The sequence below is a fragment of the Neodiprion pinetum genome, chromosome 3, assembly GCF_021155775.2.
Source record: "Neodiprion pinetum isolate iyNeoPine1 chromosome 3, iyNeoPine1.2, whole genome shotgun sequence".
NCBI classification, from domain to species: domain Eukaryota; kingdom Metazoa; phylum Arthropoda; class Insecta; order Hymenoptera; family Diprionidae; genus Neodiprion; species Neodiprion pinetum.
The window spans coordinates 43,653,634-43,788,082 of NC_060234.1; the positions used below are offsets into that span (position 1 = coordinate 43,653,634).

The 134,449-nt window shown below is 41.7% G+C and overlaps 3 protein-coding genes and 3 long non-coding RNA genes across 13 annotated transcripts; 3 read left to right on the forward strand and 3 right to left on the reverse strand.

Moving 5' to 3' along the window:
* Nucleotides 1–38,888: 38,888 nt before the first annotated feature.
* LOC124213854 (DDB1- and CUL4-associated factor 8) lies at nt 38,889–46,795 on the forward strand. 5 transcript variants are annotated; one of them, XM_046615550.2, is made up of 15 exons: nt 38,889–39,027; nt 39,667–39,885; nt 40,167–40,424; nt 40,518–40,778; nt 41,009–41,155; nt 41,278–41,501; nt 41,648–41,791; nt 41,875–42,107; nt 42,275–42,440; nt 42,545–42,713; nt 42,833–42,963; nt 43,267–43,386; nt 43,510–43,626; nt 43,922–44,078; nt 45,398–46,795. In XM_046615550.2, exons 2-14 carry the CDS (start codon nt 39,762–39,764, stop codon nt 44,063–44,065), a joined length of 2,238 nt encoding a protein of 745 aa, XP_046471506.1. In that variant the 5' UTR covers nt 38,889–39,027; nt 39,667–39,761; the 3' UTR covers nt 44,066–44,078; nt 45,398–46,795. The 5 variants fall into 5 exon arrangements, with proteins under 5 accessions (XP_046471506.1, XP_046471508.1, XP_046471505.1 ...); XM_046615552.1 differs by lacking the exon at nt 38,889–39,027 and adding an exon at nt 39,034–39,236 and having other exon boundaries at nt 45,375–46,795; XM_046615549.1 differs by lacking the exon at nt 38,889–39,027 and adding an exon at nt 39,034–39,236.
* On the reverse strand, nt 45,805–48,076 carry LOC124213855 (BOS complex subunit TMEM147). Its single transcript, XM_046615555.2, has 4 exons — nt 47,944–48,076; nt 47,585–47,723; nt 47,112–47,333; nt 45,805–46,931 (listed from the first exon to the last, which is right to left on the reverse strand). Exons 1-4 carry the CDS (start codon nt 48,018–48,020, stop codon nt 46,680–46,682), a joined length of 690 nt encoding a protein of 229 aa, XP_046471511.1. The 5' UTR covers nt 48,021–48,076; the 3' UTR covers nt 45,805–46,679.
* Nucleotides 48,077–48,319: 243 nt separating this feature from the next.
* On the forward strand, nt 48,320–102,228 carry LOC138190690 (uncharacterized). 4 transcript variants are annotated; one of them, XR_011176737.1, is made up of 5 exons: nt 48,320–48,637; nt 49,221–50,506; nt 51,101–51,164; nt 82,951–83,089; nt 101,540–102,228. It is a non-coding gene; the product is annotated as an uncharacterized lncRNA (long non-coding RNA). The 4 variants fall into 4 exon arrangements; XR_011176734.1 differs by having other exon boundaries at nt 48,320–50,506; XR_011176735.1 differs by lacking the exon at nt 51,101–51,164 and adding an exon at nt 78,888–79,047 and having other exon boundaries at nt 48,320–50,506.
* On the reverse strand, nt 70,328–73,505 carry LOC124213858 (uncharacterized). The gene is made up of 3 exons (XR_006882001.2): nt 73,274–73,505; nt 72,754–72,868; nt 70,328–71,918 (listed from the first exon to the last, which is right to left on the reverse strand). It is a non-coding gene; the product is annotated as an uncharacterized lncRNA (long non-coding RNA).
* Nucleotides 72,680–74,197, forward strand: LOC124213856 (mitochondrial pyruvate carrier 1-like). Its single transcript, XM_046615556.2, has 3 exons — nt 72,680–72,994; nt 73,307–73,407; nt 73,856–74,197. The coding sequence occupies exons 1-3, from the start codon at nt 72,933–72,935 to the stop codon at nt 74,074–74,076; spliced, it is 384 nt and encodes a 127-aa protein (XP_046471512.1). The 5' UTR covers nt 72,680–72,932; the 3' UTR covers nt 74,077–74,197.
* Nucleotides 102,229–112,555: 10,327 nt separating the features above from the next.
* On the reverse strand, nt 112,556–116,284 carry LOC124213857 (uncharacterized). The gene is made up of 2 exons (XR_006882000.1): nt 115,685–116,284; nt 112,556–115,317 (listed from the first exon to the last, which is right to left on the reverse strand). It is a non-coding gene; the product is annotated as an uncharacterized lncRNA (long non-coding RNA).
* Nucleotides 116,285–134,449: the final 18,165 nt, after the last annotated feature.

A 134,449-nucleotide genomic window follows, 5' to 3' on the forward strand; every position in this document is an offset into this window, starting at 1 on the left:
ACACGCAGCTACAGCCAGACTCACATCAGTAGTTTGGGTCACCAATTACCGATTAAGTATTGAAATACACCGGACAACGGGCATTCTGTCGCTCTAGTCGAACGAACCGAAGAGGGAGAAATTGTTGGATAAAAGATTTAATTTGGCTTACCTTTTTGAGAGTATTCTGGATGCGATGACTTGTAGATTGGTGAGAGGTTTTAGTGGAATAACTGACTTTAATATTTGGATATTTTGACTAACTTGGTTTATTTTATAAGTTTGATATTTAAAAGTCACAAACGCAGAGTTACACAGTGTAAGATCTTAGACTTAGTAAAAATGGAGTTGAAGCTCGCTGAACTTTTGGGCAGAGTAACGTTGTATGAAAGTTTTAATGCAAAAGGCTAAAGGATTTTACCGCGAGACTGTACCGGAACTAGATGACGAATCTGGAGGTAGAAACACAAGAGAGCGATCGAGTGATCGGTCGCCGTTTTTATAGGGGTCGATCGTTGCGCAGAACGATCCCCCTCTCTAGTTTTTTGGTCGCCTCTGCGCACCTCCCCTCTTTTCTAGGAATTCTAATTAGGGCACGACATCTTCGCCGCATGCACGCCTGTGATCTTATTTCTTTAGCTATTACTATATTGTAGGTTTTTACGTATGGTATATCGCTGCTTGGTGCGGTGGTGTAGGTGCGTGGACTTGGTTCCGTAGTTCTCCGAACTGCGTGAGCTTTTCGTTGTGTCGCCAGTCCCCCTTTGTGGCGCCAGCCCCCTTTGTGGCGCCAGCCCCCTTTCTGGCGCCCCTCAGCCACTTAACTACCTGTCTATCTCTTACTGTTTTTGCTATCTTGCTCGTTACAAAGCCCATATTTCATTTTGGTTACCTGTCGTTTGTTAGTTTTATAGTTATATCTATATAGAATTGTATATGTATTATAGTCGACTACTGTCGTTGTTAGTTTTATAGTTGTATCTATATAGAATTGCATATGTATTAAAGTCGACTACTGTCGTTGTTAGTTTTATAGTTGTATCTATATAGAATTGCATATGTATTAAAGTCGACTACTGTCGTTGTTAACCTGGAGTGCAATAGCAATTGTTTATGAACATAGTTTGTTATTTGTTTAACATTATTAGAATCACGCTGCTGCGAATATCTTTAGTTGTTTGTGTTATAACTATCTTAACAGATTTAGAATACTTAGTAATTTGATGATTCATAGCTTTAGAGCAGGTTTACATGTGTGCTTTTGTATATGATTCCCTTCTGTAGTTGTTAATTCTTATATTGATGTAAATCGGCTTGGAAGCTTCTAGAACGTTTTCGTTTCGTCGGTAAGTTTCCTAATGTATTCTCTAGGTAAGGCCCTGTATGGCTCCACATTGGAGATCTGCATTGCCTTCAAAACGTTGCGCGTGTTGCCTACAATACGGCGTTGCGGAAGAAGGTATAGTTCATGCTGGGTAATTAGCATTCACGGTTTGATGGTTTTGCAGCCTCTGGTTTTATGGGTTGCAGCAGTGCTATTTTACATTATATTGGTTATGCATTTATCTATGGTTTTACAGTCTTCTATACTCCAGGCTATATAGTAAAGCGCATGTTGCTTAAGTATAGCTCTCAGCTCCGAATGCACAAATGGCATTGCTGAGTGCTATATAATAATTGGGTATAATTGTGTTAGTTAATTATAGTGTTAATGTGATAGTGATATATAATAACGCATAATAGTATCATAGTTCTCTGTGGTACGAAGATCTCGTAACATGGTTTTTAAGCCTTGGCTAGTGAATTTCATAGTTATTTCCATCTAGGGATATTCCAAATAGTTAGACAGTTGTTTTAATTTCTTATGGTTACAAGATTCTCGTACTTCGAGTTTGGTTAGTTGATAAAAGTGTGACGTCGGAACGGTACCTAGTGGAAATCTCCAGATGTTAGACACCGGAAACATTCACACGCAGCTACAGCCAGACTCACATCAGTAGTTTGGGTCACCAATTACCGATTAAGTATTGAAATACACCGGACAACGGGCATTCTGTCGCTCTAGTCGAACGAACCGAAGAGGGAGAAATTGTTGGATAAAAGATTTAATTTGGCTTACCTTTTTGAGAGTATTCTGGATGCGATGACTTGTAGATTGGTGAGAGGTTTTAGTGGAATAACTGACTTTAATATTTGGATATTTTGACTAACTTGGTTTATTTTATAAGTTTGATATTTAAAAGTCACAAACGCAGAGTTACACAGTGTAAGATCTTAGACTTAGTAAAAATGGAGTTGAAGCTCGCTGAACTTTTGGGCAGAGTAACGTTGTATGAAAGTTTTAATGCAAAAGGCTAAAGGATTTTACCGCGAGACTGTACCGGAACTAGATGACGAATCTGGAGGTAGAAACACAAGAGAGCGATCGAGTGATCGGTCGCCGTTTTTATAGGGGTCGATCGTTGCGCAGAACGATCCCCCTCTCTAGTTTTTTGGTCGCCTTTGCGCACCTCCCCTCTTTTCTAGGAATTCTAATTAGGGCACGACATCTTCGCCGCATGCACGCCTGTGATCTTATTTCTTTAGCTATTACTATATTGTAGGTTTTTACGTATGGTATATCGCTGCTTGGTGCGGTGGTGTAGGTGCGTGGACTTGGTTCCGTAATTCTCCGAACTGCGTGAGCTTTTCGTTGTGTCGCCAGCCCCCTTTGTGGCGCCAGCCCCCTTTGTGGCGCCAGCCCCCTTTCTGGCGCCCCTCAGCCACTTAACTACCTGTCTATCTCTTACTGTTTTTGCTATCTTGCTCGTTACAAAGCCCATATTTCATTTTGGTTACCTGTCGTTTGTTAGTTTTATAGTTATATCTATATAGAATTGTATATGTATTATAGTCGACTACTGTCGTTGTTAGTTTTATAGTTGTATCTATATAGAATTGCATATGTATTAAAGTCGACTACTGTCGTTGTTAACCTGGAGTGCAATAGCAATTGTTTATGAACATAGTTTGTTATTTGTTTAACATTATTAGAATCACGCTGCTGCGAATATCTTTAGTTGTTTGTGTTATAACTATCTTAACAGATTTAGAATACTTAGTAATTTGATGATTCATAGCTTTAGAGCAGGTTTACATGTGTGCTTTTGTATATGATTCCCTTCTGTAGTTGTTAATTCTTATATTGATATAAATCGGCTTGGAAGCTTCTAGAACGTTTTCGTTTCGTCGGTAAGTTTCCTAATGTATTCTCTAGGTAAGGCCCTGTATGGCTCCACATTGGAGATCTGCATTGCCTTCAAAACGTTGCGCGTGTTGCCTACAATACGGCGTTGCGGAAGAAGGTATAGTTCATGCTGGGTAATTAGCATTCACGGTTTGATGGTTTTGCAGCCTCTGGTTTTATGGGTTGCAGCAGTGCTATCTTTACGTTATATTGGTTATGCATTTATCTATGGTTTCACAGTCTTCTATACTCCAGGCTATATAGTAAAGCGTATGTTGCTTATAGTATAGCTCTCAGCTCCGAATGCACAAATGGCATTGCTGAGTGCTATATAATAATTGGGTATAATTGTGTTAGTTAATTATAGTGTTAATGTGATAGTGATATATAATAACGCATAATAGTATCATAGTTCTCTGTGGTACGAAGATCTCGTAACATGGTTTTTAAGCCTTGGCTAGTGAATTTCATAGTTATTTCCATCTAGGGATATTCCAAATAGTTAGACAGTTGTTTTAATTTCTTATGGTTACAAGATTCTCGTACTTCGAGTTTGGTTAGTTGATAAAAGTAACATGCAGTAATAATAATCGATAAAACATACGGACGTTCCGGTCGGACGTTACACCTCCCCCCTTATGCAAGAATGGCGAGCCTCTGCTCGATCATTCTTCCTGACGGTCGTTGGGTGCTGTAGGTTTTTCAATCCATACGGTACTTTGGTTGTCCTTGGGGTCCATGGTCGATGTTGAGACGTTTTTTGCAATTGGTGATTGGGTTGCTGGCTTCATGTTTAAATTGGGGTATATGGGTATCGGCATTCCTTGGGGTGCTTTGTATTCTCCGTCCTCTTTTGTTGTTGGTTCAGTCTGGTTAATGTTTCTCGTGTTGTTTCCCATTGATTCGTAATATCGCCTGACCGTAGGTTTTGGCGCTGGTGCTTCTTGCTTGAAGGATCCGGGTATTGCGTATTCGTGTTTGATTGACATGTCCATGTGTATCTCGGGGATTCCGGAGCAGTGTTTTGGTTTTGGTTGTTCTTGGTTCCAGGATATGTCTAAAGGTTTTGGTTGTGGCGGCGGTTTATTTTGATTGTTAGATGGTCCTTTGGATTCCGTATCATCCTCTTGTTTTTGCCTGGCTAGATGTAAGAGTAGGTTAGTCAGGGAATTCCATATGGCTCCGAGCATGTGAAAGCTGCACCCGTAGGCCTTTCTTAGAGCATATCCGTGGATTATTGTGTCGAGGATGAATTTGGTTATTTGGATGGTTACCCAAATTCCGATTCCTCCTGCGGTGAGGGTGCCAAAGCTTACGAACCAACCCCACATCTTTGTCCATGTGTTCTTGGCTATTTTTTGCATTGCCTCTTCGGTTAGGAATTGCATGATAGATAATTGTTGATTTGCTATGGTTTGTCCTGACATTCCCCTTGCCATGTCGTTTAGTATTCCAGATCTCTCTGCTGGGAACATGATATGATCTCTCAGTCGTTCCAGATCTTCAGAGGAGTAGATTCCACTGGTTGCTAGGTTATTGGGGTTAATGTATTTCCATGTTGGTGTGGTTAAAGGTTCTATTGTGCCTGGTTTCACTGATTCGGTCAATTCTGGTAGTAGTTTATACCATTTCTTATCGAGATTGAACATTACTGGGATGAAAGGGTTACATTCTATCTGGACTCCGGTTTTTAACAACATGCGGCTCTCCGGTGATACAAACATGCTGGCGTTTCCTCTGAATACCGGTAATTCTTGGTAACAGTTCTTCGTCTTTCTAATTTTTACGTCAACTGGTATGCATTTGATTATGTGGATTACTTCTCCTGCTATTGTTGCCATGTAGCCTGGTCCTTTCATTAATTGGTGCGCGAAGTCGTCGGGCGTTACGGCTGCGGATGTCAATAAGTTCCGTAAAACTTGTTGTTCCAATTTGCATTTCTGCAAGAGTACGTCTCGGTATAATGCTGACATCTGCATTCTCATATGTCTTTCCACGTATACGAATTTTGAATTTACATAGGTAAAAATGTCCAAGTTGCTGGTTGCTATGGGTTTTTTGTGAGTGAACGCGTTTTTAGTTGGTTCTTCGATGATAAGTAGCTTCGGGTGTTCGGTCCGAATCAATTCGTATCCGCATACTTGTTGACGTCCCCTTTTCGAAAAGGCGAAGGTTATGTCTTGGGTGGTAACTGTATACACTTCGTCATAGGTTTCGTCGCTGTTTTTGATTTTTGTGGCTCTGCCGTCGTATAAGACGTCGTATCGGTCCAGTTGACAGGAATCCTTTGGCAAGGTTTCCCAGAACGTGTTTCCTCCTTCATTATCTACGCAATTACCGTTGCTGAATTCACACGTTGTTCCGGATCGAAATATGATTTTATTTGAATTTAGATTTATTTTTGCAGTATATTCGGCTAGACTGATCTTTACATATCCTTGGACTATTACGTCGCTCCATGTTCCGTATTCGTCGGAGTATTGTATGCTTTCGCAGCAACTCATCACTGCGATTTCCTTTATCATGAAGATATGATTTTCCCCGTGAAATCCTTGAAGGTCTATGATGTACTTCAATCACCATGGTTTCGCATCAGTTCGCACACAGGTTAAAGCGTCGTTCTCGTATGGCATCATTTCTTTTAAGGGACTTGTTCGATGTACTTTCTCGTCGTACATTGGCTGTCACTCCGCATAAGGGTTGGGTGTTTCTTTATTCCTATCTTATTGTTAGATGTATGATATATTTATATATATATATATATATATATCCGATGTACTTAACTAAAGGTATCTATGCGCGGCATGATTAGTTATGATAATGGAATTAGTTGATGTACCCGACAGTGGGTCTTGTTATGGTTTTAGTTTGTTAATTCATCGTCGCCTGTTGTTAGGAATTTCGATTGCCGAATCGTCGATCATAAAGTGTTGCTTGACCTTGTAATTTTGATCATAAAAACTATTAAAAATATATCGCCATCTACGTCTTTGATCATTACTATGCTATTCGGATAATTCCCGTAATCGAAAAGATTGACGGTGGTGTATATATCGCTAACGATGTGGTCGGTATATATGCTATAGTTATAGGTTCTTGGTGGCAGGTCATCGTTCCATAACAACTGGCGAGTTAGCTCTTTACCCAATTTGGCATGATTCTATTGCATATTACGGCAATAATATTACCAGCTCGCCTTATTTCTAAGGTTCGCATATCTGGCTGAAATCTATCGGCGAATATTATGACAAAATTTTCCTGGTTTGCCAAGAGCTTCATCTGCAAAATCGAAATGTTGATATAGTAGTTGAAATCATAGTGTTGATGAGGATTATTAATTGCGAGCGGTTGGTTTTTAACGGGATTTGTGTGGTTGGGTATGTCTTCTTGGAGTAGGGGAAGCGTGAGTTTTAAAATTTTTGGAGTTTATTCCTTAAGAAACTATTTGAGTTATAAGGCCTGGTACGGAAATTTCAAGCGTAACCTTCGGAAGCTTGAGGCGTTAAGTAGAAAGAGACAAATATATATGTATCTGTAAGATTGAACGTGCAAAAGAATGAGATGGGATATATTACAAAGCGTATCCTATACTCGGGGTCTCCTCTTTGTGCGGTGCTTCGTAGTCTCACTGCATAGTTCACTACCTCTGGGCTGAGAGTTGAATGTGTGCGTATGTTTGTACGTGTGTTGTGTGCCTGCGCATTACGAAGTTCTGCCGCAACTTGTGCGTTGCTGCTGAGTACAGGGTATGCATGCTTAGTGCATCCTAGACTATCTCCTGGTAGGCGAAATATATCTGCATTCGCTCGGATTAGGTTATAGACATTCTCTTTCTCCTCGGCATTTAAGTGTTCTAATCTCAATAAGGATTCCAAAGGCTCGACCCTGGCTTTGACTAGGTTGTGGGAATTTTGAACCATAAATAATCGTTTTATTTTCGGGATATTTATTTTATTAGATCGGTTTGTGTTTTGCGTAGAGATATTCCGTGGGATTGCGCATGTTATCTTCCTTTTATACTCGTCTTCGGCTGTTTTCGTATAGGATTTAAATTCGGATTCGCGTAGACTTCTTTATTTCTTGTCTTCTTTTATATTTATTTGTCTCTTGGTTTTTATTGCATCGATCTATTTCTTCTTTAAATACCGAGGTGTGTTCATTTATTACAGCCTTGTTTGCGTTGTCAGTAATATACGGTCCCATTAGTTTGATTTTATTTAATTCACTCGTTGTGGGTTTATTGGATTCACTCTGGTTTACTATAGAATTATCATTTCTTATGGATTCGTCGGAATATTTATTCTTATTTTTCTCGGACTCGTCGGAGTTACTTTTACACTTATTGTTCGTAGTTTTATTTTCGTCCTTCGCGGATTCATTGGATTCACTTGGTATTATCGCAGTTTCATTATTATTTTTCATGGATTTATCATTATCTTTCATAGACTCATTGGATTCACTTGGATTTATTGTATATTCATCATTAATTTTCATAGATTTATAGGAATATTTCGTGGATTCATTATCGTTTTTCGCAGATTCATTGGATTCATTTGGATTTATCGCATTTTCGTCATTATTTTTCATCGATTCATTGGAATATTTCGTAGATTCATTATCGTTTTTCACAGATTCATTGGATTCACCTTGGTTTATCGCAGATTCGTCATCATTTTTCATGGATTTATTGGAATATTTCGTAGATTCATCGGATTCATTGTCGTATTTCATGCATTCGTCGGGATATATTTGATATTTTGTGGGTATATTCTTATAATTAACGGTTTCTTTTGCATTCTCACTTTTGATTTTAAAGTTTTGGGTATCTGATTCTAAGGAGTTCTCTGTTTCACTTATTTCTTCCAGGATTTGCGGTGGAATCCTCAGTCTTACTTCCGAGTCTGACGTATTAATTGCATAAAGGTACGCTTTATCATCTCGGTTTGTCACTAACGCGTTCCCTATGTAGACGTTGTCACCTGCGTCTATCAGAGGTACGTACCCTTCGGTCAACTCAGTTTTTTCGAGATTGATACGGATGCCAAGCCGTGTCCTGGATGGAATTACGATAACATCTTCCGGATTTTCGACCTTTTCCTTTCCTTTAAGAGGTTCGGAAATTTCCGTCGTTAATTCGGATTTTGTATAACCGAGACACCCGTTAGATTCTACATCCAGGAGCGGTAAAACCTCGGTGCCTAGTTCGGTCTCCGCGAGTTTGTCGCAGTTGCCAGTCTGCGCTCTATACGGAGTCGTTTTTTCCTGCCGGTTTAGAAATGGGATTTGTACGTTACCGAATTCTAATGTGCCTTTATCAAAATTTATCTGAGCTCGATTTTCGTTGAAGAACTGGGATCCTATTATTCCGTCCTGTGGGACTGGTAAATTTTCCGGAACTATATGGAATTGAGCTTCGGTTCCTATTACGTTTATGGGAACTTCTCCCATAGTTTCTACGCACGCGGGGACTATTCCGCTAAGATTAAATTTCTTTTGTTCGTTTATTTCAATTTCTGACCTTACACAGTTATTTTTTATAATGTTCAAGTCGGAGCCTGTATCCAACATGAAAGTACTCGGATTTTGTAATTCGCTCGCTTCTAATTTGATCGTGGGGATTATACTCTCTGGATTTATGATCGTATTGATTGATTTGTCATCGGAATTTTGAGGCGGATCTATAATTATTTGTTCCATATCGCTTTTAGCCAACGTCACTAGTTTTCTATCGGTACGCCCTGTATAATAGATAAGGTGCGGTTGGGTATTTTGAGAGCCTCCGAGGTCGCACCGTCGTTCGGCAGGCTCTCCCCGTTTCCCGAAAATGAGACTCGATTTTCTCGCGGTATTTGATTTGATCTATCATTTCGCTGTTTAGTTGGGCATTCGCTGATTAAGTGACCGTAGTTTCTGCAATATCGACAGTGTTCGCGTGGTTGTTCTGTCTGGTATTCGTCAGGTCGGTTCGAATTGTAGGGCTGATAATTCGTTTGCGGAGTATAACGCGTTTGTCTAATTATTTGGTTATCGTCGTACTGATTTGGACGCTGGTTTCCCTGTCTGAAATTTGGTTGTGACCTCTGCGGGCTAGGGTCCCTTGAATAAGTTCTTTCACGGTACGAGTTATTGCTGGGATAAATGTTTCCGCGGTATTGATTGTTCCCTTGATAGCGATTTTCGCGATATTGATTATTTCTAGGATAACCTTGTTGATTAGGGGAATTCGACCTTCGATTACTGTAATTGTCCTGGTTACTAAAATTCGGAAGTCCCTGTTGCCGATTGGGACGATTTTCTCTTGGATCGTAACCGGGCTGCGGTTGGTAATTTATTTGATGCTTCGGAAATTGATTTCTCGAGTTAGTATTATTTTGAAGTTGGTAGGTGTTCGAGTTACGTCGGGGATCCGAATAAGTGTCTCTTGTGTTATAATTATTCCGATAGTCTGCTCGATTACCTTGGATAACATAAGTCTGATTCCGAGGTTTACGGTGGTCGTAATAGCTTTTATCTGAATTATATTGGCAATCGTATTTATCGTGGTCGTTTGCTCCACACACAACGCAATTATATGGTTGAAACATCGCGTAATTTATCGTAGCGTCCTGAATTGTGTTAGGTTGATCTCCTCGTCTGAGTTGGATTTTAATTTTCTCCTGTTTTTCTATTTTCATCGCCGCGTCGACCAGTTCTTTCAGAGTACCGGGTATTGTGGGGATTTTTCCGTCGATTTCAGGTCTTAATCCGCGCAGAAAAGCGGCTTTGCCGTCCGCTTCGGTATTTCGCGTAAAAATTTCGAAATCATCTTTACGTTGTTCTTGCAAGAATGCCTGTCTTATATTTTCCATCGCTTCGCGTACCCTTGAGGCGTACGTCACGACGTCTTCATTCTGTCTTTGGAAAATTTTCCCTAGTTCACCCTGACACAGATTAACGGATTTCGCTGGTCCATAAAGCTCATTTATTCGCGCGGTTAATTCGTCTACGGTATCGAACCGTTCGTTCTCGATCACACGTCGAGCTACTCCCTTGATTTTATTACGTATTATTCGCGCGAGGCTTAATTCGACTTGAGGCGGGACCATTTCGCGTGCATCCTTGCATCCCTGCACAAAACTTCTAACCTGGGACGGATTGCCGTCAAACACCGGGACTGCCTCTAAGGCATCCTTAATTGAGATATAATGATAAGTCGGTGCGGGTAAGGCGGTTGCGCCTGTACTTGCAACGGGTTCGCTCACCATTTTAAATTCCTGAGGAATCTTAATATGTGTTTGGGATTGGTTTTCCGAATCAGGCGTTTGAATAAGTATTTGAGTGGGTTTTTCTGTTTTTCTCGAGTTCTCCGGAGAATTTTTATTCGTTGAATTAGAGTTTTGGCTGGAGATTTGCGACTGTTCAGGATTTAGACCTGAGGTTCCCGACGCGTTCGTCTCCTCTAATTTTTCTAATTCTCCTTCGAATAATTGGGTGCCCTGCGTACTAACTTGTGATCTGAGTCGTCGGTCTGAAGGCGGACTATGTACTACGGCTGTGCGTTTTTTATCGGCAGGAGGGTCTTCCTTTCCCATTTAATGTTGGGATTGCACAATCTTTTGTTAATAAGGTTTATTTTGAATTTTAGATCCCGTGTCGGAGAAAAGGAGGTAGGAATCGTTGGAAGTTTGAACGGGAGGTATTTAGAAATAATTTTCGCCTTTTTCCTAATCCTTGCGTCTTCTTCGCTAATCGTTCTGGGTCGCGTTGGGGGCTCGAACAGCTTATTTCTTTCTTTTATTCGTTCTTCTGTATTTCCCTTGCAATAGCAAATATCTTCAGAAGTTCTGATGGTGTGGTTAGAATTCTGCGGTTTATTGAGATAAGGCTCCTTTACAGAGTCCGGGATTTCGTGCGGATCGCTTAATATAATCGGCTGAGTATATTGTTCCCAAAGCTTCGCTATGGTTCCGCGTTTTCCTCCGTTTATTTCGTTCGATTTTGGGAGCATTCGTTATGAGAACAAAGGGTATTTGTCAGAGGTTTCGATTAAAGGTTGAAATCCTGGTTCGACAGAGTATTTCGATGAAAACGAGGGATCTCGGCGATACAAGATCCCAGTAGTTGCGATATTGAAGAAATATTTGAATGGGAAATTTCCAGAGCGGATGGAAAAATTCTTGATTGACTCATTGATTTTTAGGATTTTGGCGAGTTAACGGGTATTAAAATTCGAGTTCGTTTAGTCATTTTATTAAATCGAGCGAGATTAGGGTGATTTTCAGTTCGTGTTGGTAGCGCGCAAAAACTCCGCCGTCCGTCGGTCGCTACTCGCGTCACAAAAAGTTTTTCGCGATTATAACGTTTGGTTTCCCGGCCGATGCACCAGAAAATTTTTTATATGTGACGTCGGAACGGTACCTAGTGGAAATCTCCAGATGTTAGACACCGGAAACATTCACACGCAGCTACAGCCAGACTCACATCAGTAGTTTGGGTCACCAATTACCGATTAAGTATTGAAATACACCGGACAACGGGCATTCTGTCGCTCTAGTCGAACGAACCGAAGAGGGAGAAATTGTTGGATAAAAGATTTAATTTGGCTTACCTTTTTGAGAGTATTCTGGATGCGATGACTTGTAGATTGGTGAGAGGTTTTAGTGGAATAACTGACTTTAATATTTGGATATTTTGACTAACTTGGTTTATTTTATAAGTTTGATATTTAAAAGTCACAAACGCAGAGTTACACAGTGTAAGATCTTAGACTTAGTAAAAATGGAGTTGAAGCTCGCTGAACTTTTGGGCAGAGTAACGTTGTATGAAAGTTTTAATGCAAAAGGCTAAAGGATTTTACCGCGAGACTGTACCGGAACTAGATGACGAATCTGGAGGTAGAAACACAAGAGAGCGATCGAGTGATCGGTCGCCGTTTTTATAGGGGTCGATCGTTGCGCAGAACGATCCCCCTCTCTAGTTTTTTGGTCGCCTCTGCGCACCTCCCCTCTTTTCTAGGAATTCTAATTAGGGCACGACATCTTCGCCGCATGCACGCCTGTGATCTTATTTCTTTAGCTATTACTATATTGTAGGTTTTTACGTATGGTATATCGCTGCTTGGTGCGGTGGTGTAGGTGCGTGGACTTGGTTCCGTAGTTCTCCGAACTGCGTGAGCTTTTCGTTGTGTCGCCAGTCCCCCTTTGTGGCGCCAGCCCCCTTTGTGGCGCCAGCCCCCTTTCTGGCGCCCCTCAGCCACTTAACTACCTGTCTATCTCTTACTGTTTTTGCTATCTTGCTCGTTACAAAGCCCATATTTCATTTTGGTTACCTGTCGTTTGTTAGTTTTATAGTTATATCTATATAGAATTGTATATGTATTATAGTCGACTACTGTCGTTGTTAGTTTTATAGTTGTATCTATATAGAATTGCATATGTATTAAAGTCGACTACTGTCGTTGTTAGTTTTATAGTTGTATCTATATAGAATTGCATATGTATTAAAGTCGACTACTGTCGTTGTTAACCTGGAGTGCAATAGCAATTGTTTATGAACATAGTTTGTTATTTGTTTAACATTATTAGAATCACGCTGCTGCGAATATCTTTAGTTGTTTGTGTTATAACTATCTTAACAGATTTAGAATACTTAGTAATTTGATGATTCATAGCTTTAGAGCAGGTTTACATGTGTGCTTTTGTATATGATTCCCTTCTGTAGTTGTTAATTCTTATATTGATATAAATCGGCTTGGAAGCTTCTAGAACGTTTTCGTTTCGTCGGTAAGTTTCCTAATGTATTCTCTAGGTAAGGCCCTGTATGGCTCCACATTGGAGATCTGCATTGCCTTCAAAACGTTGCGCGTGTTGCCTACAATACGGCGTTGCGGAAGAAGGTATAGTTCATGCTGGGTAATTAGCATTCACGGTTTGATGGTTTTGCAGCCTCTGGTTTTATGGGTTGCAGCAGTGCTATTTTACATTATATTGGTTATGCATTTATCTATGGTTTTACAGTCTTCTATACTCCAGGCTATATAGTAAAGCGCATGTTGCTTAAGTATAGCTCTCAGCTCCGAATGCACAAATGGCATTGCTGAGTGCTATATAATAATTGGGTATAATTGTGTTAGTTAATTATAGTGTTAATGTGATAGTGATATATAATAACGCATAATAGTATCATAGTTCTCTGTGGTACGAAGATCTCGTAACATGGTTTTTAAGCCTTGGCTAGTGAATTTCATAGTTATTTCCATCTAGGGATATTCCAAATAGTTAGACAGTTGTTTTAATTTCTTATGGTTACAAGATTCTCGTACTTCGAGTTTGGTTAGTTGATAAAAGTGTGACGTCGGAACGGTACCTAGTGGAAATCTCCAGATGTTAGACACCGGAAACATTCACACGCAGCTACAGCCAGACTCACATCAGTAGTTTGGGTCACCAATTACCGATTAAGTATTGAAATACACCGGACAACGGGCATTCTGTCGCTCTAGTCGAACGAACCGAAGAGGGAGAAATTGTTGGATAAAAGATTTAATTTGGCTTACCTTTTTGAGAGTATTCTGGATGCGATGACTTGTAGATTGGTGAGAGGTTTTAGTGGAATAACTGACTTTAATATTTGGATATTTTGACTAACTTGGTTTATTTTATAAGTTTGATATTTAAAAGTCACAAACGCAGAGTTACACAGTGTAAGATCTTAGACTTAGTAAAAATGGAGTTGAAGCTCGCTGAACTTTTGGGCAGAGTAACGTTGTATGAAAGTTTTAATGCAAAAGGCTAAAGGATTTTACCGCGAGACTGTACCGGAACTAGATGACGAATCTGGAGGTAGAAACACAAGAGAGCGATCGAGTGATCGGTCGCCGTTTTTATAGGGGTCGATCGTTGCGCAGAACGATCCCCCTCTCTAGTTTTTTGGTCGCCTCTGCGCACCTCCCCTCTTTTCTAGGAATTCTAATTAGGGCACGACATCTTCGCCGCATGCACGCCTGTGATCTTATTTCTTTAGCTATTACTATATTGTAGGTTTTTACGTATGGTATATCGCTGCTTGGTGCGGTGGTGTAGGTGCGTGGACTTGGTTCCGTAGTTCTCCGAACTGCGTGAGCTTTTCGTTGTGTCGCCAGTCCCCCTTTGTGGCGCCAGCCCCCTTTGTGGCGCCAGCCCCCTTTCTGGCGCCCCTCAGCCACTTAACTACCTGTCTATCTCTTACTGTTTTTGCTATCTTGCTCGTTACAAAGCCCATATTTCATTTTGGTTACCTGTCGTTTGTTAGTTTTATAGTTATATCTATATAGAATTGTATATGTATTATAGTCGACTACTGTCGTTGTTAGTTTTATAGTTGTATCTATATAGAATTGCATATGTATTAAAGTCGACTACTGTCGTTGTTAGTTTTATAGTTGTATCTATATAGAATTGCATATGTATTAAAGTCGACTACTGTCGTTGTTAACCTGGAGTGCAATAGCAATTGTTTATGAACATAGTTTGTTATTTGTTTAACATTATTAGAATCACGCTGCTGCGAATATCTTTAGTTGTTTGTGTTATAACTATCTTAACAGATTTAGAATACTTAGTAATTTGATGATTCATAGCTTTAGAGCAGGTTTACATGTGTGCTTTTGTATATGATTCCCTTCTGTAGTTGTTAATTCTTATATTGATATAAATCGGCTTGGAAGCTTCTAGAACGTTTTCGTTTCGTCGGTAAGTTTCCTAATGTATTCTCTAGGTAAGGCCCTGTATGGCTCCACATTGGAGATCTGCATTGCCTTCAAAACGTTGCGCGTGTTGCCTACAATACGGCGTTGCGGAAGAAGGTATAGTTCATGCTGGGTAATTAGCATTCACGGTTTGATGGTTTTGCAGCCTCTGGTTTTATGGGTTGCAGCAGTGCTATTTTACATTATATTGGTTATGCATTTATCTATGGTTTTACAGTCTTCTATACTCCAGGCTATATAGTAAAGCGCATGTTGCTTAAGTATAGCTCTCAGCTCCGAATGCACAAATGGCATTGCTGAGTGCTATATAATAATTGGGTATAATTGTGTTAGTTAATTATAGTGTTAATGTGATAGTGATATATAATAACGCATAATAGTATCATAGTTCTCTGTGGTACGAAGATCTCGTAACATGGTTTTTAAGCCTTGGCTAGTGAATTTCATAGTTATTTCCATCTAGGGATATTCCAAATAGTTAGACAGTTGTTTTAATTTCTTATGGTTACAAGATTCTCGTACTTCGAGTTTGGTTAGTTGATAAAAGTAACATGCAGTAATAATAATCGATAAAACATACGGACGTTCCGGTCGGACGTTACACCTCCCCCCTTATGCAAGAATGGCGAGCCTCTGCTCGATCATTCTTCCTGACGGTCGTTGGGTGCTGTAGGTTTTTCAATCCATACGGTACTTTGGTTGTCCTTGGGGTCCATGGTCGATGTTGAGACGTTTTTTGCAATTGGTGATTGGGTTGCTGGCTTCATGTTTAAATTGGGGTATATGGGTATCGGCATTCCTTGGGGTGCTTTGTATTCTCCGTCCTCTTTTGTTGTTGGTTCAGTCTGGTTAATGTTTCTCGTGTTGTTTCCCATTGATTCGTAATATCGCCTGACCGTAGGTTTTGGCGCTGGTGCTTCTTGCTTGAAGGATCCGGGTATTGCGTATTCGTGTTTGATTGACATGTCCATGTGTATCTCGGGGATTCCGGAGCAGTGGTTTGGTTTTGGTTGTTCTTGGTTCCAGGATATGTCTAAAGGTTTTGGTTGTGGCGGCGGTTTATTTTGATTGTTAGATGGTCCTTTGGATTCCGTATCATCCTCTTGTTTTTGCCTGGCTAGATGTAAGAGTAGGTTAGTCAGGGAATTCCATATGGCTCCGAGCATGTGAAAGCTGCACCCGTAGGCCTTTCTTAGAGCATATCCGTGGATTATTGTGTCGAGGATGAATTTGGTTATTTGGATGGTTACCCAAATTCCGATTCCTCCTGCGGTGAGGGTGCCAAAGCTTACGAACCAACCCCACATCTTTGTCCATGTGTTCTTGGCTATTTTTTGCATTGCCTCTTCGGTTAGGAATTGCATGATAGATAATTGTTGATTTGCTATGGTTTGTCCTGACATTCCCCTTGCCATGTCGTTTAGTATTCCAGATCTCTCTGCTGGGAACATGATATGATCTCTCAGTCGTTCCAGATCTTCAGAGGAGTAGATTCCACTGGTTGCTAGGTTATTGGGGTTAATGTATTTCCATGTTGGTGTGGTTAAAGGTTCTATTGTGCCTGGTTTCACTGATTCGGTCAATTCTGGTAGTAGTTTATACCATTTCTTATCGAGATTGAACATTACTGGGATGAAAGGGTTACATTCTATCTGGACTCCGGTTTTTAACAACATGCGGCTCTCCGGTGATACAAACATGCTGGCGTTTCCTCTGAATACCGGTAATTCTTGGTAACAGTTCTTCGTCTTTCTAATTTTTACGTCAACTGGTATGCATTTGATTATGTGGATTACTTCTCCTGCTATTGTTGCCATGTAGCCTGGTCCTTTCATTAATTGGTGCGCGAAGTCGTCGGGCGTTACGGCTGCGGATGTCAATAAGTTCCGTAAAACTTGTTGTTCCAATTTGCATTTCTGCAAGAGTACGTCTCGGTATAATGCTGACATCTGCATTCTCATATGTCTTTCCACGTATACGAATTTTGAATTTACATAGGTAAAAATGTCCAAGTTGCTGGTTGCTATGGGTTTTTTGTGAGTGAACGCGTTTTTAGTTGGTTCTTCGATGATAAGTAGCTTCGGGTGTTCGGTCCGAATCAATTCGTATCCGCATACTTGTTGACGTCCCCTTTTCGAAAAGGCGAAGGTTATGTCTTGGGTGGTAACTGTATACACTTCGTCATAGGTTTCGTCGCTGTTTTTGATTTTTGTGGCTCTGCCGTCGTATAAGACGTCGTATCGGTCCAGTTGACAGGAATCCTTTGGCAAGGTTTCCCAGAACGTGTTTCCTCCTTCATTATCTACGCAATTACCGTTGCTGAATTCACACGTTGTTCCGGATCGAAATATGATTTTATTTGAATTTAGATTTATTTTTGCAGTATATTCGGCTAGACTGATCTTTACATATCCTTGGACTATTACGTCGCTCCATGTTCCGTATTCGTCGGAGTATTGTATGCTTTCGCAGCAACTCATCACTGCGATTTCCTTTATCATGAAGATATGATTTTCCCCGTGAAATCCTTGAAGGTCTATGATGTACTTCAATCACCATGGTTTCGCATCAGTTCGCACACAGGTTAAAGCGTCGTTCTCGTATGGCATCATTTCTTTTAAGGGACTTGTTCGATGTACTTTCTCGTCGTACATTGGCTGTCACTCCGCATAAGGGTTGGGTGTTTCTTTATTCCTATCTTATTGTTAGATGTATGATATATTTATATATATATATATATATATATCCGATGTACTTAACTAAAGGTATCTATGCGCGGCATGATTAGTTATGATAATGGAATTAGTTGATGTACCCGACAGTGGGTCTTGTTATGGTTTTAGTTTGTTAATTCATCGTCGCCTGTTGTTAGGAATTTCGATTGCCGAATCGTCGATCATAAAGTGTTGCTTGACCTTGTAATTTTGATCATAAAAACTATTAAAAATATATCGCCATCTACGTCTTTGATCATTACTATGCTATTCGGATAATTCCCGTAATCGAAAAGATTGACGGTGGTGTATATATCGCTAACGATGTGGTCGGTATATATGCTATAGTTATAGGTTCTTGGTGGCAGGTCATCGTTCCATAACAACTGGCGAGTTAGCTCTTTACCCAATTTGGCATGATTCTATTGCATATTACGGCAATAATATTACCAGCTCGCCTTATTTCTAAGGTTCGCATATCTGGCTGAAATCTATCGGCGAATATTATGACAAAATTTTCCTGGTTTGCCAAGAGCTTCATCTGCAAAATCGAAATGTTGATATAGTAGTTGAAATCATAGTGTTGATGAGGATTATTAATTGCGAGCGGTTGGTTTTTAACGGGATTTGTGTGGTTGGGTATGTCTTCTTGGAGTAGGGGAAGCGTGAGTTTTAAAATTTTTGGAGTTTATTCCTTAAGAAACTATTTGAGTTATAAGGCCTGGTACGGAAATTTCAAGCGTAACCTTCGGAAGCTTGAGGCGTTAAGTAGAAAGAGACAAATATATATGTATCTGTAAGATTGAACGTGCAAAAGAATGAGATGGGATATATTACAAAGCGTATCCTATACTCGGGGTCTCCTCTTTGTGCGGTGCTTCGTAGTCTCACTGCATAGTTCACTACCTCTGGGCTGAGAGTTGAATGTGTGCGTATGTTTGTACGTGTGTTGTGTGCCTGCGCATTACGAAGTTCTGCCGCAACTTGTGCGTTGCTGCTGAGTACAGGGTATGCATGCTTAGTGCATCCTAGACTATCTCCTGGTAGGCGAAATATATCTGCATTCGCTCGGATTAGGTTATAGACATTCTCTTTCTCCTCGGCATTTAAGTGTTCTAATCTCAATAAGGATTCTAAAGGCTCGACCCTGGCTTTGACTAGGTTGTGGGAATTTTGAACCATAAATAATCGTTTTATTTTCGGGATATTTATTTTATTAGATCGGTTTGTGTTTTGCGTAGAGATATTCCGTGGGATTGCGCATGTTATCTTCCTTTTATACTCGTCTTCGGCTGTTTTCGTATAGGATTTAAATTCGGATTCGCGTAGACTTCTTTATTTCTTGTCTTCTTTTATATTTATTTGTCTCTTGGTTTTTATTGCATCGATCTATTTCTTCTTTAAATACCGAGGTGTGTTCATTTATTACAGCCTTGTTTGCGTTGTCAGTAATATACGGTCCCATTAGTTTGATTTTATTTAATTCACTCGTTGTGGGTTTATTGGATTCACTCTGGTTTACTATAGAATTATCATTTCTTATGGATTCGTCGGAATATTTATTCTTATTTTTCTCGGACTCGTCGGAGTTACTTTTACACTTATTGTTCGTAGTTTTATTTTCGTCCTTCGCGGATTCATTGGATTCACTTGGTATTATCGCAGTTTCATTATTATTTTTCATGGATTTATCATTATCTTTCATAGACTCATTGGATTCACTTGGATTTATTGTATATTCATCATTAATTTTCATAGATTTATAGGAATATTTCGTGGATTCATTATCGTTTTTCGCAGATTCATTGGATTCATTTGGATTTATCGCATTTTCGTCATTATTTTTCATCGATTCATTGGAATATTTCGTAGATTCATTATCGTTTTTCACAGATTCATTGGATTCACCTTGGTTTATCGCAGATTCGTCATCATTTTTCATGGATTTATTGGAATATTTCGTAGATTCATCGGATTCATTGTCGTATTTCATGCATTCGTCGGGATATATTTGATATTTTGTGGGTATATTCTTATAATTAACGGTTTCTTTTGCATTCTCACTTTTGATTTTAAAGTTTTGGGTATCTGATTCTAAGGAGTTCTCTGTTTCACTTATTTCTTCCAGGATTTGCGGTGGAATCCTCAGTCTTACTTCCGAGTCTGACGTATTAATTGCATAAAGGTACGCTTTATCATCTCGGTTTGTCACTAACGCGTTCCCTATGTAGACGTTGTCACCTGCGTCTATCAGAGGTACGTACCCTTCGGTCAACTCAGTTTTTTCGAGATTGATACGGATGCCAAGCCGTGTCCTGGATGGAATTACGATAACATCTTCCGGATTTTCGACCTTTTCCTTTCCTTTAAGAGGTTCGGAAATTTCCGTCGTTAATTCGGATTTTGTATAACCGAGACACCCGTTAGATTCTACATCCAGGAGCGGTAAAACCTCGGTGCCTAGTTCGGTCTCCGCGAGTTTGTCGCAGTTGCCAGTCTGCGCTCTATACGGAGTCGTTTTTTCCTGCCGGTTTAGAAATGGGATTTGTACGTTACCGAATTCTAATGTGCCTTTATCAAAATTTATCTGAGCTCGATTTTCGTTGAAGAACTGGGATCCTATTATTCCGTCCTGTGGGACTGGTAAATTTTCCGGAACTATATGGAATTGAGCTTCGGTTCCTATTACGTTTATGGGAACTTCTCCCATAGTTTCTACGCACGCGGGGACTATTCCGCTAAGATTAAATTTCTTTTGTTCGTTTATTTCAATTTCTGACCTTACACAGTTATTTTTTATAATGTTCAAGTCGGAGCCTGTATCCAACATGAAAGTACTCGGATTTTGTAATTCGCTCGCTTCTAATTTGATCGTGGGGATTATACTCTCTGGATTTATGATCGTATTGATTGATTTGTCATCGGAATTTTGAGGCGGATCTATAATTATTTGTTCCATATCGCTTTTAGCCAACGTCACTAGTTTTCTATCGGTACGCCCTGTATAATAGATAAGGTGCGGTTGGGTATTTTGAGAGCCTCCGAGGTCGCACCGTCGTTCGGCAGGCTCTCCCCGTTTCCCGAAAATGAGACTCGATTTTCTCGCGGTATTTGATTTGATCTATCATTTCGCTGTTTAGTTGGGCATTCGCTGATTAAGTGACCGTAGTTTCTGCAATATCGACAGTGTTCGCGTGGTTGTTCTGTCTGGTATTCGTCAGGTCGGTTCGAATTGTAGGGCTGATAATTCGTTTGCGGAGTATAACGCGTTTGTCTAATTATTTGGTTATCGTCGTACTGATTTGGACGCTGGTTTCCCTGTCTGAAATTTGGTTGTGACCTCTGCGGGCTAGGGTCCCTTGAATAAGTTCTTTCACGGTACGAGTTATTGCTGGGATAAATGTTTCCGCGGTATTGATTGTTCCCTTGATAGCGATTTTCGCGATATTGATTATTTCTAGGATAACCTTGTTGATTAGGGGAATTCGACCTTCGATTACTGTAATTGTCCTGGTTACTAAAATTCGGAAGTCCCTGTTGCCGATTGGGACGATTTTCTCTTGGATCGTAACCGGGCTGCGGTTGGTAATTTATTTGATGCTTCGGAAATTGATTTCTCGAGTTAGTATTATTTTGAAGTTGGTAGGTGTTCGAGTTACGTCGGGGATCCGAATAAGTGTCTCTTGTGTTATAATTATTCCGATAGTCTGCTCGATTACCTTGGATAACATAAGTCTGATTCCGAGGTTTACGGTGGTCGTAATAGCTTTTATCTGAATTATATTGGCAATCGTATTTATCGTGGTCGTTTGCTCCACACACAACGCAATTATATGGTTGAAACATCGCGTAATTTATCGTAGCGTCCTGAATTGTGTTAGGTTGATCTCCTCGTCTGAGTTGGATTTTAATTTTCTCCTGTTTTTCTATTTTCATCGCCGCGTCGACCAGTTCTTTCAGAGTACCGGGTATTGTGGGGATTTTTCCGTCGATTTCAGGTCTTAATCCGCGCAGAAAAGCGGCTTTGCCGTCCGCTTCGGTATTTCGCGTAAAAATTTCGAAATCATCTTTACGTTGTTCTTGCAAGAATGCCTGTCTTATATTTTCCATCGCTTCGCGTACCCTTGAGGCGTACGTCACGACGTCTTCATTCTGTCTTTGGAAAATTTTCCCTAGTTCACCCTGACACAGATTAACGGATTTCGCTGGTCCATAAAGCTCATTTATTCGCGCGGTTAATTCGTCTACGGTATCGAACCGTTCGTTCTCGATCACACGTCGAGCTACTCCCTTGATTTTATTACGTATTATTCGCGCGAGGCTTAATTCGACTTGAGGCGGGACCATTTCGCGTGCATCCTTGCATCCCTGCACAAAACTTCTAACCTGGGACGGATTGCCGTCAAACACCGGGACTGCCTCTAAGGCATCCTTAATTGAGATATAATGATAAGTCGGTGCGGGTAAGGCGGTTGCGCCTGTACTTGCAACGGGTTCGCTCACCATTTTAAATTCCTGAGGAATCTTAATATGTGTTTGGGATTGGTTTTCCGAATCAGGCGTTTGAATAAGTATTTGAGTGGGTTTTTCTGTTTTTCTCGAGTTCTCCGGAGAATTTTTATTCGTTGAATTAGAGTTTTGGCTGGAGATTTGCGACTGTTCAGGATTTAGACCTGAGGTTCCCGACGCGTTCGTCTCCTCTAATTTTTCTAATTCTCCTTCGAATAATTGGGTGCCCTGCGTACTAACTTGTGATCTGAGTCGTCGGTCTGAAGGCGGACTATGTACTACGGCTGTGCGTTTTTTATCGGCAGGAGGGTCTTCCTTTCCCATTTAATGTTGGGATTGCACAATCTTTTGTTAATAAGGTTTATTTTGAATTTTAGATCCCGTGTCGGAGAAAAGGAGGTAGGAATCGTTGGAAGTTTGAACGGGAGGTATTTAGAAATAATTTTCGCCTTTTTCCTAATCCTTGCGTCTTCTTCGCTAATCGTTCTGGGTCGCGTTGGGGGCTCGAACAGCTTATTTCTTTCTTTTATTCGTTCTTCTGTATTTCCCTTGCAATAGCAAATATCTTCAGAAGTTCTGATGGTGTGGTTAGAATTCTGCGGTTTATTGAGATAAGGCTCCTTTACAGAGTCCGGGATTTCGTGCGGATCGCTTAATATAATCGGCTGAGTATATTGTTCCCAAAGCTTCGCTATGGTTCCGCGTTTTCCTCCGTTTATTTCGTTCGATTTTGGGAGCATTCGTTATGAGAACAAAGGGTATTTGTCAGAGGTTTCGATTAAAGGTTGAAATCCTGGTTCGACAGAGTATTTCGATGAAAACGAGGGATCTCGGCGATACAAGATCCCAGTAGTTGCGATATTGAAGAAATATTTGAATGGGAAATTTCCAGAGCGGATGGAAAAATTCTTGATTGACTCATTGATTTTTAGGATTTTGGCGAGTTAACGGGTATTAAAATTCGAGTTCGTTTAGTCATTTTATTAAATCGAGCGAGATTAGGGTGATTTTCAGTTCGTGTTGGTAGCGCGCAAAAACTCCGCCGTCCGTCGGTCGCTACTCGCGTCACAAAAAGTTTTTCGCGATTATAACGTTTGGTTTCCCGGCCGATGCACCAGAAAATTTTTTATATGTGACGTCGGAACGGTACCTAGTGGAAATCTCCAGATGTTAGACACCGGAAACATTCACACGCAGCTACAGCCAGACTCACATCAGTAGTTTGGGTCACCAATTACCGATTAAGTATTGAAATACACCGGACAACGGGCATTCTGTCGCTCTAGTCGAACGAACCGAAGAGGGAGAAATTGTTGGATAAAAGATTTAATTTGGCTTACCTTTTTGAGAGTATTCTGGATGCGATGACTTGTAGATTGGTGAGAGGTTTTAGTGGAATAACTGACTTTAATATTTGGATATTTTGACTAACTTGGTTTATTTTATAAGTTTGATATTTAAAAGTCACAAACGCAGAGTTACACAGTGTAAGATCTTAGACTTAGTAAAAATGGAGTTGAAGCTCGCTGAACTTTTGGGCAGAGTAACGTTGTATGAAAGTTTTAATGCAAAAGGCTAAAGGATTTTACCGCGAGACTGTACCGGAACTAGATGACGAATCTGGAGGTAGAAACACAAGAGAGCGATCGAGTGATCGGTCGCCGTTTTTATAGGGGTCGATCGTTGCGCAGAACGATCCCCCTCTCTAGTTTTTTGGTCGCCTCTGCGCACCTCCCCTCTTTTCTAGGAATTCTAATTAGGGCACGACATCTTCGCCGCATGCACGCCTGTGATCTTATTTCTTTAGCTATTACTATATTGTAGGTTTTTACGTATGGTATATCGCTGCTTGGTGCGGTGGTGTAGGTGCGTGGACTTGGTTCCGTAGTTCTCCGAACTGCGTGAGCTTTTCGTTGTGTCGCCAGTCCCCCTTTGTGGCGCCAGCCCCCTTTGTGGCGCCAGCCCCCTTTCTGGCGCCCCTCAGCCACTTAACTACCTGTCTATCTCTTACTGTTTTTGCTATCTTGCTCGTTACAAAGCCCATATTTCATTTTGGTTACCTGTCGTTTGTTAGTTTTATAGTTATATCTATATAGAATTGTATATGTATTATAGTCGACTACTGTCGTTGTTAGTTTTATAGTTGTATCTATATAGAATTGCATATGTATTAAAGTCGACTACTGTCGTTGTTAGTTTTATAGTTGTATCTATATAGAATTGCATATGTATTAAAGTCGACTACTGTCGTTGTTAACCTGGAGTGCAATAGCAATTGTTTATGAACATAGTTTGTTATTTGTTTAACATTATTAGAATCACGCTGCTGCGAATATCTTTAGTTGCTTGTGTTATAACTATCTTAACAGATTTAGAATACTTAGTAATTTGATGATTCATAGCTTTAGAGCAGGTTTACATGTGTGCTTTTGTATATGATTCCCTTCTGTAGTTGTTAATTCTTATATTGATATAAATCGGCTTGGAAGCTTCTAGAACGTTTTCGTTTCGTCGGTAAGTTTCCTAATGTATTCTCTAGGTAAGGCCCTGTATGGCTCCACATTGGAGATCTGCATTGCCTTCAAAACGTTGCGCGTGTTGCCTACAATACGGCGTTGCGGAAGAAGGTATAGTTCATGCTGGGTAATTAGCATTCACGGTTTGATGGTTTTGCAGCCTCTGGTTTTATGGGTTGCAGCAGTGCTATTTTACATTATATTGGTTATGCATTTATCTATGGTTTTACAGTCTTCTATACTCCAGGCTATATAGTAAAGCGCATGTTGCTTAAGTATAGCTCTCAGCTCCGAATGCACAAATGGCATTGCTGAGTGCTATATAATAATTGGGTATAATTGTGTTAGTTAATTATAGTGTTAATGTGATAGTGATATATAATAACGCATAATAGTATCATAGTTCTCTGTGGTACGAAGATCTCGTAACATGGTTTTTAAGCCTTGGCTAGTGAATTTCATAGTTATTTCCATCTAGGGATATTCCAAATAGTTAGACAGTTGTTTTAATTTCTTATGGTTACAAGATTCTCGTACTTCGAGTTTGGTTAGTTGATAAAAGTGTGACGTCGGAACGGTACCTAGTGGAAATCTCCAGATGTTAGACACCGGAAACATTCACACGCAGCTACAGCCAGACTCACATCAGTAGTTTGGGTCACCAATTACCGATTAAGTATTGAAATACACCGGACAACGGGCATTCTGTCGCTCTAGTCGAACGAACCGAAGAGGGAGAAATTGTTGGATAAAAGATTTAATTTGGCTTACCTTTTTGAGAGTATTCTGGATGCGATGACTTGTAGATTGGTGAGAGGTTTTAGTGGAATAACTGACTTTAATATTTGGATATTTTGACTAACTTGGTTTATTTTATAAGTTTGATATTTAAAAGTCACAAACGCAGAGTTACACAGTGTAAGATCTTAGACTTAGTAAAAATGGAGTTGAAGCTCGCTGAACTTTTGGGCAGAGTAACGTTGTATGAAAGTTTTAATGCAAAAGGCTAAAGGATTTTACCACGAGACTGTACCGGAACTAGATGACGAATCTGGAGGTAGAAACACAAGAGAGCGATCGAGTGATCGGTCGCCGTTTTTATAGGGGTCGATCGTTGCGCAGAACGATCCCCCTCTCTAGTTTTTTGGTCGCCTTTGCGCACCTCCCCTCTTTTCTAGGAATTCTAATTAGGGCACGACATCTTCGCCGCATGCACGCCTGTGATCTTATTTCTTTAGCTATTACTATATTGTAGGTTTTTACGTATGGTATATCGCTGCTTGGTGCGGTGGTGTAGGTGCGTGGACTTGGTTCCGTAATTCTCCGAACTGCGTGAGCTTTTCGTTGTGTCGCCAGCCCCCTTTGTGGCGCCAGCCCCCTTTGTGGCGCCAGCCCCCTTTCTGGCGCCCCTCAGCCACTTAACTACCTGTCTATCTCTTACTGTTTTTGCTATCTTGCTCGTTACAAAGCCCATATTTCATTTTGGTTACCTGTCGTTTGTTAGTTTTATAGTTATATCTATATAGAATTGTATATGTATTATAGTCGACTACTGTCGTTGTTAGTTTTATAGTTGTATCTATATAGAATTGCATATGTATTAAAGTCGACTACTGTCGTTGTTAACCTGGAGTGCAATAGCAATTGTTTATGAACATAGTTTGTTATTTGTTTAACATTATTAGAATCACGCTGCTGCGAATATCTTTAGTTGTTTGTGTTATAACTATCTTAACAGATTTAGAATACTTAGTAATTTGATGATTCATAGCTTTAGAGCAGGTTTACATGTGTGCTTTTGTATATGATTCCCTTCTGTAGTTGTTAATTCTTATATTGATATAAATCGGCTTGGAAGCTTCTAGAACGTTTTCGTTTCGTCGGTAAGTTTCCTAATGTATTCTCTAGGTAAGGCCCTGTATGGCTCCACATTGGAGATCTGCATTGCCTTCAAAACGTTGCGCGTGTTGCCTACAATACGGCGTTGCGGAAGAAGGTATAGTTCATGCTGGGTAATTAGCATTCACGGTTTGATGGTTTTGCAGCCTCTGGTTTTATGGGTTGCAGCAGTGCTATCTTTACGTTATATTGGTTATGCATTTATCTATGGTTTCACAGTCTTCTATACTCCAGGCTATATAGTAAAGCGTATGTTGCTTATAGTATAGCTCTCAGCTCCGAATGCACAAATGGCATTGCTGAGTGCTATATAATAATTGGGTATAATTGTGTTAGTTAATTATAGTGTTAATGTGATAGTGATATATAATAACGCATAATAGTATCATAGTTCTCTGTGGTACGAAGATCTCGTAACATGGTTTTTAAGCCTTGGCTAGTGAATTTCATAGTTATTTCCATCTAGGGATATTCCAAATAGTTAGACAGTTGTTTTAATTTCTTATGGTTACAAGATTCTCGTACTTCGAGTTTGGTTAGTTGATAAAAGTAACATGCAGTAATAATAATCGATAAAACATACGGACGTTCCGGTCGGACGTTACACCTCCCCCCTTATGCAAGAATGGCGAGCCTCTGCTCGATCATTCTTCCTGACGGTCGTTGGGTGCTGTAGGTTTTTCAATCCATACGGTACTTTGGTTGTCCTTGGGGTCCATGGTCGATGTTGAGACGTTTTTTGCAATTGGTGATTGGGTTGCTGGCTTCATGTTTAAATTGGGGTATATGGGTATCGGCATTCCTTGGGGTGCTTTGTATTCTCCGTCCTCTTTTGTTGTTGGTTCAGTCTGGTTAATGTTTCTCGTGTTGTTTCCCATTGATTCGTAATATCGCCTGACCGTAGGTTTTGGCGCTGGTGCTTCTTGCTTGAAGGATCCGGGTATTGCGTATTCGTGTTTGATTGACATGTCCATGTGTATCTCGGGGATTCCGGAGCAGTGTTTTGGTTTTGGTTGTTCTTGGTTCCAGGATATGTCTAAAGGTTTTGGTTGTGGCGGCGGTTTATTTTGATTGTTAGATGGTCCTTTGGATTCCGTATCATCCTCTTGTTTTTGCCTGGCTAGATGTAAGAGTAGGTTAGTCAGGGAATTCCATATGGCTCCGAGCATGTGAAAGCTGCACCCGTAGGCCTTTCTTAGAGCATATCCGTGGATTATTGTGTCGAGGATGAATTTGGTTATTTGGATGGTTACCCAAATTCCGATTCCTCCTGCGGTGAGGGTGCCAAAGCTTACGAACCAACCCCACATCTTTGTCCATGTGTTCTTGGCTATTTTTTGCATTGCCTCTTCGGTTAGGAATTGCATGATAGATAATTGTTGATTTGCTATGGTTTGTCCTGACATTCCCCTTGCCATGTCGTTTAGTATTCCAGATCTCTCTGCTGGGAACATGATATGATCTCTCAGTCGTTCCAGATCTTCAGAGGAGTAGATTCCACTGGTTGCTAGGTTATTGGGGTTAATGTATTTCCATGTTGGTGTGGTTAAAGGTTCTATTGTGCCTGGTTTCACTGATTCGGTCAATTCTGGTAGTAGTTTATACCATTTCTTATCGAGATTGAACATTACTGGGATGAAAGGGTTACATTCTATCTGGACTCCGGTTTTTAACAACATGCGGCTCTCCGGTGATACAAACATGCTGGCGTTTCCTCTGAATACCGGTAATTCTTGGTAACAGTTCTTCGTCTTTCTAATTTTTACGTCAACTGGTATGCATTTGATTATGTGGATTACTTCTCCTGCTATTGTTGCCATGTAGCCTGGTCCTTTCATTAATTGGTGCGCGAAGTCGTCGGGCGTTACGGCTGCGGATGTCAATAAGTTCCGTAAAACTTGTTGTTCCAATTTGCATTTCTGCAAGAGTACGTCTCGGTATAATGCTGACATCTGCATTCTCATATGTCTTTCCACGTATACGAATTTTGAATTTACATAGGTAAAAATGTCCAAGTTGCTGGTTGCTATGGGTTTTTTGTGAGTGAACGCGTTTTTAGTTGGTTCTTCGATGATAAGTAGCTTCGGGTGTTCGGTCCGAATCAATTCGTATCCGCATACTTGTTGACGTCCCCTTTTCGAAAAGGCGAAGGTTATGTCTTGGGTGGTAACTGTATACACTTCGTCATAGGTTTCGTCGCTGTTTTTGATTTTTGTGGCTCTGCCGTCGTATAAGACGTCGTATCGGTCCAGTTGACAGGAATCCTTTGGCAAGGTTTCCCAGAACGTGTTTCCTCCTTCATTATCTACGCAATTACCGTTGCTGAATTCACACGTTGTTCCGGATCGAAATATGATTTTATTTGAATTTAGATTTATTTTTGCAGTATATTCGGCTAGACTGATCTTTACATATCCTTGGACTATTACGTCGCTCCATGTTCCGTATTCGTCGGAGTATTGTATGCTTTCGCAGCAACTCATCACTGCGATTTCCTTTATCATGAAGATATGATTTTCCCCGTGAAATCCTTGAAGGTCTATGATGTACTTCAATCACCATGGTTTCGCATCAGTTCGATTGTCGTTGTGGTAGTTCCCTTGCACACAGGTTAAAGCGTCGTTCTCGTATGGCATCATTTCTTTTAAGGGACTTGTTCGATGTACTTTCTCGTCGTACATTGGCTGTCACTCCGCATAAGGGTTGGGTGTTTCTTTATTCCTATCTTATTGTTAGATGTATGATATATTTATATATATATATATATATATATCCGATGTACTTAACTAAAGGTATCTATGCGCGGCATGATTAGTTATGATAATGGAATTAGTTGATGTACCCGACAGTGGGTCTTGTTATGGTTTTAGTTTGTTAATTCATCGTCGCCTGTTGTTAGGAATTTCGATTGCCGAATCGTCGATCATAAAGTGTTGCTTGACCTTGTAATTTTGATCATAAAAACTATTAAAAATATATCGCCATCTACGTCTTTGATCATTACTATGCTATTCGGATAATTCCCGTAATCGAAAAGATTGACGGTGGTGTATATATCGCTAACGATGTGGTCGGTATATATGCTATAGTTATAGGTTCTTGGTGGCAGGTCATCGTTCCATAACAACTGGCGAGTTAGCTCTTTACCCAATTTGGCATGATTCTATTGCATATTACGGCAATAATATTACCAGCTCGCCTTATTTCTAAGGTTCGCATATCTGGCTGAAATCTATCGGCGAATATTATGACAAAATTTTCCTGGTTTGCCAAGAGCTTCATCTGCAAAATCGAAATGTTGATATAGTAGTTGAAATCATAGTGTTGATGAGGATTATTAATTGCGAGCGGTTGGTTTTTAACGGGATTTGTGTGGTTGGGTATGTCTTCTTGGAGTAGGGGAAGCGTGAGTTTTAAAATTTTTGGAGTTTATTCCTTAAGAAACTATTTGAGTTATAAGGCCTGGTACGGAAATTTCAAGCGTAACCTTCGGAAGCTTGAGGCGTTAAGTAGAAAGAGACAAATATATATGTATCTGTAAGATTGAACGTGCAAAAGAATGAGATGGGATATATTACAAAGCGTATCCTATACTCGGGGTCTCCTCTTTGTGCGGTGCTTCGTAGTCTCACTGCATAGTTCACTACCTCTGGGCTGAGAGTTGAATGTGTGCGTATGTTTGTACGTGTGTTGTGTGCCTGCGCATTACGAAGTTCTGCCGCAACTTGTGCGTTGCTGCTGAGTACAGGGTATGCATGCTTAGTGCATCCTAGACTATCTCCTGGTAGGCGAAATATATCTGCATTCGCTCGGATTAGGTTATAGACATTCTCTTTCTCCTCGGCATTTAAGTGTTCTAATCTCAATAAGGATTCCAAAGGCTCGACCCTGGCTTTGACTAGGTTGTGGGAATTTTGAACCATAAATAATCGTTTTATTTTCGGGATATTTATTTTATTAGATCGGTTTGTGTTTTGCGTAGAGATATTCCGTGGGATTGCGCATGTTATCTTCCTTTTATACTCGTCTTCGGCTGTTTTCGTATAGGATTTAAATTCGGATTCGCGTAGACTTCTTTATTTCTTGTCTTCTTTTATATTTATTTGTCTCTTGGTTTTTATTGCATCGATCTATTTCTTCTTTAAATACCGAGGTGTGTTCATTTATTACAGCCTTGTTTGCGTTGTCAGTAATATACGGTCCCATTAGTTTGATTTTATTTAATTCACTCGTTGTGGGTTTATTGGATTCACTCTGGTTTACTATAGAATTATCATTTCTTATGGATTCGTCGGAATATTTATTCTTATTTTTCTCGGACTCGTCGGAGTTACTTTTACACTTATTGTTCGTAGTTTTATTTTCGTCCTTCGCGGATTCATTGGATTCACTTGGTATTATCGCAGTTTCATTATTATTTTTCATGGATTTATCATTATCTTTCATAGACTCATTGGATTCACTTGGATTTATTGTATATTCATCATTAATTTTCATAGATTTATAGGAATATTTCGTGGATTCATTATCGTTTTTCGCAGATTCATTGGATTCATTTGGATTTATCGCATTTTCGTCATTATTTTTCATCGATTCATTGGAATATTTCGTAGATTCATTATCGTTTTTCACAGATTCATTGGATTCACCTTGGTTTATCGCAGATTCGTCATCATTTTTCATGGATTTATTGGAATATTTCGTAGATTCATCGGATTCATTGTCGTATTTCATGCATTCGTCGGGATATATTTGATATTTTGTGGGTATATTCTTATAATTAACGGTTTCTTTTGCATTCTCACTTTTGATTTTAAAGTTTTGGGTATCTGATTCTAAGGAGTTCTCTGTTTCACTTATTTCTTCCAGGATTTGCGGTGGAATCCTCAGTCTTACTTCCGAGTCTGACGTATTAATTGCATAAAGGTACGCTTTATCATCTCGGTTTGTCACTAACGCGTTCCCTATGTAGACGTTGTCACCTGCGTCTATCAGAGGTACGTACCCTTCGGTCAACTCAGTTTTTTCGAGATTGATACGGATGCCAAGCCGTGTCCTGGATGGAATTACGATAACATCTTCCGGATTTTCGACCTTTTCCTTTCCTTTAAGAGGTTCGGAAATTTCCGTCGTTAATTCGGATTTTGTATAACCGAGACACCCGTTAGATTCTACATCCAGGAGCGGTAAAACCTCGGTGCCTAGTTCGGTCTCCGCGAGTTTGTCGCAGTTGCCAGTCTGCGCTCTATACGGAGTCGTTTTTTCCTGCCGGTTTAGAAATGGGATTTGTACGTTACCGAATTCTAATGTGCCTTTATCAAAATTTATCTGAGCTCGATTTTCGTTGAAGAACTGGGATCCTATTATTCCGTCCTGTGGGACTGGTAAATTTTCCGGAACTATATGGAATTGAGCTTCGGTTCCTATTACGTTTATGGGAACTTCTCCCATAGTTTCTACGCACGCGGGGACTATTCCGCTAAGATTAAATTTCTTTTGTTCGTTTATTTCAATTTCTGACCTTACACAGTTATTTTTTATAATGTTCAAGTCGGAGCCTGTATCCAACATGAAAGTACTCGGATTTTGTAATTCGCTCGCTTCTAATTTGATCGTGGGGATTATACTCTCTGGATTTATGATCGTATTGATTGATTTGTCATCGGAATTTTGAGGCGGATCTATAATTATTTGTTCCATATCGCTTTTAGCCAACGTCACTAGTTTTCTATCGGTACGCCCTGTATAATAGATAAGGTGCGGTTGGGTATTTTGAGAGCCTCCGAGGTCGCACCGTCGTTCGGCAGGCTCTCCCCGTTTCCCGAAAATGAGACTCGATTTTCTCGCGGTATTTGATTTGATCTATCATTTCGCTGTTTAGTTGGGCATTCGCTGATTAAGTGACCGTAGTTTCTGCAATATCGACAGTGTTCGCGTGGTTGTTCTGTCTGGTATTCGTCAGGTCGGTTCGAATTGTAGGGCTGATAATTCGTTTGCGGAGTATAACGCGTTTGTCTAATTATTTGGTTATCGTCGTACTGATTTGGACGCTGGTTTCCCTGTCTGAAATTTGGTTGTGACCTCTGCGGGCTAGGGTCCCTTGAATAAGTTCTTTCACGGTACGAGTTATTGCTGGGATAAATGTTTCCGCGGTATTGATTGTTCCCTTGATAGCGATTTTCGCGATATTGATTATTTCTAGGATAACCTTGTTGATTAGGGGAATTCGACCTTCGATTACTGTAATTGTCCTGGTTACTAAAATTCGGAAGTCCCTGTTGCCGATTGGGACGATTTTCTCTTGGATCGTAACCGGGCTGCGGTTGGTAATTTATTTGATGCTTCGGAAATTGATTTCTCGAGTTAGTATTATTTTGAAGTTGGTAGGTGTTCGAGTTACGTCGGGGATCCGAATAAGTGTCTCTTGTGTTATAATTATTCCGATAGTCTGCTCGATTACCTTGGATAACATAAGTCTGATTCCGAGGTTTACGGTGGTCGTAATAGCTTTTATCTGAATTATATTGGCAATCGTATTTATCGTGGTCGTTTGCTCCACACACAACGCAATTATATGGTTGAAACATCGCGTAATTTATCGTAGCGTCCTGAATTGTGTTAGGTTGATCTCCTCGTCTGAGTTGGATTTTAATTTTCTCCTGTTTTTCTATTTTCATCGCCGCGTCGACCAGTTCTTTCAGAGTACCGGGTATTGTGGGGATTTTTCCGTCGATTTCAGGTCTTAATCCGCGCAGAAAAGCGGCTTTGCCGTCCGCTTCGGTATTTCGCGTAAAAATTTCGAAATCATCTTTACGTTGTTCTTGCAAGAATGCCTGTCTTATATTTTCCATCGCTTCGCGTACCCTTGAGGCGTACGTCACGACGTCTTCATTCTGTCTTTGGAAAATTTTCCCTAGTTCACCCTGACACAGATTAACGGATTTCGCTGGTCCATAAAGCTCATTTATTCGCGCGGTTAATTCGTCTACGGTATCGAACCGTTCGTTCTCGATCACACGTCGAGCTACTCCCTTGATTTTATTACGTATTATTCGCGCGAGGCTTAATTCGACTTGAGGCGGGACCATTTCGCGTGCATCCTTGCATCCCTGCACAAAACTTCTAACCTGGGACGGATTGCCGTCAAACACCGGGACTGCCTCTAAGGCATCCTTAATTGAGATATAATGATAAGTCGGTGCGGGTAAGGCGGTTGCGCCTGTACTTGCAACGGGTTCGCTCACCATTTTAAATTCCTGAGGAATCTTAATATGTGTTTGGGATTGGTTTTCCGAATCAGGCGTTTGAATAAGTATTTGAGTGGGTTTTTCTGTTTTTCTCGAGTTCTCCGGAGAATTTTTATTCGTTGAATTAGAGTTTTGGCTGGAGATTTGCGACTGTTCAGGATTTAGACCTGAGGTTCCCGACGCGTTCGTCTCCTCTAATTTTTCTAATTCTCCTTCGAATAATTGGGTGCCCTGCGTACTAACTTGTGATCTGAGTCGTCGGTCTGAAGGCGGACTATGTACTACGGCTGTGCGTTTTTTATCGGCAGGAGGGTCTTCCTTTCCCATTTAATGTTGGGATTGCACAATCTTTTGTTAATAAGGTTTATTTTGAATTTTAGATCCCGTGTCGGAGAAAAGGAGGTAGGAATCGTTGGAAGTTTGAACGGGAGGTATTTAGAAATAATTTTCGCCTTTTTCCTAATCCTTGCGTCTTCTTCGCTAATCGTTCTGGGTCGCGTTGGGGGCTCGAACAGCTTATTTCTTTCTTTTATTCGTTCTTCTGTATTTCCCTTGCAATAGCAAATATCTTCAGAAGTTCTGATGGTGTGGTTAGAATTCTGCGGTTTATTGAGATAAGGCTCCTTTACAGAGTCCGGGATTTCGTGCGGATCGCTTAATATAATCGGCTGAGTATATTGTTCCCAAAGCTTCGCTATGGTTCCGCGTTTTCCTCCGTTTATTTCGTTCGATTTTGGGAGCATTCGTTATGAGAACAAAGGGTATTTGTCAGAGGTTTCGATTAAAGGTTGAAATCCTGGTTCGACAGAGTATTTCGATGAAAACGAGGGATCTCGGCGATACAAGATCCCAGTAGTTGCGATATTGAAGAAATATTTGAATGGGAAATTTCCAGAGCGGATGGAAAAATTCTTGATTGACTCATTGATTTTTAGGATTTTGGCGAGTTAACGGGTATTAAAATTCGAGTTCGTTTAGTCATTTTATTAAATCGAGCGAGATTAGGGTGATTTTCAGTTCGTGTTGGTAGCGCGCAAAAACTCCGCCGTCCGTCGGTCGCTACTCGCGTCACAAAAAGTTTTTCGCGATTATAACGTTTGGTTTCCCGGCCGATGCACCAGAAAATTTTTTATATGTGACGTCGGAACGGTACCTAGTGGAAATCTCCAGATGTTAGACACCGGAAACATTCACACGCAGCTACAGCCAGACTCACATCAGTAGTTTGGGTCACCAATTACCGATTAAGTATTGAAATACACCGGACAACGGGCATTCTGTCGCTCTAGTCGAACGAACCGAAGAGGGAGAAATTGTTGGATAAAATATTTAATTTGGCTTACCTTTTTGAGAGTATTCTGGATGCGATGACTTGTAGATTGGTGAGAGGTTTTAGTGGAATAACTGACTTTAATATTTGGATATTTTGACTAACTTGGTTTATTTTATAAGTTTGATATTTAAAAGTCACAAACGCAGAGTTACACAGTGTAAGATCTTAGACTTAGTAAAAATGGAGTTGAAGCTCGCTGAACTTTTGGGCAGAGTAACGTTGTATGAAAGTTTTAATGCAAAAGGCTAAAGGATTTTACCGCGAGACTGTACCGGAACTAGATGACGAATCTGGAGGTAGAAACACAAGAGAGCGATCGAGTGATCGGTCGCCGTTTTTATAGGGGTCGATCGTTGCGCAGAACGATCCCCCTCTCTAGTTTTTTGGTCGCCTCTGCGCACCTCCCCTCTTTTCTAGGAATTCTAATTAGGGCACGACATCTTCGCCGCATGCACGCCTGTGATCTTATTTCTTTAGCTATTACTATATTGTAGGTTTTTACGTATGGTATATCGCTGCTTGGTGCGGTGGTGTAGGTGCGTGGACTTGGTTCCGTAGTTCTCCGAACTGCGTGAGCTTATCGTTGTGTCGCCAGTCCCCCTTTGTGGCGCCAGCCCCCTTTGTGGCGCCAGCCCCCTTTCTGGCGCCCCTCAGCCACTTAACTACCTGTCTATCTCTTACTGTTTTTGCTATCTTGCTCGTTACAAAGCCCATATTTCATTTTGGTTACCTGTCGTTTGTTAGTTTTATAGTTATATCTATATAGAATTGTATATGTATTATAGTCGACTACTGTCGTTGTTAGTTTTATAGTTGTATCTATATAGAATTGCATATGTATTAAAGTCGACTACTGTCGTTGTTAGTTTTATAGTTGTATCTATATAGAATTGCATATGTATTAAAGTCGACTACTGTCGTTGTTAACCTGGAGTGCAATAGCAATTGTTTATGAACATAGTTTGTTATTTGTTTAACATTATTAGAATCACGCTGCTGCGAATATCTTTAGTTGTTTGTGTTATAACTATCTTAACAGATTTAGAATACTTAGTAATTTGATGATTCATAGCTTTAGAGCAGGTTTACATGTGTGCTTTTGTATATGATTCCCTTCTGTAGTTGTTAATTCTTATATTGATATAAATCGGCTTGGAAGCTTCTAGAACGTTTTCGTTTCGTCGGTAAGTTTCCTAATGTATTCTTTAGGTAAGGCCCTGTATGGCTCCACATTGGAGATCTGCATTGCCTTCAAAACGTTGCGCGTGTTGCCTACAATACGGCGTTGCGGAAGAAGGTATAGTTCATGCTGGGTAATTAGCATTCACGGTTTGATGGTTTTGCAGCCTCTGGTTTTATGGGTTGCAGCAGTGCTATCTTTACGTTATATTGGTTATGCATTTATCTATGGTTTCACAGTCTTCTATACTCCAGGCTATATAGTAAAGCGTATGTTGCTTATAGTATAGCTCTCAGCTCCGAATGCACAAATGGCATTGCTGAGTGCTATATAATAATTGGGTATAATTGTGTTAGTTAATTATAGTGTTAATGTGATAGTGATATATAATAACGCATAATAGTATCATAGTTCTCTGTGGTACGAAGATCTCGTAACATGGTTTTTAAGCCTTGGCTAGTGAATTTCATAGTTATTTCCATCTAGGGATATTCCAAATAGTTAGACAGTTGTTTTAATTTCTTATGGTTACAAGATTCTCGTACTTCGAGTTTGGTTAGTTGATAAAAGTGTGACGTCGGAACGGTACCTAGTGGAAATCTCCAGATGTTAGACACCGGAAACATTCACACGCAGCTACAGCCAGACTCACATCAGTAGTTTGGGTCACCAATTACCGATTAAGTATTGAAATACACCGGACAACGGGCATTCTGTCGCTCTAGTCGAACGAACCGAAGAGGGAGAAATTGTTGGATAAAAGATTTAATTTGGCTTACCTTTTTGAGAGTATTCTGGATGCGATGACTTGTAGATTGGTGAGAGGTTTTAGTGGAATAACTGACTTTAATATTTGGATATTTTGACTAACTTGGTTTATTTTATAAGTTTGATATTTAAAAGTCACAAACGCAGAGTTACACAGTGTAAGATCTTAGACTTAGTAAAAATGGAGTTGAAGCTCGCTGAACTTTTGGGCAGAGTAACGTTGTATGAAAGTTTTAATGCAAAAGGCTAAAGGATTTTACCGCGAGACTGTACCGGAACTAGATGACGAATCTGGAGGTAGAAACACAAGAGAGCGATCGAGTGATCGGTCGCCGTTTTTATAGGGGTCGATCGTTGCGCAGAACGATCCCCCTCTCTAGTTTTTTGGTCGCCTTTGCGCACCTCCCCTCTTTTCTAGGAATTCTAATTAGGGCACGACATCTTCGCCGCATGCACGCCTGTGATCTTATTTCTTTAGCTATTACTATATTGTAGGTTTTTACGTATGGTATATCGCTGCTTGGTGCGGTGGTGTAGGTGCGTGGACTTGGTTCCGTAATTCTCCGAACTGCGTGAGCTTTTCGTTGTGTCGCCAGCCCCCTTTGTGGCGCCAGCCCCCTTTGTGGCGCCAGCCCCCTTTCTGGCGCCCCTCAGCCACTTAACTACCTGTCTATCTCTTACTGTTTTTGCTATCTTGCTCGTTACAAAGCCCATATTTCATTTTGGTTACCTGTCGTTTGTTAGTTTTATAGTTATATCTATATAGAATTGTATATGTATTATAGTCGACTACTGTCGTTGTTAGTTTTATAGTTGTATCTATATAGAATTGCATATGTATTAAAGTCGACTACTGTCGTTGTTAACCTGGAGTGCAATAGCAATTGTTTATGAACATAGTTTGTTATTTGTTTAACATTATTAGAATCACGCTGCTGCGAATATCTTTAGTTGTTTGTGTTATAACTATCTTAACAGATTTAGAATACTTAGTAATTTGATGATTCATAGCTTTAGAGCAGGTTTACATGTGTGCTTTTGTATATGATTCCCTTCTGTAGTTGTTAATTCTTATATTGATATAAATCGGCTTGGAAGCTTCTAGAACGTTTTCGTTTCGTCGGTAAGTTTCCTAATGTATTCTCTAGGTAAGGCCCTGTATGGCTCCACATTGGAGATCTGCATTGCCTTCAAAACGTTGCGCGTGTTGCCTACAATACGGCGTTGCGGAAGAAGGTATAGTTCATGCTGGGTAATTAGCATTCACGGTTTGATGGTTTTGCAGCCTCTGGTTTTATGGGTTGCAGCAGTGCTATCTTTACGTTATATTGGTTATGCATTTATCTATGGTTTCACAGTCTTCTATACTCCAGGCTATATAGTAAAGCGTATGTTGCTTATAGTATAGCTCTCAGCTCCGAATGCACAAATGGCATTGCTGAGTGCTATATAATAATTGGGTATAATTGTGTTAGTTAATTATAGTGTTAATGTGATAGTGATATATAATAACGCATAATAGTATTATAGTTCTCTGTGGTACGAAGATCTCGTAACATGGTTTTTAAGCCTTGGCTAGTGAATTTCATAGTTATTTCCATCTAGGGATATTCCAAATAGTTAGACAGTTGTTTTAATTTCTTATGGTTACAAGATTCTCGTACTTCGAGTTTGGTTAGTTGATAAAAGTAACATGCAGTAATAATAATCGATAAAACATACGGACGTTCCGGTCGGACGTTACAAAAGTAACATGCAGTAATAATAGTCGATAAAACATACGGACGTTCCGGTCGGACGTTACAATTGTATTCGTGCATTCTTGTTTATCGCTGTTGCGATTGGTTAATTCTATCCGTAAATCTAGATTTAACCGTACGACAACGGTGCCATGCAGTGGCTCCGAATGTCTGAACGAATATTATTTATAGGTAAGCTGTTAGCGAAGACGTTTACGTAAATGAAAACCAAAACGATCTGTGTAAACGGTGTTTTATTTATGTGTATCTTCTATCTTGTATTCAATAATTCTGGCTAGCGGCAACTTGCGTGTGTGAATAGATAAATAAATAGACTTACACAGTAAGAAGATGCAATTCTTATACTTCGTGATTACGTTCTGAATTTTTCTTGTAACTAGGCAAGTATAATTCAATAGGTGGCTTACATCTTATTATCCTTTGTAAGAATTAGAACTGTCTTGAATGCAGCCTGCTATTTTGCGATCCATACGCAATTGTAAATGATGTATTTTTCGATTAAGATCAATCGTCCGTTATCACGTCAAACACCAAATTTTAGTGAAATATCCATATCACACCATAATACGGTAATATATCGTAGATATTGCTGCAAATCAATTATTGATATAATTATTGAAAGCGAAATTACGTTAGATGATGTGAGTTGTATGTGTAATGTACCGTGAAAGGTACTTCAGTGTGCCACTACAGGTTTTCCGCAGTTTATTATTTTTTGCAAACAAGACTGCAAGTCTCTTATGCCATATAGTGAACATTGTTCAAAATCATAACTAAAAAATATAAGAACAATTTGATGTGTCATTCTAGATTCAGTCAACATTATCCATATGTTGCTACTATTTCTGTGATCTAATATCCAAATCGAAGCCCCAAACTTATATTTTAAACAGCCAGTGGAAATAATGGAGTGTGAAGACGATGACGAACTTATGTGCGGAACAGGAAAATCAAAAAGTCATGAAACTGAGTTGAATGGAATCAATAAAGTGATAGCAGAGACTGTTGCCAATAAAAACGAAAATAACGGTAACATAACTTCATAGCACTCTCGACTATTTCTGAATTATAGATTTCAAAATGCTGGCTAAGGATAAAAATGTTTTGTCACAATAGTACGAAATACTTATAAGAATACTTATAAGAATGATTGTTGTTATAGATTTTATCATATGACATTAGTTTTGATCAATGAAACTAAAAACTCTTTTGGCCACTCATATTTAAAAATTAATCAGTTTTTAACAGAGTTAGATTCTGAATCTAATGATGAACAGAAACTAGTGAGCTAAACATTGATAATGTTACAGCAGCACAGGCAATATGTACTGAAAATAAGGACGACAGGGTTCACATTACAGAGAAGTCACATTATTCTCTGAAGACAGATGATAGTAAGGAGGGCGAAATGTGGCCGCAGCCTTCAGAAATGGTTACAAATGACAGTCAGCAACAGGTAGAACTATCTGAGGAGTCGAATTTGATGAAAAGTGGGCTGGATTCAAAGGATCAAGGAACAACAACTTCTATTGGCGAGTTTACTCAGTCAAAAAGAGGAATTTCAGAAGGTAAATATCGGCCTTGCGGTCTTCGATATACATTAAAAACTGATATGACGAAAATTGAATGGTTTGATTACAAAATGAATTCAATTGGTACAGGCCAAGAGGATGGTGATAGACTTTCAAATAATGAATCGAAGTACAGTTTGGATACAGACTCTAGTAAACGTCAAAAAACAGATGAAAATGTAAATGGGTCCCGAGAAGCTAATTCTAGGAATGAGGTTCCGACACAATTTCACAAGCTGAAGTCAAAAGTCAGGAAACGAAACTATCGTGTCAAACAGAATGTACAGGATGAGGCTCACGATAGTTCGGATGATTTACTCACTGGTGAATCAACTGGTGAAGAGACGGAAGGTGAGTCTCCCATAAAACCCGTTTTGAAGATTAAGTCACATTTAACGCAGCATGTGAAGATAAACTTGGTGCAAAAACCTCATTCAGCTATGGTCACATTACTAAGAAACATTGCACAATTTTGTAAGAATTGCATTTGTAGTTTTTTCTGACCTAATTGGTAATAGAAAATAATTCCTCGACCTTACAAAACAGCGCTGAAAATTTCTTGATTAACTTATTCTTTCTAGCCATTGATGGGGATGTTGCCCAAAGTGAATATGATCTACCGTCAACTGTGAATGAAGAGTCAAATTTGAGTTCACATCTGGATATTGCCGAAGACACCAATGATGAATCGGAAGAAAATAGTGAAGGGCAGGAGGATGACCATACCGGTTGGTGGTGCCAATACTAAAAAATAATAAGCTGGCATTGTTATTACCTTGATAATAATCATCAACTCTAAGGCTTTAAATTATGAAAAACAAACTTGCTGCAACCTATATCTTTTATGTAGGCGATGACAACTCCAATGAATGGACGTCAGCCAGTGAGTCGATGAGCTCTAATGAGCCAGTCCACCCAGTTCTGTCTAAAGAAAAACCAAAACCCCAGTGGTTTATTGTTCCCGAACTGATCAACCGGCAACTTGGTTGCAACAGACTGTTCCAGAGCAGATTGTATGGCTCGCTTCATACTGTAGAACGACTAGAACTTATGTATAAACTAAAGGAACACAAGGTTTGCTTTATTATGTTTACTGTTTCGTCTGCACGAATACTAAATTATCAGCAATAAGTTTTTTCTTATGTAGCTCGTAACCGCATAATTTTCTTTTTTAAACAAAAACTATGATCACAGTATAATTTTGAAATTATTCTCATCAGGGCTGTGTCAATACGTTAAGTTTTAACCAAAGAGGGAATTATTTGGCTAGTGGTTCTGACGATTTGATGGTAGTTATATGGGATTGGCCATTAGGAAAGAAACATGAATCGTTTAAAACTGGTCATACAAGTAATGTATTTCAGGTAATTATTGCCAATCTCTCATCTCAAATGTATTCCATTGAAATTTAACATGATTATAGTACAACATCATGTTACATCTGCAGGCATCGTGGTTGCCTTTGCCATCTGAACATTTGATGGTAACGTGTGCACGTGATGGACATGTCAGATTAACGGATCTCCATAAATCATCGGTAGACTATTCGCGGCGACTTGCAGCTCACCAAGGCCCAGCTACAAAACTCTCAATTCATCCCGAAATACCACACGTAATACTTTCTGTTGGTGAAGATGCCAAAGTATTCGCAATTGATATACGTCAGAACAAACCTACAACGTAAGTCCAGTGTACATTTCTTAATGACTATTGAAAATTAATTTGACATTCAAATGTATTGAACTAACGCAGAGTTCATTCTGTATCTTTGAGAAGAAATCTTAACAAAATTTATACACGAAAGCAACAGGAAAAGCAAAAAGGAATAGCAAATAATATCGTTCTAGACTCTTGACAGTGAAGGAAGGCCAATCGCAAGTCGCGTTATACAGCATCAATTCGAATCCATTCAATAGTAACGAATTTTGCCTAGGTGGACGAGATCAATATGTGCGTTTATATGATAAACGGAAAGTTTCTACACCCGTGTACAAGCTTTGCCCGAAACATTTGGTGTGTATTTTGGATGTATCATTTGTTCTGTACAAGATTCAACAAGCTAATAACCTGGTATTATTAATTAAATAAAATAATTATAAATAATCATGTTATTGCAGAAAAATAACAAAAGTCATGCCCATGTCACTTCAGTGAAATACAACTATAACGGATCAGAAATCGTAGCATCCTATAATGATGAAGATATATACTTGTTTGATACTCTTTTCCCATTTTCAATTGGAGATTTTGCTCACAGATATCAGGGCCATCGAAATAATGCAACGGGTAGGTATTGTAACTAAGAATATCTAGCTGAAGAAATGTTGCTTTTTTGTAACTCCTATTTCAGAACAACATGTTTCTTACAAGATGTCATATTTCTAAATGGCAATTATAATTTTCAGTAAAAGGAGTGAATTTCTTTGGGCCGAAAAGTGAATTTGTTATCTCAGGTTCTGACTGTGGTAACATTTTTATTTGGGAGAAGAATACTGAGGCAATTGTGCAGTGGATGACTGGAGATGAGAATGGCGTGGTATGTAGTATCTAATCTAACAACCGTTTCAGTATATGAAGATGTGTAAACAAGTAGTAGGAAATAATACGCCCAGTAGTTTCCATACTTTCCATAACTTTTCGGCATTCCGTATTAGGTATATATCTCTACTACTAAACTACAGTCGGGTAGTAATGAACTACACATGCGTAAAGTGATGTGTGTAATGAGAAGAAGGGTTACATAAAAAGTCAGAATGCAAGTTGTGGAAGTTCAACCGGACTTGGATTTTTATGAGTTTGATTTTCCTCCCAAACTTACCAAAACATGAATTCATTGCAGGTGAATCGGCTGGAACCACATCCGCACATTCCAATTCTAGCTACTAGTGGATTAGACTATGATGTTAAAGTGTGGGTCCCATCATGCGAGAAACCACCAGTTATGAAGGATTTGGAAACGGTGAAGTGTTGAATGATTTTACATAGAAACAAGCATTAGCTTTTGTATTACTTATTCTTGTATAACAAACTTTTTGTTGACATGTATTTATAATAAAAATGTATTTATAATAAAAATTTCCAGTGCATCAAGTATAACATGAGGAGCAGAGAGCGAGACATGTCCAGGGATCCAGATGCATTTGATGGACAGTTGCTCTGGTTTTTATGGAGACACGTTAGAGAAAGTGAAGAACCAAGAGTGAGTAGGAAGTTGTTTTGAATCTTGAACTGATTCGGAATCAACAATTATTTCTGCTCCTTGAAAATAAACTACCCGTAATGTGAGGAGTAGTGGAATACACTAAAATAATACGTCAATCATACATTACAACAGTATTGATTATTGAGGATATGACAGTGTGTCCGCGAAGTCTGAAAACCGGGGAAAACTGAAAAAATCAGGGACTTTTGTAATAGGAAAACAGTGGTAGCCTGTACCAGCAGTTTGGGCCCCGCAGAATTAAGTACGTATGACTTCTTTCTGTATTGAATAGGTCCGTGCTCGGGGGTCAGGTCGAGGGTCTGGTGATGCGCAAGACGGTGAAGATGCTGGTACATCCAGTGACAATACGTCAAGTCACAGTAACAGCGCATCAGAAGATGAGAGTGATGAGAGGCCGCAGTGTTCTCCGTCTTAAATTCAATGCCATGGTGAGTTTGTGCAGCATAATGTTATAACTGTAATACAATTTTCTGACGGAATAAGTACCTACGGTGTAGAAATGATTTAGTACAGTAGATGTGGATTCATTATTCCCAAACTCAGATACCCAGATATTCATAGGTATCTCCAGTATGCAAACCTCGCGTCCAAACGACTCGCAATTTTCTATATGCCAGTAATTTCGTTCACTGGAAAAAAGTGTAATTATGCCAGCATGAAGCTACCATCTTGAGATTTGCGACAAACGACTAAAATTCATTTCAAACGGTCACATTGTTAACTCGAATAATCTCGCCATTTAGCTGTAATTTTTGTAGCAATTAATTTTCGCTTACTACTGGGAGGGATTTACAGAAAATGCAATTTATTATAACTATATTTGTAGATAAATATTATAGTCAGGTATTTGAGATGAATTAGATTACGATGAGTTTATGAAAGGATTTTATAAATTTCCAACCTACATTTGAAAATATGACGCAAGCGAAACAACGCATTTCCTCCTTGAAACCGAAATTGACTCGAAGTACATCATGCGTACATTAAACATTGAATTTATTAGATGCTTGTTCGCGATTTTCACAACTATGTCAAGCTATTTAGAGGATGAAATGTAAGACTTACAGAGCATTTCCTTTCAACTGTTGTGTAGCTTAGCTCTTGAAGCAAGACTTGAATCTGATCGTAAGGTTCAACGTTCAAGGTGGGATCACTGGAAAACAGATACATAGGTCTTTTAGATTCTATGAATTCAAGTCTCCTACCGAGCCACAATTTAGTGAATTTTCAAACATTTGGGTTCGTACGTCAGGTAGTTTGGTGTATTGAAATCATCCGGGCAACAATAATGCAAGATGGACGAATAAAAAATATCAACATGGGTGCAAAGTGAAAGGAAAGATCAAAAATTTATTCCGTTAATACTACAATTATAATTATTTATAAATATTACCCCATCATTAATATAAAAAACATGCTAGCATATTATCATTGGAATATTATGGACATGCTGCGGCTCAAATCATTCAATGCACCATTCACTGCTAGCACGCTGTCTTGATTTAAAAATTCATCGTTTGATTGTTGGCATAATTTCCAGTTCTTCCTACAATCAATGGCTGTCATAGATTGATGGAAAACAAATATTCGAATGAAGACACTTACGACAATAAAATTTATGTAAATATTTTCAATTCATTAGCAGCTTTAACAAATGGTTATTTCTGTAATATGGTTATCTGGGTACTCTATTCTCCGAACGGACGAAATTTAATACTTTATAGTTTTCTTCAATCTTATATTCTAGCTGCATTGCGATGTGTATTTACATTGCATTGGTAAGAAATCATCAATGGATTTTATTTTTTGTGCATCCAAAGACTGAACCGTTGTTGTATACAATGGGTACCACCATGTGTAACAAATATGGACTGGATCACAGTTTACGGTTGGTTGGTATTTTAAGTTGTTCTTTATTCATAAGTGTATTCAAATAATAAGTTTAATAGAAAGTTAGTCTTACCATGAATCTATTTCTTCAACACTTACATAAATTCAGGCATTTGTTAACAATGATAAAAGTCAACAATTACTAAATATTTCTGTTCTTGCCAAAATTATTTGAAACAATCTGGAGTCGTATATAGGTACAATCACAATGCATTGAAAACTGTCGTGTATGAATTTAAGGAAAATACATTTTTCGAAAGCTGGTTTTTACTGTCATTTGTCAAGAGTTTTCATTTGAAAGTGCATGTTGTAGGAATGTACATAATGCGGTACGTAATGCAGTAGAGTAGATTTTGAGTACACACTAAACGCATATCTATGTAATAGTAGTTTTCAAATGTATATTTATTTGTTTCTCTACATTCGGAAAAGAACTTTGTGAGGGGGGGGGGGGTTAGTACATACTCTCATTGTTATATAAGGTTGATTTACCACTATATGTATTTTTTCTCCCTAAAAATTGTGATAAACATATGTTTTTAGGGTTTTGATATACAGAAAAGTTGAATAAAGGGTTGTTTTCAATAACCGAATACGTTGTAATTGTATTAGTAACCAAGTTTATACATTTGCGACTTTTTCTACCATCTTACGGGAGCGTACTTACCCATGAGCTAAAAAAAATTTAAGATGAATATGTATCTGAAACTTTCAACGAATTTAAGTCTCCCCATTCTTGACTTGGAAACTTTTATATGAAGACTAATTAAATCTCACTTTCCTCAGTCACAAACTTGGATCGCCAAGCCGAAAAAGGATGACATAATATAATAAATCGGTATACATTATTATTAATAGTGACACATGTATAATAAACAATATTCTACCATAAGTAACAAACTAGGACTTGTTAATATTATACTATGTATCAATGTACTAAATTTTTTTTTCATATAGTTGTTGTATTCAACTAGTGCGATTTTATATCAAAACATTGGAATCTGTAAGCTTACACAATAATGGTGCTTCAAATTTTAGTGTCACATTCTATCTGAGATTTTTTTGTGAACTCTTTCCACGTTGATCGTGTTTTTGCTCACACACCGGCTAGTCTTGTGTTGTACCCGTTCAACGAATTTTTAGAATATTCCAATTGATTGAGCAAGTCCTGCATACATGTGCAGAGTAGTCGCCCCCATGAACAAAGTTGTAACAGCTTTGATGAAAAGAGATGACCAGGGTCCAGCCAGCAGAAGTGAGCTCAAAAAATCTAATATTAGCGATCTATAAACTGTCAATAAAAGCATGCTCACTACGACTGGCACAAGACCTCGCCTCAAATCGTGCCGTGACCACAACCAGACTAAGGTTGCAGTTGTAATGTGTTGAACCTGTTGTAAAAAAATAAATGAGTATGAATAGATAACCGGAGTAGAAGGAATTCTTAAACACAGAAAAATCTCAAATACTCGCTACGGTGCGTTTAGGTTAAATATTCAATCGAGAGTAAATATCTTTAGACTTGGGTACTTGTCCTAAATACCGAATGCTTTCGGAAACAATATTATTACCAAGCTTATATTTGATTCGAGACTCTTCTGAATGTATTTCCAGTCAAACTCTGCTCCTCGAGCTCCAACCCATAGCAGTAAAAATCTAGTCAGCAATACCTCGGCACCGGCCCATCCTATACCAGCAGTTAAAACCTTAGCATGACCTTTGCCGGGTATTCCGTTAAGTACTAGGAGTATTCCGACTAGATCCGCCAGGTCTATTGTAGACTTCAAAAACTCCTGTGGAATATTGGAAATCGGATCGTACATTGCATAGCAGAAAGTCAAGTTCCAACTTGTGCAAACAAGTTTCAGAATTTCATTTTAATATGTTTGGTAATCGTGACTTGGAATTTTTCCTGAATTTCATTTGAATACCAACGTGGATAGTGATTGTAGGATATCATAGGCATGTGACTGAACTTTATAGAAATTTCTTTATGAATTTTGGGTGTCTTGGTTTTCCAATCTGGTAGTATTGCTATACCTACTCCGACAATGTCAAAACCTTCTTGCCCAACCGAATCTGCAGTGGGAAAGAATGTGGCTAGGGCTAACATTTTGACTAGCTGTGTGAAGATGTAAATGCCACCTGCTTGAATGCATTTCCAAAATGCTCCATATTCTGACCTGCAGGAAAATGACAAGTCTTGATACTAATCGGGATGAGTTTTTGATTATTACGTATCAAAGTTGCAAGTGAAATGATAGCTTAGCATATAGAATTGTTGCAATGTTAATTTTGGAGACCTGTTTTTACACACGTCCTAGTTTCAAGTCTGTAGAATTTTTCGTTGTTACTGCTATTCGTCTCAGGGTTGAAATTGAACAATATTCTGTGAATACTTACAGGCCGGAGTACTTGTAGGTCAGATAATATGGGACGTAAACTAGGGCCAAACAATTGCCAAAGTGATACAAGGTCATGTCGAGAGATATGGGGTTGCAGTGCGCAAATACAATTAAGAAAGTTTTCGGAATTTGTTATAAGTCAGAAGCTTATGATCAAGATACAGGTAGATCACGAAAGGTAGATTTAGGTTGAAGTTAGGTTAGGTTAGAATACGGAAGCACAACTTTTGCCCGCAAAATATGTGAGAGAGTAATAGAGATACTCTCTATAGTATGAATATAAGATCCTCTAGACTAACAGATGCTGTTTGCATACATATTCTAGATTATAAACTATTATGTACAGTGGCACGGGATTTGCCCCCCTATTCAACAAGATTACAGTGTTTCTAAACGGATTCGCCAATACACTGGCATGAAAATAGTGTATCTCACAGTCAAATAGCGCTGCTCATGTGGCGTTGCTGCTGCGCAGAAGTAGCGCGCAGAATCAGAGGTCCATGTTTCATTGCGCAAGTAACGCTGTTCGGCGGGAATGCTGCGGTACCAAAGATTCGTCGGAGAAAAAAAACATTCATTCGATTTAAAAGGCCAAAAAAGTAGGAATGAAGTTGCAATGTTATTTGCCTAAGAAATGCGGCTCGGAGAGGTTAGTGTACGGTGATTTTCATTCTCAATTGCGATGATGAATTGTAAGTATGGCCAACTATGGGCCAGCCACCCAGTAAACGAAAATTAATTTACTCTCGGTGAATCTGATTTCTTTGTTTATTTTAACGCAAAGTGAGAGAAACTCTTTTTTATGCTGCACGAACTCTGTTTGTTATCGTTATTTATCAAGAATCATTAACAAATTGATTAGAATTGAAATTTGTTTTCATCCACTGAGCATATAAAGGACCTGATTAGCCAATTTCTATGACCTTGTTCACTGCTGTCAAATCACTTGAGTCCAAATTTTCAGGGTACACTGATGTATGTTACATTTCGCCTTTACTTTGTCTGCTTTTTTATGCTTCTATAGGGTTAACCCTAGCCCTCAACCCTCTCTTTACCCTTTTGCCTTTTAAGCATGTACCCCTTATAAGGGGGAGCAGGCTGGGCACCCCTTTCCTATTGAAATGAATAGCTGTTAATAAAAAAGGGTTCTTCATGTCAGGATAAGTATTGTCCTGAAACATCTAAAAAATATGCTATACTTTATCTCAATATCCTATCTACATTTGCGTCACACGAGTGTGGTATAATTGATCATGAAAATCCTTGCCGTTGCAGGTGTAATGAGAAGAAACGTGAAAAAAAATCATTACCGATCCTTTACTCTCTGGTTATTTAACAATCGAAGTAGTTTCCTGAAGACTTAGCCCTCGTAGCCAATACTTTTTCCCTATGCTCCAGCCTAGCGATAAAAATCCACCCCTTTAGGTGTCGGATCTGATGTAAATTGTATGGGGAGACGCTGCTCTTCCAACCAACAGGGATGGAGTACGAGCCTGTCGTCTCTTTTTAGCACTCCGAACGGAGAACCTTGCTAGGGATTGGTCGGTGGGAGTACACGATTGGGTGAGACCGCCTGATCGGCTACGGGAGCCATTCTCCATTCGTAGACCCTTGCTGAAAGGGTGATTCAGTCACAACGGAGACTCCGCTCTGTCAGCTTCGGGCTATGTTATGACTAACTTTAATAGTATTTGTGCCAGTGAGTCCCAGTGAGTTGTACTTAGAGCAGATGGAATTCAGATTATATAGATAAAGTGAAATTTTTATACCATTGCTAAAAACTAATAGTGATTAAAAATCAAACTGTATTTTTATTTTTTACTGTACCTGTGAATCAATACCGCTTGCTAATGTTTAATGAGGATTCCTAAAACATCTTTAATTTATAAAATTCTACACTAATTTATTGTCTGTTTTGTTTGTTCATTATTTTTTCTTTAATTCTTTCTTCCAATTCCAAGGTCATTTTATGATTCGAAAAAGTAAATCGACACTTCTTAATTATCTTTGAATTAGATAAACAAGTAATTCGTCATTTTGTTATATTAGCTGTGCACAAAAACTATGGCAACATGGTGTGGGGCGTTAACTTTTATCATTTTGTAGGCTTAACAAAGAGAAAAAAATGTTGCAAATTTGTGTTGATTAAATAGTATATATCAAAAGGGGGGCATCCACAACCCTCTGAAAAAGAGTTAATGGTACAGAAAAGGTTCTGAAATTTGCAAAATTATTGCCATTTTGTTTGCGGTGAAGAAAATTTGTTATTAGTTTATTATTACTGTTATTTGTTACACATTCTTACACCAGTGTGATAATTCAAATGAAATTCTTTTGTAGTTGTGCTTTATAATAACTGTTTGACTCACGATCAGTATATCCAGTGATGCTTGCTGTTTCGAAGAAAAAACCAATTCAGTTACTCCGGTATAGATCCTATTTGAAGCTTGAGACAGTCAAGGATTTGTCGATGGGTGGAGCCTTCAGCCCCCTTCAACTTTGCATCTACTGATTCGAGGCGGAAGGGTATTCAGTTCCAGACTGGTAGCTGGCGATGTAAGGTGCGTCGAAGCAGTTACAAATTATTACTGGTAGTGTACTAGGTGAACAAGTTACCTTTATGGCGAACAAGTGACTTTTATTTATTCCCAGAGAAAAAATTAAGTATTCTACATATTTTTTATGCGTATGACTTACATTATTAACAATGTGTGGTTGAATACTAAGCTGTTTCGAATATCTGCAAAGCTAAAAGACATTTGTTTAGTCTTATATTTACATATAATATAAAGCGAAATCTTGTACTGTTTACAAAGTGGAAATACTTTCGTGGAAGTTTTTTCTGATGAAATAGGCATCGTTTTATCTATAAGTAATACAACCCATACTAACACTTTGTTTCTATTTTTCAAGTATTCTAGCACGAATGCTAAGGATTTATGTTTAATATTTAATTTTTTTCGTCATCTGTTTCGTATAATAACAATTGTAAACTTGATATGTCAGTAATACTTCAGTTTCAATATTTAACTATGAGAGTTATACGCTTTACAATACAATGAAAATCACATTAAAAAATTAAAAAATAAAAAAACGACATAAGTGGATTATTGTTTTCTTTATTTTTCGTTTAATCTAATCAAAAGACCTCAAAGACCTATAGTGTAAGAAGTGCGTGCCCTCGACCTGGAGTACCTTGTAATACAATCGTTAATCGAGGTGAGCTTCGACTTTCTAATTCTAATCGTGAGATTTTTTTACAATTCTTCATATTTCTAGGTCGACAGAATGAGCGTCGTATTATCGATGATCTTCCTGCTAAATGAAACTACTGCACTATAATATAGTGATCGAAATTTGTTTTTATAATCGTTGTTTAACATATTAAAATAGGGTGGCCTTTATCTGTGGGTCTGAAAAATTTTCATTGCGACTGCTCCTGACCTGTTACAAACATTAAAAAAAAAAAACATTGGGGACATGTGCCACGACGAGTGAATGCAAAAAAATTCAAGTGACAACGAACATTTGTTCGTCAAATTCGAATTGCTTATGTAAAAGTATCAACAAGTCAGTCCTTAAATTTTTTTTTTCTTACCACTCATAATCGGTTTTTCCTAAATTGCTAATACAATGCTGAAATGAAAATAATGTCTGGTTGTAAATAATTTATATTTTTCAATTAACACTTGGAATTTTGGAAAAAAATTAACTTCAAACAGAAATTCTTACATCCACCCGAAAATCAACATTGAGGGTAGTTTTTTTTTACCGAATGGGAAAATTGAAGCTCGTTGAAGCACGTGCTCCAGTTGATGTAACGGCTTGAAACTTTACAAAGATTTTTTTTATGACTTGGAACAGGACTTAAAACCCTACAACTTGACGGATTTCGATTCGCCTTCAAACCGTGGCTTTCATTGGTCTTACACGGACCTAAAGTCGAGTTGTCCTTTTCAATATATGTATATGATGAAGTTTTTCGCAGGCAAGTACTCGTGCAATATGTCAACCCGTCCACCCACATAGATGTGGTGTATACCTAGTGTTATGAATACAGTAAGGAATTTCCTTTTCTGAGCCCCAGGTTACAAGATTTGAAAATTCGAATGCTTTACAACCGTGTTACATCAAATCCGAATCTCTTATAACGTTGAGCTTATTTCGAATTCGACTTACAGAAAAGGTGTGCACTGAGTGCAGATTTCCCAGTTTTCAGGGAATGAAAAGACTATACAATTAACTAGGAAAATTCCCCTGATTGTCAGTGCACACTTTTTCTGTAAGTTGAATTTGCCATTAGTTTCTGGTTCCAGACTGGATGATTTTTGCACCACTATCTCCATCGAAAACTCCATGCTTCTGCCCACTGGTTCCAATCAACTATTTGTTGTGCACATTATATCTTATTTCTGAATAAACGTCATTGGACTTCCCGGCAGTAGGCATTAACGAAATCGTGAATAAATACTTGTCACTTACACATGTATCATGTGGTCAAAAGGTAGAAAACACCCGATATAGAATTATCGGTAGAAATACTTACAGCTGATACATTAAAAAGTATATTGTCAAAAGGAAATAATGCAATAACATTTTGAAAGCCTGCTGCATACGTTTGCGGAATTGCGTACTATTTATTTTTTTATATATCTTTATTTGATTCAAGGATGAACGAAAGTTGTATTGATAAAATATGAGATATACATCGTAGGATGAGAAATAATGTATAACGAGTATTCATGTTTTCTCATGCTGCTGTTACTCTTCAAGGGCGTTTTCAAGTATCGTTTGAATATTCTTAACTTAAGTAAATTCTTAACAACAGTGCACCTCAAGAATTTACAAGGAATTTTTGAGGAATTATAAGAGCCTTGGAGAATTAACGAGAAGTCTAAGATCGATCTTTCTAGAGAATCAATGGTTCGGATTTAAAAGGACCAGTTATCTGAGCATCGAATATTTCCGAAAACTAAGTACCGGGAAACATTCGCGGATTCGAGTGTCTCGTTTCATTTTCTGTTCCTGATCTTTGATCTCACATACGGTTAGAGTGCCTGCCTCTGATTCTAGTTCTAACTGCATGACTTTTCCGATAACGAATAACGGATACAGCACCACGTATTGGGTTTCTGCTGTATGTAGGGATGTTAGCATCGTATCGACAGAATACGTCAAGTAGCATCTGTGGGTACACCTAGAGGCTCACACCCTCCGTAGCTCCGTATCACCCGGAACACAGGGGTATCTTCGTTTTGCACATGGGAAAACCTGGACTCGTGTGTATAATGTACAGTAGGATGCCTGAATAAAAAATTTCTTTCTTTTTTCTCCATCGGCCACTTCACGAAACCATAGTTGATAATATCATATTGAACCTCCTGAAAGGAAAACGCTGTGTGATTTTTTGGCAGGTTGCGCGTAGTTATTTTGTATTCGCCGTTTGAATAACACGCCAGAAATCCAATTCTGACGGTCGGATAGAGACTATCATTTCAAGTAAAAAACTACGATTTACAGAATGTTGAATATTTCGAAGATCGTAGGACTTTGAATGTTCTACGACGCCTCAATATGAAGGAAACCGAATGAGTTAGTAGGACGCTTGCATGTAAAATGCCGTACATTGCAATGGAGAAATGATAAACCTGGTGGAAATAATTTCGACGTCTAGCTACGAATTTGATTATACGATTAAGTAGTCAAACTTGGACATTTGTTTAGGTTTGTCATAGAATTTTTCGTAAGTTATCATACTTTTACGTGAAACAGTACTTTTTCGTACATTGTCGTTATATTCGACATATAATTCTAGAATGGCCCGCATCTACACCAACGATGCTCTTGTGTCAAACTTTGAAACGGTTATAATTTGTCTTTGGTAATTTGGTCATAAGATTCACCTATTGACACAAGTTGAGGTTCAAAATGAACGACAGATTCTCTAAATCCGTTTACATCATACGCAACAGATGACAAGAACAGTCTTCGAATGTAGATTGCAGATTCAAATTCTGCTAGGTACTTGTTGTTTGCTGTAAGTTTTCCTTGTGAGAGAGATGCGACATCTAGCGGTGATTAAAAAATTCTTAGAGTTCATAAAAAGGTGCACTTTTCAACAGAATTCTAAGAATACTACGAGAAAAAAAATGTATATTGTCTGGGTCTGAAATTGTAACTAACTTTCGTAGAAAATTGTGAATTTTTGTAATTTTTTGTAGAAATGTAGTTTTTTTTTTTTTTTTTACGAAATCCCACGAGTTTCTGCGAAAAAAATCTATTTTGTTCGTATCGGAAATTGTCATTATTTTATAGAAAACTGTAGATCTTCATAATTTTTCGTAGAAATTTGCGTTTTTCTATGTAAAATACGACTTGTAAAATACGATTTTCGACGGTTTTCCATAATGTTCCAGGCTTTTGGACAATTACCTACGATTTTCAAATATTTCCTGCAGTTTTCAACGAACTGCAATTTTTTGTAGTTTGGCGTAGGAATTATTTTCACTAGGGAATCTCCATCCAAGCGTCAGAATTGAATTTCTTATACGTTAAGGGTTTGTAGTACTCCTATCCTTACCAACCGAGCAAACTCACCCTTTTTCTTCCTGTATTAAATAAAAAAGTTAATGGAAAGGTTTCAAATTTCGACGGTGCATCGTTCTGGCATAGCGGAATTCAGGAAATTGTTACTCATATCCCTAAAAGTGTTTAAAAAAATGTCATGATTTTTGACAAGTTGAAATTCCCACATTTTTCGAATTTCAGGGTCCAAAAAGTGCATAGTTGAGATACTTGGCGCAATTCTGGAAAGATTGAGAAATAGAATGAGTCATAGTGAGACTATTATCATGCAATATTAAGATGGCCAGACGAGAACTAGGAATTACAATAATTTCGTAAATGAAAGATGCTCTCACGATCAGCTGGGTGCATGCCTGAGCGTTCCTTGGTGGCGTAGTCTCCGCAACATGAAATGGCGCTTGCGGTCAGTGGAGCCTGAGCGTGGGCCTGAGAATGCTCTCTCAGGAGCGTAGTTATTTATTCGGCTCTACCACGGCTCAAAAATGCCCATAATTATGTTTCGTGATAATCGTAACGACACTGACCTTGAGCCGAATAAATAACTACGCTCCTGGACGAGCTGCCTGAGGCCGCACTACTGACTGTAAGCGCCACTTCGTACCGTAGTGACCACGCCAACCAAGCACGTTCGGCCGTGTACACTTAGCTGAACGCGAGAGCATCTTTTATCTACGAAATTAGTGTAATTTATAATTGTCGTCAAGCGACCTTGATATTGCATGAAAATAGTCTCACTATGACTCAAATTACTCCTTATTCTGTCCAGATTTGTGAAAAGAATCTCAATTATGCAATTTTTGTCTCCTGAAATTCGTGAAATGTAGGAATAGTAACGCGTGTCAAAAAACGACACATTCTTTTTAAAATGATTTTCGGGATATAAGTAACTTTCCTGAATGCCGCTACAAAAGAATGATGCGCTGTCGAAATTTGAGCTCTTTCCGTTCATTCGTTTATTTAATATAAGAAGGGTGGGTTTGCTCGATCGCGGTGAAGCTAGGAGTACTACATACCACTAATGAAATGGCGAATACAAATTAGTCTGAAACGAAATGTCGATGCCCAACCTCTAAAAATAGGCGTTTTCCTTTCAGGAGGTTCAATATTATGTGATTAAGTATGAGGGTTCATTAAGTGACCGCTCGAAAAAGAATCGAGTTTTTTTTTTACGTACCTTAACGTATAGCCACGATCACGGTATCTGTCGTCCCCAGGATAGGCAAACGAAGTTTCACATTCATTTTTATGTTGGCAGCAGCTTAGGCAATGTAGGGATCTATGGTAGGATCCGCTAATTCGAGTGCACGGTCGTATACACAGGTCCGGAAACTCACGTGGTGGGGGTAAGTCGCGCATTGAATCTCAAAAGTTTCAGAAATTGGCTGCCAAAATTAGAGCACTGCAATCTAGTAGTAGTCAAACGTAAGCAAACTATTCTAACCTCAGAGCACGCTCCAAGTAGCCCTAGCAAGTAGCGTCAGTGATTGGTTTGATCATTATAAATTATCGTCCTGCAAATCACAGCCGTCAAAGATGCCGTGTAGTTGCTCTGTGCCAAATTGTATACAAGATTGACTTGGCCCTGTTAATAAACTGTTACATAATTTCGTGTTTTTTTGTATACATGTACACTTGGGGTCAATGAATCTGAGACGGCTCATTTTTTACACTAGAAGGTTATGTTGGCAACACAGAGAAACTTACAGCGCCATAGTCGGTCGAGCGCGAAGCAAACTCAATCTCAATAAACATAACATAACCCATGACCGTCGAATCTAACATTAGAATACCGCGGGGATAATTACTTGTTGGATTGACACGTGTTTTAAGGTTAGATTCGACGGTCATGGGTTACGATACGTTTATTGCGATTGAGTTTGTTTCACGCTCGGCCGAGTATCGCCCTCTAGGTTTCTCTGTGTTACCAACATAAACTGTCTAGTGTAAAAAATTAGCCGTCTCAGATTCATTGTCCCCAAGTGTACATATGTCGACATTAATTCAGACGGCTAGTTTTTGGACCGAATCGATTAAGTTGGTAACACAGATTCATGGACTGCAAGTGTCACTGTCGGCCGGCCGCTACGGTCTGAATCTGCATTACCAACGTAATCGACTTTGCCGAAAAACTAGCCATCTCTGAATCATTGTTCGCATGCATAAGTTTCGGTTATGAAATTTAAACTAATTTCAGAGTTCGAATTTATCATAGCATTTACGAACGTCTTTGAAACCCAATCTTGATAATCTGTCGCCTGATGGCGATGAATACCGTGACCATAAATCGACGGTTTCTATAGAAACAGACGTATTTCGGTTGGACATCTAGAATGGACATATTTCGCCGAGAAATTTAGAGCGGACGTATTTCGTCGGACGGCCAGAACGGACAAGTGAGAACCTCCAAAACTTGACGACGATTGCTGAAAGATCGTAAGGAGAGCTATTAAGAAAATTAGTAGAACTTGCTACATTTTTTTCGAATTAGCGATTTTCTACCAGTTCCCTGGTGGAAATAATTTCAACACCTAACTACGCATTTGATTCAACGATTAAATAAAGAAATTCGGACACTTTTGTAGTTCTGGCATAGAATTTTTCATAGGTTATCGTACTTTTTCGTAGATTATCAATGTATCTCATAGATAATTGCAGAATGACTCGCATTTATGCGAACGATTTTCTTATATCAAAAATTGATATCGATATAATTTACTGTAGAATATTGAGAAATTCTTGGTTTAGAAAGATAACAATTGTTACTTTTATCATAGGACTACTTATCTATTGAGATAAGATGAGTTCCAAAATACGCAACAGATTTTCTAATTCCGTCTCGATCTTATTCAAGACGGGAAGGTGGACCCCAATTCTGCTAGGTACTTAACTTGTCTGCCATTGTTTTCCTGTTGAGAGAGATGCGATATCTAGTGACGTTACAAAAATTCGCGAAACTCATAAAAAATTGTACTTTTCAACAAAATCCTAACATTGCTATGAGAAGTAAATTGATGTTGCCTGGGTTCGAAATTGTTGTTATGTTTCACAGATGATTCAGAATTTTTATAATTTTTTCATAGAAACCAGCAGTTTTTTTTAGGAATTTCCACGAGTTCTATCTCTCTATTAAAAATCTATTTTGTCCGTGTTGGAAATTGTAATCATCTTTTATAGAAAATTGTAGATTTTTATAATTTTTCGTCGAAACTTGCAATTTTATATGCAAATCACTACGATTTTTGACGATTTTCCACAATGTTCCACGCTTTTGGACAATTTCTTACGATTTTCGAATATTTCCTATAATTTTCAACGAACTGTACTTTTTTGCAGCTTGGCTTAGAAATAATTGTCACCAGGGATGCCATGATTTTCTCTCAAGCTATTAGGTGCGAGATAACCTTTCAAACAGCTGATTGTAGAAGTTTTGGTTTCAATCAGGTGCTTTCACGGAACGTACGTTCCGTTGTCTGCACGTAGGCGCTGTCTCTATGGCCCAAGAAATTGGTAGTGATTAGGCGTTCAAAAAAACCAATAGTCGGGATGTTAGCGATCACGTGCTTTCGAAAAGTATAATTTTGTTCATGAAATTGGCGATTGCTGCTCAATGAGCGCTTTCACTACGCACAAAAATTGCCTCTACACTGCAAGTTTGATAACAGGATACATGCATACGAAGTAATGCGCATATTACAAGTAGTAACCAACTTTTGTATCGAGTCTGAAATAGATTGAATTATAAGATGCGTGAAAAATATGCCAAAATTCCTATGGTTGTACGATGTGAAGTTAGAATCACTAATCACAGCGACTTCGGAGCTGGCGGTTTCCCGGATCGTTTGATTTTTCACAAACATCGGACGAAGCAATCGATTTGCTTACAGTTTCTTTAAAATAAATAAACGCTCGGAAATTCGTGGACAACAATCAGAACATTGTTAGATCAACACCTGAAAAAAATACAACGAAATTTTCCCGTTTTTCGTTCGTACATTTTCGAACCGCTAATCGCAACGTGTCGAGACTATGTGTAACCGTTTTCTCTGGCAAAAGAGCTCTAGCATGAACCAAAATTTCGCAGAAAAGATCCAAAAAGTTTGTTGGTTCTTAAGTTGGCTTTTCTTATTGTTTGCGATTTTAGGGGCCGAAATTTTTTCGTCGCATGATTGATTTGTAGGTCCTTTTTCCACTAATTGGACCTTCCAGAACGCGGAAAAGACAGTTAGAACTTTGTAGGATCACCAGCTGTAAGTTTTGAAGCGCACATCGCAGTAACTTGGGGCTGCATACAATTGCTTTGTATCTCAAAGTTACGTTGATATATAGAGCTTGAGAATGAATTTATTTTAGCGATTTTCAAAATCGCTGGATGTTTGGCCGAAAAAATCCTAACTGTTCGCAAATCTTGGAGTCTGAAATCTATTCGTCTCACAATCAGTTCTTAAATAGTTAGACCCTCGGAAATGCGAAAGACATCTAGAAAATCGTAAGATGTTCATTTAAGAATTTTAAACAAAATTGTTTCACCTTCTGGTCGTATCTTACGATTTGCTGTTGACAACGCCTTGAGCTCTACTATGCGCGATCATTTGCCTTCGGAAAATTACGTCGTCATAGCCTCAGCATAAATTAATTTTCGCGTTTTCGAAAACCATTCTAATTACTGTAAAAAATTAAAATATTTTTCATCCTTCCCGAGCTACGAAAATACTGTCTACTTAGTGTTATTACTATGTTCATATATAGGCCAAGTAAAATATATATATAAACTTGGACGTCCCATAAAAGGTGTTGATGAGGTCATCGCGTTACTTTGTTGGTGGAAACATCAACCCCTTCGACTCTCTTCTTTTACATCCGTTTTTCTTCGTGTAAATTTCGCTAACTTCAGTACACCTTTGCACACGGTAGTCGTTACATCTGCTGCGAGGCGATTAGAAGAACATCGTGACGGGGATCATTTATACTTTTTTTTTACCACAATCCGGTAGAAAGTGCAATACCGACGCGCGTGCAGGACGAAAAGTTAGTGTCGACAGTTAACATTGGATCAACTTGATATTCTCAAACTCCAAGCTCACCATCCAAATAGTAGACGTAAGATTTCCTACTTGCATTGAATGTGAATTTCAAATGCATATCTGTCAAATATTTAAGACTTATTTGGCATAAAAATGCCGTATATCGAGAGGCTCTATGAAAATCAGCATTTCTTATTGGTGAATGAGTGTTTAATTTCTTATTATCTCCTGTTAAACATACGTAAATGTAAATAGTGCTATACATAGCACTACAGTTAGATGTGTATACATAGATTTGTTCACTGATGTATTATTGATCTGCAATTCTCTCTCCCCACTGCACCCTTATTCAGTGTTCGTAGGCGGCGTCGCAGTGTCCTATGTACGATTCCCATGTCCGGTGATAATTTTTAACAGTATTTATATCAAGGCTAGTTGTGACTGATTCTGACCATCCTAATTTGTAGAGTTTCTTGTTCCACAGACCGTCATAATCCTTGAGCTTAAGAATCCATGCTTGCACGGATCAGAAAGAAAAGGGGGAAAAATTATGGTATTGTAACACTTTTGGGTGTTACGGAAGTTAAATATGGGCTTGTTGAGTAATAAAGAAGTGACCAAGACTGGAAGATATTAACTTAACGTGCCATTTATAGAACATGATCTGTACATTAACTCTCATTGCGAATGTGAGCAGTAGGTATCTTGATTTTATCGTCGAAAAAAAAATATCGGGCTATTGTCTAACCACGGGCGAAGCATCTTTCATCGCTTTTCGAGAGCGTTTTTTTTAATTCGATACTTGCAATTGAAGGAGCCCGGCCGTAGCGGACAGTATTCGACGAAGAAGTTAAGGGTGAATGCGGTGCAGCGATGGGTCTCCCTGGGGATATTTGGCCGATCGAAGCAATCACCCTCTTTCAAATATTTAACCGCACAATATCCAATTTTATCTTGTATCTTTTACCTCTGCCACTTTCGGGGATTGTACATGATGTATCTATCTTTATTTTGGTACCAATGTAATTTTTCGTTCGCTTTTGTTTTGTATTCCTCAGCACGCATGGTTCTGGGTATATTGTTGGTATATGTGCGTTGTACATGGTACTGATTATTTACAATGAAATCCAAGTTTTAAATGAGAAAAAAAAAATAAAATTTTATTGAAAATTTAAGCAGGACTTTATAAGAAACATAGTACCAGGGCTGACAGAAAATTGGGTTGCCTTATGGCTTATATTATTTATTTGCTAGATTTCTTCTACTTTTGTCGTATTGTTAGATCACGATATTGAAAGAAGATTTGACTGTATTGAGACTCAGGTTCACTCTTCATCCGTATCAAAAAACACCATGTGAACAGAGCGCAGAGAGTACTGTGCAATGTATAAGACCCTTATGTTAAATTGACTTTCGAAAATTCTTGGTTATCAAAGAACAAAAAATTTTTTTACAATACGAAATTAAATAATTTTCTGGTATACAAATAATATAAAATACTCTTGTCCCGGCATAATTTGTAAATCTTGTTTGGCCCAATAAACCAAATAGCTTTCTTCTCGTAATAGTGAAAAACTCCCGTTAGGTGGAGTTATAGAGATGCATACAACGCTAGTTACTAAATGTTAACAATGAGAAAGAAAAACTGTTTCCGCGTACCTGAGTATTTTTTTTTCATACCGTCACCGTTGTTTCCTCGGACACTTCCACGAGCACAGAGTGAAATTCTGCAGCAAAGGGATCTGGGGCGGTGGGAAGTGGAAGGAAGCGGGAATGGGTACGAGAATGGGAATGGAACTCGGTATTTTAAAATCAGCGAGCGTAGAACTCCGCTCGAAGTCGAGGATAGAGGGTTGGGGGGTCGGACGGTGGCAGCCAAGGATCCACTCGGTCCAGCTCCCCGGGTGGGCTGCTCTTACTCTTCGGAATATCGGTCGAATGTGTTTTTTCCGCGCCCTCAAACACGTCACATGAATAAAAAATATCCTTCAAAGTTGCCAGTCCCAGCGTCTGCCTCCCCGTCTCCAACCCTCACTTTAATCCTCCCCTCGTTCTTCGCCTGCCTCGTACTTCCTTCTCGTTATACGTCCTCACGAATAAGTTACACAAAGTAAAAAGCGAAACTGCCCAAAATGTCTAGATCTGCCAAATGCATGTTCTACATATTGCCGTGTCAGTGAATTTCCCTCCGGGTTTCAGGCCGTACGCAAGATGAGGGTAGTATAGGTGAGTAACCATTACCGCAATTCTTTCTGAAAAGCGGGAAAATAAATTCCATTGAGATAATCAACGCACGGTGGAGTATTCATGTGGATCATGTGATTGTAGAAGCTATCACAATACGCATACATATAAAGATATTGGAAAACATCGAGGTCGATCGTAAACGCATCTAACTCCCTGTACAGAGATGCGGGGCCTTTTCATCCTTTCTCTCTTTATAGCTCGCCTGCTCTCCTCTCCGGTTGATTGTGCCCGCCCTTACCGAAGATTTTCGCGCAGGGTTGATTTGAGTTGGGCATCAGGCGTTTAGCTCATGAAAAGCGGAAGCTGGCGATAGCGATACCAGCTACAGCCGCCACGTCGCTGATTTCGGGGTGTTTGACGTCACCCACCCCTCGTGGTATCAGGTGAAGTTTGACCGCTCGGGTGCTCCGAGCTGCTCGTCAATTTGCTCCTGACAGCACCGGATAAAGAGAGGGTGCTAAATGGAAGTTCTAAATGGATAAGAGTTAACAGCCTCGCGCTACTGCCTGGCAAAGAATTAGGTGTCTGATGTATGATATGAGTCGGGGACGGGGGTGGCTGTGCTGCCTTCAGAGTGTTGTTTGCTAGAGAGAAACCCTTCCCCTATCCTAAGGCTTCGTAGCTTCACTAACTCTGCGCCCCTAGCTATCGTAGCTACTCTGCGTCACTCATGTAGGTATGAAATTTATTCGCATGCGATTGCGTAACTATGTACGTCGTTACTATAAGCACACCGGGTGACATTGTAGATCGGTGAAAATAAGCACGGACACTCGGTTCCACTTATTTTCTGTCATAACGATTGCAACAATTGTAATGTAACATTACCAATGTAGCTTATAAATAAACTGGTAACAGTATATCGTGTTCATCTCGTCTACTAAACTAGTGTCTACACTCGTGAAACGACATTTGTATATACATCTACTCTAGATCTGTTCTTCGGTTACAACTCTCAGATTTTTATTGAATTCTATCGACTTACTGACTGAGTGTTACAGAATACAGGAAATTTTTTAATAAAGTACATAATTGTCGTGCACGGTGCTGGCGCTGAAACAATCATCGATAAGATATTCTATTTCGAGTTGGATACGGTAATAATCACAGTAGCCTATGACGTCAGTCGTTCCGACTTGTGGATTTGTGCAGGTAGGTACACTGATCGAGAAGAGTATTGGGTCAAGATTGCATATAGAGAGAATAAGCTGGCTACTCTCCATGTCGTTGCGCATTCTGATACCCAGAGGTGGTTCGGTATTCCTCACCCCTATACTTTCGTATACACATGCTCGCAGCACATGCACATTGGGAAATGACGTAGGGTCACACTTGCGCACGGGAAGCAGAGCAGGCGTCGGAAGGGCGGTCGGACGGACGTGTATACCAGTGACTGAGAGGATGCTTTATGACCCGTAACGTCGCAACCCGCGCCTCCGCCCTGACCACCTCTATAAACTGGATCCAATATATTAGGGTTAGCTTCAGCTCGGAAGTAACGGCCATTTTGAACGCGATTCGAGAACTCCAACTAGGAAAAGGATGAGTATGTATTTATATCATACATGCAGGGAAAGAATATACGAAGAGATGAGAGAAATTCGTCGAGAAAAATAGTGCAAGCATTAGGCGAGTTGAACGAGAAATTCTGAAACTAGGATGTGGATGAAATAAGAATATTTAAAAGTACCGTACTTTACGTTGAGGCTATAGCATCCGATGCCGAAACCAAGTTAGGGTGTGGTTGCACTTCTCGCCGACAAATGTCTAATCAGAGAAACCGCCCGAAAGTGAAGGGTTTCCCTGGTCCAGTGTCGCTGGCCCTGCATCATCGTGCCGCGCCAAACTTCCATCAATCACCCGCAGTGACAATTGTAGCATACCGATATCTCCGACAACCTCTTGTGGGACCTCACTGCATATCTCTCGCGAGGCTCTACACTCAACATTTCAGAAATTGCTTCTAGTAGCTCCATCTTTAATCATTTGGAACTGATTTCTGCGAAATACTTGATGAAATACGCCGACAATATAGTGACAGAATAACCGGCATCAGCGCAACTGGACTTGTTCGATGTTTTTTAGAATTTGTTCTTCATCTCTGGTACAGATAGTGGAACGAAGACTTGAGTTTTTCAAGGTGAGCTAAGGATACGTAGGTATATAACCCATGGACGTCAGTACGTCGGTCGTTTTATCTCCATTTCTCCTTCCAGCAAGACAACGGGGATCATTAGAACGAGCGAGTTTAATAATTTCCAAGACCTCGCCAACAAGGTTCGTTGGTTCACTCTGGATGCTGTATACGTTCGCCAGCTCACTCCTGTCAGCGTCTGGCCGAGTTTTCCGCAATCATCTTTCCTCGTTCTTCTTTGTATCTTTCTTACTGACTTCTATTTTGTGCTACCTCGTCCAATTTAATCGGCGAACGATTGCTAGTTTGCTGTTCAATTCCGCGTTACGAATGCTTTTCGCCTATCCATATAAGGTATCGCCAATAATGCGCATGCATCATAATGTACACGAATTATAAGTATACTCATATGCGTTAGTTAGGGGAAAACTGATGTATTGTGCGCGTAGCTACATTCCTACACTTACCATGAAAAACGATGGGAAGCGACTGTTTCTCTCGCTCTGGTTCCGTATCCCTCGTCGAGGATTACGGAACCGTCATCCTGTCACGAGGAATGTCACATCCAAAAATCCTCTATCCGTAAGGGTGCAACCCTGGCCTCTTTCAGGGCTGATCTCAGAACATGGATAGTCTAGATTTTCTAGCATGCTCCATGTGCACCTATCGGTTAAGCTCGATAATTCGATATGATTCGCACGAGGAACAGTTCATTTCAAGATAAAGAAGTTACTCGTCAGACTATTACCCGCGTCTTCCAAAGCTCTATTATCGAGTTCCGCTTATCGGTCGGCAAATATCGAGTATCACCGAATTTTGGGAATGAGAAAAACTGAAGCTGGTAAAAAATTTAGCTGTTCGTCCCTTCCAGCAGAGAGACGGGGGTAGGATAACGGCACTCACCGTGAAAAAGCTCGACATTAAAAAATCATAAGGGAGATAACTGTCGCGTCATTCCTGCACCCTACCGACTTTTTTATTCGCTTAAGGTTTGCACGTGGTGCCACAGCGGGAGGTTTCGGATCTATTGGTCTGATCAACAGGCCGATGTATTCTTCTGCGGTGGTGGAGGGCTGTCATACTATCCTATAGCCATCCCCTGCTACAGACACGATTTATACTCATTCTCGTCGTCTCACCTATTGACGAAAAAATACTGATTTGCTCATTTTCGACGAAGTCATTTTTTGATATTTCACAGTCAACGAACTCTGTCAACGTGATCTGTAAACAAAACTTTGATAAGAAACTATGCAGAGGCACATATATGGCATTCCGGACTGAAGGCTAGAAATGATTCACGTTAGAGTTACATGTACGCGTGATGTGAGGATTGGCGACTGTACTGCCGGTACGTTTGGTAGCGGAGTTAGACTTTCCATTGGAACGATAAATGGCACCGAGAAATTCCCTTGGGAGGCTGCGAGCGTTTCTAAAGTAGTAGGAATCATCTTTTTTTCCGAATAATCAAAATGTATGTGCGCCTGGGGTGACGAAGCCAGTGGGGCCAGCGCTCCCCTCCAATCTGCCTTCGGTTTCTCATATTTTCTTTTACCCTTACGACGTAGGTATACATCTGTGCGAGATTTGTTTACACAAAAAGTGAAAACCGGAACAAATCGTTGAACTGAAACAACATTTACTCAATTTTGTAAGCACTGCGCCTCTTGTCAGCTCTTTACTATAAGAAATTTGATCCAACCTAGTTACAGGTACCATTTTGAGGACCTATATAAGAGCAAGTACTTGGCGCTATATGTTTCAAATGTTTTTGCTTACCGTCACATATCATTTCACTACGAATGGGAATTGAAGAATGGGAATTTCCATTTTTCAATTGCTACGCCACAGTCTATTTTGGCTTTCCTTTTGAAAATCATATTGATGCTCGCAGATTGAACATAACTTGTAATACCGGGGTGTAATTTCGTTTAAAATATCTCGTGAAGTTTATCAAGCAAGTTCATTGGGCGGGTTTGAAATGGGTGCGTTTCAGAAGGGTGACACCCTTCGCTGACCTTTGCGAACCTTCTTGGGGTATGTGTGCAGTGGGTCCTTCTCCGCTCCCCTAAAAAATGGACTACGCAAGTTTAAATTACGTCCAGGACTCGTGATGCCCGTGTAAAGTGCTCGTGTGAATTCTACCCTAGGCCCGAATAGCGATGAATGTAATGCATACGATACAAAACTAGCACCAGTCTCTCTTGAGTGAACCGATACACCCACGGCCTCAAGTGTTGCAAAAATCCGTAGCAAATCCCGCTACGAATCGATATTCGTTCACGCGAATTGAAGGGTGTGAAAACCTGGAATTTTCACGCCACTACGCCATCATCTAGCTTAAAAATATATCATCCTTTAGTCGTGAACAAACTGTAGATAGTGTTAGATTTTTTGTAAATTTAGGAAGTACCGGAATTCAGTAACATATTATTCATAAATTAGATTAAATTCACTTTTCCATACATAAATATATGTATACATACATAATGAATGGTGTGTTTTGCGACTGATGTGATTCGGAAAGTGCGCCACAAACGCGCATATACATATATAACCTGCAGTAGCGAACATACACAAGAAAGTTGGGAGCTCAGTCGTAGACCGATATATGAGCGTCATAGGTTCGTGTTCGTTCAATTTGGAATTCAAACGCATCGATCCATCTTAGCACCCCAGAATTCAATCACTGCCATTTGTTTGGGAAATCAGTCCCACAGGAGTAGTATCCCGGACAAGCTGCAGTGCCGGTAAACACTCATATTATGCATGAGTTCTTTGTGTTTGCCCGGCTTCGTGCTGCAGCTTAATGCAATTTTTGCAACATGCGACGAGATTAAAAGGAAGGAGAATATCGATTATACTAAATGTAGCGATAAATTTCTTGTAAGTGAATATTTGGTCGCTTGTAATTTGAATCCCTTATTGAAGTGAGGTGTACCTACATGGTCAGACCTTGAGTCAGAAGCCAGACTCGGGTTACTATTCATCTCGCGCGTTATCGTGCTTTTCGACTCTAAATGCAATTGCAATTAGTTTGAGAAGATTTTCCTTCATGCTGCGATAGTTGACGTCGTGCCTATTATTGAATAGTCAAAGAAGAAAAGAATAAAAATAAAGAAAAGAAGGCGGTGACACATTTTTAGCGACGATGTATACTACATGTACTGCACGCGCGCGTTGACACGCTGACACGTTATAAAAATACGAGGATAGTCGAGACTCGGATATAGTGAGTATCAGGGGGGTAGAGCGACCGTAATCCCCCATACAATAATATTTCTCTTTTCCGTTTTGTACTTTGTGAGTCAATTTGAAACATGAATCGTATAATAATTCGGTAAACCCGAGGAAAATACGACACAGACGTCGCGCATTCGGAAAAGCGCGTTAACGGCCTCCTTCCCTCTTTTCTACCATCAAGGTCTCACACCGTTAGACGTTACATATTCGCGTATATCGTTCTGCATAATGATTACAGCTAAAGAACCTGAGAAAATCATAATCAGCGTTATCCTGACGTTAAATTCAGTGCGAAAGCATTCGTAATTTGGCTTATTTTCACATAGTAAATACATTCCATAAATAATAAAAATTTAAAAGCTGACCATTATACTCACGTATTGGATATCCTTTTTTCATTTCATAATACAGCGCGAGCTTATACAACGGGTGGTTAAATTTATTCATGCGGGTAAGTCCACCCTGAGCCTAAATCTCGCGTAGCAGAGCCATGGCGGAGCTCCCTGGTTGAGAACGGAGACAGAACTCGTTGCAATTCCGATGAGTCCCGCCTGATCCGTGCTTCATACATATTGTGATTGCCATTACTTTCCGGTGAGAGCTCTGTACCTGTATATTCGTGCACATCGTAGCTATGCTTCGTGGACTTACACACGCGATATTTATATTTAGTCGGTACTTGGGTACACACCTACATACATATGCACGGGTATATGTACGTCGGAGTCCATATTATATTTTACTTACACGAACGAATACGCGATGCGATGGAGAATAGATGAATTACCGTTCAAACAGTTAACTTTTCGATTTCGGTCGGTCATACTTGATGGAAATATATTTTTTTATTGAAGTAAAGATCGGATACGCGACTGACGAACAAAATGTATGTGGAATATTCCTTTGATTACGGTAATAATATTTTCCCTGACTTTCGAGCAATACCGTAAAACCCAACTCGGAATTTTCAGCTTCTGCTTCAATCGTGTGACGAACTGTCCCGTGATCGGTACGGCGGGGGGTTTATCCGGATAATATTAATTATGCACATACCATGTGCGGATCTGGTCCCGACGCGGCTGCCGTAGGGCGTTTGTCACGGGGCGCCTTGGAGTGCCGCAAGCGTGTCCGATACATGCTAAGTAGAATATAAGAATGAATCGCTTTATCGAGTGGAATAATGTCAGAGTGGAGCCTGGCTCGCTTTATTCCTTCCGTCCTATTAGATTTTCAGACGATCCTGGTCCGACTCCCACTCCCTGAAACTGCAGCTGCTCATTGTACATTTGGATATTTGTCTGTGCGCATGTAATTTTGCGAATTGCTTTGATGTTGTGATGCAAAGCTCCGAGAAAGCGACGTTATCCGGGTAAGGATTTTCGCGGAGTGAAATTCTGCAGCTCGTATACAGGCCGAGGGGCGAGAATCCATGGATGTATCCGTCTCGACTGTATCTCATCCACCCCCGGTCCGCATGCCACAACCGAGAGCAACCCCTTGTCCCGACGCTTCTTTATGCCTGGGTCCGGGAGAGTAGCACTCTCAAAGTGTTATTTTATTTCATATATTTTGAAAGGGCGAGCGGAAAGTGCTCGGAAATTGAGTGTGCCTCCAGAATGGCGGCGTCGGGACCTACGTACGTTGCTGGTTCTTCGAGAGAAGAAGAATGACCCGGAAGCTGGCTGCAGGCCGACGAAAACGGTGGGAAGAGTAAAGGGGGTGAAACAGCAGGGGATAAAATTACCCTCTCTTTCCACCGCTGCTTGAAAGAAATTTGAGAGAGAAACAGAGAGTTCAAGATCTAACGCTCGATCGCCTCTGTAAATCCACCTTTTTTCCTAATTCCCTCCACACGACGCACCCACGTCCTCTCCACCAACGTGCGTCGTTCTATGTATGCCGATACGAATTCCACCGTTCGCGGCCGACGAATGCGGGGGACCAGTGAGAGGAGAAAAGAAAACAGATCGAGGAGCTCCGAGGAGGCTTGGTAGGTATAAAGAGAAGCTGCGCTACAGCGACAGATCCTTCTTGGCGGCAGGCATCAAGGGGGTCCGTCTTGTCTCTCGTCCCAGCAGCGAACAATTACTCGAGCGTGAGTGCATAAATAAGGCCCCCCTTTCCCCTCCTGCCCCGGAGAAACTGGATTTGCATTTGCGTGAGGTCAAGGAACGCGTGGGGCCTCTCAGGCGTGGTGGAGGTGGTGGAGGTGAGGGAGGGGCATAAGGGGGGAGCTGGTGAGGAGAATAGCGGCGTCATCAACGCGTCTGAACGAAGCGAAGCATCCGCCGATGGTTCTACATGTATCTGCGTGCAGGGTAGAGGTACGTCTTTGATGTTGCAGAAGGAACTGAACGACTGATGGAGTGGAAGCCGGGAAGACGAGAAGTCGGATCGAGCTCGATGCAGGGGAGTCTTCTTTCGTCGAGCCGAACCCCAAAGAACCAAGCTGATCTGAATGCAACGCGCGTATTTCACTCCCCTCAGCCGAAGAGCGACCCGTCAATAAGGCAGCAACGCAACAAGCCCCGAAATAAAAAGTCACGCGTTTGCAAAAACTCGATTCGCTTGAGGGACCAGCGGGGACCCGGGTCCACCCGCCCTATAACCACCCGACGATATACGTGCCTTTGAGAACAAGATGAATGAAATTGTAAACCCGGGACCTTGCGACCTTTCTTTTTTCTGCTTCTATTCCCTTCTCTTCTTCTTTATCACTAACATTTTTTTCCTTTTCTGTTTCATTTTTATCCTCGTGTTGGTTTTCACCATCATCCTTACCCTCGTCCTCGTCCTCACCCTCATCCTCATCCTCACCGTCACCTTCATCGTTACCGTCATTTTTATCATCATCTTCATCTTCCTCTTCTTCTTCTTCTTTTAGATTTGGCCCCTTAAGTTACAGCCATCTTCTTGCATGGTGGTCACTATTAAAAGTGGAAAAAATTTTCTGACGTTTCTCTGACTATTCGAGCGTGAACTGTTAGTGCCAATTCGATCATCTAATAAATGAAGCTGCGAATCGAAGGGTATTCGAAAACGTGTTGACTATTCATTCAATGGTCACTGGATCAAACATGCGACGAAAAAATTAGACATAGAGGTTTGCTTCTTCATGGGTAAAGCTTTAATCTCTCTCGGTCTCCCCCGCCAAAAAATTCCATGACTAATTAAAAGATGATTTTTCCAAGTCCTTACAGTCCGTCTCTAAATTCCCGGTTTTTCATAACCAGTGGTAACCGTATCTTAAACATATATGGCTTACAAGTGACTATATACATTGAAAACCCTCAAAGACATTTCCCAGTAATTTTTATTGCCGTATTTAAGTAAACACGTGTAAATTGCTTTTGCAATTACCCGCTCTTACACCGGGATGATTCCTTGAGGGTTAACGATGGGAATGATGGCTCGCTGGCAGATAGGCAACTTAACTTACACATAACATGCAGTAAGTACGCCAGATATAATTTCAGTTGCCGACCCGCCGGGAGAGCGTCGTTCATATCGTTAACCTTTAAGGAATCCTCCCAGTATAAAAAAAGATGGCAGAAAAAATTGTCGTGTTCCTGCACGCAGGTGGAAAGAACAGAGTCGCAAAGGACCGTGGTCGGCGAGAGTGAAATGCTCGACGCCAAGTCCCTGGCGACGAGAGTCGAAATAGAAAACAGTGGCAATACCCTTGAGTGGTCCGTCGGGGGTGCGAAGGGTATTTGGTTTCTGAAGGGGACAACGCCTCGCTCTAGTCGCGAATGCATATTCAGGGGCCGGTCGGCCATCCACCCAACCAATGGTACCGTTCCTTTTTCTCCTGCCGCTGCCACCGCTGCTGCATCTTTGCCAGGAGCGTAGGAGGTAAAGATTGCCGAACGATGTTTGCAATCATCTTTACTTTCACCAATTATATTAATTTTCACACTCGTTGTGCTTGACTTCTCCATTATCAATCTTACTCATTGCAGGACTTTTGGCATATTTGTTCATGACGTTTTTACTTTCGCGCATTACAACTGTGTTTGTTAATTAACGCGTCATGTAAACGATATGTATCACGATTATTTCAATCGCTCGTCGGTAACAAATATACCATCGCCGTGCAGACGATTTTGAAATGGAACAACGATCATATCTTCGTCCATCTCGAATTACCGAAATGTTCACCAAATAAACACGGGCGGAGTGTGAAATGTGACTTTCTCATGCTGAGGTACCTTAAATCAGTATAGGTGAGAATAATATGCGTCTTTGCTGACTTTTGCACGAAGTATGTCATAGTTCTCAAAGAGTCGACGGAAGAGTCGCTGCTCGTAGAGTTCCAGGACAAAGTTGAGACTGGTGATTATCGGATCACCGACCGTGTTGGCTGTCTCAATTTTGAAGTGAGCGCAGGCAGATCAGAGAAATAGTGTTCTGTGTTTCCTCGAGTCCATTGGCACGGCCCTGAATTCTGAGCGGGGTCCACGACAGTGGAAGGGCTCGCTGGATCAATAACAGAGAGCAGCTTTCGCGCATGCACCCCCAGGCACCCGCAGGCATCCTCGAAGCCCCGTGTTCGTCTTGCTACCCTCACCACCTCCCCCGCTGCTCTCCTTTCCATCTCCTTGGGACGCCTCGTACCCCCATGCAACATTCATGACGCCATCAATATTACACGCGCGAAATAATAACCCATGCATTTATTACGTACGGGGACAGTCGTCAGAAGAGGAAAAATAAGGAGAAGATCGCCGCTTCCCAGACAATCTATAATAAGGGAAAGTTATCCTTTAAATTTGATTCATTTTTACTGTTATATGTTCTACGGACAATAATTGATTCACAATGACCATGAATATTGTTTTACTAGGAACGAAACGTATCCTTGGTGATCCTTTTCGGACTATAATTTATTGCAAATCGCGATGACTATTCTAGTCGCCTCCTCTGAAAAGTTATTCATTCTGGCATTCGTTAAAAAACTTTGTTAATTGTTAACGTAAATAGTTTCGAATACCATTGAAATAATATAAAAATTCCGGTATATGGAGTTTCTATTCTGAGTTTATAGTCTTGTCTGGATTTTGCTTTATCTTAGACTTACTAATCATTGAGATCAGATGGCATAAAAAAAAAAAACTGCATTAGTTTTTGATTGCCTCATAGATTTTAATAACTACGGAAACTATTTTCTTGAAACAAAGATTGATTTTTAGGATTGAAAAATTAGTTTGTGATGCCACGACGATGCCGAGGATAGACGCGGTAGTTTACTGCCGTCTGTTGCAATACGGTTTACAGCTTGTGATAGCATCGACTGATACCGAGTGAGTGAAGAACACCGAAACGGTTTACTGGTTTGCCATAACAAACTCCTAGTTGGCAATGACCTCTTCGCGATACGAGCTGACCGACACAATCTCGCGATTATCTCGTAGCGCGTTAAATCCACTAGTCTATATTATCGCGAATGTATCTAAACAGCTGATAATGTGAAATACACATTGCGCAGTATTGCAATACACAGTTGAAATTCGCCAATAAACGACTCGGGCAAGGCTTAAGGCAATTGCAGAAAGATACCTACACTTGAATTACTCACCGTAGTGAATAAGTATAGCGACAGTATGGTTGATTTACTGTCAGTGTTGATGTCACATCACGAGATATAACTGCTCTTGGTTCACGATTCTGTTATTGACGCACGAATGACGGAGCTGTGAATAGAATCAAAGATATAAAAATAAAATTTTAGGTCGATAGTAGGTTACTTCTGCCACCATGTCAAGATACCGTATCAAGCTTCCAATTTTCAACGAGGAATGGCGCAATTATTTTCTCAGGTTCGTAGTCCTAATTCTATAATCACGATCAATGCTTTTGAGAACTGTTCTTACGAGACCTTTACTTTAGTTATTTCACACCGTTTCCGATAGTTGCAAATAACTGTCAAATAATAACGGAACAATGACAAGTGATGGATTTGTGTAACGTCATCCGTTGAACGTTTCTGATTCATATCAACCTGATTACGACATTTGTAACTTAAATTTCAATTATTTAAATAGGAACGTCAAGTCTTATTGGTTATATAGGGAAATCGGTGATCGATGAAATATTACCAATGGGATTGAATTCACTCGTTTACGTTGCAGCACACACTTCTTGGCTCCAGCGTTAAATTGGGCCATACCGATTTCTTCAATTCTTGACATGACAAAGGATCCAAAATACATTAGCGGTAACATGACAGTAGGTAAGTAACGGTTCTGAATGCAACTGGTTTTCACATAATTTCCATCACACTTATACCGTCGTTGCTCATTGAATGATAGAATGAATACACTTCTCATTGCCTGAATAGTGAATACACTTACCATTTGACTGCGATGTGCGGGATGACATACGTTATTCCGTTGCTTATCATCAGCTCTGGTTATCACTAATGTCAAGTTAATTAGAATTGATGCTGTAACTAACCTCGATCAAATGGTTCGCAAGCTTCGTTTCTTGTCCTCTTGGCTCTTACTGCGTATCAGAACACTATCGTCGCTAGTTATTAGATAACGTTGACTGCACTTACTACTACTTATAGGTGAACCAATTTACGTTCAAAATCCCCCCGAATGTCACAGTACTTAAATCTGAAATTTCCTGTTTGTGTATTCGAATTTTGTCGATAATTTCTAAACTAACAATTTCAGCATTGAGTTTCTATTCGTTGATGTCGATGAGGTTTGCACTGAGAGTGAATCCGCGTAACATGTTGTTGTTCGCCTGTCACATTGTAAATATGAACGCTCAGCTGGTGCAGGGCTTTCGGTACCTGCGGTATCACAATAAACTCAGCTTTCTTCCGGGCCCAGTGATTGACCAGAATATCCAATCCAACAGCGAGGACAACGCCAACTGTCAAAGAAAGTAAAGGGAGTGTAGAAGAGAAGAAAGAAAGAATGAAATAATAGTGAAATTCGAAAGTTCAGGGTGTATTCAACATTTACTTTGTACAAATTATGTCCTGATATAAATTATTATTATAATTGTTATACTTTGTAATGTACACGTAATTAATTCATAGCACACATTTACTAAATTACCTACGAAAGGAATATCAGTCATTGGGCATATCTTGCAATATATAATATCCATAATCCATGTCTACGACAGAAACTTATTATTTTTCGGTACCTGATCGCGGTTACCATTTAACACTACTGTTGGCGACGAATGGCTGTAAATAATACTCCAGGTGTAAAAAAAGCAAAGCTTTAGCTTTTCCTCCACTTGAGGTATAAGTAGTGAAGTACGGCCGGTTCTAGATACAGATTCCAGTACCTACATTTTACCGACATTTTGAACCGCTTCACAGCTCGGATAAAAATCCTTTTTTCTTGGTTGGGGGTTATCCCTACTCTGGTTAACCATCCCACCCCGGAAAAAAGATGCTGCGGGTTTTTTTCGATGAACAAGAAATTTAACTGGAGTGAGGATAACCCCCAACCGTAAAAAAAGGATTTGTGTCTGAGATGTGAAGCGGTCAAAAATGTTAGTAAAATATCGATATCGGGTTCTGCGTCCAGAACCAGTCTTACTTTTCTATTGATATAATCTAATATTATACCGATAAAAATGTATGCTCAAAAAATTTATTCCACTTCCGAGTTTTGCTCATAAAGTATCGAAAGAAACTAAATGTTATTTTGTTTTTTTTTTTTTAATTTATCCTAGACCATTTCAAGTCTTACAAGCTGCATTTATAGTAGTGAGACATTTTTCAAAGCAGACATGAGATACCGTTTAACTAGCCGAACGTTGCCTAGTAATACACCTATAGGTATAACGACTGTCAGGAATCGAGGAAATTGCAGTGGGAATGACGTCACGCATGACGGTCACCTCGATCAGATGCAAGTATGCTAGAGCGAAAAAAAGTCGATTTACGAGAAATGGCAGGAGTAGAAAAGGAAAAAAAAAAGTAACGAAAAAAACGGGGCAAAAACGCTAATACGGTCATATATATTTATTCTCGGAGAGAGGCTGGTGAAGTTTTCGTTATACACCCCTACGCATACTTGCGCTTACCGCGTATACGTGTATGATAAAGGCAGGCACGCAATTTATATATATGCGGCGGCCGGGCAATGATGGCTGCGACACCAGAGTGGCTTAGCATTTGTTATATAGCCAGAGTCCCCATAAAATGTGACCCCAAACGGACTAGCATCGGGGAAAAATAAGTTATTACTTCGTTCATATATTCACGTAGTCGAGGATCGGGGGTGGCGAATAATTTAGCTATCGGCGCTGGCATAGCAGCCTCGAACTCCCACCCCCACCCCCGTCTCTAGTTACGACGTACGTAGAGGGTGATTCAGGTAGAGCCGATCTAATTCTAATGGAAGTTCCTGTGACTCAAATTTCTTCGAAGAAACTTCCAAGGGCTGACTAGAGGTAATTCGAGACGTGGAATCTTAGAGACGAATGTAAAAGGTCGCTTCAGGTGTGTGAATCGTCAAACGATCCCAACAGATTACACAAGTTTAATATTCTTATTGTTCTGCATTCCTTAAAAAGAAAACTGAATTTCCCGACTATAAAACTGGTCATGAAAAACGATCGTGTAGCTGGTTTCGAAAAAAGACGTAATCAATCAGAGAGTTACGTTGTCTGTCAGCTTTCTAATTTCACCGCCATTATCTTGGGAGATATTAATCAAAACAATCCGTTTACAAGGGGCTTCGACAAGTTGGCTGTAAATGCAGGCTGGACAGCCGTTACCGGTAGTGTCGATCGTCGATTTATATTACAGCAACAAGATCCGCGCGTTTCAAGATCGGCTCTCCAATTCCTAGATGTCGGCAACTGATCAGGCATTCCGGGGATGCGGGGATGGAGGATAGAGGATCGCTGGGGCAGGCGAGGGATGACGAGGGGGAGACGGAGGACGAGCTAGCGCCCGTCTTTGAGCCGAAGTAGGTATAAGGCGCTATCTCCGTAGCGCAGGCTCCCCGCGAACCCTCGCGTGGGTCCCGAGGAGGAGCTCGGTACGGCGGAGGCAACCGCACGCTTCGCAGATCACAGGGAATACATGCGAGATCAGTCGCTGCTCCGGCTGATCGGCTTCCCGAAACAAACGAATCGCCCCGTTCCGTAGAACCAATAAAAATACCCGGCATTCCCCAGGGCGAACGGGCGCTCCCTCGGTCTGCGTCTCCGTCTCCGTCTTCCTGTCCGCCTGCAGCTCCGATCCCCGCTGACGTATCCGCCGCGTCTTCGTCCTCGTCCACCGCTTGCCCATCAAAGACTAACTAAATATTTGCCGAGGTCTTCGCCAAGACTTCCACCCTCCTCATACCACTGCACCGATCCTTATATCCCTTCGCTCTTCTCATCGGCCCGCGAAGAGATTTGGATTCCAGCCAACCGGACTAGGACCACCCGGAAGTTTAAACTCTACTCACCCCGACTCCAATCTTCGGTCCTTAGAATTTCTGAGATATCACCCTGGGTTGATAAGGGGACCTCGCGCTATACCCGCTAAGGTTGATTGGCGAATGGACGGTGGTGGCAGCATCGCCAATTTGGCTTATTTCATTTACGACCATTGGCGTGTTATTGGGACAACCGCAACGCAAAGAGTCTCTTAGCTAGGTTTGACCCTTCAAGGGATGTCACAGCTTGGAAAAAAGTCTCTTCTTTCCGTTTGGCTGCCAGTATTTTTGGAGATGCATTCTTACCTCGATAGATTCCAGGAGATCCTCTCGTCGCGTCGCAGGGATTCTGCATTAGCATGACTTCTATATGCAAAGTGTTATGTCACCCCATCGCCCCTCACCCAGGCGAACCTTTCTATTTCCTTTGTCCTTGGCCGAATAACGTTTTTTTGTACATCATATGTTGCTCCTCTGCTTCTTCTTGTGTCTCGTTCTTTTCTTTTTTTTTTCATCATCCCACGGCGGACAAACGACATTCTTATTCCACGCATTCTCGGTATTCTCGTGGGCGAGTGTTCTCCCATCGGTCCGTCCATCCCACCCGCTCGCCTGTCCATTCGCCCGTCCGTGCAACTTGGCGAAGGTCCGGCTCGGCCCTCCATCCCTTTAATTAACAAGGAATCAATCAACGGTAAGAAGAAGCTGAAGAATCACAAAGAAAATGGCAAAGTCCGCCGTGATTCGCAACAAGTTTCGAACGAGAAGGGATGACGATCCTCTGCTTCACCGCTTCTGTACGTCTGCCTTGTAATTCAATTTGTGTGTCTTCGATTTCACCAATTTCTGCATATCGTACGTTTCACCCATTTAAAATCAGTGTAAAGTGAGAAGCCTTGGGATGACTGACAATCCGACATAGTTTACAAATCTCGTAGAGATTTATCCGCGCCGGGACTTTTGGTCAACATTCAAATTTTACCATCGGATAAAAGATATGGATTTGCGAAGCCGGTAGTGACGGCAGATTCGCCAATTTCTTTACTTGCCTGTACGGATGCCTACGCAGAGAAATAAAAATACGACAGATTTTTAACCACTTCGTTGCTGCGAAGAAGCGGGTGCTAATTTTTTGCATACAAATAAATGCCTGCATAGGACGCAAGGTACGTGAGCATACGCGAAGCGAGTACAATAAGGTGGTAGAAGCGTCGAGGCACGTCGGCATATCTTCGCGTAAGCGGCGTATCTGCGGCGGCGAATACTTCAGTGATTTGATCACGTCAAGAAGACGCGTTTCGTTTCGATCGGAGGAGCCAGCCAGCGCGCTGATAAATAAATCAATTAAAATTTAAATTCTCTCCAAGAGTTAAATCGCTAATTGCACTCGGACAAATACGTGGTCAGATTTGCAATGCAATCGCAGTCCTACGGTTCTATTGGCGTTCGCTCCAAAGAACCGCGAGAGTTCCATGGAGGGGGGGGGGGGGGGGGGGGGGGGCAGAAGGAAGCCCGCGGACGAACACCGATAACGCGAGTCGAATATTAATTAATCCCTTCATGCGCGGTGGTCACTGCCGCGTACAGCCAATAATTATTCTCCTTGTATTCTTCATTTCCTACTCTACACTCGGATACAATAAGCATGCGGTAATCTTGACACAGCATTTTAATCAATGAAGCGATATTTAGACAGGTCCGCATGGGAGGTCTCTTTCGAAAACCGTCATCCGAAGATCATTTTTCGGACGGGTCTGTAATGGCAATACACGTGTCTGGGAATAACATCCGCGAACGTTGAATCAAGTCGTTTCTGCCTGTTACGAATCAATTTCGCTTCTGACAATGAGTTGGAATTAGATTTCGTACAAGTATAAACTGACAAGTAACGCGGCATAGCAGCCGCCGGCGTCCGGGATTGTGGGAGGCCTCGAAACTGTTATTCATCTGCCCGGTCGACAAACCGCAGTGACGAGGAAGGAGGTAATTAAAACTAACAACGATCGCAATCACCTCGACCTTACCTTGAGCACTTTATTCGTTGGACATCACTCACAAGGAATTAATTATTCATCTTTTCACCGGACTATTAGTCCATTAAAAATCATTATCAAGCATGTGTGACGTTGAACACATACCGCTCCGTTTTAGCCAGGGTCAAACCCCCGACTCCATTTCCTATTCCGGTTCTACTTTTTTTAATTCTATTCAGACGCCATCTGAAGAGATGCTATCACATTTATTTCGACCCGTTCACCTGTGACCAGAATGTAATTTTAATCGAATATCTTTACATTGATTGCAGAACGGAATTGGACACATGAGTGTATAATATATTCGAGATTTTGGGCCATTTAAAAGCAAGCATCTACGAATACGACGATCGCCAGTCTCACGTGGAAATTCTGCAGCTTGAAAAAAAAAAAAAAAAAAAAAAACAAACGAAGAGAAATCTAATTTCGCAGGTTAGTTCCGGGCACATATGTATTGATCTTGATCTGCAATTGTAAACCGGGTTCTACAACCTACCGTTTATAATTCTCGTAACAACGTTACGCATAACATGTAGTGTATGGGCATACCAACCGTTGCTTATCTTTCTATTTTGGGAGTGATTGAATCATCTTCCCCTGAAATATGTATCCGAAGAGGCGGGCCGGTCCTGTGGATTTGTCCTGTACCCGATTCCGGGGTTAACTGATTTTCCCTTTACGCAGTTTATCCGTAACAACATTTTCAACCGCTTTTAGATAATCCCAGTTTCTGAGCCAGCCAGCCGGGGCTTTTGCTTTTAAAAGAGTCCTCCCCTCATTCCATTCAATCTTCAATTCCTTACAATTCACCCGACTACCACCCTGCCCCCGCGTCCTTCCGTCCGTCCGTCCGTTCGGCATCGACTTCCACCTATACGTATACGTGTTTTGCACACAGAGTCGAATAGAAACGTAATTTCTGTCGTTTTTCGTCCTTTCCGCTTTCCACCGGCACGTTCAGCTTCAGATTCATTCCCCTTCCTCGCAGGCACCGTTCTATGGCAGGCTTGAGGAAAAGCTAATTGTGGATCACGGAATTACTTCAAAAGATTTCATTTTTGTCTAATTACAGTTTGTCTGTTCGACTCAGGTGTCCCGTGTCACCATGGTTTTAATGTTTCTCAAGTAAATATCTTCAGAGTAAACAAACGAGACACATCTGGTTGAAATTCGGGTGAATCATTCGTGTCGAAATTAGCATCAACTTCCAATGATTGGCAATACCGCGATGTCTTGGATTACCGAGATACCGAATGAGCTTTCGTTTGAAATTGTAGAAGCTCGGTTAAACGTGCCGCCAACAGATGAGCACCTCGCGATCGAAATATCGCATCGCTGATTCGCCTAGCAACCTAGTTTTAAATTCAGAACGAGGAACAACCGCGGGTCCGGGCGTTGCAGGATTCGCAGATGACCGCGTCTTGTGAAAAGTGTGCCGGCGTCTTGCGCATGGTCAACTCGTCCGAGTATAAATACGTAGGTTGGTATATGGAGGAACGTGCGCGATCCGGCTAAATTACGGGTCTCCGATAATGAGGCTAGGGCGATGGGGAGAGATCAGCCACCCAACGCTCGGCTAATCACGGAAGCTCGTTAGCCAATTGAATGCGCCCACAACGAGGGATCTGAACCTTCCGTCTGACCAACGGCTAAGGGCCACCGTATCGGTGTCTGGTTAGCCGGCCACCATGCATGCATCCACGACGACCGGCACGCAAAAATTAAGACAATGGGTCGTTTGATTGTAAAAGGAAGAACCGAGATTCGCTCAAGCGGCAACAGCCGTTCGAGTCTCCAATCTTTACTCTCTTGCAACAATCGTCGCGTCAGAGCATAACAACTGCAGTTTCGGACCTTCCGTTCGTTTTAGGATTAGCGCAGCTACAGCTATAATCAAGGGAGCGATTATAGCGGCAGCACTTTGATGGCAATTTGTGGAAGTTCGACAAGTTAACATTTGCTTGTTGCTTACTTTTCAAAGATCAGTTGTACCCCGATTAAGGTCCTACCCCCCGAGAATATCGATGTGTCTCGCTGTCGATTAAATCAATCCATCCATCCATTTCAATCCAAGCCAGTCGACTCAGGCACTGGCCATTACGAAAATGTATATTTCGCATTGATTTTTATATTGATGTAGTTTATTTACCACTGAAAATTGGAAAATCGTTATTTGTCTAGAAATGAGGAACGTGGAAGAGCGTAAGAAATTTCTATAAATAATTCAACTTCTATGACATTATGAATTGAAATTCCCGTGCGCCTACTATGGGTAATTTTTCGTTGTGTAATACAACGGTTTGCATATACGCATACGGTTATACTTATTTTCGTGCATAGTTTGCTATTTCTTAACTATTGTATAAGACGATTCTCGTTGTTAGTTACCCGAGCGAGTGGTGTGGAGTGGAAAACTGAAAACCATCGCGTTTGTTCCTTATCGCCTACTTTACCCGCTTCTATTCTAGACGCCCGTGACGCGGAATGCGTGTAAACCCTACAGAAATACGGAAACAGTGTTACGCGCTGAAGGTTTTATAGTACAAGTATAATATCGTAGACTAGACGACAGCCAGAACCTCGCGATAGTACGGCAAATTCGGAAAACCGATATGCGGCGAACGGCGGGACGAGGGGGAAGAAGGGGACGCGTGATATCGCGCAAGCAGAGCAACGGTTAGGCTTAAGGTATAACGTGTATAAGGAAAGGTATACGACGCTAGCCTTTCGCGTTATCTCCGACGTCTCAACGTAATTTCCAATTTCCTTTAATATCGTATCTGTTCGAATTGGCATTACGATGTCAATATCAAGTTTAGCCGAGGAATCGAGCAGCTCGACGTCTTGTGGGTGAAAGCGGTGAGGGAAAGAGAAGGAAGGACCAGCCCTGGCGGGCACTGATAACGCGTGGCCGCCGACGTTGTTACGTCTCGACGGGTCACCACCCCCCTCGCCCGCCTGAGGGGGTGGAGACAGAGAAGGATGCATGCGGCCAAGGGCGTAGTAGAGTTCCAGAATAGAGGAAAAAAGCGAGAAGGCTACAGCGAGCACTCGCGAGGGTTGCGTTGTACCTATAGCGAGCCGAGCCACGGGGGTGGGGGACAGTTTAATTAAAAGAAACCTCGTTTACGGTAGTGGCAACGGGTGGGGGATGGGCCGCTTTTATGACAGAGCCCGCACACACGGCCCGTTCCTTTCCTTGCCCACCCGCCCCTCGTCCTCCATCCACACACTGCGCGAAATAGAGAGGTACGTACATCTGTGTTCGCGAGATAGGCCTAAAAGCTTGGCATTATTAAACAGCTTTGGACAGCCAGACGACCCGATCCACCGCGTGCCCTCCGCATTTCGGCTCATCCAAATTATGAATCACCACCGGACAAACGCGAACCAACTATTGTACGAAGATTCCACACACCCTCGGCTCTCGTGTCGCTGCTGGGCTGAGGGCTTGAAACGTGAGATACCAAGACGAGATTAATTGACGCCCCTTATTCCTGGCTCTGCACCTCCCCTCGACCTCCTCCCGTCATTCACGCTGAAACTTTAAGCGTTGGAACATTATCCGGGGGTCGTGCGGAAGGTAATTGTTTAAAGAGATTATATTATATATAAAACGTGGAATAATTTGTTCATAGAGGTGAGGGTGAGGTTATAAAAATATACTTCTTGAATGTTACTCGGCTAGGTATACTGATGAAATACTAATCGCAAAATAAAATCTGAAAATATTCAAGGTGAATCTGATTTTCGATCAGACATTACGTTTCACTTTTCTTTTTTTTTTTCGGCCACAGAAAGTTTGCTCGAATACTTTTTTCCATCCTCCGTATAATTAAGGGTACCAGCTGTGCTTGACCGTATATGTTACAGTGGTTGCCGAGCACGGTGTAAGAATCACCCATAATTAATGTATTATTGCTGCTCGCGCGCAAGACCCGCAACCCTGCGTGCGCGGGAAACTACATAGAAAAGCTCTGTAAACTGTAAACTACGTAGAAAAGCCAGTAAACCTGACTGGGCTCCGAAAAGTAAATTCCGGGGAAATAGTTTCTCTCAATCATTTCCAGATCATAAAATTTGGCAAAAAGCAGAATAAAGAAAGAAAAAAGAACAACCATTCGGGAAAAATATGTATAATGTATAAGTATAACATGTAGTAAAATAGAATTAGCGAGATACCATCTCGTATCTCCTTGGTAATTGCTGGATAGTTTTACATCCCTGAGACGATATAAGAAGCGATTCAAAAGCGTGCAAGAGATATATACGAAAAGATTGGAAAAGTTTTCCTGAAACTGTCGTCAATATATGATTTTTCTATTGTTTGCGCAGGCGGCCGGCCCCCTAGCTGCTCCACGGATGATGGGCTCCTATTATGGATTCCGAAGAAACACGCAAACAACGCGCAGCTGGGGATATTTATTCCCAGTCTCATTCCCCCTTCTGCACTTTTACCCTACGCCCTGAAATGGTGAGCAAAATTCTCGAAGGCTCGGTCTCTCGATCCCTGATATTTTGTACGCATTGTATTTTCAAATGGAAATATATAAAATCAAGTGGCCCTGTGATTGTAAAATCGAATTGATTGGAAAAATTGTATTTAAACTTTCAAAGCGTTTTTCTTACTATTATTTGCGAAAAATTTGTAAGCTGCATGATAGCAATAACATACGAACTTTTTGATGTGTTTCTAAATAAGAAAGCACCCTTGCTAACAATGTGTCGAGGACATAGTTATCATTGGTTTCGGGAAAAATTCTCTCTTGCGATGTGTTATGTTTAGATTTCTGGAAATTGAGTCTCCCGATTACAAAACTTGAACACCTTTTGAAGAGACTGGTACATGGTTAGAACATATTGTCACAGCATAGTATAATGTGACGATACAAATGAATGAGTATTTCAGCGAATTATTGAATTACTGTGCTTGAATCGTGATGTAAATTGAAGTACAGACGGTTGCATTGTCGGCCTGTTGGTTTTCGCAGTGGTGAAATTTGATCGATGCAAAGTCCAGAAGAGGGAAGACATTAGCGGAAAGGGAAAGTGGTGGTGCGATGTTCTAACTTATACAGCGGGACGAACAGAATAGCTGGGGGTGCCGGGGTGCGGAGGGGTATTCGTCCGAAAATAGCAAAGCTGGTCATTCGGTTGATGCAAACGATAGAGATAAATGTTGGCCCACGCAAAAGCGAACGCTGCCGGTCGAGACATTTGCGGACCGAGGGGCCCCCGTGTCGCGTAGAAAGGAGAGGATGAGAGGACCAAGGAAATGGGGAAAGAGTGAGAGAGAGAGAGAGAGAGAGAGAGAGAACGAAAAGGGAAAGCCCAGACTCGGGGCGAGGTCGAGTGCGGGGGTCAATCTATAATAAAGCCTGCGCGCTATCTTTGCGAAGCGAGAACCAGGGCGCCGTAAAAAAAGAGGGCGCTGCTTAAGAACGGATTACAGGGGTGAAATAGCAGGACTGATGGTCCATCCCGATTGTTCCCTCGCCCTGGCTCTGGCCCTGGTCGCCCAGTAGCCAAGGCTTCGCGAGAGGATTCTGGTGCCCTTCAGCCATCAGCTCCCAGGACACAAATCTGCTGCCACTTATTCAAATTTTGCCCCTACATGCAAATTTCACCTGTCTTTATCTCGCCTATATGTACATCCTCTTGACTTGAAGACCGAAGACACCTCCTTGGTACCCTGGTTTCTCCGACTTTCATATTAATTCAAGTCATTTTATCTTATTCACTTGTCATTGATCTGTACTACCCTTCTCAATTGCTGGAACTGCCTGATCATATCCGCTTCAATTTAATTATTTCTCTCTTTACTCTCGGTATTCTGCACAGCAAAGTGTGTTTGTTCAATTCGACCGACTTTATCGTACCATGGGACTCGGGTTAAGAGTAAGCTACTTTGTATTTACCTATAATTTGTTGCATTCCATGTAGGCAACTATCGTATTATATATTTTATCTGTTACCCGTGTCATTTTCTTTCATTTCTCCAGCACTCGCTCTCAGGGCTACACACCAGTCCTTTAATACATAACTATACACAGGTACTTATGTATATCTTTCATCCGGGCTGACCTTAATCATGATTTTATGCCTGAGGATTCGACATGTTTGAAGTCGTCGTTGGCGGTCGACACTTTTGCTGTTCACTTCTAAATCACTCGTTTACTTGTGATCAATACTGTATGACTGTGTTTCGGCAAAGATCAGTGCTGTAGAGTGTCCAATTTTGTCAGGGACTCGATACCATCACCAGATGTAGGAAACGACGAAGTCGACAGGTAGTGACAGGTACTGGCAGATAGCGAAGTTCAGCCACCTTCGACGGGGGAGCTTATTCCGCATGGTCTCGCAACGATTTGAATTCAGGCCGAATAAATTCCATCGGTTAAACCACTCATCATTTTTACAGCAATAAGCGGGACGACCCCGTCCAAAGGGCATTGTGCTAACTGACGTTAAAGGTTTCAATTCAATATGGGGCCCCAAATAGGTACAGAACTGTCAAGTGTTTTATACTTGCGATTATTAATGATCCCAGAGTGGCCCGTTAAAATTGGTTTACTCTGTACGCTACAGGATTTAACCTATAGTATCAAACACATGATAGAATGGATTCCTTGCAGCTGAAAGTTGATTTTTCGTCTGAAATAATTTGCCATTAAAAACTAAACAGCGTAAACGGTTAAAAGATAATTGAAGAATGTAGAGGGGTTCAAATAATCTGCTAAGCTTATTCAGTGCTGCAGTCCAATTCTCTCTATTCATAGTAAATCGTCAAATGAACATAAGAAGTTCTTAAACACAGAGTGTTCTGTGCAAGATTTGTAATGAGAAAAAAAAAGAAACAATACAGAAACCGAAAAAGAAAATTGTAAGTGACCGGAAACGAGGACGCCGTGCTAACAATGCGTGGTAGGCGGAAGTGGTTGGGTGAGAAGGGGCAGCGGGATCTCCTGAAGGGGAAGTAGGCATTCGGAGACCGAGGTTGGGGCAGCTCTCGGCAATCAATGCCGTTGAATTAACGCCTCGCTGCCCGTTTGCGGGAAAAGCAAGATTACAAGAAAGAAAAGAACAGACGCCGGCCTGGGCAACGCACAGCCTGTGGGGAAGCTGGACCAACCGGTGACTCACTCTTGTGCCTACATACTGCGCGTTTCCCTTCATGCACCATGTTCGGCATCAACTTGAGATACACATTTTAAGCTACTTATGCAAAACTCACGACTGGCACTACGGTAATTTAGATTCATCAAAAGTGGCTTGGTCTTGCTTTTGCAGTATCAATATTTTCCAGATATTTGAGATATCAAGAAACGAGAAGTGTGTCGCTTGGCGTTTTTCTATCCCGTGTGACGGATCAGTTTTTCTCCATTTCATTACGATAATGGCACGCAACTCTGCGCTTATGCGATACGAACTTTACAAACAAGATTCATTTCTACGGGATTTTCTTTTTGTCGGCACATTTTTTGCAAACAATGTGATTATTGACGTCTGACAATGAATTATTGAAGCATTTCTGGATCAACCAAAAGACCAAAACCCTTCGTCTTTGGCGCGTGACTTTTTTTTCAACGACAATAATCATGCCCTTGAGTCGAGACATTGTACTTTATTCGTCCATTTTTGCTGTTTTTATGTCAACCATGCTTCTCCTCTTATTGAGACAAAATTTTTATTTTCCTTCTCACTTGTAAAAATAGTCCAAACTTGCGAAGGTTACGTAAATGAATGCAGATTTCTCTAGTACATCGTACGATTGCGTAGCTATACTATCTCATTCATCGGGTAAAATGTGGGTACGCGCACGTTATATTCTTTGATGTATTGACTGATATGTCTCCTCGGTTCTCGACACAGGACGAGCATGTATTTTGTGAAAATGGAGGAGGGGCCGGTTCCATTACAGGAATCGTAAGGTTTTGAAGGTGTGTAAAAAGTTTGGAGGGGTTGAAACTGGACAGACAAAGGTTGCGATTGCGCGAGCGCTTGCGCGGGGTGTATGCAAAGCGTGCGGGGAGCCAGAATGTGAAGCCCTTGGCCAATCGGGGCCCTTTAAACTCGATTCACGACCCTCCTCCAAGGCCACCCCTTCCTGGGATTCCTCGTCGAGACCCTCGTCGAAATTGTATAGGGTCTAGCCGACGAGAAGTTAAAAAATGAAGTATTGCCTCCGCCAATCCGCCTCCTCCGGTACCTCGAGGGCGTGAGGCGATCGGCTCGACTTGGTTGACTGAGAGAGAAAGATAGGGTGGGTTGGGGGTGGCCGAGGCGGGGGAGTCCGCGACGGAGGGGGAGCGGAGGGATGGCTCGAGGAGGGAGAAGCGAATATTTCACCCCAACCTCTGGCTCAACTTCTCCCCGAGCTTTGCGCCCTGCGCCGCACGTCCTGCGTCCTGCACCCTTGCACCCTTCTTGCAGGCATTGGCGTTAATTCCACGAACCGCTGATTGCCGCGGTCTTATACACAGTTACCATAGCTACCGACGAATTAGAGGGGAGAGGCCTTGCAGACGGGGCTTCCGTCCCGCGCAACCCCAATAAGAGAAACCTTGGTGCGCTCGGGACTCTTGGATTTTGTCTATAACTCGTAGTTAGTTACAATTGACACGTGGCATTGGAACTAATTATGTAAGGTCTGTGGGAGGGTCGGTAAAAGTTATGGACGACGCTGTTAACAATTATCATTTATTCACCATGAAATTAAATCCAGGTGACCGCGTGAGAATTTTACACTTGAACGTTCCCAACAGCAACGATTACGATCAATTTTTTTTTAAGTTATACGTTGGTAATTTTAATTATTAATAATTTTCTATTTCATCGAATGAGGTTTCAATTTGCTAAAGTTTGACAAATACGATGAATTTGACCAAAAATCAGTGAGATTATAAGAAAATGTATGAATATTTAAAGACGAAACGCATGTCTGAGCAATAAGGAGAAATTTTTGTTCATTGGCAGGGGGTATGTTCTCTCAAAAAGAATTGTGGCAATTGAGATTTTGCCTATCGCATAGAGATGCTCGAGATATCTGCACGATTTTTTTGTACAAGTCTATCCGTAATTTTTCTTATACATATTGGAGTTATTTTGAACGAATGTTTACTTTGTATGAACTAAACCATATAGTCTATCGATACCCATACATGCCGGTACCAAAAAATTATAAACTTATGTTTTGTCGAAGAGTTCGCCGTTTCTTAATTATTTATATTTGTAATCGGAGATATTTGGAGGGCAAGCAGAAGGTTTTGGCGGCAAGCTGACCACCTAACTAAGGTTCGCGTGTGGAGCCTGAGCCTCGGCGGGGGAGGGGGTGTCTGTGTGTGAGACTCGCATCAATTCCAAGAGACGCCGGGGGTGCTGGTGGTAACTGGGAGATTGCGTGAGTTCGTCAGCCCTTACGGCTTCGCGAGGGGTCGAACGAGAGAAATTATACAAACGTGGGCATGCATAAGTTTGCGGATACGTTATTTACCGCCTCTGTCCACGTACACCAGCTTACGTTTCTATGTACCACGCGTATGTATACGCCTATAAGCGCACACGCATATGTTGAGGGTGGACAGCCAGCTTCCCAGCAGGGGTGAGGGATCTAGCGCTCACTAGGAAAATCGACAGTACTACATTTTCACGTAAACTTCACTCGCAATGCTACGATCGAAGCCGTGGCTATGCTTGCGTCGGTCAGGAACGTAGGACTATTGATCAGCAGCTCTAAAAAAGGTTCACAACAATATACTGATTTCAAAAACTTTCCAATATCTCGAATCAAAATTCACTGATCAATTTGCGCGTCATGTCGACTAGTGCGAGTACTGATTAACATTAAACAATAGAGTAAATTATGGAAATAAGAATAAAAACATGATATCTCTCAAATTGAATGACGTACGTCGCGAGCTGTTTTAAAGTTCTTCGAAATCGACATATTCCTAAATTCAACCGAAAAGTACGGCAAAGAGCTTACTCATTGCCAATTGCAATCTCGATTTGCATTTCAGTGTGAGTTGATATCAATTTTAAATTTACTGTCGAACGAAATGCGATAGCTGGCTCGGCAAAACTAAAATTTACTCCATTCATCTCCGGTGAGGTACCAGTGATATTCTCTCGTGATAAGTGATAGTTTTTAAAGTGAATAGCCTTCATTTTCATTCTCTATTTCTATTTACTGTTATCATGAAAATGCGTAGATGTAAGAATGATATGTGAAGATGTAGATAATTCGGAAGCGTAACTAGAGAATGCGTTAATTTCATTCTCTATTGTGGCTTATGAATATTGTTTTCCTATAAACTTATAAATTGATAGCGTAATTAAAAGAAACCAATTAGTTCAGCCGGTGCAGTAAATATAAAGGACCGGTACCATCTGTAATTACCCTGGTTTATTAACCAGTATGCATGATTATTATCCCTCGCACATGGAACGGTTTACGTGAAATTTCACCTCAGCCGTAACGAATGTCCCCGGTAAGCATGCTACTTTATTTCTGCAAAGATTTCGATCAAACGAATCTCAATATCCCGTTGGAGAAGTAGTATGTTCTACCTATAATACAGATCGTCGTTGCGATTATCATCGACGAATACATCTGCCAAGTATTTAACATAATACATGTGTCTGGGGTAAATTCCAAATCCGAGGGAACTGGCGTGTGAAATCAGAGCAGGTCACTTTTTTCCTGCAAGTACCTAGTCATCGTACGCACGTGCAGTGCGGACGAACGTCACTTCGCTACGTGGCAGCTACGATTTTCGTATACGCGGAAGTATTGAGAAGTCGTTAACAGGACACGTGACAAGGAATCGGGACTTATGATTTGTAGCTCGTTTATATGCGTAATACTAAAATTTGGCATGAGCGCGTAATCAGCCAATCTACCGTTGTTTTTTCATCTGCCGATCCGTTGTCTCTTATGTTTTTTCTTTGATCCGCATGAGTACTTGCAACGCGCATTTTGATGCACACAGGAGATGCTGTTATACGGAACAAATAAGGTCACGTATTATAGTTATACGGTGTACGATGCGGTATATCGAATACTTTTGCAGCAGCCATCGAGGCAAGCAGATGGCAGAATAGTTCATGATTAGAGCTACACGGTCATCCTTTCTGGGTTCGTCGTCGCCCCTTTCTCCTTATTTCTTCTTGTTTATTTCTCCGTTTCTCTACATTGTTTCATGCGGACTTTTCGGCTGCGGTCTTCCGCATCGCAAGCTCGGCTCTCTCACCCTGGACAAGTCAGTTCCGAAAGTAGTAATTTCATGTCAGTTTCTCAAACTTTTGTTACACTTGTTACACCTGCGCCTACTTCGCTGGGCCAACAGTTTTCGAAAAACCGCTGCCCACATTCGTCTGTCGATATCCGCACACATACCGTGACTTTGATATAAAGCAATGGGTATAGGTATAGGTGGTAAGAACTGCAGGGAAGAACGGAAGAAGAAAAAGGAAGAGAAGTAAGTAAGAGAAAAGAAAAAGAAACTTGCCGCAGCAGGAAAGAAGACAGAGAAAGAGAAAAGAGGAACTTTGTGGGGCGATTCGTCGCGACGGTATATGAGAATGAAAAAGTAACGAAAGCGTGGGAGGTTCAGGAGCTGGGATGACGAGAGGAGGGTGAAGAGGAGAGAAAGAAAGGTTGAGAAACGCAGCAGGGGGAACGTTTTTAGCACGCGTAGTAGGTGACGCGCCCCCCCGCCCCCATGGACGGTGGCTGTCTGGATGCCGCGGCATCGATCCGATACATCACAGAGGCATTTACATCTTCCCCTACCCGCGGCCCTTCTACGCCCCCAGGGTGCTTATGCTGCCACTTTTCCTAGGCGCGCTGGCGCAGGCGCCCCTTCGAACCTGCGCCCCTGCGCCCCCGACACCCCGTCGCGCTTCGCGCTCTACAGGGACTTGACCCCCCCCCCCCTCCGCCATCCCACCCCCGGTCTACCATCCACCCCATCACCCTGACGACCCCGCGACCCCGGCCCCGCCGCCCCGCAGCCAGCGAAACGGCCATTGTCTAAGCGTCAAATCTCGCCCCCGATATCAAAACCTACCCGAGGTATAAGATAGCCGCGGAGCGAACGGATCATTCTTTTCAGATAAGGAGGATTCGCTCGCGATCATCTCAATTCCCGTTCTCTTTATATCAGGTGAAGATCGATATGTCTGCGTCAATCCTATCAACACCTGCAGCACCGTCTTTCTTTTTTTGTATTTCGCGAGAGAATCTGCCTCGTACAGCTCCGTATTCAGATAATTCTTGTAACAGTAGTGAGATCGCTTAGGATCGCAGTTTATGGGTACGAAATGTAATGTTCGGAAATTACGAGACTGTATTCTGTTCAATGACGCTATCGCGACTACGTTCGATTCCTCTATCCATAATTCCGAGGCTCTGCCTCCACCTGAATATCTGCTCTTTTAACGCAGTTCTTGGATTAAACCACTTGACTGACATTGAGCCTCTGCTTACAGACTCGTTCTAGCTGGTCGACCATAGTCTTCGAAGTAAGGTGACTTTGACCGACGAAACGAGTCGCAGGTGTGGCATAAAATTTTACATTACTATTATTTATAGAGCCTCTAGCTGAGAATAATAAAAACACAATCAGAGCAGAGGGTTACGGTAGGCAAGGGAAAAAGGACAGGGTTCATTGATCTGTGGCGATTCGCGCCTCGGAAATCAACGTAGTGAGATTGCAGTGAATCAGATATTTCCTTTTTCTCAGCGTAGGTCCCCTGCACGATAGTAATCGACGGGTGTCGGCGAAATATAATGAATCCAAGAGGGCGAGGGAGGGGGATGAGTTTCTCCGCGGGGTTAGATAAAGGAAGGCTTTCCAGGATGACGGGTTAACCAAGCGACTCGCAGCCGAGTTCTTTGTCTCCTGGTTCCGGGGATCGTGGCCCGGGTGAGCGAGGGTGACGACGAAGACGAGGACGAGGCGGAGGCGGAGGCGGAGGCGGATTCGAGAGATAAAGGCTAATTCCGAGTCACGCTGCTCCGTGGAAGCGGGAAGAAAGAGGAATAAGGTCTCCCTCGCGGAATGTAGGATCGTCTCCCTCGATCGGCTCTACCTACTTTGATGTTCCTAATTTGATTGAAGAAAGGAAGGGCGGGCTACGCGACTCTCGGCCGACTCGCGACTTCGCCTCCTCCGTGTCTCCTCCGTCCCATAGATACGTATTTGACTAGGTGTGCGTGTGTATCCACGGACGAAGAATCAACGTATTGCCTCAACGCATCGGTTTTGGCAAAGATCAGCTATCCGACTTCTCTCTATTTTGCCGTTATTTTCACCATTGGTTAGAAATAGCGCCGTCAACAAGTAGTAACGACAAAAAATACCGTATCGACTCACGAAGCTCACAGCTTTCATCTCAACATCATTATTGCTCGACTGCAGTTGCATTTGTAGCTAACTCACGGTACTTAACTCAAACATTTGGATCTATGTACTCATTTCGCCGACGCAGGTTCGAACAATATCTTGTTCTTCATTTCACAGGTCAATTCATCTCGAGACACCCTTTTACAATTTTTCAGGGATATTAACCTATGTTTATTCGCATGAGGTCATTGACACATTTTGACACGGTAGATGCAAAAAGACATATATTATATGTCGGTGAAAATCACCTTTGAACTTGAAACAATATTTCGTGTACAAATACGAATAGGACAGCAAATTTTAAAAATTTCCCCCAATCTCTAGTAAGCTCAACGCACTAATGTTATCAATATTGGTATCCTTGGAAATGACGAGTACCTAATTTTTTAATCTTTGTACGATCCGAATCCGTCCATCTGGCAGTTCGCCACGATGTTCGCGGCAAGTGTATTTTTTCACCGGCGTTAGTCTTGTTTCACTCGGTCTAATAATTAGTCAAATTTTTTTTTCTTCGCATCCTTCTTTGCACATTCTACGCGCGTTGCCGATCCGAGGAACATTTACGAGGCGATTAGATGTCGCGGCGGGGTGGCTGCCGGGTGAAAATCCATCCTCCTTAGTCCTTCGACCCTAGATGCTCCGTCGTCGAGGGTGGTGTAAGGTATGTAACTGTGTATAGCGGGACAAGAATAGCGTATGATTGAGTGACCGCCGCCAGGGATTTTCCGGCGCGCTGTGTATAACTGTATAAGGAAGAGGAGGCTGTGGCTCCTCTCTCGCCTCTCCTCGCCTCACCCCCGAGGGCTCTTCTTCGTCCCCTCACATCCTCGCCACCCTGTCGCGGACTCTTGTAAACGGCTATACGAGGTCCCGGGACAATTGCGTGGCTGCAGGGCGAAACGAAACGCTGTCAAACGTCGCCCCTGGCCGAAGGCTTTTCCCCCGCGTTGCGTTCTTCAAAGTCGTCGAGTCTTGCGCCCGAATCAAGTTCGCATACACTCTGGTAAATGGCGGCAGGTTCGGTCTCCCGATATGCGGGGGCGTGCGCCCACCCCTGAGATGCGATTTTGATCCACGATTTAACCCCCAAGCCAAACCGACCCCCGTTCTGGAAATCGAATTCTCGAGCCTGCCACGTTTTGACAACTTCCTTACGCCCCTGCGGTTGTCCCTCTGTCTCTCTCCGTGTATCGCCTACGCTGTACCTACATGATACATCGAAATGTCTCCCTTGTGCAGTGGCGACTTCGTGCCCTGCAGGACGACTTGGGGAAATCGATTATAAATAAACGTTGCAGAAATGTATTACAAAAACGGTGGTTACATCATTACTGCCTTTGGTACTATTACTTTGGCCTCGTGTAATTTATGCCATAGCCACCGTTCCGTTCTGCACTACAGGCTAGGCCTTTCACCTACCTTAACTTACTCTGCGTTTTCTCGTTTTGATCCTGTTCGGTCGTTCTCTAATCTCTCTCCTGTCTTACTTTCAGCACCTTTTTCTTTGTCTTTGTTCTCTCCTTTTGTTTTTTCTTTTCTCTGTTAGTTAGTCTATAAGTAGCCTTAAGTGTACTCTGTAACTCTCTTGTATTTGTCCACCATTGTCATGGAGATAATAAATTACTATTCTATTCTATTCTATTTGCCGGTCCGACCCTTCACAAATACCGATGATTATAGATCTGCACGAGACGATTTGCATTAAAAAAATTCCAAAGTACGCCTACCTATAATTCCAGGTGGTTATCGATCTGCAAAAGAGTCTTTCGGTGGTGGCACAGGTGCAGCGTAAGGGCTCGACACGTAGAGGGTGCCGAAGACACAGCTATACGTTATACGGCGTCGTCGCCCCGTTTCGCCTTCACGCATCGCGATATTAAGAAATAGGTCGGTCTCGTTTTAGCGTTCGCAGATATAGAGCCACGGCCGGGGAGACTATTCGTCTGCGACAGGAAGAAGGTGCTGTCTATGCACGGCACGCCGGACCAACTCCTATAAATAATATCTTCCCATGGGATGAGCGGAACTCTTGCGGGATACCACGCTTCGCGGTTGAGATATTTATTTCCAAAGCGTGATTCTATGCGCTGCCCTGTACATGTATTTTGTGCGTGGGCGTGTTTCTGTGATATGACGTACGGACGAATGTGTGTGACGTGCGTATTTATAACTAACGCTCGTCGGGGAGGAAATTATTTTTCAAACCATCATTCAGCATCAAGAACAATCAAAAGGAGCTAGATTTTCTACGAATGCGGCATAAGTTGCTGGTCGTGAGTGTAACATCTTAATTGAAGCTGAATGGCGAATGGTGTTGTCCTTACGCTGTATCAAATTCAATTTTGTAAAACTTTGTGATCGGTATGCAGGTAAAAGTATAGTTTTCACTAGTCCGTCCAGGGTGGGTAACGGGTATGGAGTTAAATCTAAACGGGAATAGAAACTAAGCCTTAGCGACATTATGCAGGGGATTCGGAAAAGCCAAGAAAAACCAGCTTGGGGTCAAAACTTGGAAGGGTCAATATTTCGAATGGCCGATTCATCGAAATTTCAAACATGCGAAAACAAAATAACGTAAGATGAATTGTTCGAAATCTTTATTTGCGAAAGTGTCATCGGTTGGAATGACTACTAATTAGTTAGGCTTTCGCTGATCAAGATTCCGAACGATTTATCTTTCGTTATTTTATTTTCACGTGTTTGAAATTTCGATATATCGGCCATTCGAAACATGGACCCTTTCAAGTTTTGGCCCCCACCTAAACAACCGAATGCCAATTAGCCGTAATTAACTCGCCCTGCACCGCGCTGATAAGGATGACGAAGACCTTGGATGCGAAGAGCATACCCTGCCCGCAACTTCCTGCCTGACCGAAGGCAGCTCGTGTCCACGGCGTGACCGCCCTCCTGGTCGCAGGCTGGCGTGACTCCACGATTCCACGAACTTACTCCCGGTTCGGTTCCTCGATAAAAAATCACAGTCAATTAACGATCACTGTCAAATGGAACTTTGAATGGATTCAAATGTATTTTAATTTCGTGTAACTTTCGGGCTGTGATGTCGAGACCAGGCCACGTCGCCCTGCGTGGTCAAAACACTTTCTCACGCCCAAGGACCGCGTCGAATTCATTCAAGTGGGAAATTAGCCCAGATAGAAATAGCCAGCCCTCGATTAATTAACGCTAGTTGGTTGCCGCGCCCGGTCTGAAAATCTTCTGATAATGTCCAACTCTTTGGCCCTCCGCTTCTCTCGCTTCGTTCCGGTATCTCCGATACGAGGAAAAGGCCGCGAGGGGACTCGCCGATTTCCTGTTCAGAAGATGTCGAGTCTTTCGTCAAGAAGGTTGGACGGCTATCTCAACGGAGGAATCTACGATCCCGACTTCATTGTGCGCAGGATTGAAAATGCTCTACATCGAAAAATGACACTTAGAAAAAAACTAGGTGACATGCATCGACGCGTAGTCTGTGATTCCTCGGACAATCTTTTGGGTAACGACAGCTCAATGGAAATATCCGGGGCTTTAGGAAGTTACGTGGGTCTTGAACTTTCAAAAAATCCATTTATTCTATAATTTATTCTAAAATATAATAAAAGAATTATTTTAATCAAACTTAAAGTCCTTATATGAGAGAACAATATTCGTACTGTATTTCGTAAAATTTTTATTCAAAAATGTTGAAAATACAGTCGTTCCGAACTGGTTTTCGGAGACACAGTATTTTCACGGTGGACACGATAATTCTTGCGCGCTTCATCCGAAATCAAAAAACCAAATATTTTCTATTGGTAGGCGAGTATAGCTAGCGAATAAACGAGGGCTTTTTCAAAAAAATTAAAATTTGAATTCTTGGCACAGCTTTTTGTAAAAAACTACAAGCTTCGGTGCACTTTACACCATGATGTATTGTCTTGTAAAATAAGTTGTAATCAAAGACAAGAAAATCCTTCGTTCATCCACTAGCTATACTCACTAATTAACAGAAAATATTTGATTTTTTTCACTTCAGATGAAGCTAGCAGGACTTATCGTGTACACTGCAGAAATACTGAGTCTCCGAAAACGAGTTCGGAACGACTTGATTTTCAACATTTTTGGATAAAAATTTTATGAAATATAGCTTAAATATTGTCCTCTAATATAACTCGTAAGTTTGATTAAAATAATTCTTTTATTACATTAGAAAAAAAAAAAAAAAAAAATAGAAAAAATGGATTCTTTGAAAGTTCAAGACCCACGTAACCCTTTAATGGAAAAATGAATTTCAAAGTTCTTCATCATTTTTCAGTGTCATGCAATTCTTGACCGGCTCGTTAAGTGTTGCGAAAAACGGTTTAGAATGTCTTACATGAAAGAAGTAAATGCAGAGGATAAACGATCGTGCGACGGGCGAAGCGAGGTCAGACTCTCCGTGAGTTCGCTTTAGATTCCCCATCGCGACTTTTCGGGGATATCCCTAACCACGAGAATTGGCGAGGGTTGGGATTTCGGCTGGGAAGAGCAAACTTAGAGAAGACTTTCTTCATATTCATCGGGGGGTTATAGTCCGACGCAACCTAACAAATTCCCACCCTCGCCCTTTCCTCGGTTCACTGAGCATTTAAATCTCCGAATTCGGATTCGGTTTCCGTCGTCAGTATGACCCTCGTGGACCCCGCACCGCGACTACCATCCGGGGAGCCATTCTCCCACGCACAATTTACAATTTCACATTTCCACCACCGCAACCCTCCCTTCGTGTCCTTTCAGCTTCCTACCTCTCAGTCAATTTTACGTTCTGGTCGAGTTTGCAGGACTTATTTTTCTTCCCTTCGTGCTTTTTGAGCTTTGTATTCTGGCTTCGTATTACCTTCAGAGCACGTTTCTTTGTTTTTTCTATGAGCATTTTTCTAACTCATTAACTTTCGCCCATAAATTTACAATGTGAACCCTTTTTACTAACTACTCATTCACTAGTGACAGGGATTACAAGTCTGTGATTTATTCAATGTAACCATAACGATCCACAAAAATGTCATCTATAGTCGACCGAAATTCTTATTATCAAATGTAACGAGGCTTGTTTTATAAAATGCAAGTTGCGAGGAGTTACCAGATAACTTACTGATTAACCGTCTGGATTTAATCTCGAAATGGCTGTGTGCGAGTAACAATTTTCAAGGTCACGATGAATTGCGTGATTTCTTAAACTGCTTCTCCCAGACTTTGCTCGATTATTTTTCAAATCTCTTGTATATTTTAAGACTCGCTCGACGGGCTTTACTCAGTATCTCACAAGATTTCCAAATAGACATAAAGAAGCTGAATCGAGTTGGATATCAAGTCCCGGAGAGAGGAATTCCCGGGTACCAAGAATTGTCGAGAAAATAACAAGAACGACGCGGGGGGATGCCCTGTGCTTGTATTGTTGGACTCGCGGTAGAAAAAAGTAGGAAAATATGATGAAAAAGTGATGGGAGGTGTGAACAGGGAGGAGTATCAGGTATACCTACCTACCGAGTTGTAGAGTGCACGTATTCGGTGGTGGTGTACGCGTCTAGGTAAGCAATCATTTGGGATTAGCGTCGGCAGTGGGTCGTGGGTAAAAACATGGTTGAAAAGGTTCCCCGTCCTCGTCCTCTTCCCTCTTCTCTCTTCTTCTCGTCGCGAGGGCGTGATTAATTCTTTGGATGCGCCGTGACAGGAGAACGAAAGAACTACGTTCTTAGGTGTGTTACGCGCGCGTTAAAGTTTCGGATACGGAACCGAGGATCTCCGTCATGGATCGGGGTGGTCCAACCTGGATCGCGACCTCCGCGATTCTCCTCGGGAGTTCCCCAACGGGAGAATCAGTCAAACCAAGTGGCAAATGTACTACAAATTCTTGAAGCAGACTCAACAGCCGAATGCTCTTGAAACGGCGCTCAGCTGGCGTATGCATTATGGAATATAATTTTTGCATACGTCACAATGTTTCGTATATCGAGAAGTCGATCCTCGAATAAGGACAGTTTCTATCAATTTGACAGTCGATGTTTATCCCAAATCATGTGAAATACTCGGAACGATACAACAGGAATTAATTGTGAACTTCCACAGAATGAAACAATGGCAACAGATTTGTTATCCATTCAAATTTTGCAGCTTCGTTTTGCCAGTAAAATAAAATAAAATATTATTGAGCACTGCGATAAGAGTTATTGTACCGGCGTGGTGCCGCTGAGAGTGCAGAACTCTCACGATAAAAATTTAATATTCTAGAAAATAATAACTTCCAAAGGATCAAGACAACGAATCGCTCGAGGTTTTATACGGTACTTAATTGGATATATCTATACTTTGTCATATTGCATCAAGTATAAAATTTTGCACGTAATAAGTATTGCGCCTGAGCTGGAACCATGTTTTTTGTAAATTACGAATGACATAATCATATATGACAGGTAGGTTCTCTATGTGATACACCGATACTCCTTGCTGACTGGTTACACTTTATTTCATTCATGCTAATTTTTACAACACTTTGGTTCAACGCACCATATTGAAATTTTAAAAACGTTCACAAAATACGTCTACTTCACGAGAACAAAGAAAATGCTTGGCAATTTTTAAATCATTCAATCATATTTTCGGGTTTCATCATTCAACACTAGATGCGAGAGTGTCGAATGAATACAGTTTCCAAGCGTACACTCGGACAAATTTAGTCGACCTAATGATGAAATACGAGTGAAAACTCACTGATTCGTCAGCGTATATGCATTAGTTTTTTCCAGCGGTATGCTTATAACTAGGAATCAGTGAATTTTCATTGATTCAGATGTAGAGAGCATCACTCGCAATTATTCACAATTCCAGTGCAAGTAATGGCTGTGAGGACTCTGATGAATGCCGTTTTATTGACATCACGGCAATTATTTCAAGTATGGAGGTTCTCTCGAAAATCGTCGAACCTCTCCAAATTTTAATTATGAGTACCTTTTCGGAAGAATGATACAAGCAGGTGAAAAGATTGAGGGACTGAAAGAATTGATTACTTACCGTGGTCGTTGTCACCGTAGCACTACTGCTTTGAGACGGATCTTTCCGCTCGTTATTGTCGACGTTAATGGACCCGGTTAAAATTGCTCCACGAGGATGACGAGGCAGACACGAGCCCGGACACCGGTCAGCCAGGCGAGACGGCGAGAGCCGCGCGCATGTTAATCGACTCGATATGCTTCCCATTCAGCCCCGACATCTGTAGCCGAGAACGTTTTGTCATCAACGTAATTTTTCGATTGTTGGACTTCCAGACGAATCTTTTTCTATTTCCTATGCACTATGACCATGCTCAGATAGGTAGGTCTATGCTTTGTTTACCTCGGTTCCACGGAATCAGAAACTAATTTGGCAGTATTCACTTTGCTTTTGAGGGGAGTATGGAGTTTCTTGTCATGATACGACGGATCGACTGCAGATTTAGCAATGATGTCGCTCGAGCTGGGTCGCTACTAATTTCCAAACGCTTTGGAATTGGCGAAATGCAAGGATTCTCAGTCCCATAACGATTTTTGAAATAAATTTATAATCTTTATGGAAAATTGGTATTATCGTAATAGTATAATATTGATTACCACGGAGTTGAAGAATCGTATACCTCAATTGATATGGAAAGGAATGCTGTCATTGATTTTTACATCTAATCGTCCGAAGGAATACGATTGAACATTTGATGTTCGACTATATACACCACACACCTGCACTGGATACGCGGAATGTTGATTGATCGAATCTAAAGAGTGCCGTGACGTCATTTAGTATTCGGATGCTCCTCTGGAGATTGGAAGATATATACGCAGTGGAAAAGTAGAGTGAATTCTCTTACCTAGTCACGATTCCAATTCGATTTAGAATAACCGATGTACCGATAAAGACAATTGACGTGCAATAATTAATCAGCGTCCTCTTGAGCGTCGAGTCAATTTGCAATGGTCCGAGGCTTGCGCCTGCCACGGTTCTCCTGCGGATTCGCATCGGATCACGTCGACGAATTGCGTGAGATCACTATCGGCCCTCAGATCTGTCTGCCTTGTGATGTACACACGCGTCCCCTACAGACGGACCACCGCGAGATTGCCTCAACCACGTTCGTTCTTTATACTCGATGCCTCATACCTGGTAGGTACAAGGTGGACGGTCTAAGTTTCGTTTGGGCTACCAACGGTCTCGATAGTCTCAAGTTCGTTAAGCTGCCGATCTCCTACCAATCTTAACCTACGTTGCAGCGTAGTTAGTCTAAACGAATAAACAAGTTATATTTAACCCCATAGAAACTGGTAATTTGTGTGTACCTCGTTCATTTTCACATTAATTCTCAGTAAGAATAGGAAAAGTTAACATTCATATGGTGAATAATAGGGTGATTCCGGTTGAGATGGCCTGCGGTATAGTTTCTTACGTACTTTGCTTTATTGGACTATGTTGCGGGCCATCTCTTATCTTTTACCCATCTAATCTGGAATAACCCTATTGAAAAAATAGTAGCTTTTCCTATTCTCCCCACAAAATGTCGTCAAAATGTACGAGGTGTCCAGAGATTACCAGTCAGTATGGGAATTATTGTTACGAAAAATTTCTCCGCGTATCCTTTACATGTATTCTATTCCCGGTTCTTCAGCGTCCAAGTTTTTTTTTTTTTACCTTGCTGTGTCTTCCAATAAGTTGACGATACGTCAAACCTTGAGGGCCACGGAGCTGAGGAGGTGGATTTGAGCGAGGAACCGCGACGAGGGAGGCGGTGAACCGGTAAAGAGATACCGCGGCGAATTCTCGGTATTTCAATACGTCCGATTCCCACAACGAGACGCGTCTCGCCCGTGCCTCGTGTTCCACCACGCGCCGTGGTTTCCCGGGTATTGAATGGACCGCTGGATGAGACATCGGTATTCTCAGAACTGAACTCGCCTTTCGACGAAGTTTCTTCGAACGTTCCGTAGACCCGGCAATTCCTTAACTCATCGTCGCGTCGCCACGGTATTCTCGCCGTCAGTTAAATTCAACGTTGCACAGATGTTTCCAGTTTACAATGTTCTGGGCATTTTCCTGTATCGTTTTGGAAAAGGGAACATTCGGTTTTCAATCCAGTTTGAGAAAATTGCAGGAACAGGTGCGAGAGGTCAAGGAAATCCAACCCACACGATGACAGCCTTATCAAATTACCACAATTATTTAACCACATGATTAGAATTATTTCATAAACAGATTAATCGCACTACTTCGAAGAGGTTGGTACTACGACGAATGACCTCATAGCAAGTTTTAGACACGTACAGTACAAAAAAAGAGAAATAAAAGTGTGTTGAAAATATGTGTAATTTCTGACGATGTTTTGCAACAAGTTCAGGCAACAGAGATTACCACTGTTGATTTAGAAAAGCTTATGCTCGTGATTTGAAAATTTATTCAGGAAAAATTTTGTTCTATCAGTCACTTGTACTCTTAGGTGAATTCTTTGCGACACGCGGTTGACAATTCGCGATTTTTGATTGCAGACGAAGAAGGAGAAGTTGGCTGTTGCAACGAGGACGAGGGATCATCGGATCACCGTCAACCGGCGTTACCGAGAGCCAAATGACGCGCCTTGAGAAGAAACGTGGGCCCGACACCAGCGGGAGGGACACAGTGACGAAGCCCGAAACTCGTCCGGAGACGTCTCCTCTACAGCAGAGTGTGTCGAATCCATTGTCAGTTGTGATTAAAATAGTTTAGAATCTAATTTTTGGTGAACAAGCGACTGGCCAGGGTCACTTCGGGTCTTTCGTCACATCGTTATTATTGTTATGATTATTTTTATTATTCTCATTACTGGCTAGGTACTGCCATCATTCAGACTTAAAATTTTTTATCAACTCAAGTACTACGACGCATGAAATTATCCCGTAAACCTAACTTCACGCATTTTTCACCTTATACATACACATAGTCGCCTTCCGCTCAATTCAATGGCTCAAAATTAAATTTTCCACTCGAATTAGACCTTTCGGCTCCTCTATTCCGACGTCACGTTGCTGCACGTACCACCCGTTACTGCGACAAATACTATTTAGGGTTCACTGGCCCTTTCGCGTCTTTTCATGGCCAAGGGAAGGGCTCTCCGAAGTTGCCATAGGCGCAAACTTGGGTAATTTGTACATACTTCACGTCACGCGTATTCATGCTGAAATTTTTGTGCATCACAAAATAAAGATAAACACTTTTTCTCCCTTTTCCAAACCCGACAGTCATCTAAAGTAGTGACTTTAGCCTTACGAAGGAGCCACGGGTGATTCGGATCACAGAGGTAAGTCAACCTGAATCCGTTACTATAAGAAATGAATTTTGTAAGCAAAGTCTTTGATGCTCGAAGAAAATAATTCGGTGCGTTGAAAAATACTTCGTGGTAGAAGTTAGGACTGATTGCATTCGGGAGGGAGCTAGTAGATTTTTTTCTTAATAGTTTCGAATTTATTGCCTCATTTTTAGAGCAGGCTGCGAGAAAGCAGTCTATCAAACGCTTGTTGTTACCTCGCGTGATCATAGAGTTCTTGAACACAAGTTACAGGTCGAAGTGGAACCTAGGGGTTCGCCTGCTAAGGTAAGAGTACGACTTGATGGGGAGAAACGAGCGTGCGTGTAGCACAGCGAGGAATTTGCATGTCCGGCGAAGCCTTGCGTTGTCTGCTTCCGGACAAGAGGCGTGAAGATAAGTTAATTAGCACATTTTTCTTAGCTCGTAAAGTAATTGGGACGTGGAAGAGATTGAATATCCAGTTATAATATCAAGAAATACGCTTAGCTGGGCTCCGCTCCATTATATTAGCAATGCAGATGATCGTCATTGGTATATTTCAATTCTCCTACAGGTATTCAGTTTTTAATTAAACCTACGAGATTCGCAAGCAATTAAATATACGAAAGATATACACCGTATTTATTACCACGTGTAAAGCACTACGAGTCCGCGTTCCAGTCTCGGCACCTATTCGATTACTTGTGGATATTCTTTGCGTAAGGATTTAATTCTCGACGGATCTTCATCTGTCTTCACCCTAACTACAACACATTTTTCATCGCTGCCATAAAAATTAATGAAAAAATGTAAGTAAGATTCTTCTCCTCAGACATAGGCCATGTTTTACTTTAGCAGATCATTAGAATTTACTATCGGTAAGTAGAGATTTTCGCTGCCTAGAGCAGCTTATAGTGGCAGCGTAAGGACAGAGGTGCACCCTTCCTGGGAATTGTGAAAGGCGGAGGTCGAGTTTCACGTAAGAACACAAGGCAGTACGCCGGGTAAACAGCATTACATTAGGAGCGCTGCTTGCCAAACACCTCGCGTCCTACCCTGTCGCGGGACGATGACGCGGCGTTGACTTCCGGCTGCCTCGTCATCCGCTCGCTCATGTGCGCAAGGTTCGGGGCTCTCCTACTGAGAAATATTACTTTGAAAATCAGACAAGTCTTGTCGGTATATTTCACGGCACTTTAGACAAGACACAAACATTCATTCTCATGCTTTGAATACATGTGTAGTAGTAAATCCGCAAGATTCATATTTCTATCCCTCTCGTCCCCTGAGCCCTGTGTTCGTGAGTCAATCAAACTACATCTCGCTTGATTGGTACAAAACTTTGTTTTTCAATCTAGTATATACATGGGTCATTATCTAATTTTTTTACATAAGCTTCGCAATGCCCGATTGCATACGTAAACTATATTCGTTCAAACTCAATTCACCTTATTTTTAGATTTACCTTCAGATCTATCGACGACCGACGTCGGGATGATTTCTGTATAATACTAAAACCAAAGGATGAAAATAATTTTAACGATAATCAAGTATTTTCCACGGTAATGTAGCTGTGCAAGTCCGGTACGCCTTTCTCAAATATTAAACCATCGCCACACATGGTACACAGAAGGTGAGCGGGGAGGCAGAGGGAGACGACACTGATGCGATAATCTAGCTGTACCCACGAACGTCAGGCGCGGTGTTGGGTCAAGTATCGTTTCTTGATGTCAATAAATATTTGACTGTCTGGAAAGCGGGCGGATGGTACCCTATAATTACGAGAGAACACATGGCCACTGGCCACGAAGGGCCACGCGTCTGGCGTCAGAATACCTTGCGTTGAATGTTTGTTGACACGGCAAACTGCCATTGCGAGAACCTCAAACGGTGAATTATTAACACCTCATCCTAAGTACCCACCTACCTTCCCGAGTTCTCGCATCACGTTTGTATTATAGTTATACTTTCGATTTTATGCAATATGGACACTCCGGGGCTTCTCCCTCCTTTTCGCAACACGTACAAACTCACGGTTCACTCCGCAGTGGCACGATGCGTGTATAGTCCGACAAATCATTTTGTACATAATTGTAATGATGATCCAGCAGTCGAGTGCACGAGATATTAGGCTACGACTACTTTGTTCCGGTTTATCACAGGCTAATTACTACGTTTGACAGAGCTATCGAGTAATTGTTCTACATACTCGTAATATAGCTATGATAATGTCATCGGGAGGTTTTTCTGCAGCTGGTTGAACAAGTTCATGTTCATTGAACTGATACCTGACGGATAGTTGGGTCGTCGCGCAAGATGACGGTCACCAATTGTCGACGTCGAATCACTCGGAATTCACCTTAACGACCACATGCAGCGCAGAACGTATCGGGGGTCCGCCACCGCGCTCTTGCTCAGGCCATCGGCTACCCTGAAGTTCCGCAGGGGTTTCAAGCGACGGATTTCCGGTTTAACGCTTCAGATCTCGCTCGCAATCAAAAGACGCTCAGACTTTTTTCGAGTAGCCTCGCGCTGCCCTGTTTTTGTTCCCCGTAAGTTTCTCATGGTTCTCGCGGTTCTCGCGCCACGGATTGGTCACGGACACGCCCGAGCTTGGACCTCTCCCACTTTCTACATTCATGCCGCAAGGCACGTGACATCGTAAACGCTGTGAGTTACAGGTGTTTGTTCATCCGTACGGTGACAGACCATTGCCATTGCCATTCCCATTCGCATTGCTATTGCTTTTGCTACGATACCGTCTCTGCTGACCGATCGACCATCATCGGCTTTGCCGTACCGCAATCGCAGTTGCGATTGCCTTGTGACGTGTACTTTTTACCATCCAACGTGACGAGCGAGTATCCGTCGGATCGTCCTACGCCATCTCCATGTTCAATTGTTCATGGATATTAGAATGTGAAGTTGTATATAATATAAGGCCTCCGGTTTTCGAGGACACGCTGACTCAAACGAACTTATAAGTGTCCGTGATTGTAGATTGCTCGAGATTCGTAGAGTTAAGTTACTTCAGTCCTAATGGGTTAAAATATTATGCATCGTACTCCTACCCCAAGACCGGATTTGGTTATAAAGATAATCATCCAGTATCAAATGTAGCACAACTTACTGCGATGGCAAGAACATTGTTAATCCTAGAAACAGACTGGAGCATTTTCATCCGTGTTTCATCTCTAATTGTAAGTTTCGACGCGGAACGAACATGTCACACTGAAATCGTCTTCTCGTTTATTTTCGGTGGTAACTCGATGACAAAACTAAAGTCTTAAATCCAAACAAAACAAAGAGTACATGTGTAATCCAATACAAGGCGAGGAAAATGGATGTACAGTTTACATCATCTGTCGGGTCTATTCTTGTGAGCAACTAAATGTTAATTTTAGCGTACTGTCTACTAATTGTGAGTTACAACCGCGGGAGACATTCATAAGGGGCGGGGTTCAAGTCCGGAATTTGAAAAATTCCGAAAGCGTCTAATTCCAAATTATTTGGTGGCGAAACTTGAAGTAAAGAAATCAAACTTTAACGAAACAACGAAGTTTAGAATGGTCGGAAACCCGGTGGCTCAAGGTTTCGAAATGCAAGATTTCGCAAATTCAAGTTACGATAGAGCAAAGTTACAAAAAATAAAGTTTTGGTGGGATAAAATTCCGAAAATTAAAATATACTCATACAGCGTGGTTTACTCAAAGAGTGGGTGTAAAAAATCAGAAGAAGCAAAAATCAGAACGACCAGGATTTCGAACATAAAAATATCGTAAATCCAAAACAAAGAAAGTTCGAGGGGAAGAAGTTTCATCAAGCCAGAATTTTACAGAACGCAAAATCTTCGATCGTTCGGAATTTCCATTTTGCAGATTTTTAAATTTTCTCGTTATCGCACTCGAAACTTTGACTCATCGAAGTTACGCTGTTTCGGAATTTTGCACTTTCGGCACTTTGAGTGACGGGTTTCGAACCATTCGAAACTTTGGCGTTTCGTAAAAGTTTGATATCCTTACTTTAAGTTTCGCCACCAGAAAATGCGGAATTTGGCGCTTGCGGAACTTTTCAAATTCAAAATTTCAACCCCGCCCGCTTTATAAGTTAAACAGTCGCGGGAAACTCTCTGTCCCATTTTCACGATCATACAGGTACGTGATGCGGATTCTTCCTCGATCGTATCCTACGCTTATCGTCATGCTCTCCTCGTTCTTATTCTTCTCCACCTTCTCCTTTCGTTTACAACATTATCGTGCGAAGCAACTCGGCATTATGGAGAACGGAAGCTGTTCCCAGTCGGACTGGAGAAGGCTACGGGGCAGCAAGCCGAGCTCGGTAGTGTAGCAAGGAGCAGCAGTCGCCGCGGGGGTCCGGTTCGCACCTCGTCTCCTTCCGCCCTTCCGCCCTTCCGCCGAGCGGCGGCGCTTCGTGGTCTGCCCCTCGGTCAGGAGCATCGCTTAAGAATCAGTCACGGCTCGCGAGCACTCGACTGCACCTGTTTCCAATTACCTTCTCAGCTACCCTGAACAACATGTAAATCTCCGGCCTCCGGCTACGGTATACACACGCCTGCGTCTTGGTCCAGCTCTGACGCATCATGAGCGATGACTCTATTGCGTTTTAAGATTTCACCATTCGACTCGGACCCAGAAATCGGTAATCACGTCATCCCAGCGCTTTGTTTACGCGCCGCCTCCTGTCTTCGGCACCTATATACGACTATGAATTCTCTCCTAATCGACTTCCCCCGCCTATTCCTCGTAATCGTCATCCTTATTCGAATTCCTATGATGATGCCGAAATGAGAGAGGCGGTCCAATTAGTCACCGTCACTCAAAAATTGGCGCTATATTACCTTTGGGAGAATAAAACTTTCACTCCCGTTACTCGTAACCTTTCCTACAATTGGTATAATATTGAACGAAAGTAATGCTTCCTGAACACTTGAAAATGATCGTTTACAATCTTTTCAGGATGCATGTGACAATTTGGAGTATTGAAATTCCTGATTTTCATTTCCTTATTTCGATACACTCCTACTCTTGATACATCTACGTCACACTTTTGTCGAATGAAGTGTGATCGGGACGAAGGGACTTTAAGGAAAATCCCTGAAATTTATCAACCGATGTTTTCTGTACCGTACCTACTCAATTAGGTAGAATTTAAATTTACACGCGGAGAATAATAACCTCGAAGTACTTCGGGGTTATCGGTAGAAGGGAAATATCGAGCAACTGCTCCAAGAGAAAAAAATTGCCCCACTAAAACAATCGAAATGCGATCGTTTGCGAGTTAACCGAGGGGGCGAGTAGCCCCAGTTGCTCTAGCGTCTTCGTTAGTTCGCCGAACCGTGATTCAGATAAACTCTCTCGACTCATTCCAGTCTCCGAGATCCTCTAGGGACCCGACGTCTTCGCAGCCTTCGTCAACTTTTCCTCACCCCGGTCTATCGTCAACTCTTATACGTGCGTATCTGCGCCTCAAATGATGGAGCCCTGAAATGACATCCCCGTAATAATATTACTTCCGTTTCATTTACAAAACTTGACATGGTGAATATCACTTGCGAACGATTTGTAGGTATGGGGGCATCCCAATAATTACTTGAGTTCAAAGTGTGGGGGAGGGATCCGGCAAAATCTTACCAAATATTATTCAATGAGAGCGGGCAATGAAAATCTTGCATCGATTTTTTAATTCGGATAATATACATTATTAACAAATAAAATTTTGTATTATAAAAATTTGTATTATAAAATTAATCCCCGGCGTTGACTGTAATGATATGTAATTATTTCCAAATTATAGGGTGAATATAACGTGAGGGGTGGGGGGGTCCGATTGAAAAAAAAAAAAAAACACCTCACGTAATTAATGGATGCCCCCTAGGGATCTACGTGTAGACTGAAACAGGGTGAAAACGATTCCTTGTGTGAGTATGAAATTGCACTTAGGCTGTACCCGAGTCCAGTTTATCAGTCTATTCAATTGTTGTCAGATAACAACAACAACAACAACAACAACAACAACAACAACAACAACAACAACAACAACAACAACAACAACAGCAACAATAATAATAAAATCCGTCACCGTGAGTCGATGGCGTAACGTTTATTCACGGACCCCAGCTCCATACCAAAACGTGGAGTCTCCGTATTCCCTTCGAGCATTTTCTTCGAGGTTCGAGTACGGGGGGTAGGTTTTCGCGTAGCTTCGGCCTCGCACCCTCTCGGCAGGGCGGCTCGCTGTCCCGTGAGGTTCACGTGTTCTCCGGCGAGCGTGGGGCATATATCACGCAGTTATTGCGGATGGTACGAAACCAGTCATAATTCTCCAAGAGTTGTTTTGTTTCTGGCGAGCGGCTGCCGCCGAGGCCGAGGATGGGGCCGTCCGAAGAGCGGAAAGAGACGAAGCTTCTTCGGCCTGGTTGCGCGACGGTCAAGCGCAACGGAGGAAGAAGGGGCGCCGACTGCAGAGAGGATGTTTGGCGGCGGAAACAGCGGGATGATAGCGCATTTAACTCACCCCCGCCACGCTCACCTCCATCTTTGTCTTCTTCACCTCCGCTCGTCTCACCCTCGGGGAACGTCTAGCTCTGATCCCGAGAGCGAGCTTCACCCGCGACTCCACCTCCCACGCACCGCCACCCTGTCCAAAGTTACAGATGGGATTGTCGGGGAGCACTTAGTCTTCGCTTACAAAATGACGCCGGTGTTCCATCCGTCGCAGGACTCCGATATCCTGACGACAGGGAGCGACCTACGCTTACACGCATGCAGAAGCAGGTGTACGTGTGTGTAAGATTAGAGAGTGAACTTTGTTGACACATTTCAAATGCTGCAGGTAAATCTGGTGCAAGCCAAGGTGTTGAAAAATTAGAGGGTTTTTGTGAAGAGCTCTTGTCTTGGATATAGAGAAAACTCTCAATCTGTGAACATGCGCTGGGTTATAGATCCCACCGTGCATAGGAGATTGAAAAATTAGATACAACGTTGAGAATACTGTACCTGCTTTCTTACTCCACATGTTTTATCTATTATATTTTCGCCGAATTTTCTCTGTATACCATCAAGGGTACGCAATTTTGTGAAATCGCTTCCTGCGAGATTATGATGGGCTGGCTAGTCAGGTCTCCATACTGCATTTTAACGACGTACGGTACCCTCGATGGTTAACAAAGATTAAATTACGCCTGCTGTGCAGCCGCGGTACGCGCAAGGCTTCGTCATTACCAATTCGACTTCATCAGCAGTACAAATTGTAGATAAATTTTATTTATGTAAACTGTGTAGAAATTATGATGAACGCAGCGAACACAACCGTGGTGGATTGTATGCGTTTGCGTACGCGCGCATGTGTCTATGGCAAAATACTTGAAACTTCCCGTTTTTAGAACGGACGAATGACCACCCACCGAGTATGACCCTCCATATGCATGGCGCCAGTAAGTCTGTATGAGCATGACGGAGCTTTTATACATGGGATTCGAACCGAGATTATATCTTTGCGCACGCACCTAGTTTGCACCGCGAACAGCGCCATAAATAGCATCGAATCGACACCGTGAAATGTGTTCAAGAAATAATTAATGTGCAACCGCGTGTTCGCTCATTTGTACTCATATTTACGTACAAGCGTGATTATTGTATACACCTGAATATGACTCTTGCAGTAATCAGTATCGTCTTTTGATACCCTAATTGTATTTACAACTTCAAAAACGGGCTTCAAGTGTCTTGATTAGTATTACATATACCTCTTCACTGATACATGTTTAAAGAAAATGATAGACTCAAAGAACACAACAGGAACAAAGTATACTGATACGCCTGGCTAAATTTGTATTTATAGCAGGCACTAAGGTTAGCTCACACTTTGCATTTTAGAAAATTATACAAAAGTCTAAAATCGATTGAAAACTGCAGACATGTGTTCAAAATAACAAAGCGTCGAAATTTGAAGACCATGCAGCTGTGAAGTACACAAACACGGGGTGTAGCTGTACCCGTAGCTTGCAACTGTACTATGAAGAACAGTTTCTCACAATCAGATGCGAAACGAAAGATACATCTGAATGACGAATTTTCAAAGAGGATGACACAGTCAGTCTTTATCAGTCGAGAAAAATGTCACTTATTCTGACTCTTGTCAAACCCTATGCATCTGCAATTATGCATGTAGTAATGTAATTACTGGAAAATATTTCTTGATACTATTGTTGCGTAAAACAGAACTTTGTTCAGATAATTGTATTCGGTATTGCGCGTAGAATTTCGCTGGCTGCGATATTTTCACATCAGTGATGCGTAGGCTTTGATAATAGTGAAAATAAGTGTCATGTAACGTAAGTCGCATCGGTAAAGATTTACTACAGCGTTCTCTTAACGTAGAAACTTGTCATGAAGCGTACCTTTCGATCGCAGGTTATGAAAAGCGAAACCCCACTAAATGAACAAATTTATCCTCTACTTTTTATATTTATAGGTAATAGAAATTGATGTACCCGTGAAAGATTTTTACTTAGTATACGTAGAACAAGGCCGGCACTCACGCGCCATACCGCCTCCTTACTGATAAGCGTTTCTTGAACTGGTTATCAAGGATTTAGCAACACGGTGATCGGTTGAGCGACGGATATCTATCGTGCTTTGTCCGTGTTCCTCTTTTTCGTCCTCAGCTCCTCCACTTCGCTCCACTCCAATCCTCTCCGACCACGACCACGACCACCTCCTCCACTCCCCCCCCCTCTGGATCAACATCTTTTCCTTCTCCTGCTGCTCCTCGCCCCCTCCCTCCATCTCTTCCATCAGCTTCTCCTCTGGATCGTCCTTCCAGAACCGGCAACCGAGCAAGCAGTTTTCTTGGACGGCACTCGAGGACGCTTTTTTGCCGTTTGGTAACCAGGTTCGTTGATATGCGGGAAGCGTACCTTGCTCGCACGGGATCTCGTAATCATAAGTAACTACGCGAGTAAGTACTAAGCGTATATATATATATATATACATGATCGTAACAAAGTATTGAGCAAGGGATTTTCCTATTGGCTACGGCAAATATGTATGTATATACCCACCGCGCGATTTACCATCGTTAAAAACTGGTTATTATACCTCACATTAGGTATAACAATGCGACGAAGACCGCGGCAAGCGTCTGGGGCTGAATTGAAAGAAAAAAATGCAGATCATTCAATAAATACAATTTCAAAAATTCAATCATACCTATATGACAGCACAAGTTTTCATTCTCGATGGAATGCATGACCATGCCAGGAATTATTCTTCTTATCAAAACTCTTCAACACTGCCGCAGGCGTCTGTGAAGCCGCTCGCGATACTTCAGGTTCGTGAACAGTGAAATCAAAATAATTGGGCAATGTAAAAACTTGCAGCACACGAGAATGATGCAGATATAACGCACGCGTGATTATACCTTCACAAGTATTTAGATATGATCGTAAGGTGTCCGCTTATCGATTCGAGTAATATCAGAATCGGTAAATAAGTACCGAATTAGATATGCACTTCGTCTAGATTACGGGGAAAAACTGCGATAACGAACTTGATAATCATCCGACTTTTCAAAGGCGTGAACCGAGAGTCTGGTTGGATCGTTTCATTTGCCGCATTCGTTACTCTTCTATTATTCTCTGTAAGTCATAAGTATTATAAACAATTTATATCGAAGGTGAGTAATGCAGCGCGACAAATCACACCGAAAAGTTGATTTGGCAATAGATTTGTCAAGCCACTCAGTGATACGCAAAATTGAAATTCTGTGGCATACCAAGTGATTGGTCCGCGTCTTCCTGCTGCTGTGAAATTTCGTATCTAGATACGGTTCGTGTTAAAATCTCTAGCTCCCAGGAGTCGTAATCGTCGAATCGGGTCGAGCTATGAACAATGATTTCAATGCGGTGGGCGAAAGTTGGAAATGCTCGAGGTTGTTCGTATAAACAACAGATTTACCGACAAGAGTTCATCGCCTGGCTCGTTCATCAACGCTCGTTTGCATCGCATTGCTCAATTATCAAACGAGTTATCTCTTATTCGCATTCTCCGCTCATATTTCTTTTCTATCATAATAATTTCTCTACCGCTTTCATTATTATTATATAGCATGTGAGTAGGTTTTAAGTATATGTCTAGCTATCCGCGAGCAGGTGGGCTACTCAGATAAGATCACGTTGTGATAATTCTTCCGCCTTTCGTTAATATGTAACGACGAAACCTGGCTTGGGGTAATTATTTATTTTCGTAATTACACGAATACATCGTTACTCACCCAGTATGCGTAACTTGGCGTTTACAGGCATCCGAATACGCACGTAATTGTGAAGGAATCAATCCTAGGTTTTTGACAAACTTGATACGTACAATGTTAAAAATATACTTTTGTTCTGTACCGATTTATAGCTAACTAACTGCATTTCTACTCAATTCTTTCAATTTTTAATATTTAAACGTTTCATACAATGGATAACGGAGGTATAAGTAAACAGATCTTGGAAAGATAATTAAAGTCTCGGTTGGTTTAACATTATCATCGCTTTAATCGCATCTGCAGCTCTTTGCATAGGTAATTATAACTGCTCTGAATAATCACACGGATGTTTTATATACCGCGAACTTGGAATGCCTTACCAATTAACTAAACGGCAACGAACCGACGATCTTGAGAGTCATGCGCGATCGCGATATGGAGTATTAATGCGATGCGCCTGATTCTCTGGCTTTTAATTATACTGACCTATACAGGTGCACTAAACTTCTGGTCATGGTCTTTTCACCTACCCAGGACAACCATTTTACTCGGGGCTTCGGCTCCATTTTTCCCGTAGGCATAACACTTGGCGCAAAGCCTCTTTATCTTCTTGCCCTCACTTACGTTTTACCCCTGTTGATGCTGACAGACACGGAATTGTCTCTATCCTCCTGTAACGGGTGGCGTGGAACTTTCGTCAGTTTTCTGCTTGGAAGATGGATGGGTGAATATAGAAGATAAAGAAGAAAACGAAGATATAGAAGGAAAGGCGAAGAGGGGTGCTCACATTACAGACACGGTACCTCGGATATATATTTGAAATACCTCGGCGTGATGCATGATTTCACAGAAATGTGCTGCGGGAGGCTGGTCATAACGCTGGGTAACAACAACGCCATGCTGGTTTACCTGGAGTACGTACGTTGGTCGTACCTCGTGTGGGAAACCTGGGTAATCTACCAACCCGATGCATTATGTATTTATGGCTGAGCTTAGTTGGGAATTACTCTCTTGGCGTAATGATTTCTAGCGAATAGTACCTCGGGAATGTTACACATGTACCTACGTCTGATTTATTATTAATGGCAGCCATTTTCTTCAACATTATGTCTCTTTACACTTTCTGCGCAAATACGATGGTTCATCTTTCTGTCTCGAAGGAACTTCTTGAGGCAATGGCTACCCTTAGCCATTCAAAATTTTACCAGAAAAAAACGAATAGAAAGTTGCAGCCTAATTCCTTACTCAGCAATTTCATTCAAGGAGAATAATGCTAGTTCACTTCGGAAGGTCCTAATTATTCTTTATATAAGTTACCGCGTTGGCTTTCTAAATCATAGTTTAGCGAGTTGGGCACCAGCATCGTGATTACACCCACAGGCCATATCACACGCGCGTTATACGTTATACTATTAAAATGCATACGATTATATTTCGAATTCATGTATACGATCTAATATACTATACGTGATACAGATACCAGAATGGTTTCTGACTTCGAGCTGATGTTTTCTACCGATGGCACAACTTTGACACATGGACAAATTACACACAGAGTCGGTCATTCATTTGAAACCGTTATTCATCCAAGATTCATGGAGGATTGTTGAGAGTGTTGTAAGATGAGTGCCTCGAAGACTATTGTCTACTCAACGTAAGAATATGCCTTGATAGCATGATGTGGCTTCAAAACGCAAAGTGCGCAAACCCCGAAGCGCGGGTTTTTTCTCCACCATGGTTCCGTTTCTCCTTTTAGGATCTCTCGAGGATCCCTTCCCTTTCCTCTCACCCTTGTCCCCGGTAGACGGCGATGCTGGGTAATAAGCAGTTCGTTCCTTGCGGAACAATTCGATTAATTCAAGAGAGGTCCGTTCGGAGACTGATGGAACCGCAACTTCGAGGCCGGCTGCTCGGCGTTGCCGAGCATTACCGGCGCGTATAGGTAATGACAGTGTTTGGTCCCATTGCCCGAACGTGACTTCGATACGGTGATCATGCCTCGACGACGGGCTAGGTTGGTATAAGGCACCCGCCACGAAACGAATATATTTACCTGCGGATCCTCGTTTCACAGCTACGCTCTCTCTATCCTCGGCATCTTTTCACACGAGCAGAAGTCCTACGCACCTGCCTTGGTTAGGTACATACGCGTAGGTCCATACATGCGTCTACACAATAACGGCGTCAATTCAGGCTTCTGCAAAAGCGTAACGGAGGTCACTCTTACCACCTCTGTTCTCTTTTCACCTCGATTTGACTTCTGGTTATTTTAGTTTTTCAACAGTAAGAAACGCCTTGACATTCAGCCTATTGGTAATTGCGATCCTACGGTCATCGCACATAATATCAATATATTGGCAGCAAGTAACCCAGATATCGTTATAAAATGTGGACTAGACGAATAGCAACAGTCACTTGAATGAGAATATGAAGATGTGAAATCATCTTTTTGGTAATCGTCTGCATGTTACGCTTACACTCAAGGAAGTAGGCCTCTTTGAGTAGGGGGGATGTCAGGCTGAAGGGGGTTCCTGTAATCCGAGAATGTTTCTCATCTCCTTTTTCTTCTCGCTCTCGTTCTTCCGCTTTATCTGCCTCTCCTACTCCTCTTTCTCCAGGATGAAATCGTCCGCGTGTGATCTCTGGCAGTTCAAACCGTGCGACGCGATGCCCATCCCCCAGTTTCTTTGACAAAGCCGACATCCCTGAGAACGACGTCAACGACCCATGCTAAGGCATGGGGTACATGCCAGAATCAAAAAACAAACGTATGGGTAAATAACAGTTGGTGAAAGCGATTAGGTACCGAAACTTGGTAGAAATAGAAGACAACTATTGCTTGAAGAAATCAATCCCGGATCTTCCGAACACATTTGTCAATGGTCAAGGTTTAAAGATTCAAACAGTGTTCAAATTGGGCGTTGCGTATAAATGAAGAGGTAGAAAAATCTTATAACCGTACAAAGTCCACCTTCTTCGGTCCAAACAAAATGATCCTTTGTCTCTTGGTATTAACAAGTACAACAGCAACGACTCCTAAAATTATACCCAAGTAGGTATACTTAGTATAGAAACACGAGTATATCACATTGCACACCTTGTGCCGTATCTGTTGATTCACAATCAACGTTGGCTCTCAGCGATTGCACGACTTTAAATCAGGTTGAAGCGGCCGATTGGTATTGACACCGGTGATTAAAGTCTCGCACTGCGTTTGTAGCTTGACCGTATGATGAGGGTGAAGAGAAGAGTTGTTTGCTCGGTGCAGAGCACGTGAGTATAAGCTAGTCATGCGGTCGCAAAGCTGTAATTTAATTGATCATATTTAAATACAACTTTTTAATGTCTGTCTTCCCAGCTGGAATTAGCGTCAAGCCTCAGGGGCCCCCGGTGTTGTAGCGCTGGCAATAGTGGCGATGATGGCTGCTGGGAACCCATCCAAGTCCGGTGGGCCTCTTATCGATAGGGCCGGAACGTTATTTCATCTTGAAACTCAGCACTCTCCGAGTGATTAATCGGATCCCTCGAGAAACTCTTTAACTTTAGCTCGAAGCTGCAGATGCTCAAAGTATCTCGTCCCCACTTGCCAGCCCGCCGACTTACAGTTTTGTGAAACGTGCTCGCTTGATTGCCGTCGAGAACAAACAGATATCTGCGCTGCGATCCTTCTCTTCATTGGACTGCCAATTTGTATATTTTCAGCGAAATTATTTGAAATACAAGACGTAGGGAATCGGGGAAATTCAGGAACGTTTGGAATGAAAATTTTTCCAAAATTTCAATCTTGTCTTGACTTATTAACAAGTATCATTTTCATAAATGGTCTTTTTTGGTTTTAAATTAAATCAGGTTATTGAGCTTTGCAATCAGAACTCAGAATTGGCGGAATCGATCGCAGTTGAAAATGTAGTGAACTATCCATGTCCAGTCCCTGTTTAAAAAGATTACGGGTGACATTGAATCAAATGTATTTGGAGTACGGACATATAAATTTCCAAATGTTTTAATGTATTGTATGTTTTTCTGAACTTGTTGACTTAATTTCATATACATTTAGTTAGATCGTATCGTATCATACATATGCATAGTATTATCATGCTTGCACTGGCAGATGTAGCTAATAAGAAGCCAAGTGGTTAAAGTATTATTGAACACTGCCTTCTTAAAGTTTCGCGGCTTACGTTAGTTACGCCTATGGCGCTATCATAAGAGCTTATAAAGACTGACGTGAACAAGACTTGGAAGGACAAATTGATTAAATGTAAGACGTTGGAAACTTATAGTTATAATTTACCTTCGTGGTTATTGTAATTATCTATAATTTGTCGGTATTATTTTATCGAAATTTTTTTCGAAATCGATAATACATAACAGAAGTCATGGTAATTTCCCATTTTATCATTTCGTACTCGTTGACAAAATTAGTTGATGATTCATCGGTTATCATTCAAAGTAAACAATATTCAAAGTATGGCGACATCGTAACGATTTCTACCTCGTTCTGAAACGGTTAAACTTATAACAGTGGAAATAATTCCTCGATGGCTGGGAAAGATGAGGGATCAACTTCAAGGCCAGATGTGTTTTCTTGCGATAGTGTCGGTAGATGAAAGTAACGGATGGAGACGAAAACTACTACAAAAGTAATACCTTTAGCATCGACGAATCAGATAAGGAAACGAGGAATGGGAAAGGAAAGCGTTTACTAGACACAGTAGTAGTAGTAGTAGTTGTTGTAGTGGAGCAGAGAATATGCAGGAAAGAAAGGATGGAGAGTTCCGAAAAATTATTTGCAAATATACCTATAAATGTATGTAAACATACAAGTTGGAAAACGTAAACGATTTTAAATGTAACATTTGAAATTGTGAATGTATTTTTAAACTACAGGTTTCGTTAAAAGTCACGCCAAATGCTGATCAAAGGAAATGATACAACAGTATCGAAATCGTAGTATAAAACTGCAAAGTTGTAAGCCTCGATTTATCATACCTGAATGCAACCTCATTTTATTTTGCTGTAGTAACCCTTCTTGCGTCTACAAGCAGTTGCACACATTAATTATTTTCGAGCAGGTTTCAATCGGATTTTCTTGAAATATGTCGTACATTATTGGTGATTTCGTACCTACAAGCTAGCCATTTTTGTTAGCTTAGAGATGATAATGAGGTGCCGCATGCAATGGCATGAACCTGAATTTGGTTTCAACAGCCACGGTTCATGATCCGTCGTAAGAACTGCAAACTCTGCTATACCGTGTTCACGGAGTGCCTCGGCATTCAGATTCATACCGGTCTTATTACTCAGGATAATCTGAGGTATATTATATAAGTGGAAGGGATCGGAGTCTTGATTTAGCCTTAATTAGAACAGGCTTTGCCTCACCTCAGCTTACCGTGCTTCGAGAGAGTGAGAGAGAAAGATAGAGAGAGAGAGAGAGAGAGCAAGCGGGCCGGGGGGGGGGGGGGTAGGGGGGAAGATACCGAATGAGTTTTGTTCAGAGTGTAATCACGCGAGGTCCATTGCGGTGCTTGGACTTCGGTTTCATTGTTCGCGAGTAGTGAATCTGCTTGGTTGCAGGTTGCCGCTTAGACTGTCGGTCGGTTGGTCGGTCGCCTCGCAGAGATTCCCGTTTGGAGCAAACAACGCAAAAACTACCGGCTCCGCGCATTGTCCTCAGTTCGCGACGGCAACAGCAGCGGCAGTAGATGCAGCAGCTTCAGTTCCTCGCATGCATACCGCCGCAGGCCGATTTGATTTTTAAATGCAAACAAATCTACATTGTCGCAAAAGCGCCGCCACCCGTCACTCAACCCCTTGACTCTCTTGATCCACTATTCTTCTCTCTTACCCATCGTTCGTCACTGCGGCCTTCGGTATTGGGAACTGGCTCCACGGATTTTTTTCAATCATCGAACCAGCCCAACTCTCCGCTGCAAGACCGACATCTCCCAGTACTAACCGTGGACTCCCAAGTGGCAGTGCCCTCGATGACTCTGCCTTCGTCCTGCCACTACCGTAGATTTCCCTTTGAATCTTAACTTTCTTTTGGATTCAAAAAATGACCCGTCAACAGTGGCCGAAGGTTTATTTTCGAAGCTTATCGCAATAGCAAGAAATCTGAAATTGAACTATCTTCAATTGATCTGCATTCCTTTTACTACTCTGCACTTTCAACAAGAATTCGAACTCTTCGCCCCCCTTTTTTCTTCCTCATCCTCCGTTTATTTCTTAAACTCCGTGTGTGGCGAAAACTTCGCTAGCGGAAAATGGCTGTATTAACGCATCAATCGTGAATACACCTTTGACAGCCAATAGCCGTAGAGTAGAAGCGGAGAATAATTGAAAGAAGACGGTACGATTTAAGACCCGCGGAGCTGGCGGAGCTTGTTTGTCCACCGTCATTATCATCAAGCATTAGGCTATACGTCGCTTATGTCTTCCGATCTTGTAATTGTTCCTCTTCTTTCCTTCCTTTTTACCAGCCTTCCGTACATTCTTTTATACCTTTTGGCTCGTATCATCGGAATGCTTCTTCAGAAGCTGTCTAGTTTTTCGTATACGCCATGCAGCATACATATCGTACCTTGATCTGGCTTCTGGGTTACATTATTTCATTTTTTTCCCCCTCCAATTGTACACAATAAATTTATCTACGATTCTACACGTTTGCTTACGGTTTCTTCTCGCGACTTCAAAGCTACGCTGGCTCTCTAAAGTTATAATATTCTGTGAGCAGGCCATCACTGACTCATTCCTGAATTCACGTAGGAATTTGAGTAATGAAAAATTCAATTTCACTACTGCGACATCTTTGTATGTTCTGATTTTTCAGAAAACAGTATAAGGTATTCAATTAACCTTCAGTCGGTGGTGGTGATCAAGGCGTGTCAGGATCCGTTACCTTTCCGGCACTGCGGTTAAACGGTATCGAAGGGATTCCGTTAGAGTGTCATGCCGGAAATGACAGTGGGTTCGATCGCTGGGATTGAATCCCGTAGACGCCTATACGCGCACCCGTGATTATGGTTCTAGGTTTATGCTTTTTTTCGCAATAGCTAGGTACAGAGTAGGTACCGTGGTACAAATTCCGATTGTTAGACGATTACGATTGAGGTTAGTATAACGCAGGTGGATGTAATTTCGCCCTTAGATTCTCCGCGAGATGTAATTTTCGATAGAAGCTGCGGTGTAATTGCCCCGGGGACACATAACTGCATGCCCGCGACGATGCTCGAGGACTGCAGCTTGTCTTCTTCTGCAGCAGGAGCTGGAGAAGGTGAATCGCGGACGAGGAACCCTCATAACTTATGAAACAAAGCTGAGCGCTGACGAGTAATTGCCTTGGATTAATGAGACGGCATAATTGCACGATAATAGTCGATCGTTTTATTAGGCGCGTCGCCACAGAGCCGCCGACCCGGTACGCCGCCGTACTCCACAGCATTATACGTGCTTCGAAGACGCCCGAGTATGTTTGGCTGTTCAAATATGACGATTGCGGATGTTCAACATCCACGAACGTCGCTTCAACGACTTCGGTATCAATGTTGAAAGTACGAGATCAAATAAGACCGTCAGCGTTCTCAAATCTCATAATGAAAATCCGTTGAGAGTGAGCCAACGAACAGGCTTGCACGATTCTCTGTTACCAAGTATCACGAAGAGTCATTATCCTTGCACTTACGGTATCCGTGCAGTAAAACGTGTGTTTGAAATTGCGATGTGAAAACGCCAACATTGTAAGTCGTCTCAAAATTTCCCAACGATATCACGACGAATGTCAACGGCACTGATACATACGATTTTCATTCATACTTATAAAGCGACATCAATGATATAGTGCACTCCGATTGACGGTGTTGTTGAAATTTTAAAATCAAGACGATCATGTTGAAATTCGAAGTCCGGATTATTGGCGATGCGCCAGCGTAATTCTCTCGTTCTCAATGTGATCGAATGACGTATAATTCATAAAAGTAATATATAAGATACAGACAAGAGCTGTCGTCAGCCGGTGCTCATAAGTAGAAACGAAATTGATGCGTTTCGCACGTTTCAGAAACAACGACGGAATTACTCTGCGAGCCGCGTTCAAATATCATTCAGCCACCTACTACCTGCATCCTACCGACCCACCTGCCCACCTGTAATCGCATCCACTATGTACGTACAGCCAGCGGGGACAGAATGGACGCGGTGACGTCCGCTGACGCTCTTGCGGCGTTTGATCTCACCGCCACTGTCGGCATCTGATTAGCATCCTCTCCCTCCCCCCCCCCCCCTACCTTTGAGGGTGGCTCAAGGAGGGCCGAGGGGAGAGAGTCGCGATGTCACCGCTGACGAGAGCCCGTCTGAGTTATTCTGCTCGGCGACATCATTTAAATGTCCCTTTGCGGAGCAGTTGAGTTTTTAGTCGTCATCTCCGAGAAGGCAAGCAAGCCGTCGCGTCGCAGTGCTTCTCGTTCAGTCTCCTGTATTCTCATCCTTATATTCTTCTCTCTAACCCACGTGGATCGGCGGGGCGTAGGGGGGGAGTTGCAGCTCGCTGAGATTGCGCTGGTATGCGACGAGACGAACCGACGACGGTTGGGTTGCGAATGCTATACAGTTTCAGACCACCGCGAGGGGGCATTTTCCACTTGCGAGGAAAGAACTCCCGGTAGTCCGATCCTCTTTTCATAGAACTGAGAACTGTCGAACGAAGAGTAATTACCTAAGAACACTTTATACGACTGCTTATTATTCAACTGACGTGTATAATTTACTTACAAATTATTTTAAATTGAATTTGAATCCGGATGAACAATTGGCGCGTATAACAAGTTTGTGCAGTGTTTTTATTCTCATTCTTTCTGCTCTGAAATGAAATGAGAAGTTGAAGAAAAAATGAAATCACTTTAGCTTCGAAATATATTCGATACGAAATTTTCAATACTTCAGAATAATATGAAAATGTGCAGCAATTTTTGATACTCAAATGGCTCTCGTGATGTTCGAAAATTGCGAGAACTTGAAGTATTATTCATTAACTTTGCAAGCTTGACGACGAGTAATCGACTGTCGTATTATGTTGTACCACAACAATCAATCAATAATTCAGGCTTCTGTTGAGTCAACGAAGTATTCATATAATTAGCGTATGCAGAGAACTTGATCTTACCAACCACTCGTATTCGTCATACTTACAGTGATATCTCGTTGATCAATCAGTATGCATCAAATGGCATAAATGATTACCTATTTCTGAATATTCATTAGAATTGAAGTTCTCGAGAAGAAATGGTAAATTGAATTAGCGCTCCACACGAGAAAGACTGATTGGAATAACTCACACCTACGAAACGATTTGAATCTGAAGGAAGCGATTGTACACCGAACGCCGATGACAAAGTTCATGTAGAATATGTAGGAGTCGGCTGCACCCCGAACGCTCACTTCTTGCACGAGGGAAGATTGAGACACACGGTGTTGCGAAACTCGAGGTTCGAGAGAGGAACCGAGTTTCGGAGCGTTGAGAGGCCATGAAGACGTACGGACACTCCGCGAGTAGAACGGTCTTCTCCGCACCGTTGAAAGGATGAGCCCCGGCCCATCGGTAAGAAGCGGTACACCGCGAGGACTGCGAGATATCGCGATCACCGTACACCGTACGCTCAGATCTATTTGATACGATAAGCGGATCTTACGACCTGACGCTGTAGCTCCACTGGAGCGGCGAGGTTGATAGCGCGGAGCCACGGCTTACGACCGCGACGCGGCGCTGAGGTCGGTTTTCTCGCAGGCGCGGACAAAGCTCAGTCTTATCGAGAAACGCGTGCACCGTGACGTCGACACCGAACGTCGTGGCTAGACTACTTGCTTACTCGCTGGCTGCCGCACCGTGGCCTCTGCGTAAATTATACAACCGGTGTGTACTTACCCGAAGATTTACAGGCTGACCGGCGATTTCTTTGATTTACTATACCCGATGGAGCCTCGGGACTCTGCGAGCTCAGCGCGATTTGAAATATGCAACAGGATATGACGAGGAGTAAGAAGGGGAATCGCGCGGCGCGAGGATACTCGGGTCTAAACGGTTCATTGCTCTGCAAGTGTATCAGTGAATCGAGGTGAGTAAACGCTTTGCTTGAACTAAATTAAACCTATTGATTCATGCGTACGGCGATCAAGATATTCATTAACTCGCTATTAGCTGCAGGTAATTTACAATCTCCCACCGCCCTACCCTAGTTACTCATGACGATATACCCAGTTGCCAAATGCAAAAGTAGCAAACATTTTTCACGGAATTCGTCACGGTATCATGTTGAATAGTAAACCTCTATTATCTCGAAACTGCTGTTGGTGCTGAAAACTGGTGGTTTCAGGCAATGCTTGCGTCTTGTGACCAAAGCAGTAAATATTGCAACAAGAACTCCATGGTCATAGCAATGACGATGAATATTCTTTTCCAAAGAAGTTGTAGCAGCTTTCAAGACGGGAGACGATCTCGCAATATATTTGACCAGAACCTTGTAATTGTCCTCGTCTAATTGCAAGCCCGTGTTAGTCTAACGATGTTGGAACGTACTAAGAAGTTCTCGAATCACTTACGCTATTCTCGCTAAAATTCCACCTGCGTATCTAATATACGTCTATAGACAGCCGTATGCATGTACAAAGGCCATATTTCGTTTAGTACGACGTGGTACATATCACGGCTGTTCACACGAGATGTCGAACGCAGTATGGTGCCGTGGTAAGTTGGTCTTGTAATACGGCCAGTACGATGGAATCGGAGTGTAAACAAGTGCCAAAACGACGCACAGGAATGTCGGTATAGCGGAGTAAGTTAAGGGGGCACCCCGTTGCGACTAAACGTATGCAACGTGTATACGAACATCAGGTATCAATATTTATCGCTCGTTTGCTGGATCGGCGGCGGGCGCGAAAGGTACAACGTCTCCCGTCGGGGTCAGGGGTCGTCCTTCACCAGCCTCCGTCTCCGGCTCGAAGACACCTCTGCAATCGCGATTCACGCCGGGGTCCCGCATCCCTTTGGCTATCAGTCTCTTCGGCCCACCGACAGACGGACCCCGGCTGCTGGCTGCTGGCTGCTGGCTTCGCCGAACGGCGAACGGCGAACGATGGCAGTGGCGTAACGACTCTGCGGATCATTAGTTACTGCGGAACTACCAAAACCAATGCAATTATCGGCTGCGAAATTTATTCCTTTAATCTCAGCCGACCAGCACCCTACCATCCCGGCTTCCTCAAGATTGCCAATGGCTCACCACAGCCTTCGACAACCTCACCATCGACATCAGGCCAAGAGAACCCGTCCTCGATATAGCCGTTGTCGCCGCAACCGGAATACAACCGCCACCACAGTACAGATGCAACTAATTCTTTCCGCCCCCAATCATTCCACCAATCCGACCAATTCCCGGACCTTAACACCGCTGGTATACCTTATACGCGCGGATATATGGATACTTGGCTCTTTTACGGCTTCTACTTACTTCACGAAGGCAGGAGGTTCTGGCTGTACTGAGTATCTCTAGGATTTGAAAATAAAACATTACCTCACTGTACCCTCATTTTGTCGGTGATTGCGACTCCGATATTTTTCTAATTACAATGAATATTATACATGCAAGGCGTATATTAAAACGTCAACCGCAGTAGAGTGTACGAAGCAAAATACTTGATAAAGAAAAAATCATGCAGTGTATCACAAAGGCATTGGTATCGTCGACACGATGTTTGCGGTGAATTTTTAATTTCAACAACTGATTTCAAACCGCAAATTTCCTAATATTTCTCTGTATATCTAGTAAAAATATCTGTATCATAAAAAACGATTGATCTAGGCAACGATCGTTTTTCAAATGGCAGTTTTTAAAGCACACTGCGAGTGGTCTCATTCTCCGATTCTACACTTGCATTATAAATTTACCGACAGTATACATATATATGTATAGGTATGCACGGGTACCGTGTAACCGAGAAGTTGTTTTCACATATTTGTGAACAACCCAAATTTTAATCTTACCGTAGGAAAAGTACTTCCCGCTTTCTCTACCTTCCGATGATGGTTCAGATTTTTCGTTACCTTGTATACTTTCAGAATGAAGAAATCACTGCGACTGGTCTGCGCTCTGGCTAACCGTATGCCGAAGGGGATGCTGGAGGATGATTGTAGAGAGAGAAATATTATATTTCGTGAAGCGTCGCATCTCGGCTCAATCAAGCAGATCCTGAAGGCAGTAGAGGCGAGTAGAATCAGCAAAGATGAAGATATTAGTTGACGGTGTACGGCGTGCGATGCACAGGGTGCTAAGGACTCGAGGCTCCGAGTTCTTCTGCTCCCCCAGGGACTCATTGTCCGACCTAATAATCGCAACTTTTAATTGAATTTCGCAGCCCGCTGTCGAACCTAGAGTCAACTTGGGTATCTGATTGCGAGTCTGGCCGTGCTCCCGCACAATCCCTGAAGCACATGCTTCGGTGTACTATGTTCACGGGAAACTAAAGACAGAAAAACAAGTTCAATTTAATTTACCGTGACAACAATCAGAAATATTTTAATTCAGACTCATTCCAAATGGTGAGAAAAATTTACATACATTTCTTTTACAGTCTCGCAGTTGTGTATCAGCACATGACATTTTTTCTGGAGCAGCTTCAGAAAAGTCTTCCCCTCATTGTTAACATCAATTATTCATACACGTACATTCTGATTCTTCGTATGTAACAGTCATTCAAAGCCGCATTCAAGATTGCAACGTACATACCTGCGGAGTATAACAATATCGAACCCTCGGGAATTGGGTCGCCATCTACATAACGCTTCGACTTCAATGAACAGAGTGACCAGAGTGATAATCTTATGAAAAATCGGAAATTACGTTTCCGATTGCTACCAACCCTGCGAAAAGTGTGATCGTTTCGAGTATATAGACGTAGCCACTGTTGTCACGGTTTGTACATCGTTTCCGTTTCCGCTTTTCAAGGGTCTATCATCGATTATTATCATGGTGCATCGGTATTTCTGTTTCTTTTCTCGACCGGAGCGACGCGACGCGACGGTAGTGAGGTTAAAGGAGAGTCAAATGGTTTATTCAATCTCGGTTCCAAGTATAACCGTTGATCTGTGGCTAGATGGGCGGGAGGGGTATAAAGCGACAAGCAACGACCATACAGGTTAAATATGGCCAAAGGGAGGGAACAGAATGTCTTGCCGATAGACATTAATTACAATACACGATTGGCTTAATTGCATTCTTTATGTGGCTGCTGTGCCAGCTCCATTAAGGTAATTTCTTTGCCCACCAAGCGCATGGCACAGGGCATACAGGAATGGATTTTGTAATCGATCCGGTTCATTCAGATTCAATGCCCATTATTACGATATTATACGTTGAGCGAGGTCATGTTTGCCAAAGAATCCAAAGAACCTTATATCTCGCCTGCAATATCGAGCTGGTACTCAACTACCTTGTACCTGCGCTAACAGCTCGCGCTACGTCACCCCTTCGCAGAAGAGAGCCTTTCAACGAATGCCTTCGCAGGCATATACGGTATACCTATACTACCCACATTCTGTACCTGCGTACGTACTATCTACGCCGCGTTCTACGTAATAACCGTGCGGAGGTGCGAGGGTGCGAGGATCGTATCTCTGTCTTTCTTTTCACGCAACAGGTATTCCTATCCTCTGTTCGCCATTCCGCTAGTGATGATCACGAATTATTACCTGCACGAATCGCACGAATTTCGTATTAGCCCATGTCACCGCAAGTCCGATCAATCTGTTCATTCATGTTCTCCTGGCCCAATCTAGCACCGTTATAAAATTTATTCCAAAGTATGAAAAATGATCGTAGGCTCGAGACATCGGGGCAACTTTGAGCAGAGTATCTGACTACGAACAATTACTCCACGATGGACAGCGCAATTATCACAACGCTGTATTTCAAGTCAAATTCTAATGGCAATGAAATTGTCGTTCTTGCGCGGAAGTTGGGTACAGCTATGTAGGTTGCATTGATTTTCAAGAACTGTCTAAGATGGTTGGTGTGGTGCTCGCAGGATGGCGCTGCGAGTGTCTTGAATACTTTGTTATGCTCGCTTGAAGATGTCCCGACGACGCGACGCCTTCGCCTGCGGGCACCGGTATACTTAAGAGGCTCCCTGCAAAACGATGCACGGAAAGGTGAATGAGGAGAGACGGAGAGAGTAGAGCCGAAGTACATTCCGCTTTGAACGGGTGCGTGCCGCGGATGACTGCGGCGTGACACCGTGACGTCATATCCGGCATAACGCGTGACGGCTAGGTAGGTGGCCTTCCCTCTTTCGATCTCTACGTATTTTTCTCTCTCTTTTCACTTTTACTGCATATGCATTTCGACTGAAATCAGCCTTCGATCTTCTTGATTCTTAGTTCATTGCGTTTGGAAATCACAGATGAGTACAATGTTGAGGGAATACATGGATTGGATGGGTATCTTGTTGAGTAAAGCGGTTTTGTACCCTTATCTTATACTACAGAATCAATTGCTGGTCTTGAGGTTGACGCCTGGACACCGACGGAGAGGGAAAGGCTGGAAATTAAATTGACGCTTCAGGTTTTCGTATTGTGTTTTTCGTCTCAATCTTAACGAAAATGCTGAATATTGTGCACATTTCCAACACCTTCTACTGTTTACAGTCACTACGAAAAAGCACGTACCGATGGATCTTAGAGACCTTGTTATATACCAAGCGGATAACAAACGACTGGCATGGCGAGACAAGGTGGAAGACATGTCAGTTTATGGTAGTTAGTTTATTGCTCAATGTATTTTATGAATCGTAAAGATCATCACAGAATCGAGTACGATACTCGGACTCATGTCCAACAACGGACCATTATCGATATCGTCCGGAAATGCAGGGTCCAAAAGTTTGCCTTCCGACTTGACGAAGCCTATAATTAATTATCTGCCGTTACTCAACATGCCACGTAACTGAAAAACCTTAGGTGTGGTCAATGTAAAAATTGTTTTGTGACCACTATCTACTTCTTGTTAATCGTTATTATTGGAAAATCGTCAGGACGGTAATAAAAACAATGAAATATGTGTGAACTAGTTATGGACAACTAGGGTATTCGGTCTAACTGTAAAAGCGGAATGAGTCATTAGCAAGCGTGTTATCCTTAATCCTAAGTTAATTACAGAGCAAATTATTAGAGCCACTGTGCGGAAATGTAATGAATAATTACCATGTAATTTATATCCCTCGGTTGTTTTGCTCGATCCCTTCATTTCTTGCTCGGGACAAAAATCACCCTGCCGAGTGGTGCATGCTTTGCGCGTAATGAATAAACATGTAGTACGTAGACGATACTGTAGCATGGCAGAATTTACTCAATTATATTAGAATATTATATTCAACTAATCAACGAATCGATCAATAATGCGGGATAAAACCGTATTCTATATTCTATTTTACAGATCTTTCAATCATCAGTTTTGGCGAGAATGCTGGGGAGGGGCGGGGGGGGGGGGGGAGGTACAGCTTGGACGGTCTAAGATCATACCTATTTTTAGAAGTTTTTTTTAAAGAAAATGAAAACACTTTGAGCAACTTTAGTTTGTGGACTTTATTATTCATAGTTCATAAAACATTTTACAATGTTTTCCTTGAAACTAATGACAAAGTAGTGCCATAGCGCATATAAGTAGCGAACGGCCACATTTTCAATCCAGTGGCGCAGATTCCTCGGTCAATTTTTATACGATTGACTTGAAATTTTGACACGATCTTTGAAACTTACTTATCGATTTGAGCTCGTGGCTAGATTTTTGAATTTCAATCTCAACATTTTTTTATAAAATTTTTTCAATCATTTTTGGTCAAAAAATGAAATTTTTTATTCCTAATCGTATATTTGTGACATTTTTTTTCAACTTTTGGGCTACGAGGTCGAGCCCGAAAAAACGTTTGCAGCTCAAAAAATGTCCCCATCTGTTACAGATTGGACAGTGATATCAGGAGATGCGCCACCGCTAAAGCCCTCGACTTCGGAGTTGTTCGCTACTTGCATGCGCCATGTCGCCATTTTGTTAATAATTTGAATGAAAAAATTCAAAAGTGTTCTTGTAACTATAAATAACAAACTCAAATTATTTCGAGTATTTTCATTTTCTTAAAAAAAAAAATCTAAAAATATTATAAACTCCTATAATATTTGGTTTGTAGCATATCACTCAAGTAATTGAAAGTTAATGAATGTTAATGTTATGATATATAATATTTTATCTCAATATAACGTCAGTACATAAGCCCTTATAAATTAAAATAAGGCGAACACAGATACGAATTATTTATTTATTTATCTGAAAACAGATTCATTCTAATTTCTATACATCATGTGTCAAAATACGCTTAAAATAGTACGAACCCATTAATATCCAACATAATTGCACTATTCGTTATCTATGTATTTTATTCCTTTATCCTGTTTCATTGTTGTTGAAGAAATTAATATTCGATTGATATCGTATATAAATGTAACCATCTGACTTGTCTTGCCAATTTATTGCTTCAATTTCTTCATCCGAACTAAGATAGTTGTAATATCCTTGATTAAGTTCCAACGCCCTGGAAAGGATATCTGCTCTCGGCACTTATATTGACACTTCGTTCGTTTAAAAAAAATTATTGCCACCGACAATTGACATTCAAAATTAGAAATATAATGTTGCACGTTGGTCGGAGTGTCATACTACTGGTGCCAGGAATATTTGCTTGTATTTGGCAGACCCTAAACGTGCTCGTAACACATAGCGTGGTCTAAAAATGAGGAATGAAGTCCAGATTTGCATTTTAATTCTATGGACATCACAGTTTTTCCCGCCAATCGAAATAGCGATGCGGTGATTTAAGGATCGATAGCAATCCAATGTACGGCATGCAAGACCGACGGCGGTCCGCGTACATCAAGGTGTAGGTATATTTTGCACGCGAGTCACGATGACGGGATTTAATCTACCAGTAGCGACGATTTCCATGATTTATCAACTCCGAGTTGGTGTAATTATTCTCGGGGAATCGGTGCAGAGTACTGGAGTATAGCTGCAGTTAGGATATGGCAAGTCGTTGGCTGGTGCACGCACGAGATACTCGAATAGTGGGAGCCCCGACGGATTTACAGACTCCGATCAGAGGGAACGACGAAGGCTGTACATAGACGCATATAAACTGTGCAAATGTGTAGAGGGTATGCACCATCTAAGCAACGGACACCGTGGGAACTGGAACTTGGAAGTTGGCACCGCGTCGGGAATAACCGGCCTTCTGCTAGGAAACCGTAAAGAAAAATCTAACCGTCGTTATGCCGCGGTAAGAGAGAGAGAGAGAGAGAAAGAGACACTCTTAATAATAAGATAAAACAAACGTAGATGGATGGCATCAGACTTGAACTGCATACGAATTGCCGATTAATATGTCACAATTTTATAAATGTTACCTGGAATCGAATTCTTTCGAAACCTAGAGTCTTCCTGGATATTTCACACGTTCTGGGGTTGAACTTTCGTGGAGGAAATTATTGAGGTAGAATCTTGATATCGTAGGTGAGTTGTCCCACTGTTTCTTAGAGATTTTACAAATTTCATGCTACAGAAATGGGTCCGAATGTTTTTTCCAAATTTTCCATTATATCAATCAAAATTTTTCCACGCCACTTTCACAAGCTTGCTAAATCATGATTCTCGTTGGTATCCTGCGTTTTTTTTCTGGATTTTCAATTTTACAAGTTTGAGGCAGTTCTTGGATACGTTTCGTGAATATTTCACGATTGCTACGCAATTGTTCCGACGTATGATGCATGATGTTTAACAGATTCGAGCAATTTCCTCGAATGTTTAAATGGAGTTGATCGGACTGAATTCGCTTGGTCACACACAGATTTCTGGAGCTGTTTTAATTTTGATATTTCCGGGTAAGTTACAAGTAGTAAAATGCAGGTTGGAATATGTCAGTAGCTTCCGGCGAAAATTTGATGTGATAAGATTAGAAACCAACTAGAAAAGAATACTGAAGACATTGGTGAATAATTTGAAGTGTTGACAAACATTTTTTCAGCCAATTTCAGCTCAGCTTACATTTAAAAGTTGTACATTTATCGTAATAAGTACGAGGTGTGCGTCTCTCGGACGGGATGACTTTTTGATCGGCCATTGCATATTTTGTAAGAAAGCTGCGAAGCTCGAACAGCCCCTGTTCCGTTGCAGCGGGGAATGCGGAAGACGATAGGTCGTCATCGCGGGTGGCGGGGATGAGAAAACGTCGGGGGCGCCGGCGCTCGATCTGCATACGCGTCGCGACGCCGCCGCGCCGCGCGCGCCTCCGGCCAACTCCTGTGCCTGCAGCAGCTAGGTAGGTATACAGCCGCGGGGTTGGGTGAAAGGCATACATACATACAAGTATACATATCCTACGTAAATCGTCGGCGAACAGGGGGTGCGACGATGTTATCGACCAATCCAGCCCTCCCGGCTGACCTGCGTACATCAGCGTGGCGCCACCCCTGGACCACCCACCCCCATCCACCCCCTCACCTCTAACCATCCACTCGCCCCCGCCATATTGTAAAATATGGATCGCGGAGGTGCACTCCCACCCCTTACCCCGGCGACCAGCGGCAGAAGGGCGTTTCTACCCTCGACGCGCCGCGTTGCAGTAAAATACTCGAGGACAAACCTCCGATGCTCCAAGAATTCGTCCTGACGTTTAGTTTCCATTTTTTCCTTCTTTAAATAACGTCTTCTCTCAAAACGAATCCTTTGACGCAAGCTGGACTCGTCATTAGCGCCAGGTACGCGCTGCCGTGGAGCGAAAATTCGAGTCCAAGCTCGGCGACGCTCTCAGACCGTCAAGTGTGACTTACGACTTTTCGATTCGAGGGAATCGGCGGATGGCTTGCGGAAAGTCGAGGGTCTGGTGAGGGTGTCGGGTGAAAGAGGCAGGAATATTCAGCGTCACGGCGCCATCTTGATAAGAGTTACGAGGCGTGGCTCGCGAGATATATTTCATAAGGAGCACCCCGCGCTACTTGCTGCCAGCTCCCCAATGCCCAAGATAAATTCGTGCACCGCGGCAAAACTTTCATAATATCGAACAAGGTGGAATATACGTTATACCTACCTTGGTGTGTACCTACGCCCGTTACTCGCTCGACGTAGCTTATTACAGGGCGAAATATTCCGGTCACAACGGTCGTACTTCATAACATTTATAATACTTACTCTGTTGTAAATTCAAGAATCCGGATCTAGACACTCTTAATACTCGAAGAGGAAAATTCTCACCGAAATCAGATATATCCTTTGGCTCTTAATCGTCTAGGACAAAAGACTCGAAGAAGAAATCTTAATAAATCAACAGTTGTCTAATTCTTTCATGCAGTTGAATAAGCCCAAGTTTCATGCGAAGCTACATATTTATGGATTATCCGTACTTGCATAGAATGGTGATCGATCAGGTTTAACTCAGCCCTTCGTGTCGCAAACAGTCTAAACTAATCTTTTGCATAGTAGTCAACGGCGCAGACAGGCCGGTAAGTATCGAAAAACTTCTCTGTACTCGTTTTACTTCTTCTGCATGCATTAGTTTACCTCTTGTATATCAACAATTTTTTTTGATTCTATACTTTCCAGAACGAGTGAAATGATTGTATGAAAGTCACCTTATACATGGATAATGAATTGATACTAATTAAATGGCAATGAATTATTACTGATTAGCGTACATCGACGTACGAAAATATCGGCAATACGTGAGAAATTCACTATTCCAGCTATTGCAGGTAGTCAACGCGTCATTATTCCTCGCATGTCACTCCTCAAGGTCTCAACCTCCGCAGAAACGAAGTACAGCATCCGTTTTCATCTCTCCGTTATACCTTTCTTTGGAACCCGTTTGGCAAAACATTATTTCAATATCAACTGTTCCAGCTTTAATGAGCCACCCGCTAACGTAGCCACGTCGTTTTCACGAGAGTTTCGTAAACGCAATTGTCTTTCTGGCTCATGCCGTGTTGTAGTTTATTAATCAGTTTTTCACTTCGCATCTAGATGCAAGAGGTAAGGTGAAAAGTTGATGAATTTATTTTCCAAAATAAGTCACCTACCGGTCACTCACAACATCGAATTGGAATTGAAATTGGAAATCATTGAAAATCATTGATAACAACTGGTAATCGATTGTAAGTTTTAGTCTTGGTTACCTCAGATTACAAATTTTCCACTTAAAATAGGTCAGATAGCGTATCGGACAACAAGGGAAAAAGCTCATAAGCAAAAGTTCAAGTTTTGGGGTGATCCAGTCTGGCTGTGCGCAGGTTCAAGAGAAAGATGATAGGAGTTCATCTGCTTGGGATAGTTTCGATGAAAGACGGACAGAGGCAGAATTTACAGCGGTGAACGAGGACAATGGGTTTTTCGGTTTAGCTGGATGACTCGAGTCGCTTTCGCGGATGCGATAGTGTGTGTAGGGGATCGTGTCTACGTGTTGGGAAGTCGTTTGATGTTGCCGCTCGCTGCGTAACAAGCGGAAATCCGAAGCTACGCGAAACACCTACAGGGTCATTTATTGAATGCTGGACGTCCGACCTATGAGCGAGAGTGAGAGCCTCTTGTGCGGGCTTCAGGTAAAATCTGACGCATCGGTCGCATGCGTGGTCAGTATTCAATAAATGACCCTGTAGCCGAGAGTGTTCGCGTAGACGTACACATGGAGTGGGCGGATGGACGGACGCTTATCTACACCTGCACCTTACACTTTCCTTCCTGCCGCTGTAGTGTCTCACGAGTCACGATCCCAGGAGACCGCCAGTTTCAAATATATCGATAGAAACTTGTAGACACCTGCGGAATACGAAAATTGTGCCAAAGACAAAGAATTGCAAAATTATAAATTACCGCAGCTGAAACGGTGGGAATGGAAATCAAAAAGTAAATTATGTAAATTGTGAATAAAGTTGAACGACGGTTGAAACAGGACTTTTTAAACTCTCAAAGCACCTTTACACTTTTGTGTTATCCATCGCAAAATTGATTTTCCCCATGTAATCTCCTTCTTTAATCATATCCCATGATTGACACTCGATCGTTTGGGAATTTCGTTTATCACACGTACCTTACACCGCGGATATTGGAAGAAATGTCGTTTGTCACGCGGAGAAAATGTCGGAAATGAACACGGTAGAAGAATCGAGAAAATCGACGACGTACGGTTCTTATAAGAAAACGAAAATGCTGGGGAATTCTTGTGGTGAAATAATTTCATATGAAAAACACGTCAATACGTGATTCGACCAGCTTCGTGGTTTCGACTAGCCTACGCGACGGGCGCATAGGTTACACCGCTCAATAATACTTCTGTACATTGCTTTACTTGGATAGGAATAGATAACATATACCTATGTCATATGTATGGGTGTATGAGAGAGGTATAGACGCGTATTCGGACAATGCCTACGATGCCGGGTAGTAAAAATCTGCGAGCGACATTGGGCGATAAGCAGCGGGTGTAGGTATAGGTAGAGTGTAGTCGAGCGTCGCCGGTCAAGGGGGTCAAGGGGAGAGAATAGGGCCCCACGGCCCGTATAACTCCGATAACGACCATCCGCCACCATAAACCCTCCGCACCCTGCCCTTTCACTCGGCAAATGCCCCTCCCGCCTCCTTCAGCCCCTCTCGCATATTCCTCTACAGTCCACGCACCCCGGCCCCGTGTCGTGCAATTCTTCCTATATTCACCCTCGCGTACCGTCAACCACTGTACCAAATTATTACTCCAATCTTTGAATTCGTCCGTTCAAACCTGC

Bases quoted from the DNA above. Each gene is read 5' to 3' on its own strand.
- LOC124213856 (XM_046615556.2), top strand. From the start codon at position 72,933: ATGTCAAGATACCGTATCAAGCTTCCAATTTTCAACGAGGAATGGCGC. The intron at 72,995-73,306 runs GTTCGTAGTCCT...TTTACGTTGCAG, and splicing joins TGGCGCAATTATTTTCTCAG to CACACACTTCTTGGCTCCAG. The intron at 73,408-73,855 runs GTAAGTAACGGT...TAACAATTTCAG, and splicing joins TAGCGGTAACATGACAGTAG to CATTGAGTTTCTATTCGTTG.
- LOC124213854 (XM_046615550.2), top strand. From the start codon at position 39,762: ATGGAGTGTGAAGACGATGACGAACTTATGTGCGGAACAGGAAAATCA. The intron at 40,425-40,517 runs GTAAATATCGGC...CAATTGGTACAG, and splicing joins AAAAAGAGGAATTTCAGAAG to GCCAAGAGGATGGTGATAGA. The intron at 41,502-41,647 runs GTTTGCTTTATT...TATTCTCATCAG, and splicing joins ATAAACTAAAGGAACACAAG to GGCTGTGTCAATACGTTAAG.
- LOC124213855 (XM_046615555.2), bottom strand. From the start codon at position 48,020: ATGACCTTGTATCACTTTGGCAATTGTTTGGCCCTAGTTTACGTCCCA. The intron at 47,724-47,943 runs GTAAGTATTCAC...ATTTTCCTGCAG, and splicing joins ACCTACAAGTACTCCGGCCT to GTCAGAATATGGAGCATTTT. The intron at 46,932-47,111 runs GTAATAATATTG...TTTTTACAACAG, and splicing joins TCGAATCAAATATAAGCTTG to GTTCAACACATTACAACTGC.